This window comes from Carassius auratus, chromosome 22 (assembly GCF_003368295.1).
Source record: "Carassius auratus strain Wakin chromosome 22, ASM336829v1, whole genome shotgun sequence".
Taxonomy (NCBI): Eukaryota; Metazoa; Chordata; class Actinopteri; order Cypriniformes; family Cyprinidae; genus Carassius; species Carassius auratus.
This window is the reverse complement of record NC_039264.1, coordinates 19,571,404-19,696,192: the sequence shown is the minus strand read 5'-3', so window position 1 is coordinate 19,696,192 and position 124,789 is coordinate 19,571,404. Positions and strand designations below refer to the sequence as shown.

At 38.1% G+C, this 124,789-nt stretch overlaps 3 protein-coding genes, 1 long non-coding RNA gene and 1 pseudogene across 6 annotated transcripts in view; 4 read left to right on the top strand and 1 right to left on the bottom strand.

The window, feature by feature from the left end:
- The first annotated feature begins 10,460 nt into the window (after nucleotides 1-10,460).
- LOC113040522 (coiled-coil domain-containing protein 130 homolog) lies at nucleotides 10,461-13,750 on the top strand (annotated as a pseudogene).
- A 1,056-nt stretch (nucleotides 13,751-14,806) lies between these two features.
- On the top strand, nucleotides 14,807-37,830 carry LOC113039944 (complement C3-like). 2 transcript variants are annotated; one of them, XM_026198119.1, is made up of 42 exons: nucleotides 14,807-14,983; nucleotides 15,086-15,121; nucleotides 15,324-15,350; nucleotides 15,526-15,718; nucleotides 15,826-15,988; nucleotides 16,069-16,139; nucleotides 16,485-16,576; nucleotides 16,690-16,772; nucleotides 16,853-16,940; nucleotides 17,143-17,245; nucleotides 17,319-17,433; nucleotides 17,581-17,696; nucleotides 21,188-21,331; nucleotides 21,418-21,630; nucleotides 21,716-21,916; nucleotides 22,293-22,451; nucleotides 22,524-22,653; nucleotides 23,374-23,436; nucleotides 23,593-24,100; nucleotides 24,187-24,272; nucleotides 25,755-25,894; nucleotides 26,613-26,822; nucleotides 26,969-27,035; nucleotides 27,666-27,752; nucleotides 27,890-28,093; nucleotides 28,181-28,256; nucleotides 28,345-28,504; nucleotides 28,608-28,718; nucleotides 30,200-30,344; nucleotides 30,502-30,665; nucleotides 30,758-30,913; nucleotides 31,577-31,636; nucleotides 31,736-31,826; nucleotides 31,947-31,998; nucleotides 32,086-32,173; nucleotides 32,652-32,741; nucleotides 32,821-32,926; nucleotides 35,084-35,173; nucleotides 35,254-35,337; nucleotides 35,432-35,512; nucleotides 35,587-35,734; nucleotides 35,810-37,830. In XM_026198119.1, the coding sequence occupies exons 1-42, from the start codon at nucleotides 14,910-14,912 to the stop codon at nucleotides 35,952-35,954; spliced, it is 5,220 nt and encodes a 1,739-aa protein (XP_026053904.1). In that variant the 5' UTR covers nucleotides 14,807-14,909; the 3' UTR covers nucleotides 35,955-37,830. The 2 variants fall into 2 exon arrangements, with proteins under 2 accessions (XP_026053904.1, XP_026053905.1); XM_026198120.1 differs by lacking the exon at nucleotides 23,374-23,436.
- Nucleotides 37,831-39,890: 2,060 nt separating this feature from the next.
- On the top strand, nucleotides 39,891-109,397 carry LOC113040521 (complement C3-like). Its single transcript, XM_026198842.1, is given in 41 exon segments — nucleotides 39,891-39,962; nucleotides 40,525-40,554; nucleotides 40,709-40,898; nucleotides 41,056-41,221; nucleotides 41,315-41,385; nucleotides 41,489-41,580; nucleotides 44,737-44,819; nucleotides 44,905-44,992; nucleotides 49,809-49,911; nucleotides 49,993-50,107; nucleotides 50,377-50,492; nucleotides 50,588-50,731; nucleotides 51,007-51,222; nucleotides 51,353-51,553; nucleotides 56,405-56,563; nucleotides 56,656-56,785; nucleotides 61,337-61,414; nucleotides 61,618-62,317; nucleotides 62,845-62,930; nucleotides 63,037-63,176; nucleotides 67,765-67,974; nucleotides 68,154-68,220; nucleotides 68,419-68,502; nucleotides 74,464-74,667; nucleotides 74,759-74,834; nucleotides 74,923-75,082; nucleotides 75,205-75,315; nucleotides 76,642-76,786; nucleotides 76,884-77,047; nucleotides 78,216-78,371; nucleotides 81,392-81,451; nucleotides 83,076-83,166; nucleotides 83,253-83,304; nucleotides 83,377-83,461; nucleotides 98,359-98,448; nucleotides 98,521-98,626; nucleotides 105,155-105,244; nucleotides 105,502-105,641; nucleotides 105,643-105,736; nucleotides 108,951-109,098; nucleotides 109,179-109,397. Coding segments are annotated over 41 exon segments (5,448 nt in total). The 5' UTR covers nucleotides 39,891-39,900; the 3' UTR covers nucleotides 109,324-109,397.
- Nucleotides 109,398-117,865: 8,468 nt separating this feature from the next.
- On the bottom strand, nucleotides 117,866-121,948 carry LOC113039943 (uncharacterized). Its single transcript, XR_003275106.1, has 3 exons — nucleotides 121,599-121,948; nucleotides 121,084-121,231; nucleotides 117,866-118,570 (listed from the first exon to the last, which is right to left on the bottom strand). It is a non-coding gene; the product is annotated as an uncharacterized LOC113039943 (long non-coding RNA).
- A 129-nt stretch (nucleotides 121,949-122,077) lies between these two features.
- LOC113039942 (platelet-derived growth factor subunit A-like) overlaps nucleotides 122,078-124,789 on the top strand; it is an 8,294-nt gene continuing 5,582 nt past the window's right edge. The window contains exons 1-2 of one of the 2 annotated variants that reach the window (XM_026198118.1): nucleotides 122,078-122,605; nucleotides 123,201-123,297. In XM_026198118.1, coding sequence (XP_026053903.1) covers nucleotides 122,543-122,605; nucleotides 123,201-123,297 — 160 coding nt within the window. In that variant the 5' untranslated portion in view covers nucleotides 122,078-122,542. The remainder of the gene's footprint in view (nucleotides 122,606-123,200; nucleotides 123,298-124,789) is intronic. The other variant, XM_026198117.1, reaches the window with a different exon arrangement.

Below are 124,789 nucleotides of genomic sequence, written 5' to 3'. Positions count from 1 at the left end.
ACAGTAACATTTAAACATCCACAATAAATCAACACCATGACATCTCCAGAGGTAATTCACAAATTATGCAAGCAAAAATGATTTAGGCAACTTTCATGTGTACTCCGAAACAGCAGACTGCGATGCTGAGACTCATACGTTCAGCAGAAGAAAATGCTGTTTTCATACAGTTTGTGGAGTAGCTCTAGGTTTGTCACATGCCCATATAATGTACTGAAGCTGTGGAAATCGATATGGCATCTCCCCAGCCGCATCCTCAAGTGCCTCAATTGCCGCAGCATCTTTTGCGGACCGTAGAGGTCAACAATGGCGCTGTGAGAGCCATGCGCTTTAAGTCCATATTATGAGCCACACAATATCACAGGTGCATTTAAATAAATTAGAATGTTGTGGAAAAGTTCATTTATTTCAGTAATTCAACTCAAATTGTGAAACTCATGTATTAAATACATAAAATGCACACAGACTGAAGTAGTTTAAGTCTTTGGTACTTTTAATTTATAATAATTTTGGCTCACATTTGACAAAAACCCACAAATTCACGATGTCAAAAAATGTGAATACTTCATAAGACTGATAAAAAAACATTTTTAATGAATTGTTGGCCTTCTGGAAAATATTTTAATTTACTGTACATGTTCTCAATACTTGGTAGGTGCTCCTTTTGCTTTAATTACTGCCTCAATTCAGTGTGGCATGGAGGTGATCAGTTTGTGGCACTGCTGAGGTGGTCTGGAAGCCCAGGTTTCTTTGACAGTGACCTTTTTTGGTCTCTTGTTTCTCATTTTCCTCTTGACAGTACCCCATAGATTCTCTCTGGGGTTCAGGTCTGGTGAGTTTGCTGTGAGGTGCAGTCAAACACACCAACACGATGGTCATTTAACCAACTTTTGGTGATTTTGGCAGTGTGGGCAGGTGCCAAATCCTGCTGGAAAATGAAATCATCATCTTCCAAAAGCTGGTCAGCAGAAGCATGAAGTGCTCCAATATTTCTTGGTAAACGGCTGTAGTGACTTTGGTTTTCACAAAAACACAATGGACCAACACCAGCAGATGACATTGGACCCCAAACCATCACAGACTGTCGAAACTTAACACTGGACTTCAAGCAACTTGGGCTATGAGCTTCTCCACCCTTCCTCCAGACTCTAGGACCTTGGTTTCCAAATGAAATACAAAACTTGCTCTCATCTGAAAAAAGGACTTTGGACCACTGGGCAACAGTCCAGTTCTTCTTCTCCTTAGCCCAGGTAAGACACCTCAGGAGTGGCTTAACAAGAGGAATATGACAACTGTTACCAAATTGCTTGATAGATCTGTGTGGTGGCTCTTGATGCCTTGACTCCAGCCTCAGTGCATTCCTTGTGAAGTTCACTCAAATTCTCGAATCGATTTTGCTTGACAATCCTCATAAGGCTGTGATTGGTTCACTAAAAATGTATTATCTATCTTATGCTCATTCCCTAGAAATAAACTGTGTGCAGTTTATTGAGGAGGCTACTGTGATGCTGTCAGGTGAGTCAGATTTGACTTTAATCACAAATCTTATGGAAATAACAATCAAATCTCGATCTCGAGTTAAGCTTAATAAATAATTTTTTCAAAATATTAAAAACTATTATTTAAATTTTAGTTAAACATGACAGAAAAATAAAAAAGTGACGTCACATTCAGCCAAGTATGGTGACCCATACTCAGAATTTGTGCTTTGCATTTAACCCATCCGAAATGCACACACACAGAGCAGTGAACACACACACACACACACTGTGAGCACACACCCGGAGCAGTGGGCAGCCATTTATGCTGCAGCGCCCGGGGAGCAGTTGGGGGTTCGATGCCTTGCTCAAGGGCACCTCAGTCGTGGTATTGAAGGTGGAGAGAGAACTGTACATGCACTACCCCCACCCACAATTCCTGCCGGCCCGGGACTAGAACTCACAACATTTCGATTGGAATCAAATCTCTTTTTAAATGGACAAATAAAAAGATTAAGTTTTAAAAATGTACCGTAATTAAACATGAAAGTAAAATAACTAAATCATATTTAATGTTAACAACGTGCATATTTAAGACTTTTGAAACATGCAGTTAAATATAACAGCAAAATAAATTCATATTTCAAACTGAAAAATACATTTCTAAAACAGTTTGTGTTAAAAAATATTAGTTAAATTAAACAATAAACTAATACACACATTAATGTATTATTTTCAGTCCTCTATACAATTGCCATTTCAATGTTCATTTTATGATGTGTGTGTCATGTCAATAAAGGCTATAAGCTTGACTGCTGTCTGTCTGATAAAGACACGCACGTTCTGAGCTGTTCAGAAGATGGCCATGTTTACTTCTGGGATCTGGTGGAGGTGGGCAGAATAAGTCTCATGACCCAACAGAAAAAAAGACTATGATAAAAGGAGGTTGAGTAAAATATGAGCAATAAAGCTGTCATCCTGTAATCTCTGCTTGTAGGGCTCCCTGACTTTAAAGCTGCCTGATGGGAAAGCTGTCCTCCAATCACTGTCCTTCCACCCAATGGAGCCCCGCCTTTTGTCTGCTATGGAGGGGCGTGTTCAGGTGTGGGGGGCGGAGCCAGAGGATGCAGCTGTGGAAGACAGCTGAGTAGTGCGTGCCATGTTGAACACCAAATATATGAGCAGGACTCATTGAAAATGAAGTGTGAATGACTTTTGTATCAGTTTGATTGTTATTCAAATTTTGTATGTAATATATAGTTGTTGTTTTTTTAATTGCATATAGTTTTTTAATATATTTTATTGTCTTAATAGGCATTGCTTAGTTTTTTAATGTTTTTTTTTTTCATAGTTCGTTATCGTAATTTGAGTGTAGTTAGATAAACACAACTTTATTTTGCATATTTAATAAGAACTATACACATTTTCACGAAGAAAAAGAAAGATTAACAATAATTTATTGGGTAGTTAAAATGCTTTTCAAATAAATAAATAATTTATAAACATAAATATCTTCCATTTTTGGTTTAAATGGCCAATTCGTTGGATCAATCTTGACTCAGAATCGGCCACCCAAACACGTCATTGTGTTGTCATTCACCAAAACTCAACGTTTCGACATTCTCAAACACAATATTAGCCAATGTCAGCAAAGAAAGCAACATATACATCTTGATACAGTTCAGTTCATACATATCCTGAATTAACGTACTTTAAACAGCCCTTATTCTACTTCAAGGCACTTTATACAGTCTCAAAACCATCAGACAGTCTTTATGTAGCCAGATTTCATCTCAAATGCCGCCCTCATTTCTAGCCCATACAGACACATGCAGCAGCAGAGAGCTTCTCCACTTTGTGCCAGCGATGGAGGTTGTCCAGAAAGGCTATGTCTTCGTGGTGTGTGGGGCGACAGCAGGGCTGATGGTGCCAATGGCCGGCGTATTGAAGGACGCCGCTTTGCAGGAGGTTGGTGAGCGTGAGGTCGTGGTTGGAGGCGAGGCGAGGACAGGTCCCGCTGCAGTACTTAAACAGCACTGTCTCATCGGAGTCGTAGCCAAGACCGAGGTCTCGCACCTGCAGGAGGATGGAGTGCAAGGCGCAAGGGGACTCAACGCTGCGGGGCAAACGAATCACCCTTTCCAACTGCCTCCCCGAACCCTCCTTTTCCTCACCATCACCTCCTCTTCGTTCTTCAGCGCGGAGGTCTTTGTCTGATAAAAAATAAGCAAAAAGTGAATACAGTTATGCATTCTCTGCTTGTGCCAAATGACATTGTGAAAGGTTGCTAGAACGTTGATACGTAGTTGCTAATAGGTTTCTTTTACCACATCGGTATGTGATTGCTTAATGGCTCAAATCATGAGTCCTCATGTAAATGTTTTTATTTATTATTATTTTTTTTTTGTAGAAATTGCTTTCCAGTTTTATCGTCTGCCAGATGGAAACCATCTGATAATTTAGAAAAGTAGAAGCACAACCTTTTCCAGCAAAGTCACAGGATTTCAGGAATGAATTATATATATATTAGTAGCACTCACGAAGATATTCTGAAGAATATTTAACTGCTTTTGTCCACACAATGGAAGACAGTTGAGTCCAATATTGTTTGGACCCCAGTGACTTCCATTGTATGGGCAAAAAACCCACCGAAAAATTTCTGAAAGTATCTTGTGTTCTACACAGGAAAAATAAATAAATACAGATTTGAAATGTCAATAGTGATCCTGTAAAACGAATCTACAGAGATTTGGTCACCCTCTCCCCAAAGGTCATGACCCCCAGTCTTACCCAGTAGCGTTCTAAGCCAGTGTCCTTCTCCGGCTTGAACGCAAAAGAGCAGAACGGTGATCTTCAGTAGTGAACGCATTGTTCTTCTTTTCTTTGCCTGGTTTTTCTTCTTCAGGATGGGAGCGCAGGTGATGCTGAGATGCGCCAGAGTCCCCGTCTCTTTTATAGCCATCTAAGCAGGTCAGAGCTGTTGGGGCGGAGGGGATGATGGGGTGCGGCCAGGACGGGAGGGAGGCGGAATAACCCTTCCGCTCCCAGTCTCTCACCTGGTCTCATGGCTATGATTGGAGGCAACTTTATATAATTTTTGGGAAGTCCACTGGTCTTTCTCCAAGTCTTGAGGGGCTGAGAGCATGGAAAATGGGTAAATTGCTTAAAGGTGTGGGACGTCTGACAAGGGTAGTCATCTTGGAGGTTAAGCCGATGGAGCGCACGGAATTGGCATTTTTACACACACTTTATACAGCATGATGAACACCGAAAAGCAGGGGTTAACTGCATGAAGGATGGAAGGAAGGCCCATAATTAAAAAGAACTAAATAGATGACAGAAGTTATTTCAATGGAAATTCCAAGAATAATGGCTGTCTTCAGATACATAAATTTAGGGATTTTATTAAAATGTGATTTAAAAAAAAATTATTTGCTATCTACATTCCTTATTTAACTATGAAGACATGAATCCTGCAGCGCTGGAGGAATAAGTGAATGTGTATGGCTTGGGAGTATGATGTGCACGGCTTGCATTGATATCTCGTCTTAGCCGTCTTGTGCTATTTGAGTGAAAGGTTTTGTACAGCAGACCCCAAATGAATTTGAACACTTACACATTACTTCCAGAAAATATCAAACCAAATCTGCAAAATCTGTGTTTGCAAACAACAGTTACTTACAGTTACAAAATCAACTTAGTTACTTTCAAACAATTGACTTTTTGTGAAATATTTCACTTTAAAAGTCTGTCTGTATTCTTCTTTTCTTTTCTTTTTTTTTAAAGTGGGTTCGGGTTGGATATTATGGTTTTGATATTTCTGACAGAATAGCATTCATACATTTTGTGTGCCTCTCAAGTGTCCAAGTATTTTTTGGGGCCACTAGAAGAGAATCTTACAATTTTAAAGTATAAAGGGTAAATTTATTTCAAATGTATTTAAAACTAATTATGTCTCTTGGGTGTTGATAAAATGCATTATGGAATCTGTAGCTAAATTAATATAGACCCTCAAAACAGTTTTTTACAGTTTTCAGTTAGATATTACCTGATTTGTTCTAACCATGATGCTACTCCCAAGTTTATTGTATAAAAAATATTTAATATTGACATAAATAGAAATGTCTTAATTTAAAAAATCATGGTTGCAGGGTTGATATTGTAAGCCATTGGAGCCATTTTCTTTTCTTTACAGTGTTCACTTCCTAAAAGGATGTTGTAGGTTCAACAGTATTATTGTAATAAAAAAGTTATGATGCTAACGGGGTTGACAGTTTTACACTTCAGTTACACAATATACTTAAGAGTTCTTAATAGGATAATTCAATACTGACAAAATACATTTTTAATTTTTAGTAATCATTAAATATTTCAAATCATTGTAACAGGGTAGACATTTGTCTTCTTTTGGTACAACGGGAAGCATTTACTTGACTTTGGAGTGTTTACTTCCTGAAAGTATGGCAATGTCATTTTGAAAGAATTATTGAAATGAACGTTTATGATGGTAACAGGGTTGATAGTTTTACATTTAAATTAGTCATTACCCACTTCTTACTAACCACAATGACATTCTGGGTCCTTAGTAAGAGAAATTATTCCTAGCAAAACTGAAATCTCTTATTTTTCATAATAATTTGCTTTTTAAATATATGATAACAGGGTTGACATTCTAAGCTTACCCCCTATTAAAAACAGGAGAAACTTACGTGACATTAATCTGAGTTTACTTTCTGAAAACGTTGTAATTTTTAAACAATTATTGTAATAAAATGGAGCTAGAATGGTAAAAGGGTCAACAAATTTGACGTTTTATAACTGAATTCCACAATTTGTGTTTTATTTCTTTACTGTAATTATTTCACTGTTCTACGCACTTTTGTCTGTCCAATGCTCAAAACACTAATGGAACTTTAACTACCCGGTGAATATATTTTATAGAGTTTATAAGTATAAAAAGATACATTAACAAGGCTTTACTTAAAAGCCAGACCTTTTCTTTCCTTCAGGTATAATGTAATGCAAAATATACTTTTCAGTTATTTTCAAGTAGAATACCTAAGAGCTGAGCATGTGTGCAGTTGAAATGTTTTCCAGTCAGACACCCATCAATATTAAAATATGATCAATGGAAAGGGATTTCAGCCAATCGTCAGGCGGTTAAAACCTGACACAGCACCATAAAACAGTCTACTTTAAGGGAAACTAACATAGCAATCTCTTCTCAGCTAGAGTCTGTCTTTATTCATAACTCTTTTTAACTCATCCATCATGACAAAGATTACAGTTAGATCAGTTTCCACTGGTGCTGCTGCCATGCTGTTGGCTCAAAGCTCCTGTGAAGCTTGTTAAAACTAGATGTCTTCATCCAGACCAGAGTAAGGTTAGGGTGTCTGTCCCCAGACAAGAGTGAATTAAATCCTTAAGAGGGAATGGATTTGGAATAGAATAGCTATTTGTCTCGCCAGTAAGATACAAGTATGATTAATTTATTTTTGATACCGTTTATTATTCATTCCAAACTCCTGTTTGTCCTCCCATAGATATGTATGATGCAGTCCTTGCATGCAGCTGGAAAAGATGATGAAGAAGTGAAAGTTAAGAAGGATCTGCAATTTTTTTATAACTGGGGTACAAAATTGAGGCAAAAAAATAAATTCATTTTCAGTTGAGTCCAAATTATTATTATTATTTCTTTTAATAACAGGGTCGAATTTTACAAATGCAGTCAACATTACAATTTGCAAAAAATTGGATTGATTTTTACTTCTTTTCCTGCTTGTCTTGTCTAAATTATGTCATTGCAGGCATGTCACAGTTTTAAAGATTATTTTTGTAATGAGAGAAAAAAAAAAGGCAGCAACAGATTGGAATGCAAGATTAAATGTTACGATTTTTGATAATAAAAATGATATAATATTTTATTTAATGTAATTTAGCATTATATCAAAATTATAACATTTGAATAACAATTTTAGTTTCCTAACAATTCCAAGGCAATTTGTAACTTTTACATTTTGGTGAATTAGAGGTGAAGTTGTTTGAATTCATTAATCTCATTCATATGGTTTTGTACAATCCTGTTTACACCCCACACTGGGTGGACCTTCATGCTTACACTTTTTCTAAATTTGTATATATCAGCACCTCATAGAAAGGTTATGTTTTCTAGATTTGATGGACCTCACCAATTTTGGAAAGAGGTGTGGTGGTGGCAGGGAATACAGACATTTGATGTAAAGGTAACTACTTTTTTGTTAGGCTAATTTTCCAAACCATATCTAATAGGTTTCACAAAAAACATGGTGTTTGGGCACCAAAATGTAGCATATTTCTGGAAGTACAGTGGGGGATACGGTAACCGTCTTGGCATATCCTGACAGAGCGTCTCAGGAATCCGAGCACGTCTGAGACAGGCAGGAATCTCATATCAAAGTCACAGAGTGGAAAAACAGTCTTACTCACAGACTGTAAAACACACGGTGACATGGAAGGGAGGTGTGGACTCACGGCCCATCAGACAGAAAGAGGGGGAAAGAGCTTTGTCTGTCTGGTACAAATCACAAGAGCTCACCTATGCATGCACTCATGGATTTAGTCTTAAAACAAAGTTCATAGTCTCGCCATTCCTCATTCTTTGTCTTCTGATAAGAAAATTCTTAGGGCAGAACAACACATATTAATGAACTGGGTTATATCGATAACTACAAGCATTAACAAGTACAAGAAATCAAATTGATACAATAAAAACACATTTCCATAAGGGCTACTTGAAATAAAATAAATGTTAAATTAAATGATTTTTTTCCAGCTAGTTGTCAGGGCAATATATATTTCCCATTTTAAATAAATAATAGTTATTTAAAATAACTAAAACTGAAAGAAAAAATAAATCATAAAAACCATATAGAAAATACAGTACAGACCAAAAGTTTGGACACACCTTCTCATTCAAAGAGTTTTCTTTATTTTCATGACTATGAAAATTGTAATTGTTGTGACCAAGAAGGAGAGTGATGGGGCGCTGCGCCAGATGACCTGGCCTCCACAGTCACCGGACCTGAACCCAATCCAGATGGTTTAGGGGTGAGCTGGACCGCAGACAGAAGGCAAAAGGGCCAACAAGTGCTAAGCATCTCTCGGGGAACTCCTTCAAGACTGTTGGAAGACCATTTCAGGTGACTACCTCTTGAAGCTCATCAAGAGAATGCCAAGAGAGTGCAAAGCAGTAATCAAAGCAAAAGAAGAACCTAGAATATGACATATTTTCAGTTGTTTCACACTTTTTTGTTATGTATATAATTCCATATATAATTCCACATGTGTTAATTCATAGTTTTGATGCCTTCAGTGTGAATCTACAATTTTCATAGTCATGAAAATAAAGAAAACTCTTTGAATGAGAAGTGTGTCCAAACTTTTGGTCTGTACTGTAGATATAGAAAAACAAAAACTACTAAAAATGACAAAAACGCAAAGAAAAACACTAAAACTTTTAACCAAAAATAAAATAAACATAAACACTGATTCTAATTATTAATAAGTGACATAAAATTATCTTAATGATACTAAAACAAACCAATGTGTGTTTTGTTAATTAGTCTAAGTATAAATGATTACAGTAAAACTGTAATTCGCAGCATTCATTTTAGAAGCGTACTGTAAATATGTGAGGAACAAAACATCATGACATAATATCATTATGATTGTGGTTTATGATTGTGTGACACTTATTCGTGGCATTTTCATATTGTAAGATTGAAAGTTCACAAAAAAAATGGCAAAAGTAATGTTACATTTAGTCTTTTATTTATTTATTTTACTTTTTTTGTATAAAAAAAATCTATGAATTAAAGCTCAATTAATACCAAATCAAATATATTTGATTTGCCATTTACCAAATTGATGTTTTGAATGTTCATACATCTAAATAATACTGAAATATCTCACTGAATAGAATGTGTATCTGCTCAGGACAGGTGAGAAGTGTGTTTGTTTGGGGTCATTCCTCGGGGGGGTTTAAGGTATGGATGACCTTACCGGAGCTGTGTTACATTCCGTCTCCAGCGGGCTCCCGTCCGGCCCATATAGGGCTCGTCTGCTCTGGGCAGGAATGCAGGAGCAGCGTTCCAGTGTTAGGAAGCATTCTGTGGGAATTAGTGGGGAATCTCAAACTCGCCAGGCGAGGGCTGTTCATGCTGTAAATCTGACCAGCACACTAGAAGCTCCTGCCTCTTCCATCACTCCTCATCCACTCGCACCTTTCTCAACATCCCTCCATCAAACTGGACAAGCACTTACCTTTGTGTGTTTATAGTGCATATGGGCCCTTTACACAAGACTGTGCTGATGCATTTAATGGTTATCAGCATCGCAAATCCTCGAAAGTTTGTTATAATGTGATTTTTATTAAACATTTGCACATTTATAACACTAAACTTTTTATTACCTATATCAGATTTCCATCAAACTACAAAAAAAACTAGTTAAAGCTAATGTTTTTAATGCAGCGTCTATGAGAGGGAAGGTAAATTAGACATTGTTCTCTCTTTCTGACTGCCGTTATCAGTCTCTATCAGGGGGTTGCTTCTTTTGAAAGTCACGAAAATACTATTGTGGAGTTTTCTTTTGCTTTTTGAGCAAACGGGTGGGCAAAACATATATTTGTGGTAGCCTAACTCGCTCTCCCATTCACTGCTCTTGAAGTTATCCCAACTATTACGACTTCTGCTGCTGAGAAACCTGGAAATTGTGAAAAAAAGGTCCATTGCACCATTACAAATTAGTTCAACACAAACTCCAAATTGTTTCTGGTTTGTGTAAATGGTATTTAGTAAGCTGTTTGTTTCGTGTCATGTGTGTTTTCCATGCCTGGATTGGAAAAAGCCTCACATGTCCAAGTTTTTTTTTTCTATCCACCTGGCTACACATTCACAGAAGACGAACTCCAGAGATGTTCCGCTATCCCTCACTCGCGGGAAAATGCCCACTGCAAGTAAAAGCCCAACTGGCAAACACAGCATGGTTATCCGTGTGAATGTGAGCCAGCAGACGACAGCATGTTATTTACAGCTCACGACTGACTTACACTGGAGTTTTCCATCCTAGAGGCTTTCCCCGTTGTTCAAACATCTTATCCGCGCAATATTTAATTAAATAAGTTGTCATAAACAGAATTAAAGTTACATTTCAGATATATTTCTGAAAGGTCGCCGTGTGTCCTCTGTTCAACAGGCGGCGACGCACGCATACGTCTTTTTAACGTGACGTGAGGTGAAACGACGCTGACGCTGTTTACTCAGATTGTTTGGTCAGTCTCATAACGCATAGAATTACTTTCGTTTACGTGTTTTATTTAATTATTAAGGTAAATGTCACAAAGTATGCGCATTGGTTGTTGTTTTGGTCCTATTCGACAGGTTTAGGACATTTTTATACAGATATCGTATATCAGCTGATCATGTTTGTCCTAATGACAACTAAGTTAACGTTAATTTGCCTAAATTTAACGCGTTTTATAAAATGTTTTCATTATGACACCGTTTAACAAGCTGTTAATCTTCTGTGGTGTTATTATCGTGGTATTTTAATATTCATTACACTGTGGTGGTCATATAGCACCATAAATACCATAAGAAGTAAATAAATAAGTAAATAAATACCATAAATTGTCCACAGAACAATGTATTCAATTTATTTATTTTTGTTAGATTTAAGGCAATTTTTGTCATTTATAAGAATCTGAAAGATCAAATTTTTTTCATGCAGTTGATACTAATATTGACATACTTATTAATATTAAAATCATCTGGAGCTGATCTTAAACCAGCAAGATTGTATGGATGTGTTATTTATACTTGTAGTATTTACTAAACCTTTAGCTTTTGTTTGTGTGTTTTTATTTTAATTTTAGATTTAATAATTTTGTAATGTGCTCTTTTTAATTAGATTTAGTGTTTTTTTTTTTTTTTTTTTTTTTTTTTTTACTAAAACTAATTAAAAAGAGCACATAAAAAATTTGTTTTAGCTTTAATTTTAATTTTGTACTTTATTTTAAGTTTTTATATTTTTTTTAAACTTATTTATTTTAGCTGTTTCAATTATTGATAAAAAATTATTTAACAGTTTTAGTTAGCAATAAAACTGATCCTTTTATAAAAAAATGGTCACGTTAATGTTTGTTCTCTGTTTTAGGGTGAACGTAAAGGAGTAAACAAGTACTACCCTCCAGATTTCGATCCAGCCAAGATGAGCACAACAAATTCAATTTACTCGACCATGTTACAGCATGTATATGAAAAGATTGTTCCTGAAATCTTATGAAATCTCATGCTCTCGTAACAGCATGGCTCTATTAACAGCTACTGGAAAACACCCCCGCTGAGGGAGCGGACTAGGAAACTGTCTCAGGGCATCCTCATCATTCGGTGATACACAACCCTTTACAATATTGTGAATTCTGTCACAGTTTATGATTCACATGTGCTGAAGGTATCTGTTTTGTGTTCTCAGATTTTAGATGCCGTATAATATTTGGTGTGATGGATGCAAGAATCTAACCGGCATGGGTATAACTTTTGATCTTGTGCATAATATTGTACTACTCTTTCTATTTCTGCAGTATATAGCATGTAAAATTTACATGGTTTGTCAGTTGAATTTCTGTGTAGTTATTTAATTATTCTATCTTTAAAGGGGTCCGATACAATGCAGAGAAGAAGAAAGTGGGCAATTACTACACAACTCCAATATACAGGTGATGAAGCATCCCAATCTCTTACATTTCAGTGTCAAGATCAGTTCATTCATCGCAAGGCAGCGTATTTTAACCTGTAGGCTGGTGTTCCTCAGGTTCAGGATGAAGTGCCATCGTTGTGTGAACTACATCGAGATGCAGACAGACCTGTGATTATGTCATCGTGAGTGGAGCGCAGCGGAAGGAGGAAAGATGGGACATGGCTGAGAACGAGCAGATACTAACAACTGGTGTGAAACTCAAATTTACAATATTATTGTAGAATAATAATTGGCTTTTTCACCAACTCCAACGGTCAAAAAATATTTTCATATTTTCATATTTTTCCATCTATCTATCTATCTATCTATCTATCTATCTATCTATCTATCTATCTATCTATCTATCTATCTATCTATCCGTCCATCTATCCATCCATCCTACCGTTTTTTTTATATATATATATTTAGAATCTGAAAAAAAAAAGCAATGATAACATGAATTCATTAGGCATTAATTGTTGTTAATGCATGTTGTTAATGAGTATGTGTTTTTCTTCCACAGAGCACAGTGAGAGAGAGAAGCTGGAGACAGATGCCATGTTTAAATGAGATCACGGAGGAAAGGATAAAGAAAAGCTACGCACCGCCATCCCGTCTCTCAATGAGCTTCAAGAGCACCAGTCCGGGTGGAAGGACGACTTTCAGCTTAACAGCGCCCTCCACAGGACGTTCAGGGGGAGTTATATGTTGCCCAGTGCAGCGGATTTGCATCCGTTAGTAAAGTTTTACGTTTGAATCGATTTTTGGTTTACAAATACAGACTGAGAAGAAAGTGATTGCTGAGGAGGAGGAGAAAGACAATGCAGTGCGATTGAGGACTGGTCTGTCGATCCCTTTGTGACCAGAAAGAGAAGAAGATAAGAAGCTTCACTGCTCACCTTCCAGAGTCCAGACTGTGAGTTTGACCCATCGGTTTACGGTTTCATTTATTGATGAATTAATCTGCACTCATTTCAAGTGAAAATCAATGTGTCTATTTTTTTTTTCCATCTCTTATTGATTGTATTTGACAAGCCGGATAAATCTTTCTCTCTTCCATGATGACTGACAGCAGACGAAAAGACAACAGATATGGTCTCGTTCCTGGTTCAGTAGCCCGTCTTCAGCAGCAGGGGGAGCCACTGGGAGCCCCCTGCAGAAGTTAGGCCAGCAGGGTCGAGGAGCAGCTGTGGCTAAAGCACTCCGCTCTACCACACCCAGCTCACACATCCTGGTACACAGGAAGTCAGAAAGAAGCAAGGCTGAAGGTGCCGGCTTTATGACCTCCGGCTCATCCTCTGACACTAACCCAGCAGCTGTGGACACAAATCCCATGGGCTCACATTCTTCTCTCACAAATAATGTGAATTCAAGCACAGACATAAACACTACAGAAAGGAAGTCCATCAGAGGGGGATAAAGAGTTTGACTTGTGTGCTGGGAAGTCTCTGGTTGCAGATTATTACAGTGACTCAGACTCAAGCAGCGAGGTCTAATTTTTACCGCAAGTTGATACACATATCATCTTTTGGTAAACAATAGGGAATCATTTACCAAAAAAATACATTATTTCATATTGAGAAGCGTGTCAGTGTTTTTTTTTTCAACTTTAAAGTGCTGAGCATTGCACTTGTTGATTTACTCACTGCAAACACATCAGTAAAGCGAAATGACATTCATGCTAATATCTGCAATTGACCTCAGTCAGGATAGTGCCATATTACAATTTTTGACAAATAAAAATGAGGAGAAAAAAGGGATTTTTTTCCACCCTCAGTAAACTGTTTTAATAAATCACAATGACATTCATGATAGTTGACGTCTACTCGCATATGACTTTTACCAACAAAAAGTGTCTTAGAAAATGTAAATCAATATATTGTTTTCTGTGAGTGAGTAAACAAGATGATTTTCACATCATTCAGAAAGAAAAATTCTAGACTACAAGGTCCAGTTCTCAAAAATCCCGGGAACTAATGTTATGTATGTGTTTTATGGCTTTATTCAAGTGATTTAACATTTTTAGTTTTTCACTAACCACGCATAACATTTTATTTCTCAAAAATACTATCATGTACATATGCATTTCACATGTTATTATAGCCCAGTTTGTGCTGATTACAATGAGATTAGACTTTACCCATTTAGAAATTTATAAGAAACTGAAAAAAGCACATATGTCAGGGCATGACAACACTTCTCCTGGCCCCAAAAATACCCTTAGACTCCAGACGGTTAAAACCAATACAAGTCGCATTATAACCGGTAAAACTAATTTTGTGAGGGTGTCTATTGTTTTGTTTTTTTTTCAGCAGATGCTCTGGGTGTGTGTTCACTGTGTGTGTTTGTTAACTACTCACTGCTGTGTGTGTGTGTGTGTGTGTGTGTGTGTGTGTGTGCACTTTGATGGGATATATATAAATCTATGTTGTTAACAACAAAAGTTTAAGTAGGCCTGAGTGGTGTTTCTAATGCTGAAAGCCTTGTGTTGCTCAGGTTGTCAGATATCAGTTGTGCTCAGAAAGCAAACATTACACAAGAGTTCCTCAAAGTTTGGAGATGACGGTGTTGTGGATAGTAGGAGGGATATTTGGGGTATTTCAGTTCTCCTGTTGTTGTCTCTGACATACTGTGAGGGTTCAGTCCAGCAGGACGATGCTCCTTCCACTGATGTTATGGACAGCATTGCTCTCTCACATCTCGGATGGACAGACTTCCTCTCAAAGACAGTGCGTCGATATTTTATCAGGCTTATTATGTTCAATAATGCATACAGATTGTCTTTTTGTTCTCAACATTTATTTATATGTTTATCTTGTTTAAACGAACAGCAAGAGGACAGTTTGGGGACATAATATGCGAATAGTGTAAGTAGCCTATACATACATATATATATATATATATATATATATATATATATATATATATATATATATATATATATATATATATATATAAGAATATTCGAATTTTGTGAATTTTTCATGGATATGGTTGGATATAAAAATAGTTACAAACAGTGGTTGATACTGGATTTATCTCTTAACTGAGTGTGTCATCTGTTTACAGTGAGCCGGTCATTGACCAATCTCCGACGTAAGTACACAACTCCTCTGTTCTATGCCCTTAAAGTTACTTAACACACCCCTAATCGATGGACTGAGAACAGGAATTTCCCCAGGAGTCCATGCTCATTCATTTAATGACTCAATATTCAATATGCAAAGTGAAAACCTGTTATGTGTTATTGGATCTGTGTGTTCCGGTTCAGGTTTTATATTTTAGCTCCAGCAAAGATACGACCTGGGACAAAACAGAACATCCTGTTGGAGGGTCACAAACTCTCCCGACAATTAACAGTCAACATTGCGGTCTATGATTACCCAGTCTCCCAAACTGCCTTAATGAGGGGCTCTGTTATCCTCAATTCAAAAAACAACTACAGCGCCCTCAAAACCATCACGGTGAATATATCTATGAATGTATCTGTTCAAATTCAGAGTCAAGAGTTACGTTTGTTTAAATGTTGCACGTGAACATAATTCAAATTAAAGGTTGTCTTTTCATTTAGATTGATCCAAATGTGCTGCAACCAGACGGAAAGAAGAAATATGTGAAGCTGGTTGCTCAGTTTAGATCATTTCATCGTGCAGAAAGAGTCTTACCGGTGTCGTTCCGCTCTGGATACATCTTCATTCAGACTGATAAACCAGTTTACAACCCTGGAGACACAGGTCAGCTCTCACAGGCTTGTCATTCTGCTAATTTATAATGAACGTTGTTCTGTTTTTGCCTGATCATGGTCATTTTTCAGTACGTTACAGGGCTTTTGTTTCTGACACTGAATTCCATACTGCTGAGAGGACCATTTCTCTGGAGATTCAGGTGACTGTCACTGGCACTGACATGAACGCCATTAGAGTATTTGCAAGGAAATATTAGGAACACTTTAATATTTGGACCAATTCTCACTTTTAAATTGTTGCTTATTAGCATTCACATTGCTGTTTGTTAGTACTCATAAAGCATATTGTGCATGACCATATTCTACAAGTCTAATCCTACCCAATATCTAAACTTAACTACCTTACTTAGTATTATTAAGCAACACATTTTATTGAGGCAAAAGACTTAGTTTGTTAATAGCGAGAATTGGACCCTAAGATAAAGTATGACTGAAATATTTTCTTTTTCTGGAACAATGCTTAAGTTACAAATGGCATGTTACAGAATCCAGATGGTATTGCAGTACATGGTATTTCCAGAGCTAAAGCAATCGATGGGATACTCTCTAACGTCTACCCCCTCTCATTTGTGGTCAAGTATGCACACAGAACAGAAATATTATAAAATGATAATGAATAAAAAAAAAATATTTATTTACCTGATATTTTAAATATATTGCTACTGAGCAAATCTCTTTTTGATTATCTAGAGAGGGCAAGTGGAAAGTTGTTGCAAAGTTTGATCAGGGAAAAGAGAACATTTTCAGCCGAGGGTTTGAAGTCAAGAAATATGGTAAGTCCTTCATATTGTCTCCAGATTCTGCTAGATGTTTCTCTGTTGGTCGGTTAACAGCATTTCTCCTTTCTCCCAAGTCCTCCCAGCGTTCAACATCACTCTGACTCCAAAGACATCCCACCTCAGACTAGACGCAGAAAAGTTGGAGGTAGAAATAACAGCCAGGTCTGCGATCAATTTGTACTCTATCAAACTGTTCTGGACATTTAAGTAACACTTGAATGGGTGTTTATTTTATTATTATAACCCCCCCCCCTTTCTTTTTAAAGAAATTAATATTTTTATTCAGGAAGGATTGATTCAATTAATCCAAAGTGACAGTATAGATATCAAATATTTTGAGGTCCCCGTATGCATTTTCTTCCAGATATCTTTATGGTGAACCAGTGAAAGGTGTTGCATATGTGCTTTTTGGTATTGAAATTGATGGTGAAAAGAAGAGACTCACATCTATGAAGCAACTAAATGATGTAAGTGGTTACACAAGGAAATAACTTCAGTTTATAGTACAAAACTCTTGTTACTCAAAGTTTTATTTTGCAGCTGAATGGAGGACATGTTAGTTTGACCGTGGAAGAGATAAAGAAGGCCTGTCCTGATTCAAACAGCCTACTGGGGTCTTCTGTGTACGTCAAAGCATCAGTAATGACCAGCTCAGGTGGGAAAATCATTGAAAAACAACTTAAAACCACTCACAATCCAATAGCAACTGCACAGCAAGCCCTTTTCAACCACTACAAAATATTTAGCATCATTATTGTGATTTTTTGTATTGTAAAAACCCTATCTCCTGTCTTCTTCTCAGGTAGTGACCTTGTGGAAGTGGAGAAATCTGGCATTAAAATAGTAATATCACCCTACATGCTCTCTATCAGAGACACACCAAAGTATTTCAAACCTGGCCTGCCATTAGCAATGATGGTAATTTTCCTTTCTGTTGTGATAGTTTCTGCTTGAAGAGATGAAGTTCACCCCTCATGTCATCTTAAAACTTTTTGACTTGAAATGCAGCAAAATGTCCTAGCTGCTCTTTTCCATTAAATGTAAGTGAATGGTGACCATGGGCTGTCAGACTTTAAATAGGACAGTGTTCAAAGAGAAAGAAACAGCGATGCAGCGGGTTCAAGTAGTGTCATGTCTGCTTAGTGCCCATGTGCCCGGGCTCCCCACGTCCTCTCGTCTCAGTGGTGTGATTCAACCAAGAAGACCAGCGCCCCTATTTGGCTGAGAGCAGCATGGTCTCTTTTGGCGCATCTGAAGAGGAAGTCATCATCGAGAACATTATCCCCTATGACTCCATGTCCTTGGCAGTGTCTGATGCAAAAGAGTAGGGAGGTTGCGGCGGAGAGCCCAAAGTCCTTCCCCCTTCACATACTCTGAGGCTGAAACCAGACACAAAACTCATCCGCATCCTTTCGAAGGTGGTACAGGATCTGGGCCTCAAGTGGTCAACTCTGGAAGAGTCTGTACACAGCCTGTTAGCTGAGTTCTACCTGCCAGGAAGCCAAGTCAACAGTTGAACCTTGCCGCAGTCATGCTGTCCAGAGGCAAGGTAGCCCCGGCGAATGGGCGCTACACACTCAAAATTATTTTGCCAATGACTGGCCCAGTGCTCACCTATACATGTTTCCCCTGATCGTCCTGAGTCCTTCTAGCGGCCCTGCTCTGGAGGTACCAGGCCTAGTTCCCAGAGCTAGTGCAGCTCTCAGCAGCAGCCCCGTGACCCATTCTGCTTAGGAGGAACCTTCTCTCGGAGGTATAATACATGATTTGGCATCCCCAGCCAGAGCTGTGGGGCCTTTAAGTATGGTGCAATGATGGGAGCTTAATCAGCTCCCAGTGAGAGTAAGTAATTCCATTTTGGAGGCAAGGGCATGGTATACAAGATGACTTTACAGCCAGAGATGGTCAGTCTTTCTTAACTGGCATTCTGCATGAACTTTAGCCCCAAATCATGTGACGTGTCCCATGTGCTAACCTTTTTGCAAGTACTGCTGGATAAGGGCTGCACTCCCTCCATGCTCAAAGTTTATGTGGCAGCTATTGCAGGGAACCATTCTCTCGAAGCTGGGCAATCGATCGACAGAAATGACCTGATCGTAAAGTTCTTTAAGGGTGAACGGAGGCTGAATCGGAATTGGAGGCTGAACGGAGCCCTCAGACTGTTCCATCTTGGGACTTGTCTATAACCCTCATTCTTGTCTTGGCATCAGCTAAGTGAGTGGGTGACTTGCAAGCACTGTCAATCAGGGCCTCATGTCTTGAGTTTGGACCTAAAGACCGGAAAGTCATTCTAAAACCAAGACACGGTTATTTTCTCAAAGTGCTCTGAACTCAGTTCAGTGCTCAGGTGATCTCACTATTGGCGCTCCCCATTTAAGATTGACAGTAAGGGCTCTGAGAGTATACCTAGAGCACACTAGCCTGTTTAGCCAGCTTTTTGTTTGCTTTGGAGTCAGCCAAGAAGGACTGCCAGCCACAAAACAGTCAATTTCTCACTGGATAGTTGATGCAATAGCCTTGGCTTATGCCTCCGAAGGCTTGCAGTGCCTTATAGGTATGAGGGCCCATTCCACAAGAGGGATAGTCTCCTCCTGGGTGTGGTCCAGCGGAATTTCCATTGGTGAGATTTCTGTGGCAACCCACAGGTTGTTGCCGTCCACATTTGTCAGATTCTATAACTTAGATGTCCCTGCTTTACAGGTGCGAGTTCTGTCAGTTTAATGTAACACTCTTCCCCCTATGTAATCTAATATAATTTATGACTGTCACTTCAGTAGAGCCGACTCAGTTCCGTCCTTTCCAGCGGGCTAAAACATTATTGGTGCAGCTACAAAAACGCGAACAAATCAGGCTTCAGTACAGAGCAAAACAGGAGTTTTCCCCTAAGAGTCACATGCAATGCTCGTTTCCTTGTCTCAGGGAACCAAGGTTACATCAGTAAACGGAGAATTTTATTTAACAGAAATGTCGAAAAGTGATCCAAATGTCTTTTGCTTTATATTTCATGTCTTATGATGCTTCTGATTAATTAATTAATTAATTAGGGGAGAGCAGGGCACAATGTAACACTTTTTGACTTTCTCAGTTTGTGTAAATCAACTTAGAGTTCAGAATATAATTTTTCATCCACAGTAATTGCACACTTGTCTAATACAAATGTTGCTTTGTTTCATGGTTACAGCACATACTTCTTTCTTTATTTAACCTCAAAAATTGGAAGTGAAATGTGACAGGTGGGGTACATTGTAACATCTGAGGGGTACGTTGTAACATGACCATATGGCAGTTTAAAATGTTATCTGAGCTCATAAAAAATATACAAGCCGAACTAAATAATTTTGATAAAATAAAATAAAATCATTATTTATTTCAAATAAAATAATTTGACAATGGAGTATGACAATGAATGCATTTCAACTATGCTTGAGATGGCCCACATAAACTAAAATACTTTACATCTTGAAATAATAATGTCTAAACCTTAAACATTGACTGTCAGTCTTTATTCACTCGTTTCTCATAGCTTCTCATTCAAACTAATGAAAGTAAATAGTGTAAATTACATTGCTAATGTCAAAGAATAGCATAGTTTAATAATAGCAGGGCACATTGTAATGCAGTGTTACAATGTTTCCCATCTGCACAACTGGTATTTAAAAATTATTTGTGTTTTCTGCTACTTATCAATTATCAAATCAAACACATAACAGATTAAAGATAAAAATAATAGCAGATTCGTCTAATTTTAAATTAATAATAAAAAAAATATCTATGCTAGAAATGCAATTTTAATATGATTAAATAAATGTTAAGCAATATCTTCTAAAGATTTTTGAATTTTGACACACTTTTTCCCCTATGTAATGTTGATATGGTATATTTTGTTATGCTAGCATGTGTGGAAATATTTAAACCATGTGTGTTACAACTAACCCCATGTTAGTTTGTGCCCCGTGCTCCCCTATTCCGCAAAAGTCTTAGGTCTTTTGAATGGTTTCAGTAGAAATCAAGGGTAACCAATATTTCATAGAAGGCATGGTTTTAATTTTGCGCTCCTCCTCTCTGTCTCTCACTCATAGTAAACTAATGGTTGCAGGGGGTTTTTAAACATATTCTGCCCAAGCCATCAAAGTGACGTCATCAGAGAAGGAATGCCATACCACAAAAAATAAAAACATAAAAATTCATCATACAGATTAACTTGCATGGATTAACTGTTCACATCAAGACTTCCAATGTACGCTAGTAAAGTAAATAAAGACACATTTGATTTCATAAGGCCCTATAACCCAGCAAAACATTCACAGGGAGAACTGGGCCAATAATTTAATCCGATGTCATGATTGCATTGTTGGTATTAGTACCTGATGTAAGCATAATTCTTTATGTGAATATGTTTTTTTTTTTAGGTTACTGTGAGTAACCACGATGGATCTCCAGCCCATAACACTCCTGTTAAAATCAGCTTTCTTGAAAACCCAATCACCGTACACAGCGGGTCCATCAAAGTCTCCATCAACCTGCCTATGAAGTACAGCTCAACGATGCTGAAAGAAAGTCACTCACAGAAACAGATAAAGAAACAATACACAATTTTGTTATCCCTGTCAGTTGTATATAAGTATCTATTCTTTCATAGGTGGAGACAGCAGATCCTTCACTGAGACCAGAACAGCAGGCCGTTCAAGAGATGCGTGTGGAGTCTTATGTCTCTTTTATGGGCTACAGGAACTACCTGCACATCTCAGTGGGCAGCAGTCCAGCGGTGGTGGGCAGCACACTCAACATCCAAGCTCACATCAAACCTAACCCGTCAGAACGAAGAAAACTTGTGGAGTATCTGACATATGCTGTGAGTTTGTCACTGGGGGCATTTTGTGAAATTATGAGAATGGCTGGAATCTCTGTTTTAACTACACTGGTGATTGTTTGTGTAGGTGTTAAGTAAAGGAAACATAATCCACGCTGCTAGGATAAATGTCAAAGACCTGGTCGTCATAAACATTCCTCTGCTGATAACCTCTGAAATGCTACCTGCGTTTCGCTTTGTGGCCTACTACATTTTGCCATGGCAGCATCATCCGGATGTGGTGGCAGACTCTGTGTTTGTGGATGTGGAGGACCGGTGTGTTGGTTCGGTGAGTTCATGTGACGACCTTTACCAATTATTAACAGAAAAGATGCACATTCTAGCGCTTTATGGTACATTTGAGGGCCATAAACTGAATGATTATTTTAAATTCTTCTTCTTCTCCTACCATGAGAGTCTAATCTTGGCTTTATTATATGGCAGCACGTTTGAATTTTGTTATAAACACATGTACTTTTGTCTTTTGCCCAATTTATTTACATGTTTTTGATGAGAAAAATTCACAAGGTTTAAAAAAGTTAATTACAAAAATGTAAAAAGAAGAATTCTAAATTTCTAAATGTTACCGTGCAGATTAAAAAACAAAATATTGTTATTCAGCTAGGACGCATTAAGGTGAAATCTGTATTTATGATTTGTATTAGCTCAGTGTAGGTCCAGTGGAAGGAGAAAAACTCAATTCATACACACCGGGCAGCAGTATTTCATTTGAAGTGAAAGGAGACGCGGGGGCAAAGGTCAGCCTGGTTGCTGTGGATAATGCCATCTTCCTTTTGAGTAAAAACCGTCTGACTCAGAAGAAGGTGAGAGATGATATAGTCTCCCTCCAGAACTTTCTCCAGAGTCTCGTGGATGCTCATATCTCTGTCATTCAGGTGTGGGAGGTGGTGAGTCAGGGTGATATGGGCTGCACCGCAGGAGGGGGCCGGAATAATATGGGTGTCTTCAGTGACGCAGGACTGATGTTTCATTCCAGCACAGGAGGATACACAGACTACAAAAAAGGTCCTTCACATGCATTAACATTTAATATATTTTCTTTATGTTTTCTCCCCTTTAAAATTCAGACTTCAAAATAACAAGTTTATATTCCACAATTCAGACTTTTCTTCTCAGAATTCTGCATTTAGGATTTTAGCAACACAAAATGGCATGAAATTGAGGTTATAAATTTGATTAACAAAATTACAAATGCATCATTAAAAATCCAGAAGTATAATAAAGAAAAATAAAGAAATATATTTCTTTGTCAGTACGCTGGCCTAGGTTCCACATCTTGTCAGTTAATAAAGTTAAGGTTAACATATAGCTTTAGGATGCAGTTGTTATTCAGCCTTTTTTTTTAAAATTCCAATATTCAAAAAAATATATACTGTATATATAGTCGGTCATTAAGGTTAATGCATTGTAATGGAAGTAATATCAAATATCATTGGGATTACATTGAGATGCTCTTGAGGGTAACCCTCAGTCTTACCAAACTCCCAATGGACAAAATCAAGACTCACATTACATTTAAAATATGGAAGTCAAATTGTTTACAAATGCAAATGTTGATTTACACACTTTTAAATGGAGAAATTTTAAAAGGGCCTTTAAAGTAATGCCATAGAAGTCAAATTTTTGGCTTCCCAATTAACCTTTCAATTAAAAGATCCAACCATCAATGCCAGTAGAAAAACCTTTAATTTCAAGATTGCATTTTCTTTGGTTTGTTTGGAATAGATTGCTCCAGTAGGTCTAGAAGAAGACGTTCTGCTGCCAAACTTCTGCTTAGAGAGCAACTTGGTAAGTCTCGGTCATTATTACATAAGAAATCCTTTAAAAGTTTGGCATGTTACAGTTTGTTAGATAAGCGGTGATAAGAAAGTGTTAGAAAAAGTGTTAGAAAAAGTAGAGCTAATGTATGAGCTAGGTTATCCTAAACATGTTCTTTTCTCTCAGAGAAGGCATATTCTGACGAATCCCTGCAGAGATGTTGTGTAGATGGCATGAGGGAGATTCCCATGCCGTATTCCTGCTACCGTCGTTCCCTCTACATTACCGAGGACTGGAGCTGCGTGTTGGCTTTCCTTCACTGTTGTGCAGAGTACAGAGGAGAGAAGCTCGGTGTCGTTACAAGACCTCCAACAACAACCCCTCCACCAACCACCACCCCTGTACACACCACCAGTAAGCTAATTTCCCACCGGCGTTATGTTAATCACTTTCCTTCAAAAACTTTGCTCACAGTGGAGCAACCTATAGCCAATATTGAGCTCGCCCGCACACCTGAGATTGCAATACGTGAGAACAGTAATGTTGAAAAGATGAAAGAAGAAGAGGAGGAGGAGGTGGAAGAGTTTGATGAAGATGATTTAGCCGACTTGGAGGACATTTATGTGCGCAGCAAGTTCTTCGAGTCGTGGCTATGGACTGATGTTAGATTACCCAGTGTCACCAAGTCTGATGGGTAGGAGTTTGGCTTTCGATTCAGTATAGACGTCTCACTTTTATCATCTTCAGTGATGCAAGTGTCTCTCTATGCTTTTATTCCAGGTTGGCTGTATTTTCAGTAAACACTGTTCTTCCTGACAGCATGACTCAGTGGGGGTTTCTAGCCATCAGCGCTTCACCTCAGACTGGTAAACAGCTCTTTCCTTTTGTCCATCTGACAGAGCTTCTTTATAGCAGAATCCAAACTCTTTTTCTAGTTCTCAGCCAATCAATAAATCACATTCGCTGCTATAAAACAGTTAAGAATAGAATACAGCCAATGTTGTTTTTACAAACGATACAGGGCTGAGTTTCCCAAAAGCTTCGTAAGCCTAAGAAGTTCGTAAAAACGATTTTACAACTGATCTTAATACTACCCAAAAGCATCGTAACTTAAGTAGCATTTGAAAATCATCGTAGATCTACGAGTGCTCTGGAGTAATCGTTAAGCCCTAAGTGCATTGTAAGAAGACAGATTTATGCGTTCACCTCCAGGACAGTCGGTAGATAACACCTTTAACTTTATTCAAGTGCAATTATATTATAATATAATATAAGTGCAATTATTAATATAATATAAGGATTTGATTGTGCTTTATTGTACACTTTATGACTCATTTTCTTTATTTTTGTCTATTTTTATTAATTTATAAATTAAATAAAAAGGGTAGAAAAATACAAATACACATTTAAATTAAATGACTGAAAAATAAAAAAGGAATAAAAGAAGTAACGGAATGTCAGAAATGCTTCAAAGATGGGGAAAAAAATATGCCAATGACGAAAACCAGCTATGTATTGGACCCGGAAATAACATCTCTATTATATGAAGTATAATATTATACACTATAATATGATATAATATTGTATTGTATTATAATTATTAGCCTATATCCAAATTGTCTGTCTGGAACGCAGGATTAGGTTAACATAAATAAATGAATGTACTACAATTAAGAGCCATTCTAAAAGGTTACATTTCAGCACTTGACAAACGGATAGCGACTCCTAAGTAGCACTTAAAGCACAGCTACGTGCAATTGCTTTACGTGTACTTAAGGGAAACGCATGTGAAACAATAACGAACGATCATAAAATTACTCGTAGAAAACATTCTTAAGCGCTAAGATCAATTGTTATCAGGAAACCCGGCCCAGATTATTTTTATGTTTAAGTGTCCAATAACTGCAGAATCAATTTAAATTATTTTATTTTTGTCACAATGATACATAAATAATTACAGTTATGAGCAATGAATTTGGAATATTTTATTATTTATTTAGATTTTACTGCCATATTTTAAGCATTTCTGCATATGGATTACAAATTAATGTAATTTTTCTTTTTAGCTTGTAATGCTGTGTTTAACGAATTACATATTTTTTATACTATTTACTTAGTTGTAAGTACATGTTGTAATGCTACTTGTGAAGTATATCTGCATATGACTTATGATATTTATATTAATAGCTCCTAGTGTTTAAAAAGTGCTTAACAAAAATAAATATGTAAATGAATAAAGTATTGCATTTGGCTCTATAATTTTAGTAGATTTAATTACCTGTCTAAAAACTGAGAACTAGCAAAAAAAATCAGGTATAAAAAAAGAAATTTTTCTGTTTTCTTTTCAGGTGTCTGTGTAGCTGAACCGTATAATGTCCGGGTGTGGAAGCCGTTTTTAATAGACCTGCGGCTGCCTCACTCAGTGTCCAGAAATGAACATGTGGAAATCAAAACTGTGGTGCACAACTACAGGAACTCAAAACTGGAGGTCAGTTTCACACTTTCACAAAACGTTCTGGTTACTAACATAACATTGGTTCCCTGAGATAAGGGAACATGCATTGAGTCATTTTGATGCATATGAGGAAACTACTGTTTACTCAGTTACTGAAGCCTTATTCGTTCACGTTTGTCTAGGTGCACAAACCAATGGTGCACGAAGCCACCCGAAGGCAGGGACCTGTTTGCTCTATAAGTTGTCTCAGAGTACCATTTCATCAGAAACTTTCGACTGAATCGACAGTCATTCATTAGCGTGCAGCCTATCTTGTGCAACATTCATTCCCTTCTCTCAGGGAACCAAGGTTACATTTGTAACCGGAGAGTTCATTATTGAATGGTCTCTCCTGTTGCGTTGCTTTAACATTAATGTAGAAGGCATGCAACTGCGCAGTGCTACAAGCAAGTGCAGAACAAAGACACTCTGCGAGCCAAGCCCCAAGCAAGGCAGAGATGATATCACCAAGCTGCTTCCGGTTGACGAGGGGTGTTGATCTCATGTGTTAAGCACACCAGCGAAACATAAAATGGTGCTCTGAGCTGACACATAGAGTGATTGGCTCCTCATCTCCTGGTGGGTTAGAGTGCGGTTGGTTTGTGCAGCTACAAAAACATGACCAAATCATGCTTTAGTAACAGAGTAAACCGGAGTTTCCCCATAAGCATCAAAGTTTATTCATGTCCTGACCTTAACACTGTGTTTGCAGGTCATGGTGATTCTCGAGAAGACAGAGGACATGTGCAGCATAGCATTTAGTGGACAGCACAGACAGCAGGTTTCGGTACCGGCTGGCTCCTCCAAGCTGATTTCATACACCATCATCCCTCTGAAAACAGGAGAGCTACCTCTACAGGTCACAGCCGTCGCGGCCTCCTTCATGGGGCAGGATGCTGTGAGGAAGAATCTGCATGTGGTAGTAAGTGAGCTCCTAAAACCTGCTCTGTCTCAGGCCTCACACATAATAGTAGAAACATATTATATTAGATATGGTGTGTGTTTTGAAATGAAGTTGGTGCAATAACTGTGTGGTAATGGTATATGATGATAAATCTTGTGATTTAGGTAGAAGGCATCCAGACAGTTAAAGTGAGGAGCTTTGTGCTGAACCCCTCTGAGAAAGGAGACAGCGGTAAGACTGGTTGGATATTTTACTTTAATTTTGATTAATGAAATGGCAATTTAAGGATCAATTAGTTAATTTAACAATGGTCTTGCCATTGTAATATAACACTTTTGTAACGTGGAGTCAAAGACGGTCGGATCCATATGCAGTAGTTTATTATAGAGTGGTCAAACAGGCAGTAATCAAACAACAGCATCAAGTGTCTAAAGGGATATCCAGAATCAATAACAGTACTGGGCAGAGGTCAGAGAATGGAAATGGATACCAAATACAAGAGTCCTGAGTGGAGTGCCCTCTACTGTAGTTCATTGACACTCCATTAAATAAAACGTTTTTTCTGTATTTAAAAAAAAAAACATGCGTATAAAATGTATATGTTATAATTTGTATTAATAATAATAATAATAATAATAATAATAATGCATTTAATCTATAAAGTGCTTTTCTCATTGTCAAAAATACAACAGTACAAATAATCTTAATAAAACATAATGAAACATAATAAAAACAGAAATTGATAACCAACCAAAATTAGCAGATTTAAAAGGTTAAGGTCTTTAAACAAGCCTACACTTTATATATTTTAATTAACATTTGTTTATCTATATATATATCTTTTTTTTTTTCATATCTCAGCTGGTAGACAGCGGATAGAAGTGGAGAAGATGCAGTTGGACGCTGTTGTGCCCAAATCCCTTCCGGAGACATTTGTCAATGTCAGAGGTGTGACATTTTATTAGAACTTATTCATAACATCATAGCAATTGCGTATTATTAATTACATTATGGATATTTGATTTTCATGTTAATATGTCGACTGTCAAGAATTTCCCAGTTTGTTTTTTAAATAATTTCTTCAGGTGATTTGCTGGCAGACAGCATTGATAACTCTATTAAGGAGGACTCTCTGGCAGCATTGATCCGGATGCCCGGTGGGTGTGTGGAGCAGAACCTGGCCAGAATCACGCTGCCCCTCATTGCCACCCATTACCTGGACCGCCGTGGAAACTGGGATGCTGTGGGAATAGATCGCAGACAAGAGGCCATCAAATACATCCAGACAGGTGCAATGAGACTCAAATAGGGATGAAAATCACCATTACTTTAGATATTGACAAAATAAATGATCTTTTAACTTTTTTCATACTCAGGGTATGATAATCAACTTAATTACCGTAAAAAGGATGACTCATATCCTCCCTACGCTAAAGAGGGCACCAGCACATGGTATTAATGCTGGCACATCACTAATTACAGCTTCATGTTGAACATTTTCCTGTACAGCTCAACTGTTTTTATGTTCTGTCTGTCTCAGGATCACTGCATACGTGGTGAAGGTCTTCTCCATGGCAAAATCATTTATTAGCGTCAATGAGAAGCATCTGTGTGGCCCTCTGGTGTACCTGCTCAAGAATAAACAGCGTCCTGATGGATCCTTTCAAGAGGACAATCCTGTCTATGACACAAGTATGATGGTAAGAGTTCATAACTGTGATTGATTATTGTTAATCTACTTCAGTTAATGAAATGTAAGGGTACAGTACTAACATGTTTTATGTTTGCTGTGTTGTGATACAGGGAGGCCTGCGCGGCTCTGAATCCAGAGTGTCTCTGACTGCATTCGTGCTCATTGCTTTGGCAGAGGCACAGAATGCTGTTACCTGCCAAGAGCCAGGCCTCAACATACAGGTAACTTCCCTACTATACTGTTAAAAACCTGTGAATTAAACAGTAGCTACACGTCCCTGCGTCTCCACACTCCAACACATAACATAACATGAACACCGATCATAACTGATCATAACAGAACATCGGACCAAACAGTAAGTGATGCCACTTCTCCCCGTTTTCTTTTTTTACGTTTTTCTTTTCCCATTCCTTCGGACTCACCGTGATGACAGCGTTGTATGATGCCATGATAAATTTGTTGTTTTGGATAAGGGCCAATAACCATTGGCCCGTTGACCTCCCAGACACTACTGGATTAAGCTGGAGGGATGGAGGGAAGATTTCCTCCGGTGTCTAGAGTGCGTCTGGCCCTGATTCAGAACCAGCTCTGCGTCAAGGCAGCCATCTGCACCGCAGTCAAGGCCACCGGCTGCTGCACTCTCAGATCCCCTGGACGCTCCAGCATCAAGTCCGCCGGCTGCTCAATTGTCAAGCCCACCGGCCAATTCACTGCCAAGCCCTAGGATGACAGCAGTATTCTCCTTTACCTCTGCCCAAAAGAGGATAATGCGGAGGAAGAGAATGTGGGCTTCAGCCCCTGAGTCCACTCAAGTGTCAGCCCCAGACCAGAGTCCGCTCCAATGTGAGCTCCAGCTCCTGAGTTTAGCCCAGAGAGGGCTCCTGTTCCCAAGTCCAGCCAAGAGAGGGCTTCTATTGACAATTCCAGTCCAGAGAGGACCACTGTTCCCACATATGGCCCACAGAGGCCCTCAGAACCCAAAATTTACCCCAAGGAAATTGGCCCCCTAAACTGTCGGCTCCAGCATGGCTCCCCAAGCTGCCTGCTGTGGCATGGCTCCTCGAGCTATCTGCTCTGCCATGGCCACTTGAACTACCCTGGCTCCCTGACCTGCCTGATCCGCAATGGGTCCCGGAACGTGTACCACCCTGAAGGCCTTCCGTCCAATGTAAAGCCTGTCCCAAGAGGCCTCCAGAGCGCCTAACCCCCTCCCCGTTGGATGTTATGAGGCGCATGGATGCGCCTTCCGGGAGAGGGAGGTATTGTCACGACCTTGGACTGCCTCTGTGTCCCGTCTCAATAAAGTCTGTTCATCTCGAAATTCAACTTTCGATTATTTCCTTAATTTCTATGGAAAATAAACGCCTTTCCGATGTGATGTGAATTTTGGAATGGGAGAAAAAAATGTTTGGCCAAAGGGGGATTCAAACTTGGGTCTATCGCATCATAAAGACTATGTCACATGCTTTACCATATACACCACTAGAGCTGTTGTTAAACAGTCATCTTTTGTAGTTTTGACTATCCAAATAACATTAGTGGTAAATAGTAAATAGTCTGCCAACAAGGTGGGCAATTTGCTCTTAATGAAAATAAACAATCTGAAAAATTAAATATTATTACCAGAAAACTGAAATTTAATTACATATGTTTTTACATGTTCAGTGGTGCTAATTGTAAATTGTTTCTACTTTTATTGCAGGACAAGTCTAGAAGAGCAGCACTGTATCTAAAACGACATTTCCCCCAACTGACGAGGCCGTACACAATAGCTATAGCATGCTACGCTTTAGCACTATCCAACCACGGATGCATGAAGAACATGTTACTAAATTTAGCCTCGCCTGGTACTTAGCCTTTGAAAGAAAAAAAAAAAAAAAAAAAAAAAAAAAAAAAATATATATATATATATATATATATATATATATATATATATATATATATATATATATATATCTTGCTGTGTGTGCTCTTGTTTTTCTTATCTTTATTTTCTATTAACAGATCGTACCCACTGGCCTGACTCTAGTAATTATTTCTTCACACTGGAAGCTACTGGCTATGCATTGTTAGCGCTGATCAAAGATGGCCACATGGAAGAGGCAGCCGCCCCCTTTCTATGGTTGAACGAGAAGCGTGGCGTTGGGGGAGGATACGGCTCTACACAGGTAAAGACCACAAGAAAATATTTGATTGAATTGTCTTATTCTTGTATTTTGAGCTACATTTGTATTCATAATGGCTGTTTCCCCCCCATTAGTCCACTATGGTGGTGCTACAGGCCCTGTCTGAGTACCTAGTGAAGAGGCCTCCTCCTCAAGACCACAATCTTTTGGTGCAGCTCAGTGTTCCCGGGCGCAGTGACGTACGCTGGTCTTTCAATCCAAAAGTGTCGTATGTGGCCCGATCTTCACGGGTGTGATCTCCAGTCTTTCAAATCTTTCTTTTGTAGACCAATATGGCTATATACTGCCAAATGTAAAAAATGCATTCTTTTGTTGCGAAATGGTCTTGATTCGTTTTAATTCACGATTTTGATTTCACAGGCATTCTCATTATTTTAACAAAGTGAGATTGAAGACATTATACAGTAAATGAAAAGGCAATTGCTAAACGTTTTTTTCGTGAAATTGAAATATAACAAAACTAAATTGAAATTTTAAAACAAACCCCAAATCAGACAAGTAAGTTAAACAAATGAAATAAATCTCTTAATACATTTTCCTGAAAGTTTGAGTTAGAATAGTTTGCAAAAGTGTGGTTATAAACACAAGGAGGCAGTCTGGGAAGCAGATTAATGAGTAGATGAGTTTACCTGTTTGTCATAAGGAAGTTAAATGTAATGTCCAGAAAACTTTAGTCTGATTTAGCCACTTCTTAGCAACTGCCTTTTTCAAAACAATGAAAAAAACAAAAACAAAACAAGAACGAAGGAACATATGCATGTGAGCTGAGAGATTCATACTGATTTTACTTGGATGTATATTGTTGCATTACAAAAATGGCAGTATAATAATGCTATACATTAAGAAAGGAAGTTTACAGGAATACAGTAACTCAGTTTTATTATATCTTCCAGGTGCCTCTGGATCAGAAATTCACAGTGGAGGCTTCTGGAAAGGGCAAGGGAGTTTTGGAGGTGCTAAATTACCAGATCTACATCAAAGGATTGAATTTGAATATAAAATCAATAGGTAATTTAATTACAAAACTTTCTATAATGTTTTATGAATCCCAGGTAGTGACAGTGTACCACCAACTTCCTGATGTGTATGAGAACAGCACGTGTAACGGCTTTCAGCTGGACGTCTCCATCGCTGAGACTAATGGTATGCTCTCAACTCTGTTTTTACGATTCCTTACTGTGTTTTAACAATAAAACCCGTATTCTATATAGTAAAAAAATAATTTGCATGTAATTTTACAGTATCACTTTTTGATCTATCTAGAAAAACCGCCACCTGATGTAGAAAAGTCATACAGACTTAGTATCAACGTGAGGTAAGTATTTATAGGTAGATGTCTTTTTTTGAAGAAAGCGAAATAAACTGGTTCAGAACCAATAATTCACTCCTTTGCACCCCCAAGGGCTCTGGAGGAACACCAAGTGAGGATGGCAATTCTGGACATCAGCCTGCCCACCGGCTTTGAGCCAGAAAACTCAGATTTAGAGTTGGTAAGACCTAACTCATGACATATTGTGGCATTACATTTACGGGAGAAGCTAGTTCTGTAGCTAACTGTTTTGTATCCTACCTAGACAGCGTACCTAGATCGTTTAAGGCATGAAAGTTCACTCCAACCATCTCAATTTAGGTTTAATTTTGGCCAGATTAAGCAGCACTGCATGTATCTATCACAAATACCCATAATGCATTGTGTCAAGCTACTTACAAGATGGTGTCAATTGAGAAAAAAGTTGTATAATGTTGATCATAAATATTATAATTCATGTTTTGTATTTCATTACCAGTGGAATTTTCTACCCAACATTTTTTATGCTTTGTATTCTTATGTTGAGTATTGCACTTTTAACCTACTGTAGCAACATGAAAATGTTTTAGCCAGCTACGAATGTTCGGGCAGGGCAATAATATGCAGCACAGCATCTTGTAAAGGTTATAAAAGTGATAATGTCTGTTGTGACTTTCTAGCTCACAAATTCAGTGGATCGCTACATCAACAACTTCCAAGTGGTGGACAACCTGAGCGACAGAGGATCCCTTATAATTCACCTATTTAAGGTAATTGAACAACCAGTGTTAAAGTTTATACAGGATATTAAGGCAGCATTAAATGTTTGTCTTTGTATGTCCTGGACAGGTGTCCAGTACTCAGATGGACCTGATCTCATTCAGACTGCATCAGAAATTTAAAGTGGGACTCCTTCAGCCTTCTACTGTCACAGTGTACCAGTACTACAATAAAGGTTAGTACACATGTTTAATTAGCTATGTTTACTATAAAAAAAAAGTGGAGTGCTAATCTACACCATTAAGCATAATACTTTGTCATTCAACTCAACTCACAGAGTTTCTGCTATAGGCATGAATAGCGCAAAGTGAGAAAGTGAGTGAAGTGACATGACATACAGCCAAGTATGGTGACCCATACTCAGAATTTGTGCTCTACATTTAACCCATCCAAAGTGTCAGACACAGCAGTGAACACACACACACCGTGAACACACACACACGGAGCAGTGGGCAGCCATTATCCCGGGGAGCAGTTGGGGGTTCATGATAGATTCTTTGAAGTGAAGACATTTCAAATTTTCTTTTGTCAGGAGTTTTCAAAGTTTTTGGTAACATGGACCCCTACATATGAGGATCTCCTTATAAGAGACTCAGTTTTTAAAATAAGAAAGAATGAAATACTAATTTCTTGCAACATTAAATCTAGTTATCTTTAGGGGCAAAGCACTGAAGGTACATAGGCATATATTGTAAGAGTTGACGTTCTTCTTTTTCCGTTTCTTCTTCTTCTATAAAAGTATCGGCAAATATCATATCGCTGGGTATGAGAATCGATATCATATCATATCATATCATGGTGAACCATCCGCTTTACACCCCTATTGAATACCATACAACTGTTTGCGGGATAGTTATACAATTTGAAACACAGATGAAGGACAGTCACAACATTAACCATAGTTAGTTTGGAGTCTCTAACCAAAACCCTCTAGTGCCACCAACAATTCAAAGTTGCACTCGTGTTTATGCTAATAACTTCTCAACTGGAAATTTTAGAAGCAATTTTTTTCACTGATACCTTGGCTCATGTCAAGTCAATATGATACCAAACGTAAAATTTATATTGTCAAGATTTTTCTAAATTTTTAATAGTTCGAACCTGTCCTAGACGCTTTGTCTGATTTTCACCAAAATAGCATCAGATCATCTTCAAACAATGCTGGCAAAAAGTTGTAGATTTCAAGTTGATAAGTTTAAACTTGAATAATCTGTGAATAAATTTGATGAAGAGTACACAAAAATGGAGATAAGACTATATCTCCAAACTTGGTGTATGTTATAATTATCATGACCTGAGGCATCCTGCATAGTTTTGGCTCAGCACCACCTAGTGATCAGGAGATATGAAAAATAATTTTCAATAATTTCCTTCTGAATGGTTTGGCCAGAAATCACAAAACTGGTCTCTTTAGTTGAACCATACCCTTTTCTCCCATATTAGCCATTTTTGGGAATTGCCCATTTTGAATTTTGTCATAAAATGTTCTAATTTACAAATCCAAATGACACAAATTGGTGTATCGTTATGAAACATGGTATGTGTCTTTGGCACAATGCCTTTATGGTATTGAAAATTTCAGGGCAGCACCACCTTGTGGTCAAAAGTTCTAATAAAAATTGCTATAATGCTAAGAACTTTTGAGTCTATTAGCCTCAAAAAATACGAACTCAGTATATTCTTTGGCTCTTGCCGAGAACATCGATATCAATTTTGCCGTAGTCAGTCAAACTTCTTGTCTGTCATTTTGATTTATGTTGAAACTCTACTTTTGAAACTCTACTCGAAGTCCTCCTAGAGACCATCTGATTTTCAATTTGATGCATCTTCCGACTTTGCTGGCAAAATATTATGATTTTTTAAAATCAATATATGAAACTCTTATTGTTTAGCGCAACAACAAATTTGCTAAAATGATGCGTGTCTCTGCAAATCTTTGACATATTGATGAAAAACTTTCTGTGGGCCATTATCACCTCTCACACTGACCACACCACATCAATTTGGTAACAGTTCCACCTACTGGCCAAAAGTTATAAACCGATATGACTTCAAATAATAATAATAATAAAAAATGCTAATAGCATATAAACAGCTTTGACTCTTGTCATGTAACTAATATTGATAGATTGCTTGGATTACACCAAGAACATTGATGCTAATTATATACAATTATAAATCTTTTAATCATATTACTAGTGACTCTATTTGATTTTTAAACCATTTTGCATAACATCATGTTATGAAATATGTCCTTGTTTTATTTGCTGGTTAGTTAGTTTTAAGTACTAATATTAGTTTGTTATTTTGTTTCCGGTCTCTGTTGTTTCAGATAAACGCTGTAGCAGGTTCTACTCTCCTCCAGAAGACAAAGAGCAGCTTGATCAGATCTGCAAAGACAACGTGTGCCGCTGCTCACAGGGTCAGTTTAGCTGGACTAACTTGGTGTTTTCAGTCAACTTCTTCACTTTAACCAGTTCTAAACCTTCTTTCATACTGTAGGTGACTGTTGTGTAATGAAGGAAGACTCCTCATCTTTCAGTAATGAACACAGGAACGTTGCTGTGTGCAATGGATTACATCATGGTCAGTGTTTCTTCTGTTAAATTAATGTGTTTTTTTGGGGAAAGCCATCATGACGTCACATCATCTCTCTTCAATGAACGTGTCTTGTCTTCAGCCTACAGGGTCAAACTAGTCAGTGTCAGCCAGAGTCATTATGACCAGTATGAAATGGAGATCGTGCAGGTTATCAAAGAGGGTACGTCTGCTAGATTCTGATTTTCTCATGTAACCAGCCATCTGGCTCATGGATCTTCATTTGTGTTTGTGTAGGAACAGAGGAAGGCCTGAATGAGAAGGAAAGGAGGATGTTCCTCTCTCATGCGAGCTGTAGGACAGGACTTGGTTTGAAGGAAGGTCAGGACTATCTGATCATTGGGCCCATCACTGATGTTTGGCATGCAGGGAGCACATCCAAAAGGTGAGTAACGTAAGGCACGGAAAATGTACATATTATAGTTTGTTTTTTATAATTCAGTGTTGTTTTCTGTCTCAGGTATGTGTATACATTGGGTAAGGACACATGGGTCGAGCACTGGCCATCCGAGTCTGAATGTGGTGCTGGATCCACACTGGAGGTGAAATGCGGCGAGTTGAAGAGCTTCGCAAAGGCACTGACTGAAAGTGGCTGTCAGACTTGAGAGATGCCTACAAATTATATTGCCACCACTTTAACTAGTGTTTTTGGTTGCAAACACCTTTGCCTTTGCGTTGGCTTTAACTTCCCCTAGATATGAGACTGAAAGGGCACAATCAAGTCATTCAACTGGTCAGGATACCTTATGCAAATGATATATACTATATGTTACTTTTCATCTGTCATCCAGCTCCATAGTCTGAATCACTCCTTTCCTGTAGTTAAGTGTTGGGTGGAGAACTCTTTATCCCAACTCCAGCCAAGAAGTGAACATGAAGACAATTCATGGAATTAGCCTTCTTACAACATTTTACCAAAACCTAGCCAGTATCATTTCTTTATTTCTTGACAGGACCAGCTTTCCTACAATTTCGATATAAATGGCAAAAGAAGAAAGCTTTATGATTGGAAAATCTGGTGTTGATGATTCAATTATTATACATTTTGTCCAGTCTTCATTATTAGGTGTAAAATCACACTGATTCTCAATGCTACAGTCCATGTTTATATCTAAGAGTTATTTTTTGGAGGTGTGTTTAATTTATAACAAAAACAAATAAGGAAAAACTTAATGAATGAAAAAAAAAAACATGGCAGAAATAGTTAAATACTGATTCTGAATAATGGATCAGAACAGACTTTCAACCAACAAAATGTTTTGTGAACCAGATCAACCCTGTAATTACAATGAAACTTTTGAAAATTATTCAATTTAATTGAATGATTTAGTCACAAATCTGCTATTATTCTCGTTTCAATGCAATTCACGTTTATTTGTATAGCACTTAATACAATACACATTGTTTCAAAGCAGCTTCACAGAACGTTTCTACATTACATTTAGTAGTAGTTTGTCTGGGGGCACTATGTCAAGGGGATTTCCAGATGTCAGAAATGTACAATTCTAGGATAGTAATTAAATCATGCAGTTATTCAATGACATGTATTCAAACAGAAACTGTGAACATGATTAACAGCAGTGATTATATGTGGTGATCACACTTACAGAAATTTAAGGGAAATTTGGTAGTTTTGTATGTTGGTTCTGGTTTCATCATCTTAAGTCCTCTTGGGGTTAGGCGTCATCTACTCAGGTGTTGGGTCATCTCAGACATTCGTAAGAGGCTGGATCCAGAATGAAGCTTGTCATCTATAATTGCCTTGGGATGCCCATCCCTTGGCAGAAACAGAAAAGAAGATAATTAGCCTAACTGCCGTTCAAAACATTTTAAGCAAGGAATGTGCTTTTGATCAGATGTAACTGGAGTACAAGGTTATGAGATACATTACAGTGCATGAATGCTGGGCTAAAGAGATGTCTTTATATAGATTTAAACATAGAGAGTGTGTCCTCACCTGCACTCAAAGGTAGACACATATACACCATTAGAACAAGTACTCAATAAGTAAAACCGTAATAATGTGTATGAGATGATTGTAAGTGAGATTAGCACCAGCCCTACTGGTAGTGACGCTTAACGGGTTACAAGCCAGCTTGAAAAGTCGTTCATCTGAAGTGTACAAACTCGATTGCAAAAAAGTTGTGACACTGTACAAATTGTGAGTAAAAAAGGAATTAAATAATTTACAAATCTCATAAACTTATATTTTATTCACAATAGAATATATATAACATATCAAATGTTGAAAGTGAGACATTTTGAAATGTCAAGCCAAATATTGGCTCATTTTGGATTTCATGAGAGCTACACAGGTAGCAATAAGAGGCCGGAAAAGTTAAATGTACATATAAGGAACAGTTGGAGGACTGATTTGGAACTTATTAGGTCTATTGGCAACATGATTGGGTATGAAAAGATCCTCTCAGAGTGACAGTATCTCTCAGAAGTCAAGATGGGCAGAGGATCACCAATTTCCCCAATGCTGCGGCAAAAAAAAGTGGAGCAATATCAGAAAGGAGTTTCTCAGCCATCTAAGGGATCACAACATGGGCTCAGGAATTCTTCCAGAAAACATTGTCGATGAACACAATCCACCGTGTCATTCGCCGTTGCTGGCTAAAACTCTATAGGTCAAAAAAGAAGCTATATCTAAACATGATCCAGAAGTGCAGGCATTTTCTCTGGGCCAAGGCTCATTTAAAATGGACTGTGGCAAAGTGGAAAACTGTTCTGTGGTCAGACGAATCAAAATTTGAAGTTCTTTTGAAAAACTGGGATGCCATGTCATCCGAACTAAAGAGGAAAAGGACAACCAAAGTTGTTATCAGTGTTCAGTTCAGAAGCCTGCATCTCTGATGGTATGGGGTTGCATGAGTGCGTGTGGCATGGGCAGTTTACACATCTGGAAAGGCACCATCAATGCTGAAAGGTACCATTTTGTACTTCTTATTTACAGTGCATGCATATATCCATAACAATGACATTTACATTTCTGCATTAGGTTATGGACAACATTTTTGGCAAGTTATATTTACTGGGCTGCAATAATTTCTCCAAATAGCACTCTCAGCACTGAACACTTAAGCATTTCAACTGGATTTTTGCAGGAATTCATTGGAAACCTTCCCCCCCCCCCCAATTTCTGTTTAAAGCAAGGGTTGTTTTCTGTTTTTGTGGAATATGTCCAGTGCCCAGGTCCTAGTAAATATTTGTTATGTAATAAGTAATCATACCATCAAATATTTGTATATGGGAAGAAAAAAAAATGGCACTCTAAAATGAAATTAACTTGCAGTACAAACAAGAACACATTAAAGGGCACCTACAGTATTATACCCCTTTTTACTAGATGTCTCAGGTGTCCCCAGAATGTGTCTGTGAAGTTTCATATCAAAATACCCCACAGATAATTTGTTATATCAGTTGATATATCATGAAAATGCCTATTTTGAGTGGAAGCAGAAAGCATTTTATTTCTTTGCATGTCTTTAAATGCAAATGAGCTGCAGGCCCCCTTTCCAGAATAGAACTGTGTACCTAAGATACTCTGCCAAAAACATCTGTTTTGTACTGATTTTCATGTTTTAAAGCCATATCAGTTTTAACTTCTTATATGCGGTTTTCTGAGTGCACACATCTGAAGCACACGCACAGAAAGCAGCTGTCACACGGCATGTGAGTAAGAAACTGAGTTCTAATTCACACACAAGTTTATGTTAAAACGCGCATAAGTTACAAAAACACAGTCATTATTTCTGTGAAATTAAATAGCTGGAAATGAAATTGAATGTTTATATAAGATCTGTGTATTAAGTAACAGCAGCGTATTATATTTTACATTCGTTTGCCTCTCTGTGCTCATACTGTATTTACATTCTCAATAAAACTGTTCTCATCGATATGTTTTACTGTTTTTGTTGTCAGACAATGGGATGAATATGAAATAGTGACTGAACTGCAGTACCTACAAGCCTCAGAAGCCAAATAAGGTTTATAAAAGAAGTCACTAGATTTGTCGCAGGTGCTTTTAGGAAAAAGTTGCTAGGGGGGTCTGAAAAGTCACTAAATTTAACTAAGAAAGTTGCTAAGTTGGCAACACTTGACTCCGTCTTGATCCGTCTTGACATGTAAAAGCAATTTTTGCGTAATTGGTGCCCTTTAAACATGCAGTTAACAAATTATTATATATGATACCATCAAGAAATCTAGCAGTCATAACCATGTATGATTAAACCAAGCCAAATTATTACAAGAAGTAGCTCAGAGTCTGGGCGAGTTACCACTGCAAACAAAAACATGTTTCAGAACCAGCTACCACACTTGGCATGGATAATACATGCTGATTCAGAGTCTGAGGTGCAGGCGCCATGGGGCTGCTGAGCTCCAGCCAGTTCACGCTTCATATTTGATTTTCTCATCAATCAGAGGCCAAGAGTATTTGAGTGATATCGGAGACTATCCTTTTTTTTATATGGAGGAGGGATGTTACTTATTGCAGCTTTCCTCTTGTTGCCAAGTACTCAAACTGTGAATGGTCAGTCCAGCAGGATGCCGCCGCTCTTTTTATGGATACTGTTGGTATCCAATACCCAGGTTTCTTCCCTAAGCCGGTGAGTTGAATTTTAAATATGCTCTTTAGCATGCATTCCAGTCTTCCTGTTTATCTGAATATTTAATATTTAATAAAAAGGTACAAACAGCAGCAGGTCAGAAAAGGACACTCTTGAAACTGAATAATTGCTAGTCAATTTTACAATTAATTACAAAAAACATGTAACACTAATTTCAACAACATTTTTAGATCGAAAGACTAAAATAGTTTTTTCTGTGTGTGTGTGCGTGTGTGAAACATACTTCAATAATCTTTGTTTTATTTTCAAAAATATTTTTTTACAATATAAATTAAATCTGGTCTTCACATGAGGTAACTTGTAATAACTCATATATGAACTGCTTTTACTATGTTTTTATAAACGTAAAAATTTTGGATGAATAGACTTTTCAGTAGCAGTGCAGAAATATCCGAGGGTTCATTCATATCTTTATGTTTTGAAGATGACCGATAGTATTACTGGTTTGGATTGACATGAGCGTGAATAAATGACAGAAGTTTTATTTCTGGTTGAACTATTCCTTTCAACAGAATGTTAAGTATTTTGTCTGTGTTTACAGTGACAATCATGTCGTTGACTTGGAACCACAGTAAGTACACAACTTTCCAAAGTCCTCAGTGTAAAGACATACACAAACATAATTAAAGCAGCGTGAAGCAGGTGGTCCAGTATGCATGCTTTTACTTTATGCAAAGCTGATAAAGAGTTTGTAGTGAAACTTCATGTACTGTATTCTCTGTCAGGTTTGTCATCGTAGCTCCAGCAAGACTGAGGCTTGGAATGAAACTGAACATCTTACTAGAGGCACACAGCCTGTCCAAGCCAATCACCGTCAAAGTCTTTGTCTATACATACCCGAGCGAATATGTCCTGACACAGGACTCTGCCATCCTCAATTCAGAAAACAGCTACAGTGCTCTCAAAACCATTGAGGTCGGGTCAGAGGACAGAGTGTATTGTCTTTGTGTGTAGAAACTAGAAATGTGCCACAACAGTTTACTTTACTTTTTTTTTTAAATCAGGTAAAGCTTGTTGATGTAAATAATTATCATATGGATATATCTGTTTTTTTTTTCTTCCCCCACATAAGATAAATCCAAAGCCGTTGCTTTTGAAAACGGAGAATAATAAATCTGTTAAACTGGTTGCTCAATTTGGGAGTTTCCATAAAGCTGAGAAATTTATCATGCTGTCATTCCGCTCTGGATATATCTTCATTCAAACCGATAAACCGGTTTACAAACCAGGAGACACAGGTCAGCTATTACACTGGACTAAGCACTAAGTTTACGTTAAATTACAAGTCTGTATCACTGTTACTTATCACCTTTTATCTCTAAATCTCTCAGTTCATTACAGGGCTTTTGTATCCAATCCTGAATTCCAAGCTTTCAACAGCACAATATCTCTTGAGATTCAGGTGACTGTCATCATCAGCAAAACGAGCTTAATATCATTTATTTAATTCCATTAATTCATATCATTATTGGTTCTTTTTGTATATACATCCATGGAACAATCAGAACCCAGATGGTATTGTGATGGATGGCAAAGCCAATGTCAGTGCAAGCAATGGGGTCCTATCTGAAAGCTACACCCTCTATACTGTGGCCAAGTATGCAAAGAGATTTGTGTTTTGCAACTGTCAACTAACTCTTATTAGAATATTAGTACACTGTCTGCTAAATATCTGCTGACACTTTATTTTAATTTTGAAGGTCTCCCAAAAGAGTTTAGTTGCCTCAATTATTTTTTTCTGTGATTTATTTTTTCTTATATTAACAAAATAACATCCATTCAAACAAACAAACAAACAAAAAGGGAAGGGGGAGCAACAGACATAGTATATTCAAAAAGAGACAGAATAAAATATGGTCCTTCCTTTATATAGGTCAAAATATCCTCAATTCCATGCTTTCAGTGACAATTCTATCTCCTGTATGTATATGACAGTTATAGGTCGTTTGAAGTTTCATTTTGAACCTCTTGTTAAGAGTTATGTACACTCTATGGATGACTTTGAAATGGATAAGACGATGAGCCAAGTTTTGAAAAGTTAAGGTTAGATTAGACCACACCCTCTCCCAGTCGACTGATAAGTAAAAATCTGTTAATTCATGATTCCATATATGTTTAATAGAAAGAGGCTTTGCATTGTAAGGGGATGCCTAGGGAACTCCATAGGCCCTGAGAGCAGAGCGTAACTGAAAAACGACTAAATATGATGATGCTGATAAACAAAACTTATTTCTTAATTATTGAAGCAAGCAGATTCCTTGGTTATCATATAAGTCACCGCAAGCGTTTATGCACAATGTAGACCAAGAGGGCTGGACAAACAGCCAATTTCCGCATAAAAAAATGTAAGCTGTGCCATAATGGTGTGGTGTTACAAAATTTGAAAGGTCCTCCCATCAGGCGTTCCACCCTTTTCCAGATCCTAATAGAATTGGCCACAACCTGGACAAATTTATATTTATCATGACCAATAATATAATTCAAAATTTGGAATAGCCAATCCTCCTGAAAGGATCAACTAGGAAAGTATGGAATTGATCTCCTTAAAGTATCCTGGAGGAGGGGAAAGCGGCAGCATAAAATTCTTTTTTATTAAGTTGAGGTATCAGATTGATGAATCTGAACATACTCAGCAAACATTGGTCCGACGGCGATGTGGTGTCCACTGCCAAAAATAGTCGCGGTAGGAAGGCATAAATATGCACGTGTATTCATTCAACCTCTTTAAAACCTCTTAAAAACTACTTGGTGCACTTTAATTATTGCAGTATTAATCAAGGTGTAAACAGCTTTTGCATATTCCACAAGGATTTCACAGAATGTCATGATGGACGTGTAATGCACTTGTAAAAGACATAACCTAGTGACGTCCGCCCACAACCGATTCACAACACGGGTAAATATTGAACTACACGTAGCTAAAAGTCAAAGTAACAATTATACATGCAACCCCATAGAACTATAGACATGAACAAACGTATCTGAATGCATTTTTAGGAAATGCTCTGCGTTACATATTTCTACCAATTTATGCCGTCCTACCTATGGATTACTTTCTCCATGCGAGAGGAAAGAGTTTTAGCATAAACTTTTAGATTGCATTGGATGAGTGATACTGTTCTGTAATTGGAACAATTTATCGGATGTTTAAACTTTTTAAGAAACAATGATATCAAATAGGGATGGGCGATATATCGCATGCGATTGTTATGTGCATTTCATCAGTAAAGCCGGTTCTCTGATTAACGGTAAATCACCATCACCTGCTTTCAAATGGAGCAGCATTTCAAAGACAGAGCCGTAGATCACTGACAAGCTATGCAATATCTCGTTCATTGTCGGAGATGAATTGCCTTCGATAATGAACAACATATTGCATGTATTATGTTCAATAGTTAAATGTAATCTGCACCCCCTTAGTTTTATTATGAGCACAAGAGAAAGCTGCCAGTTTGTAATACTTGCTTTGAAAATGTGCCACATCGCATTGTTTTAAATAGGACTCCTGTATCAAGCACAAGAAATCGATGTATGATGCAAATATTCTAATAGGCTATAGGCTAAGTACGCTTAATAGGCCATTCACATTCAATGATAAAATATTCAGAACCTAAATTGTGTACTCGCAATGCCAAAGATTATGTCTACGTGAAGAGAATCAAAAGCAATTCTATACTGCCATTGACATGTAAATGTTAGTATGTATCCTAGATACCAATCAATCTAGATGCATAATCTTTTAAAAGAAAAGCAAAATAAATAAAAGTATTGATGTCTGTTGAAGGGCATAGAAAAAAAAAAAAAACAAGAAAAGAAACGACGAACAACTATGTACAAAATCCAAAACAGACCGCAGATTACCAAGAGTGCAGGTTAGCATAAACGAAAGATAGACAAGTTGATGTATTGATTTAAATTTTCTATGACACTTTTTGTTGGTAAAAGTCATATGCGAGTAGGCGTCAACTATCATGAATATCATTGTGATTTACACCTGAGAAGACAAAGACCTGCATAATGAGCTGCATAATGAGCCTTTAAGTCAGCTGTGTGTCTCTGAGAGGGAAGAGTTACAAGAAAGAATATGATTACGAAATAAATCTATATAATTTTATGTTCGTAGTTTATTTAGAATATATTTAATTATCCCACAACATAATTTAAAATCCACTTGGGAGTACAGTTTATTAGGAACAATCAAAGCAGACTTTCAAACAAATGTTTTGGCATCATTACTCCAGTCACACAATCCTTCAAAAATCCTTTTAACAATCTTATTTTCTACAAAAAACATATGTTGTTGTTATTATTATTATTAATAATGTTGAAAAGAGCTGAGAATATTGTTCAGTTATTTAGGGGGGATAAATTGAAAGAAAAGCATTGTTTGTTACATTTATTACAGTTATCTATTTGTTACATTTATATTATTTACATCAAGCTTTTGAATGGTATAGTATTGTATATTGTTATTGGAACTTCATAATATTTCACTTGATTTTACATTTAGTCAGGAATTAAAGTTTGGAAAAAGTCTTTGGAAAAAGTCTAACTGGTAAAATGTTTACACGTTATTTGAAAACTAGTACAAGTATATAAATAACTAAAAAGAGTCTTACTCATGTTTATGATCTCTGCTGAATAAAGTGCTTCATTCTTTTTTTCTGAGGAAATCCAAATCTCAAATCCTCAACCACATCACATCTATCTGTACATCGATTCTGAAACTAAAATTTTTGCTTTTAATTCCTAGAGAAGGAACATGGAAAGTTGTTGCGGAGTTTGATAATGTTAAAGACAACACATTCAGCAAAATATTTGATGTAAAGAAATATGGTAAGTTATTTATATTTTTCTTAGTGAAGACATTTACCTGCTGCCATGTATGGTTAGAATAATTCCTTTTCTTCTTGTTCCCAAGTTCTCCCACCATTTAACATAACTTTAACCCCAAAGAAATCCTACTTAACCCTAGATGAGGAAAAGTTGGAAGTAGAAGTCACAGCCAGGTGTGTGTCAAACAGAACTTCTGTCACTGTTAATCAAAACTCACCTAAATTACAACCATAATAAAATTGATGTGATATCAGCTCTAAATGTAATTATTGGCTTGATATGTTCTAAAGTGAAACCTGTGCAATTGTTAAAATAACTGATATATATTTATAAAATTATTATTATTATTGTTATTGTTATTTTTTTATTTTTATTTTTTTCTCTCCTGTGATAGCAATGATTTTCCAGATGCAGGCCTCTCACAATTAGCCTTCTGTTTGACAAATAGGGGATTTGGCCCTGGCTAAAATCTTATTGCCCTGTTCCTGGAAAATGTTTGTTTATGGGGAAGCATCTGAGAGAGGGGTTCTGGCCAAACCATCCAAAGTGAAAAAACCTGTGCTGCAAAACAACAGCACACTTTAGCTGTTTTTTTTTGGGAAATCCACTTTTAATCACAAATCTGAAAATACTGAGAACAGCCAATAAATAAATAAATACTACAGTATTTTAATTGAATGAAATACTGTGTAAAATCGCGCAAGTGAATAAAGCCCTCTGTAAAAATCTTCTAAACAGGAATTTTTTTTTTTTTTATTATTAGGTATTTAAAGGGTTAATTCACCGAAAAAAGAAAATTATGTCATTACTAACTCAACCTCATGTCGTTCCATGTCGGCTGAACTGCTGACTGGTGTAATCCAAACGGCGTTGTGAAAGCTGTATTTTCTTTGGATAATGGAGACAAGGGGATACGCATTGAATTTTGACACAGCATTCATCTTGCGGTAATCCACAAAGAACTGGACTGAGCCGTCCGTTTTCTGAACTAAATCTGTCGGGCTCGCCCAGTTACTATTGGATTCTTCTATTACCCCCATGCCTAATTCAGCCTGAACTACCCTTTTCTTGTGCTAAGGTAAGCGATATGGCCAGCTGCGAACTATCACGCCCGGCTCGGTCTCGATATGGTGCTGAATCAGGTTAGTACAGCCCGGTAGGGGCGAGAAGACGTTGGCAAACTCTGCCTGTAATTTCGTTAGATCAGTGAGTTGGGACGGTGAGAGGTGATCTCCCCCTGGTGCCAGGGTGAGGGATTGTGGTTTGACATTCACCTCTGGTCCGAGATCATCCTCCCTGCCAATCACCATTGCCAACATCACTGATTCCGCCTCATTCCATTTTATTAGGAGGTTGAGGTGATAGATCTGGCGTGCCCCGTTCCTATTGGACTGTATTACCTCATAATCGAGATCTCTGACTAGTCGTGCAACCTCAAACAGTCCCTGCCACTTAGCCATTAACTTAGAGCTCGATGTTAGGAGTAATACAAGTACTTTCTCTTCCGGTGCAAATTTGCATAATTTAATGCCCAATAATCCATACAGTTCGCGTAGCTTATGTGACATAAACACCGTGCCCTGATCTGTGAGGATCTCTTTCGGAAACCCCACCTGGGAGATAAGACGAAACAGGGCATCCGCAACACTGCTTCAGGATATCGTGTTGCATAGTCAACTATGACAAATGCAAAGCGATGTCCCCATGCAGATCGCTCTAATGGCCCGATGAGGACCATACCAAATCTCTCGAAGGAGACCTGCATTAAGGGAAGAGGGCACCACGTCACTCCCCTCGGCCAGTAGCCACTTGCGGCAGGAGTCCCGAAGCTGCTGTGCCATCGCGAAGGGCCGCTGAATGATTGCCCTCTTCAGGTCATTGAAGACCAGGAGGTTCGCCACTGGTAGCTGTTGTGCGGCCACCTGGGACTCTCCCGAGAGCAGGGGGATCAGACGGACTGACCATTAGTCGCAGGGCCAGCCGCACGCTTCTGCTAATTTTTCAAACAGTTCTAGGAATACTTCTGGGTCGTCTTGTGGTCCCATCTTGTGGAGGGGTAAGTGAGAAGGTACCATGGGTGGTCCCGTGGCCTCGGCGCGAACCTCCTGGTCAATCCAGCTCCGGAACCTCTCGCAGTCCTCCTGCTGGGCTTGAAGGATGGCGTGGAATCGCCGCTCCTGATCCGTTCTCAAGTCCAGCAGAGCCTGATGTAGGGCCAGGAGGGATGAAATGACATCCACAAATGGCGTGGAGGAGGGACTCTGCATGGCGGCGGCACTTCTTCTTCCTTTCCCGGGTTTCGGCACCAGTGTAGTAAGTTCGTGAGAGGAAAGGAAGAGGACAAAGGGGTCGGCTGGACTGCTAATTTAATTTATTAACTCAAACTCTTTATAAACACCAATAGTGACTTTTAGTCTGAAATCAAAACAGACACTATCGCACAAGACTTCCGGGCTACTCGTTCTGTTTCCAGTTCACGTCAGCAGTCCATCTCTCTCTCGACTGCTTCTGTCTCTCCTGGCGTTTTATACTCTCTCCACGCCAATTACTGAAACAAGAGACAGGTGTTGATCGTTTTTGCCCAAATCACTCACTTACCGCTCATCTCTTGATTTTCTCTCCCACTTGCAGACTTCGCTAGTTCAAAACACAACAGTTCAATGATATCCGTTTCGTGAATGAATCACTCGATGTAATTGGATCTTCTTGAACCAATTCACTAAATTGAACTGAATCGTTTAAAACAGTTTGCGTCTCCAATAAGCATTAATCCACAAATGACTTTAGCTGTTAACTTTTTTAATGTGGCTGACATTCCCTCCGAGTTCAAACAAACCAATATCCCGGAGTAATTCATGTACTCAAACAGTACACTGACTGAACTGCTGTGAAGAGAGAACTGAAGATGAACACCGAGCCGAGACAGATAACAAACAAAAGATTGACTTGTTCTTGAGTCAACAGACACGGAAGAGAAGACAATGCTGAATAAAGTCATGGTTTTTGCTGTTTTTGTACCAAAAAGTTTTTTTCAATGCTTCAAAAAATTCTAACTGACCCTTTGATGTCACATGGACTAATTTGAAGATGTTTTTATTACCTTTCTGGACATGGACAGTATACCATACACACAGTTTCAATGGAGGGACTGAGAGCTCTCTGACTAAATCTAAAATATCTTAAACTGTAGAAATGTAAACTGTGAACGGAGGTCTTCCGGGTTAGGAATGACATGAGGGTGAGTTATCAATGACATAATTTTCATTTTTCGGTGAACTAACCCTTTAAGCTAGAGACACAAATAGATAAACTGCATTGAAACAACAGTTAACATTTTTCAATAATTTGGATGTTTTCTTTGCACTAATTATAAACAAGTGTGCCAAATAGTCCAAAATCTCAAAACTGACTAGTGGATGACAAAACAATGTTTTTTGTGTGTGACTTGCCTTAAACTGCTTGAAAAAAAGTAGTGAGTTTGAGGTCTTGAGCCATTCAAGGATACAGTGTCATACACAGGTGCATTTCAATGAATTTGAATTTCGGGGAAAAGTACATTAATTTCAGTAATTCAACTCAAATTTTGAAGCTTGTGTATTAAATACATTCAATGCACAAAGACTAAAGTAGTTTCAGTCTTTGGTTCCTTTAATTGTGATGATTTTGGCTCACATTTAACGAAACCCCACAAATTCAATATCTCAACTAATTAGAATAAGATTAATAATAATAATAATAATAATACAAATTTAGTGAATTGTTGGCCTTCTGGAAAGTATGTTAATTTACTGTACATGTACTCAATACTTGGCAGGGGCTCCTTTTGCTTCAATTACTACCTAAATTCAGCCTGGCATGGAGGTGATCAGTTTGTGGCACTGCTAAGGTGGTATGGAAGCCCAGGTTTCTTTGACAGTGGCATTCAGCTTATCTGCATTTTTTTGGTCTGTTGTTTCTCATCTTCCTCTTTACAATAGCCCATAGATTCTCTCTGGGGTTCAAGCACACCAACACCATGGTCATTTAACCAACTTTTGGTGCTTTTGGCAGTGTGGGCAGGTGCCAAATCCTGCTGGAAAATAAAATCAGCATCTTCAAAAAGCTGGTCAGCAGACGGAAGCATGAAGTGCTCTAAGATTTCTTGGTAAACGGGTGTAGTGACTTTGGTTTTCAAAAAACACAATACAATACAAAATTTGCTCTCATCTGAAAAGAAGACTTTGGACCACTGGGCTACAGTCCAGTTCTACTTATCCTGGTAAGATGCCTCTGACATTGTCTGTGGTTCAGGAGTGGCTTAACAAGAGGAATTCGACAACTAAGCCAAATTCCTTGACACTTCTGTGTGTGGTGGCTCTTGATGACTTGACCCCAGCCTCAGTCCATTCCTTGTGAAGTTAACTCAAATTCTTTAATCAATTTTGCTTGACAATCCTCATAAGGCTGACGTTCTCTCGGTTGGTTGTGCATCTTTTTCTTTCACACTTTTTCCTTCCACTCAACTTTCTGTTAACATGCTTGGATACAGCACTCTGTGAACAGCCAGCTTCTTTGGCAATGAATGTTTGTGTCTTAACCTCTTTGTGAAGAGTGTCAATGATTGTCTTCTGGACAACTGTCAAATCAGCAGTCTTCCCCAAGATTGTGTAGCCTAGTGAACCAAACCGAGAGACAAAGGCTCAGGAAACTTTTGCAGGTATTTTAAGGTGATTAGCTGATTGGTATGTCACCATATTCTAATTTGTTGAGATTTGTGGGTTTTTGTTGAATGTGAGCCAAATCATCACAATTAAAAGGACCGAAGACTGTGTGTGTGCACTGAATTTATTTAATACACAAACTTTTCCACAACATTCTAATTTATTGAGATGCACCTGTAGGCCTCCCTCTCTTAAAAATTCTGTTCTTCTGACAGCATGGTTACACTTATTAAAAACATTTCAAACTTAAAAATATTATAGAATGAATCACTATGTGTCCTCTTCCCAGGTATCTTTATGGTGAACCAGTGAAAGGTGTTGCATTTGTGGTGTTTGGTATTGAAATAAATGGTGAGAAAAAGAGAATAACATCTATGAAGCAATTGAACAATGTAAGTGGAAGAGTGGGAGAGCTGTGTGTAAGAAAGAAAAGAGATAGATTTTTTGTTAAAGATTTATCTGTTTATTTGCAGCTAAATGGAAAAACTGTTAGTTTGACTATGAAGGAGATAGAGAAGGCCTATCCTGACACAAGCAGACTACTGGGGTCTTCTGTGTATGTCAAAGCATCAGTAATTACCAGCTCAGGTGGGAGATCAATACCCTTGAAATGAGACCACAGTTATGTAATAAATATGCAGAAAACTAGCATGGTAATATTTTTTACCTCCAATTTTTATTTTAAATAAAGATTTTCTTTATTGCAAGATTGATTTGGCTAATTATAATTAATATAATTGTTAATAACATTATATAAAGGGCAGATTATTTTTAAAACACTTACTTAGAACATAATTAGAAGAACTAATCAATAGCTTCTATCGTTTTGTTTTGTATTGTATTTTTTGTTTTCTCAGGTACAGACGCTGTAGAAGCAATGAAATCCGGCATTAAAATAGTAATGTCACCCTACGTGCTTTCCATCAGGGACACGCCAAAGTATTTCAAACCTGGCCTACCAGTAGGCATAGTGGTAATTTTGAAACTGTCATATTTACTGCTTGATTGATGTTAGTATTATTCTTTCAAATGATTATTAGAGGAGAATCATTGTATTTTGTTGTTTAGGTTACAGTGAGTAACCAAGATGGATCTCCAAGCCCTAATATCCCGGTTGAAATCAACTTCCTTCAAGAAACAATCAACACACACAGCGGCACTATCAGGGTCTCCGTCAACATGCCTGATGGAGACAAAACACATATATTGAAGGTACATTGAACACAATAGAAACTTATCAGAAGTTGAGTATTTAAGGTCCCTCTTTCACCTTTCAGTGAGCAATTATTAAAAGAACCATTTAATGCACCTCATAGAATAAAGAGCATTTTAATAAACTAAAGAACCCTTTATATTATAAAGAACCTTTTGTTGAATGGAAAGATTCCATGGAAGTTATAGATAGAAGATTTTTCTAGGAAACATAGATGCCAATAAAGGGTGTCTATATGTGTCATATTTTGGTAAATATTTCTGTACATTGGCAGGTAAAAACAGCTCTTCCTGGTGTGAATGCAGAAAAGCAAACTTCAGAGGAGATGCCTATGGTGCCATATATTGGTTTTGACGGCTACAGTAAGAACTACCTGCACATCTCAGTGGGCTCCAACAAAGTGGCGGTGGGAAACAGTCGTATCATCAATGTGTACATTAAAACCGCCTCACCAGAACACAGAAAACTTGTAAAGCAGCTGACGTATGTTGTGAGTGTTGGACATTTTGGGGAGAGCTAAACATGACTGTAATACAGTAGTCTTTTAAGTATACAGTGCTCTCTTTTTTATTTCTCCTTTTCTGACGCCCCCCCCCCCCCCTTCTCCTCTTCCTGCCTAGGTTTTGAACAAAGGGAAAATAATAAAAGCTGCCAGGGTAGATGTAGGATGCCATAATTTCACAAATATTCCTTTGCTGGTGACCACAGAGATGCTACCTTCATTCCGGCTGGTGGCGTACTATATGTTGCCATGGCAACTCAATGCAGAAGTGGTGGCAGACTCAGTGTTTGTGGATGTGGAGGACCAGTGTGTAGGCTCAGTAAGTATGCTTTGAACTAAAATGACTACTATGAAGAATACATATAGCCTACTTGTTACATAGTGCATTAGTGCCCTACCACTTTTTCAGCTGCGCTGGTTTTGGAAGTTTTTTTAGGGGCCAAGATAGGTCTAGAACCCTATGGTATCAGTTAGTTTTCTTATTCCTGAATGGAAGTCAATGGCAGTCCTATCAACTGTACATAGAAAAAAATATGAAAATTGGCACACATATAGTGGTGGTCATGAATAGTAATTTTACCAATTTTGGGGACCCTTGAACCAAGCCTGTTGTTCATCTGATTACTCTCCTCATGGTGACTCCACCCATTACAGTAGAAGTCATTTTGAACAATAATGTCTTCCTTTTTTATGCTACTCCTTCGAATTTTGTCATATCAAAATTGGATCAGATGATCATTGGACCTTGCTACATATAAATGACCGAACAGAATTTTGTTATGATGTTATGATGATGCAAACTTAACAATGTCGACCAAAATTTGGATCAGAGGCTGTGTATCTGCAATATTTTGGTCAATATTTTTTATCTTGGACAGAAAAGGGGTATTCAAGATTGCTCTATAATTAACTAGTTCTTTGGGGTCAAGTTGTGGTTTTTTGATGAGAGGCTTAATAACAGCCAGTTTGAAGGTTTTGGGGAAATATCCTAATGGCAATGAGGAATTAATAATAGTCAGAAGAGGATCTATGACTTCTGGAAGCCTCAACAAGTGTTGACATTTCCCAACATCACAGCAGTAATGACTTTATGAACTACTTTACTTCTGTGTTACACTGTGTTGAATAAATACCTGGGGTTATGTTTGTTTTATTCTAAAAGAGAAGAAAAGTAATTGGATCTAGCAGCTTTTAATTGCCTTTCTGTATGATATGTCAATTACCCGTCAAGCAATACGAAATACCTCTAGTTTTGTTTTCCTCCAGCTGCGCTCCATTTTTCGGGCTGCTCTCTTTAGGGTGCGAGTATGCTCATTATACCATGGTGTCATACTGGTTTCCTTAACCTTCCTTAAGTGTAAAGGTGCAACTGTATTTAAAATGCTAGAAAAGAGAGACTCCATAGTTTCTGTTACATTATCAAGTTGTTCTGAGGTTTTGGATATGCTAAGGAATTTGGATACATCAGGAAGATAACTTAAAAAGCACTCTTTTGTGGTAGAAGTGTTGGTGTGTGTGTGTCTGCGTTGTGGAATGTGTCGTCGTGCCGTGAGGGAAAAGGCGGGTGTTTCGTCTTTCCTTTGAGGCTCACGCAAGTATCTCTGGACTGTCTCGAAGGTGTAATAAATGTCACCCCGCCATAGGATGTTACAGACATCGCGGCACCCAAATGGTGAGTTATGTTAGAAGATGCTGTAAAACAAAGGTCCTTGTTTGCTCAAGTTCTGGTCTTTGAGTGCTGAATGTGTTAGAGAGTCTGGATTCATTAATATGGAACAGATGGCTGAAATACCATCCGCTCATTAGTGTTTTACATTTTTATGTCTTTATATTTAGAGTACTGAGTGCACTTTTCTGTCCAGCCATACAACTAGCCTGGCTTAGCTTTCGCTTAGCATCATACGTAATTCATGATATTTCCATAACAGCAAGATATTGATGATGGCAGGTAGCCATGAATTTCAAATTTGTGGTTTTACAAACGTTATTGGTAAACCCAAACACACAACAACTCTTTGGCATGTTGTAAGGTTAGTCCACTTCCTCGATCCAATACTGTAAGGCGGTTTGTTTCCCCCTAAAAGTGGACGTGAGTCTGTTCATAGACATTCTATGAACACTGCGCCATGAATTGAACAAGGGTTCATGATCAGCCCTTTCGATGCCCCTCATTCTCAGTTTTGCATTAGCCATTGGAGTGGCTACTTGGATATTTCTGGGGTAACAAAACTCTGGGGTATCAAAACTTTCAGCTCTGCATAACTCGCCATTTTCAAACATATTCACCTTGATTAATCACCTCGAAGAAAGGGAGAGAGGAAAAAAAACTTTTATATTTCATGGGTCTTGGCACTTTTCTGGCAAAAATCACCGTTTGTGGTGATAGTATTGCGTATCACCCATAGTCAAGACGATATTAGGCTCACTCTCCTATTAATGCGTTTTATTATCATTATTAGGTGGCCTACTATAACTCTGCTATCAAACTGCTCCACTATTCCATTTCATCACTGCATTTCACGCTCGCCTGTGCTCGCAAAGGACGATTTGAGCCGGTAGTCGGCAAAGAAGTCTCCATCCTCAAACAGACCTACATCGTCTGCAGATAAGTTATTTCATTGCACTTTACAAAAAAATCTAAACGGTCTATATATGTCCAATATTTTAAACAAGCCCTCACTAACTGAGTTTAATGCCACAGTTATGTTAGAATGCATCTCTTTCTTGTTTCTGTGGCAGTGCATCGATCTCGTCATGGGGCATGCAGTCCGGAGCGCTGTATGACTGATGCATCGGTTCAATTAAACTTTACTCCAAATATATGAACTTACCTGTTTTGAATACTTTATATTTAACGCGTTCGTTTACGTCCAACATTAGGGTTAAATTGTTGGACTTTAAATGAAATCTACTAACATTTAGACTGATAACTTCCATGCGCAGATCTGGCAAATTTGCCACAGGACAACCGATATGACAATTGTGCTCGACTATATGATGACCATTTTAAATATAGTATTTTTTTTATTTAACGTCAGATTATCAGTATGTCTGAAAGTATATATACATTTTTGATTATTGGTGATTCCATAGCCTCTCTTTCGCGCACCTGCATGGTTAAAATGCCAAATAGTTATGCTATGACAAAAATAAAGAGTCTCACTACCCATGCTCGATAATATCATTGATATGTATCATTGATCTCATGTGCTGACAATATGATGATTTGACAAATAACCATATCGCTAATTCATAGATGACTGCAACTGGTTCCAAAAACATCTCAAATCCGTCCTGCAATTATCAGGTGTTCCAGCAGAAAATTTCTCTAGCCACTCTTTTCACATTGTCGCAGAAACATCAGCATCCCGAAAAAGCCTCTCCAAACAGCAGATCCAAACTTTATGAAGATGGTCTTCAGAAGCTATTAAATCAAAGCTACATCAAAATCAATCAGTTTCACATTAAAGAAGCCCACCAAACCCTCATTGGGCACCACTAAAGTAATCGCTATAAAAAAAATTAAAAAAAAACCTTCACTGTCTGGCCAAATACTGGTAATTCAACTTTGCCTGTCTGTCTTATGTTCTTATGTTCCCGTCTAGACAACATTAACTTTTCCTTTCTACGGTTGGCTTATCCATTTGATGCCTTGAGTATTGAGCTCCCATCAGACATCGGCGAGAGTCTCTCTGCTAGACAACATTTTTTTTTTCATCCGATGCTGTCAGTATTGAGCTCCCATCGGAATGCCGGCTAGAGCTTCCCGGCCACACACCCTTACCTTTTCCTCCTACTGTCAGCGAGGCTTACCCATTTGATGCCTTAAGTATTGAGCTCCCATCTGCTCTCGGCGAGAGCCTCTCGGCTAGACACCCCTACCTTTTCCTTTCTATTGTTGCTGAGGCTTAACCATTCGGTGCCTTGAGTATTGAACTCCCATCGGACGTCGGCGAGAGTCTCCCAGCCACATAAACTTTACGTTCTCCATGCTGCGGTTGGAGAGGCTTACCTGTTCGACGCCTTGAGTATTGAGCTCCCATCAGACGTCGGTGAGAGTCTCCCGGCTAGACAACCTTACCTTTTCCTTTCTACAGTTGGTGAAGCTTGCCTGTTCGGTGCCTTGATTATTGAGTCTCACGGCCAAGTAATTTTTCGTTCCTGTTTGATGGGTGATGATGCTCATCTGTACAACAACGATTGTCTCGACCTCCAGCCAAACGCTGTCCAAATCTTTTCCCCCTGCCTGGTGAGGTTTACCTGTTTGATGTCCTGATCTCCCATCGGATGCTGCGAGAGCCCGCGCAGTTGGGTTTTCCCCATCTCTGCTCCCCAGCCGGCGAGGCTTACCTGTCTGATGCAGTGAATATTGAGCTCCCGTCAGATGTCAGTGAGAGTGCTCCCGGAAGGTTTTCTTTACTTGCTGTCTACAAACAGGGTCTTACCCATCTGATGCTGTGAGTATTGATCTCCCGTCGGATGTCGCAAGAGTCCTCTTTGTTGGCAGCCCAAAGCCTGTTTATCTGCTTAACTGAGAGGGCCTACACATCTGTCATCCTGAGTCTTGAACTCCAGTTGGATGCTTCATGGGCCCTCTAGGTCAGTTATCTGCCCTGGTTGCCCACTGATTAGCAGGGGCTCATCAACCAGTAGGGCCAGTACGCCAACACCATGACCTATTCCAGTTGAGGCAACTTTGGCCCTCCTGGTAGGGCTATCCAATCACGCTGCTCCTCTTTTATTGGCCGGTAGGGTCATCCGTTCCAATGCAGTTTAAGGTGCTCCAGTTGAGCAACGGCTCGAGCCCTCCCGACACCCAAATCACACAGTCCGATACAAACAGCCAGTAGGGTCTACTTCTCAGCCCCCGCCAGATCTCAATGCTACTGTGTGTGTGTGTGGGGGGGGGTGTCCTTAGTCTGGCGACTGTCCTTTCCACTATTGCTTTTTTGGTGGGCACTCTAGGTTCTGGCCATTCCCAAGCTAGGAGCCCTTGCCCGGGCAGCACACCAAATATGCATTAAATACTTCTGCTAATTATATTTAAGTGTGGACTTGTAAAACTTCTGTAAATCCTGGCTGTTGCACTTCTTGTGTTTGGTAAAATATCTAATAAAACTTGCAGAAATAATTTTAATCTGTGCAATTGCTTGATGCTTAATTGTTTTAGCTCAGTTTAGGACCAGTGGTGGGAGAAAAACTCAGTTCATACTCACCAGGAAGCAGCATTACATTTGAAGTGAAAGGAGACCCGGGGGCAAATGTCAGCCTGGTTGCTGTGGATAATGCCATCTTCCTGTTGAGTAAAAACCATCTGACGCAGAAGAAGGTAATTTACAGTACACATTACTTTTCAAAAATGCAGAAAATCTTGTTTTTTTCTGTAGGAGATTTATGAATTCTCATGTCTCTGTCATTCAGGTATGGGAGGTGGTGAGTCAGGGTGATATGGGCTGCACCACAGGAGGAGGTAGGGATAATATGGGTGTTTTCAGTGACGCAGGACTGGTGTTTTATTCCAGCACAGGAGGATCTACTGACTTCGGATCAGGTGTTTCACACGCACTGTTAATTTTAAAGATTAAAAAGATATCTTTCTGTACATGGCCGTAGCCAGGTATTTGAAAATGAGTGAGGTCCAGGGGGTTTCTATATTAACCCCCTTATTATAGAATTGTGCTATAATAACCCCTATAAATGCAACTAATTATATACACTAACTCTTGAAAAGAGACAGAAATGTATATGTTTTTGGAGGGATGCTCATTTTTACATTTTACCCTATTTATTGCTTCAAAGTTTGTTAATACTTCCGTAGCCCCGCACATGACATGCAAGAATAAATAAATAAATTATGCGCTCGATTTACTAATTTGTTCCCTCAATGTACTAAGATGTGCACACTATTACTATTGCGTTCCGTCGATTTGCTATTGCATTCTCTCGATTTGCTCGTGCGCATGATAAAAATAAATTATTTCAAATATTTTGGTAATTAGATAAGATAAAGTTATCGCTGACCCTAAACCACAACTACCTACTTCATTAACTTTCTAAAGCGTGAAATATAGTGGAAAAACGAGTCAAATAACGCTTCTAATAGCTGGATCTGGCAACATGCATCTCGCACTCTCGCTCACAACTCTCAGAAGACTTGTTCACTTCCGAAGCATCTGGCAGCGATTCTTTTCATACCACGGACCCTAAACATTCTTAATTACGCATGCAGACATTCATATGAGGAATCTAGCAGCAAATTAGTCAATCAGAGAACACATTTTATTTTCAAACATGAAAAATTTACAGAGGTCTGGACCTCGGTGACCTCATAGCTGGCTACGGCCATGTTTCTGTACTGTCAGATGAGGATAAACTGGCCATAGGGTTTCCCTAGATTTTCTGTGTGTAATGTAAATAAACAAAATTTAGACACCAAGTAAAAAATTACAAGGATTAATGCTATTTCAAATTAATTTCAGACAACTGAAAGTACAGTGACAATTTATATATACACTCATGGCCAAAAGTTTTGAGAATTACATAAATATTGGAAATTGGAAAAGTTGCTGCTTAAGTTTTTATAATAGCAATTTGCATATACTCCAGAATGTTATGAAGAGTGATCAGATGAATTGCATAGTCCTTCTTTGCCATGAAAATAAACTTAATCCCAAAATAACCTTTGCACTGTATTTTATTGCTGTCATTAAAGGACCTGACATGTTAAAAGGAGGGTGATGCTTGAAATCATTGTTCTTCCATTGTTAACCATGGTGGCCTGCAAAGAAACGCATGCAGCCATCATTGCGTTGCATAAAAATGGCTTCACAGGCAAGGATATTGTGGATACTAAGATAGCACCTAAATCAACAATTTATAGGACCATCAAGAACTTAAAGGAAAGAGGTTCAATTCTTGTAAAGAAGGCTTCAGAGAGAAAGTCCAGCAAGCGCCAGGATCGTCTCCTAAAGTGGATTCAGCTGCAGGATCTGAGTGCCACCAGTGCAGAGCTTGCTCAGGAATGGCAGCAGGCACGTGAGGCGAAGACTTTTGGAAGCCTGGTGTCAAGAAGGGCAGCAAAGAAGCCGCTTCTCTCCAAAAAAACCCATCAGGGACAGATTGATCTTCTGCAGAAAGTATAGTGAATGGACTGCTGAGGACTGGGGCAAAGTCATATTCTCCGATGAAGCCCCTTTCTGATTGTTTGGGGCATCTGGAAAATGGCTTGTCTAGAGAAGAAAAGGTGAGTGCTACCATCAGTCCTGTGTCATGCCAACAGTAAAGCATCCTGACACCATTCATGTGTGGGCTCACTCACAATTCTGCCCAAAAACACAGCCATGAATAAAGAATGGTACCAAAACACCCTCCAACAGCAACTTCTTCCAACAATCCAACAAGAGTTTGGTGAAGAACAATGCATTTTCCAGCACGATGGAGCATCGTGCCATAAGATAAACGTGATAACTAAGTGGCTCGGGGACCAGAATGTTGAAATTTTGGGTCCATGTCCTGGAAACTCCCCAGATCTTAATCCCATTGAGAACTTGTGGTCAATCCTCAAGAGGCAGCTGTGACAAACAAAAACCCATTAATTCTGACAAACTCCAAGAAGTGATTATGAAAGAATGGGTTGTTATCAGTCAGGATTTGGCCCAGAAGTTGATTGAGAGCATGCCCAGTCGAATTGCAGAGGTCCTGAAAAAGAAGGGCCAACACTGCAAATACTGACTCTTTGCATAAATGTCATGTAATTGTCAATAAAAGCCTTTGAAACGTATGAAGTGCTTGTAATTATGTGTCAGTACATCACAGAAACAAAGATCTAAAAGCAGTTTAGCAGCAAACTTTTTGAAAACTAATATTTATGTACTAGCTTTCTCCGTCGGGTGGCTGGGCGCTCCCTTAGAGATAGGGTGAGAAGCTCGGTCATTCGGGAGAGTAGAGCCGTTGCTCCTCCACATCGAGAGGAGCCAGCTAAGGTTGCTCGGGCATCTATTTCGGATGCCTCCTGGACGCCTTCCCAGGGAGGTGTTCCAGGCATGTCTCACCGGGAGGAGGCCCCGGGGAAGACCTAGGACTATGTCTCCCGGCTGGCCTGGGAATGCCTCGGGGTCCCCCCAGAAGAGCTGGAAGAAGTGGCTAGGGAGAGGGAAGTCTGGGCATCTCTGCTTAGACTGTTGCCCCCGCGACCCGGCCCCGGATAAGCGGAAGATGATGGATGGATGGAATATTTATTTAATTCTCAAAACTTTTGGCCACATATACAGGTCCTTCTCAAAAAATTATCATATTGTGATAAAAGTTAATTATTTTCCATAATGTAATGATAAAAATTTAACTTTCATATATTTTAGATTCATTGCACACCAACTGAAATATTTCAGGTCTTTTATTGTTTTAATACTGATGATTTTGGCATACAGCTCATGAAAATCCAAAATTCCTATCTCAAAAAATGAGCTTATCATGAAAAGGTTCTCTAAACGAGCTATTAACCTAATCATCTGAATCAACTAATTAAGCTTTTAAAAACTCCCAGCCTGGTTCATTACTCAAAATCGCAATCATGGGTAAGACTGCCGATCTGACTGCTGTCCAGAAGGCCATCATTGACACCCTCAAGCAAGAGGGTAAGACACAGAAAGAAATTTCTGAACGAATAGGCTGTTCCCAGAGTGCTGTATCAAGGCACCTCAGTGGGAAGTCTGTGGGAAGGAAAAAGTGTGGCAAAAAACGCTGCACAATGAGAAGAGGTGACCGGACCCTGAGGAAGATTGTGGAGAAGGACCGATTCCAGACCTTGGGGGACCTGCGGAAGCAGTGGACTGAGTCTGGAGTAGAAACATCTAGAGCCACTGTGCACAGGCGTCAGCAAGAAATGGGCTACAGAGAAGCAGCACTGGACTGTTGCTCAGTGGTCCAAAGTACTTTTTTCGGATGAAAGCAAATTTTGCATGTCATTCGGAAATCAAGGTGCCAGAGTCTGGAGGAAGACTGGGGAGAAGGAAATGCCAAAATGCCTGAAGTCCAGTGTCAAGTACCCACAGTCAGTGATGGTCTGGGGTGCCATGTCAGCTGCTGGTGTTGGTCCACTGTGTTTTATCAAGGGCAGGGTCAATGCAGCTAGCTATCAGGAGATTTTGGAGCACTTCATGCTTCCATCTGCTGAAAAGCTTTATGGAGATGAAGATTTCATTTTTCAGCACGACCTGGTACCTGCTCACAGTGCCAAAACCACTGGTAAATGGCTTACTGACCTTGGTATTACTGTGCTCAATTGGCCTGCCAACTCTCTTGACCTGAACCCCATAGAGAATCTGTGGGATATTGTGAAGAGAAAGTTGAGGGACGCAAGACCCAACACTCTGGATGAGTTTAAGGCCGCTATCGAAGCATCCTGGGCCTCCATAACACCTCAGCAGTGCCACAGGCTGATTGCCTCCATGCCACGCCGCATTGAAGCAGTCATTTCTGCAAAAGGATTCCCGACCAAGTATTGAGTGCATAACTGAACATAATTATTTGAAGGTTGACTTTTTTTGTATTAAAAACACTTTTCTTTTATTGGTCGGATGAAATATGCTAATTTTTTGAGATAGGAATTTTGGGTTTTCATGAGCTGTATGCCAAAATCATCAGTTTTAAAACAATAAAAGACCTGAAATATTTCAGTTGGTGTGCAATGTATCTAAAATATATGAAATATTATTTTTTATCATTACATTTTGGAAAATAATGAACTTTTATCACAATATGTTGAGACACTGTTTTCCAAATTAAAGTTGTTCAGTGCTTTGACGCAATGTATTTTGTTTAAAGCACTATATAAATAAAGGTGATTGATTGATTGATATGTAAATTTTTGGAGAAGGACCTGTATATATGAGCTACATAATAAGGCAGACAATATTTTGTATTTCATGCATGTTGTATATAATACATATTTGTGAGGGCTTATAAACTTTGGGTTGTGATGAGCAGGTAGGATATTGTAACATCACATTGGTCCTGTGCTGTTTTTGCTCCCAGTCTAACCAAAAGAAGGAAAAGTGAATTTTCTTTTTTGATGTTTAAGCTTTCTTTTTGTTTCATGGAATAGATAATTGCTCCAAAGAATCTAGAAGTAAAAGATCGTTAAATCAAAGAGCAACTAAATGGCAACAAAGAAAGAAGCTGGGTGAGTCAGTATATTAAGGCAATCTTCACATCACAATATCAAAAATGCTTAAAACATAATTGAAATGTCTAGTGATGAGAGCAGGATTTAGCCTTGTACAGTATAAAACATTCCCTACAAGTGTCTCATGAGGAAATAAGTTTGCAGTCTCACACTAATGTTTTTATAACCAGACAAATATTTATTATATTCTTTTCTCTTAGAGAAGGTATATTCTGATGAGTTCCTGCAGAGATGTTGTATGGATGGCATGAGGGAGATTCCCATGCCATATTCCTGCAAACGTCGCTCCCTCTACATCACAGAGGACAGGAGCTGTGTGTCGGCTTTCCTTCAATGTTGTGCAGAGTACAGTGGGGAGAGGACAACCACCTCTCCTCCACTAACCACTACAGAAAGAGAAAGTGGCCCAATGTGTGTTCTTGGCCAAAGAGATGCTCAGGGTCGAATGTGTTTTCAGGGCCCAAAGGATGCTCAGGGCCGAAGAGATGATCTGGGCCAAATGGGTCCTCTTGGCCCAGCGGGTGCTCAGGACCCAAAGGGTGCTCAGGGCTCAAGAGATGCTCGGGGCCCAATGGGTTTCAAGGGCCCAATGGGTCCTCTTGACTCTGTGGATGCTCAGGACCGAAGAGATGCTCGGGGCCAAATGCGTTTCAAGGACCCAATGGGTCCTCTGGGTCCAGCGGGTGCTCAGGGCTTAAGTGGTGCACCAGAGAAAACTACAAAGGCTAATGAATATGCGCATCCATCTAGGCCGAGGGGCTTCCCCAATCTGAATTTAATACTGGAAGATCCCAGTGAAGATGATTTACCTGACTTGGAGGATATTTACACGCGCACCAAGTTCTTTGAGTCGTGGCTGTGGACTGACATCAGATTACCCAGTGTTCACAAGCCTGATGGGTAGGGGTTTGGCCTAGTAGCCACAGTATTTTTACAAGGACCCAAACAATCTATTAGTAATTGATAAGTCTTTGATAGCTTAATTATATTTAGAAGCCTTCATGTAAACACTTCAATTGATATAAAATGAGTTTGAGTCAAATAAAATTTCAGTTGAACTGAAAGAGTTGGAGTAAACCTAAAAAAAAAAAAAAAAAGCATTTCCTTTGCACTAAGGTTTTTGGAAAAATTTCAGAAAACATAAATGCACTTGTGAAAAAAAACAAAACAAAAAAAACAATTGAACTGGATTGCAAATTTTATGTTCAGATAAACAGAAGTTTCAGAATCTGTAATTAGATGTATTCATTTGGATTGATGAAAATTCATGCATTTAAATTAGGGGTGTCTAATCCTGGTCCTGCAGATTTTAGCTCCAACTAGCTGTAACACACTTGCCCAGAAGTTTGCCCAGAAAGTCTGAAGACCTTGATCACATGTAGTGTAGAGGTCATTATTGAGAGTGACTTTTCATACATTTATTCCAGGTTGGCTGTATATCCAGTGAACACCACTCTTCCTGACAGTATCACTCAGTGGGGGTTTCTAGCCATCAGTGCTTCACCCCAGACAGGTAAACAGCTCTGTTCTTATTTTTCTGTCCAACTGTTGATTGTCTTTGCAGAGGTAGATTATCTCCAGTTTTTGCCTATACAACTGAACCACATGATGAACTGTAGGTTTCTGCGTGGCTGAACCATATAATGTCAGGGCGTGGAAGCCGTTCTTCATAGACCTGCGGCTGCCTCATTCAGTGTCCAGAAATGAACTTGTGGAAATCAAAGCTGTGATCCACAATTACATGAGTGAAAACCTGAAGGCAAGTTTCCCTGATTATTCATCTTATTCAGACTTCAGGCTTTGCACAAACTGTGCATAAGTTACAAATTACTAATTTTGATGTAAAAAGACACTACAACAAATTGGTGTTATTTAATCTTATTTCATGTGTCGTATTTCAATGGAAATTTATTGTTAAGTGAGGTCAAAGAAATTAGAATCAACCTTAACAGGATTAACTTAAATTTCAGCACAACTTCGGCTCACAAATTTAATGTCTATTTTTTGCCCCCCATTAAAGAACTTTGGTTGGAAGACTAACCCGAGTCCTTTTGTTTTATTTTAAGTTCTAATATTGACTCAAAGATCCATTATTCTAATAACAGCAAATTATTTATCAGGTTGCTGGTGTTCCAAAATAAACCCATAGCCATAGATGGAAATTAAATTATAACTGCAACAACAATTAAACATATGACAAAGCCTTTCACTGAATATAAAATAAAATAATAAACACAGCGTATGAATTGGTAAACAATCAAAATAAGATTGTTAGAGTAACTCTTATTTAAACTAACAAAGAAATCAAATAAGGAAATACCACAGTTCACTTGCAGGCCTGAGTCGACTGGAGTTTGTTGTAGCCAAAAACTTGTGGCTACTTCACTCCGTGGAGCAAAATAAAACAAAACTAGATAAAGTTTGTCAAAACAATCTTTAAGTTGGCTTGAGAAAGCCTGGCCAGAAAGTTTTTAAAGTTTAGAAAGTTTAAGTTTAAAAAGCAAGTGATTAGGATATATATAGTATTACTAGTAAGTGACTAGTATGTCATTAGCATGATTAGGAAAGTTAATAGCAGGTTGCTAGCATGATTAACATGTGACTAGCATGTCCCTTGTATGTTTCCAGCATGCAACTAGCATGTCATTAGCATGCAATTAGCATGTTTCCATCATGTTCCTAACATGATTAGCATTTGAGTAACATGTAACTAACATTTTTCTAGCATGATTAGCATATCGGGAAGTCGTGGCCTAATGGTTAGAGAGTCGGACTCCCAATCGAAGGGTTGTGAGTTCGAGTCTTGGGCCGGCAGGAATTGTGGGTGGGGGAAGTGCATGTACAGTTCTCTTTCCACGTTCAATACCATGACTTAGGTGCCCTTGAGCAAGGCATCGAACCCCCAACTGCTCCCCGGGCGCCGCAGCATAAATGGCTGCCTACTGCTCCGGATGTGTGTTCACAGTGTGTGTGTGTGTGTTCACTGCTCTGTGTGTGTGCACTTCGGATGGGTTAAATGCAGAGCACAAATTCTGAGTATGGGTCACCATACTTGGCCGAATGTCACTTCACTCACTTCACTTCACTCACTCATATTGCTAGCATGTTTTCTACCATGACTGGCATGTTACTAGCATGTTCCTAGCATGATTGGAAAGTGACTACCATGCCGCTAAGAAGTGACTAATATGTTGCTATCAAGATTAGCAAGTGACTAGCATGTCGCTAGCATGTTTTGAGCATGATTAGCATGTCAATAGTATGTTCCTAGCATGAATAACATGTCATTAAAGGAACACTCCGACTTTTTGGGACTTTAGCTTATTCACAGTATCCCCCAGAGTTAGATAAGTCCATACATACCTTTTTCATTTCTGTGCGTTCTGTAAGTGTTATTTGACGCACCCACCGCTAGCCTAGCTTAGCACAAAGACTGGATGTAAATGGATACTGTTAGCACTGTAATCCCAATAATAGACAAAATAATGCAAACATTTTCCTATTTACATGTTGTGATCTGTATATATCAGATGCTGGTTTAGCTTGTCAGTTTGAAGGAAATTGTATTATTTACTTGTATTTTTAACTGATTTAAAAGTGAAAATTATGCAGACTCCTCCCTTCTCTCCTAGGAATTGCTCCTGTAGGGGCGCAATTTTTCTCAGACAATGGAAGTCTATAGGAAATTTTCATTTTTAAAAATTATTTTAAAAAAGTCTGATCAGTCTGAAAAGATATAGCATAAAGCACTACCCTATGCCACAGGTGTCTGCTGAGTTTTGGGCTTGTGGCTTTAAAGCCCTAGAAGGAGATACGTTTGGAAATTAAGTATCAGAATAATAATAATAATAAAAACTAGAAGTAAACGTTAGTGAGCTAACTTTGATGTTGGCTTGCCCTTGGGACAAAAAGAGCCACAGTACTTGATCAATTTAAATTAATCACCTTAAACTCATTCAAACGCATCTATCAATTTAAACTCATTCAAACTCATCTAATATTTCTAATCTATTTACGTGCTAAAAATTTAATAAATATTAATTTACTTGAAAAGAGGCAATTTATGTATTAACTTGTATTTTTTACTGATTTAAAAGTGAAACTAAAGCCCTATTCGGACTGGACTAGTTTTACAGGGGGTCGTTAGAGAAATCTGTGTTTCACAGACGTACTTGGTGATTTTAATCCCATCCGAATCTGCCACGTCTGTGCTTTTCTCACACAAATTCTGTGATTATTCCAGAGCAAAATACCTACTGTTTTTCAGCAAACTCAGTGATCCTCTGAGAAAACTAATCCCGTCCAAATGCGAATGTCTGTGATTGCCGGTGATATTTTATTTCCTTGTGTGTTTTGGCCAATGTAAATTACCATAGATGCTCTTACCGTGCGCATGTTTGATATATTTGCTTACCGGCAAAGAAATATTAATAAAAATAATAAAATCAAGAGCAAGATCACGTAAACTGTTAATACCGGCTATTGTAATATAAGCATCATGGAAAGATTACTCACTTTCATTTATGCACTCACTTAATGTTTTAATTACATTTATGAAAATTAAACATACGGTAGGTTTAGCCTACTACACACAGACACAAAAAATGGAAAACAAGTTAAACTAAAGGAACCACACATTAACATGGTTTTGCTATACTAGCCATTTAGTATTTATTTTGTAATAATACTAATGGCAATTATTCTGAATGAATGCAATGCACGCATACAGAGTGCGTGATCTCTGTGACGCCCAGATGCACAAAACAGACCCTCCCACCTCTGTAATAAACACGGAGATGTTAGTCCCATCTGAATTTGTACATGAAAATCGCAGACGTCAGGTGGTAAGAATCGAAACTCAAATGTAGTTTAGAAAACTAGTCCTGTCCGAATAGGGCTTAAGACTCCTCCCTCTCGGTCCCGGGAATTGCTCCTGTAATATCTTTAACAATGTGCAGTCTGTGCAAAATATGAGTAGTGCAAATGCATGTATGTAAAGTACTGTTACCAGTGCAGTAATAAAGCAGGTGCTGGTTAGATTGGTTATGTGGCATTCAGAAGTGTTACAGCCTTGGGGAAGAAGCTCTTCCTGAGCCTACTAGTGCGGGGCAAACCGAAAATCCAGCACTCTCCTTCACTGATCCTGTGACTATTATTGTTTGTAGGCATGGTATGTGTCAATTCACTGGCATTTTACACATTTCTTGTTTCTCCCTTAAAAACAAATTTGTCCATTGCTGCTCAATTTTACCGAACTAATGGCTGTTAATGACTATTTGAATTGAATCCCAAAGTGCGTGCTTGTCTGTGTTCGTTAAATGCATAACGTTATGTGAGTTGGTTTGCTAATGTATGAAAATAATATATGAAAAACAAAATAATTTGACAAAAAAACATTAGGATATAGCTTATATTTCTTTAGTTTTACAATTAATTGTAGTTTTTTACATTAAAACATTAAAATGTTTTTTTTTTTTTTTATTGTGTTCAGCATGGTGGGCCGCATTTGAATTTGTGACAGGCCGCATGCGGGCTGTGGGTTGAGAACCACTGCTCTGAACTATCAGATGTTACCCAAGAAATATGTTAATCACATATCACTGTTTATTTCACATATCACATCTATTCCTTATGCTCTCTCTCCGCTGTTCGACTCTTTCGACTGACTTCCTTCTCTTCTTCGGCCCTCGCACAATACAACCAGTGAGCCTACATAACTTCTTTGTTTTATAAAGTAAACATTTTAAATAGCAAATAACATTAACAGCGTACATTACTTTTTACAGAACTGGAAAAATGTACAAAATAAAATAAATAAAAATGTACAAATCCCTGATTCGAGTATGATTTATAACATTAACCGATCTTCCCCCGGGTTAAGGCCCGTTCACTCCAAGCACGATAACTATAAAGATAACGATAAAGATATAGTTCTAAAAATCGTTCTCAATATTAAAGAATAGCGGAGTCCACACCAAAACTATAACGATAAAGGCAAAGAGAAGCGATATCGTTGGAATCACTTTTTAGAACGATTTTTTTTTTTCTGATGAATGATAAAAACATTGCCAACCAATCAGAATCAATCCTGCTGTGATGAGCTCGAGAATTTAAAGCAGCAGACACGCATCTGCTTAGAATACACAGACAATATCGTTTCGTTGGTGTGGAAGCTAATATCGTTATCTTTATAGTTATCTTTATAGTTATTGTTCTTGGTGTGAATGGGCCTTTACACCTACTATTGGACCATTTAAAGTAAACGTCATATTATTTCACTACACATTACTACACAAGACAGGGGTACATTGGTGAAAAAATTATCTATGAACACTCTCTGTTTGCAGGTAATGGTGATCCTGGAAAAGACAAAAGACATGTGTAGTGTGGCATTTAGCAGAGCTCACAGACAGCAGGTTTCGGTACCGGCTGGCTCCTCCAAGCTCATTTCATACACCATCATCCCTCTGAAAACAGGAGAGCTCCCTCTACAGGTCACAGCTGTTCCTCGTTCTTTTATTGAACCGGATACAGTGAGGAAGAATCTACGTGTGGTAGTAAGCGGGCTCTTAAAACATTTCACACTTACTTATGGAAACAGTTTTTTATATATATATATATATATATATATTACATGACACATGTTGTGTGTTCTGTGAAAGTGTATCAAACTACAGTTCACAAAGTGTTTACTATTTATTTATTTTTGTGGCATGTGCATTGTCTGGTGTTTTAGGTAGAAGGCAATTGGAGAATAAAGTCAATGAGCTTTGTGTTGAACCCCTCTGACCAAAGAGAAAGTGGTGAGCTTGTGGATATTTTCTTCTTATTATTTTTTTCATAACATTTGGAAGTAATGTTGATTTTGTCAATGTATTTTGTGAACACATTAATATATTTCTCTAATTATTATTTTGTACTGTATGAATGGTTATTTCTGTGATTTTTGTGTGTTGTTGCATTTTAGTCTTTTAGAATATTTAATTTGTGTTTATTATCAGGGAAACAGGTGATAGAAGTGAAGAAAATTGAGTTAAAATCAATGGTACCAAATTCAAAACCTGGGAGATTTATCAGTGTGAGAGGTTTGTATTTATTTTATAACATCAGATTATATTTAAGATTAGGTAACATTATTTTGAATATATTTTGGATAATGTATCCTTTTTGTTGTGAAATTAAGCATTTTGACATATAAAATATTACTTATAATATTAAATGTTAAAGGTTCCATAGAATGCAAAAATCACTTTTATAAGGTGTTTGAACACAGCTCAGTGCTGCAGTGTGTGAAAACAACCAACCTATAATTTTAAGAATCCGCCCAATCATTGTTTTATAACCTGATGAATGGAGAAACGTACGGTGGCCGAGATAGCTCAACAGGCTGCAACTTAAGAAAACAAATGCAAATTGAAAAAGCACCAGCAAATAAAAAACATCTTCAACAGTTTGACAACACAAGTGCTGCAAATCCTCACAGCACATGCACATTTAGAAACAATTAATGAAGCATTGCAAATGTATTTTCATTAACCTTGAAATTATATTTAGCTGAGAATATTAAAGTTAGCCATCTTAAGTAACGTTTTACATTTAATCATGTAATTATTCAGCTTATTTAGGCTAATAATATCCAAAAGATATAAGCGCGTTTCATTATATGCATGTGTTGTGATGATTTGCAGCACGTTTCGTTATATGCATGCGTTGTGATGATTTGCAGTGTTTCTTAATATGCATGTGTTGTGAAGGATTTGCAGCGCGTTTCTTTATATGCATGTGTTGTGATGATTTGCAGCGCGTTTCGTTATATGCATGTGTTGTGATGATTTGCTGCGTTTCTTAATATGCATGTGTTGTGATGATTTGCAGCGTTTCTTAATATGTATGTGTTGTGAAGGATTTGCAGCGCATTTCGTTATATGCATGTGTTGTGATGATTTGCAGTGTTTCTTAATATGCATGTGTTGTGAAGGATTTGCAGCGCGTTTCTTTATATGCATGTGTTGTGATGATTTGCAGCGTTTCTTAATATGTATGTGTTGTGAAGGATTTGCAACGTTTCTTAATATGTATGTGTTGTGAAGGATTTGCAGCGCATTTCGTTATATGCATGTGTTGTGATGATTTGCAACGTTTCTTAATATGCATGTGTTGTGAAGGATTTGCAGCGCGTTTCGTTATATGCATGTGTTGTGAAGGATTTAGACTTGTGTTGTCAAACTGATGAAGATGTTTTTTTATTTGCTGGTGTTTTTTCAATTTGCATGTGTTTTCTTAAATTGCAGTGCGTTGAGCTCTATCGGCCACTGTAGAAACGCGACAAAAAGCTGTGAGGCGCAATGATCGAAGATGTCCATCCACCGCATATTTACATAGAAAAGCTAATTATAAAGCAGCGGAGCTCAGAGTAACCAGCTCAGAGTAATCATGTCATCGCCATAAGAAACATATGATTGCCAGAAAAAATGTACCAGGATTTTTTGGAAAAGTCCTGTTCACACATGATATCTCCCGTTCATCTGAAGAAAAAAAAACTGTGTGAATTTTTTCACTAGATTTGTAACAAATCATTTATAAACCTTTACCAAGACAGAGGAATAGATCAACTTATGTCTACATATGCCATGTATTGTAGGCTACATGCAATTAAAAAATAAAAGTCACTGCTTGTGGCCAAATATTAAAATGGAATGCATTTAAACCGTTTAATCACGCTGTAAAGTTACACGTCACCAGGCTGTTGGCCTGGTATTTTTTCAGGTATTTTTAATACATAATGAATTTCTATCAGATTACTCAGCTGTCAAAATAAGATTACTTGATTACCAAAATAACAATTAGTTACAGCCCTAATTAGTTAAAATATTTCTAAATACAAATGCATTGTTTTACTTTTTGTAATTAAAAGACAAATAGTATAAAAATATTGTTTTATTGTAGTGAACCAAGTATCTGCATTTTGTCTAATTTGGTGAGCTAAGTGTTTTTTCACACCCTAGTGTTGATAATCAGTGATATAGCTTATAAGCTTCCAAGTGTATGACACGGCTTTCAGTCTTCAGGTCAACCATCTATTCATGAAAAAAAAAAAAAAAAAGTTGCTAAAGCTACCATCATCTCTGCCTGTTTTCACTAATGCTTCCTTCACTTGCTACCAAAATGATCGTAAATAGGAATGCGATAGTTACAAATTGCATTTTAGAGCAACATGTGAGGTCAGTAACACGGTCACAGTAACACCGGTATGATCCGGAGCATGAGCTTTTGAAGCTCCGAACTCTTCTGAGAAGGGAAAATGGTTGCCAACAAAACTCTCCCGGCTGACATGAAAAGCAACCCATGGCAACAGTGTTAAAGGTCCCATTCTTCATGATCCCATGTTTCAAACTCCAGTTAGTTAGTGTAATGTTGTTAGAGTATAAATAATATCTGTAAAATTCTAAAGCTCAAAGTTCAATGCCAAGCAAGATATTTTATTTAACAGAATTCGCCTACATCAAACGACCAGTTTGGACTACATCCCTCTACTTCCTGCAGTAATGACTTCACTAGAACCGTTTTTTGACTAACCTCTGCCCAAAGGAATACACAAAAAGGGGGCGTGGCTTTGTTGCGCTCCGATGGAGAAGAAGGAAGAGTTCAATTACCTTGGTTTGGCCTTCACAGGAGCGCTGTACTTAGAGATCAATGGTTACAATGTATGTTTAATTCGGTTCCCGAAAATTATACTCCACATGTAAAACTATGTGCAGCACATTAAGCTGAGGACAGATTCCTCAATCTCAATCAGTGTAATGCCGGATTCCAACAAAGATTATTCTTGAAAATGGAGCAGTTCTCTCTTTGTCTGGAGAAGGCGTTGTTTATGGACCACAAAAGGTAAGTGTATTTTATTATTTAAGTTGGTGCGTTTAACAGTTTCTGTAACTTATTACACAAAGGGCAATGCTGTTTAGCTTTGTTAACTAGATGTTAAGGCTGTGCAAAAAAAATGAATGCGATTTTCATGCGCATCTCATCAGTAAATGCGCTCCTGTGATTAGAAGTACATCTCCGGCACGTACGTTCAGATCAGGATTGCCAGGTTTTCAAAACAAATCCTGCCCACTTGCTTCTTACAACTACTCCAAAACTAGCCCAATCGCGTTTGCAGGAGGGCAGCGTGCTCTAAGCTGCTGTCAAATCACAACACAGGAACCGCTGGCACTGATTTATGCTATAGGGCTCACAAGAAGACCATTGACAATCCTAATTGAGTAGACCCTAACTGTCGATAGAGTGTCATTGGTCCATGGAGAGATAGGTGGTGGTAATGCACTTATAAGTCTGCGATCTGCCATAAAGCAAAAAAAGAAGCCTCACGCGCCTGCTGGTGTGAATGCACATTCACAAGAGTTCTAACAATTCAGACAATGCATGTCAGAGGTAAAAATCTATGTAAATACAAATGTACGTCACTAGAACACTTTGCATAATAATCTCCGCCTACCGTCTTGAGAGAAACGGAACTCTGACCTGCCCCACCCCCCCCACACAGACGCTCTGGTTGGTGTGAGAGCATCATGTCGAGGAGACAGTGTGTTTTTAATTGTAAAGGCAAATTTGTTTTATTTTCACTGCCAAAGAATGAAGATCAGAAGAACCAATGGCTAAAATCATTTTTACCACAATAACAGAGCAGTACAACAAATCCCTTTTGTTGTGTTCACAACATTTCACTGATGACTGCTTTTCTAATCTCGGTGAGAACAGCGGGATTTTCAAAGCGTTTAGCCATAAAAGAGGGTTCATTACCAACTTTATTTAGAACAACAAGCATCTCTGAATCACAACGCGAAGTATGATTATGAAGTTATGTGTTTGTTTTCTCCTGAGCGTCTTATCAGTATGTGTGCTGTCTGCAGCCTTTGTCTGTGCTGATCTTCATTTACAAACACGTCATTAAAATGAAGTGTAACAAGTGCTGCTAACAGATATTCTGTGATAAAGTAATCCATATGAAAACAACGCGATGTCCGTTTTTCACATCTCCCTTCATTATATCTAATGTGACCACGCCCCTGCGCTGAACGTGCTATTCAGAATTCAAACTGAAGCGCGCGGCTTGAATACGCACACACAGAAGAAAAAGCATTGTACAGGACTTATAAACAGTTATATAAAGCTTAGAATTTTCATCTTACTGGCTTTTTAATTGTGTGAAAAATACAGGGTTTTTTTTACATGCAAAACATTAACACGTTATATTGCACACTAAACACAATCAAAGCTTAAAAACCCCCCCCACAAAAACGTTACCTTTAAAGTAGCCCAATTACGCGGGAAAACAGCTTGGCAACACTGGAAGGGAGCACTAAGTCATTGTCATTTAAAGGGTACATACACTAGAGCATTTTGGCTCAAACACTTATGTTTTAGCTTACCTCAAGGACATCCAAGATTTAGGTTTCTCTGTTTCCTCAGTATTTCCCATTTTGATATTTTTAGGGCCCACCATTCTTGTCTGTGTCTCACATAATGGATGTCTATGGTCACCACCTCAAAGAGCATGCACAGAGGAGTCAAAATTAAACAATTCCCCATCGTAAGTACACATTGATGACCTAAGACACGAAACAAGCGGTTTGTGTAAGAAAGCGAACAGTATTTATATCGTTTTTACCTCTTGTACACAACCACGTCCAACTGATCTGAGGGCACGAGTGCTTCCCGATGTGACGTGCGTGCGCGCTCTGGCTTAGTCTGCACAAGCGCGGAAAGCGCCGGAAACGATCATTCACGCATGTACATCACTCATTGTTTACACTTACTGCCTATGGTTTACACAGATTTCAAAAGTATTACCTTTCACTGTGAAGATCTAAACATATTTAGACATACAGGAAATTACAATGGAAGATGATTTCAATATATCCATAGACAACGTTGAATTTTTTTCACAACCATATTAATTTGAACCAGCTCGCCTTCGAGCCTCAAAGAGACGGAGATCTCTTCAAAATTGGTGGTGTTTTAGTAGCAAGTGTTGTGAGATGCCAACAGAAGTGGAAAGCATATGTTGTCACGAATGGAACAACAATACGACAACGAGGGCATTGACAGTATCGCATCACACACCTGCCTGACTGAAGATCCTGAGTTTTCTCCACTGTTGAGACCCAGCGTTTTGCACGTTGTGTGTAGTATGCCACGTATAACCTGGAGGCGACGTCCAATGCCAGAGGGACCCAATGGCACGCTGTCAATAGAGTGAGTAATGTGTTGTATTTTTATTATAATCGCAACAATTATAGGGTACATTATAAACAAATTAATTAATTACAATTACTGCATTATATTTCATACAGTGCAGATTGGTGGCGTAGCATGTGGTAAACAATGAGTGATAAAAAAAAAAATACAATGAGTGATGTGCATGGGCGAGAGCGCACATTTCGGGGCTTTCCGCGCTTGCACAGACTAAAGCCAGAGCGCGCGCCCACGTCACATCGGGAAGCACTCGGGCACTCAGATCAGTTGGACGTGGTTGTGTACAAAAGGTAAAAACAATATAAATACTGTTCGTTTTCTTACACAAACCGCTCGTTTCGTGTCTTAGGTCATCAATGTGTACTTACGATGGGGAATTGTTTAATTTTGACTCCTCTGTGCATGCTCTTTGAGATGGTGACCATAGACATCCATTATGTGAGTCACAGACAAGAACGGTTGGACCTAAAAATATCAAAATGGGAAATACTGAGGAAACAAAGAAACCTACATCTTGGATGTCCTTGAGGTAAGCTAAAACATATCAAAATTTAATCTGAGAGTGAACTATCCCTTTAAAGTGGTAATTTCAACAAGCTATAAAAAATTATCTGTTGGGTATTTTGAGGTAAAACTTTGCATACACACTCTGGGGACATCAGAGAACAATTTAAAATATTAGTTAAATGCATTCTATGGCACCTTTTAATATTAATAACTGACATACAGTTATTGTTTTTCATTAGTAGGGAGTATGGTTGTGTAGAAATAGTCGATGCGTGTCTCCACAGGTGATTTGCTGGCAGACAGCATTGATAACTCTATTAAGGAGGACTCTCTGGCAGCATTGATCCGGATGCCCGGTGGGTGTGTGGAGCAGAACCTGGCCAGAATCATGCTGCCCCTCATTGCCACCCATTACCTGGACCGCAGTGGAAACTGGGATGCTGTGGGAATAGATCGCAGAAGAGAGGCCATCAAATACATCCAGACAGGTGCAATGAGACTCAAATAGGGATGGCCATTCTTTTCGATGTTTTCGATTTTTTCGTATAGATTTTTCATGTTTTTTTTTTTTTTTTGTAGATTATGGAAATCAACTTCGTTTTCTAAAAGAGGATGACTCTTACCCTCCATTTAACAAAGAAGGCACCAGCACATGGTACTCATGCTAACACATTACTGATCACAGCTACACATTGAACACGTGTCTCTTATGTTAATGTGTTTTTATGTTCTGTCCATCTCAGGATCACTGCATGTGTGGTGAAGGTCTTCTCCATGGCAAAATCATTTATTAGCATCAGTGAGAAGCATCTGTGTGGCCCTCTGGTTTACCTGCTCAAGAATAAACAGCGTCCTGATGGATCCTTTCAAGAGGACAATCCTGTCTATGACACCAATATGACGGTGAGTATTGCTGATGAGAACAAATGTGATTACAATAATTGCAATAGTTTCCTAATAATCTATAACACTGCTGTCTGAATGCTTTCTCAGACATGTCAAATGTTCACTGTGTTGTGATACAGGGAGGCCTGCGCGGCTCTGAATACAGAGTGTCTCTGACTGCATTCGTGCTCATTGCTTTGGCAGAGGCACAAAAAACTGTTACCTGCCGAGAGCAAGGCCTCAGCATACAGGTAACTTAATTTTTTCTCGTTTACAAAACCACACACAAGTGGGACATTAACACACATACACTCATGGGCACACAAACTTCAGCACTGAGTAGGGGTGTAACGGTACGTGTATTCATACCGGACTGTTTCGGTACAGGACTTTCGGTATGGTGCACATGTGTACCGAATGACCGAATGCAATATTTTGTGTGCAGAACATGGGTACATTTTCGTGTTTCCAAACGAACATATTAAGTGGCGGAAGTTTCCGCGTTCAGCGCAAATCCCGCCCTGCAGCTGATTAGGCCGGTGACACACTGGCTGCGTGGCATGAGCATGGCGTTTCTGCTGCGTGTCAGTTGCTTCGCGTTTTCTGTGTCTTTACACACCAGAATCGTGCCTGACGCGGCACTGGCGTGCTGCTGCTACTGTATGTGACATAGAGGGAGGCCGCCGAGGCGCCGACAGACCAGAAACAATATCATGTTGAGCATAAATATAAAGCCCACTGTTAAAGGACACCGTCAACAGTTTTGACGGCAAAATAGACTATGTTTGACAGGTGCAATATGCCAGTGTGTCACCGGCCTAAGGTTTTCAAAAGGCATCACGCTAGTGAACATCACTACAACTAGGAAAAAAACTATTGTAATTCAAACGCAGCTCCCATCTGCATTTAAACAGACCTTTGCTCTTAATTCCAATCGGTCCAACGCAACAATGAAATCTGAGTAGGTCTAAAAACTGAAACTGTTGACACTGCACTTTACACTTTGGAAAAGTTATATATATATTTTAAATATGAGCAGGCCTACAAGTTGGGATTGGTAATGCTGCACTGTAATCACAGTTATTTATTTATATTTTTCATTCTATTTTATATATATATATATATATATATATATGTATATATAATATATATATTTTATATATATATTTATATGATATTGGTTTGAGACTGAGAGTATTTTATTTAACTTTGCAGCAGTATTTTATATAAATTTTATTAAAAAGTATTTTAAAAAAGTGTAAACAAATTGTAAAAAAAAAGTTTATAGTAATAAACAACCTGCAGTTAAATGTTTGCATTTCTTTCCCTTACTGTACCGAAAATGAACCGAACCGTGACTTTAAAACCGAGGTACGTACCACACCGTGATTTTTGCGTACCGTTACACCCCTAGCACATGCTCTTAGAAAAAGAATAGAAATTAATCAAGAAATTAAACTAACCTTTTCTTAAATGTATAGTATCAAGCTGTTAAAAAAATATACGTTTTCTTACATGTCCTGATTACGATCCTGATTCCGAAATGCTTCTGATAATGTTCCTGTTAATCAATATAGGGCAATTCCAGTAAAGCAGCGGAGTATCTAAGGCAGAATTTCCATCAACTGAAGAGGCCATACACAGTGGCTATAGCATGCTATGCTTTAGCAGTATCCAACCATGGCTGCATGAAGAGCATGCTGTTAAAGCTTGCCTCACCGGGTACATAAATATGTAACCTTAATTTTGCGAACACTTAGCTTTCCAGTAGGTATTTTCACAAGGACAGTCTCTCTCTCCTCTTGTCTTCTGTCTACAGATCGTACCCACTGGACTGACTCTGATAATCGCTTTTTCACACTGGAAGCTACTGGCTACGCATTGTTAGCACTGATCAAAGAAGGTCATATGAAGGAGGCAGTTGCCCCTTTTCAGTGGTTAAATGAGCAACGTGACATTGGAGGAGGGTATGGCTCAACTCAGGTATTAAAAAAAATAAGAAACAGAAGCAATAATGTTAATATATCCCCTTTGACTTGTTAGCCTTTCACTATATATTTCTATGATATTGATAGGGATATTTTAAAATTAAAATTTATAAAGTTTTATATATGCCATTACTGACCTTCTGAGAGGACGGGGAAGTAAAATTTTGAGCCTCTTCAACCCCATGAAGAATGGCTACTGTCTACTGTACAGATCTACATCAGTATCTCTACATCAAAGTCACTAATCAGGATTCATAGCGGGGCCAGTCAGAGAGGTAATATAAAGTAGGTACAGAGCCAGGTAGCATAATGTATAATAGCAAAATTCGACTCGCTTCTCCAAAGGAAGCTCGCTCAAAAGACATACGACTTGGGACTCACAATTCAGCTCAATGTCACCCTCGGGTTATAACGTTTTCATCAAACCCACTAATGACTGTGAAGAGCATACTTCTGGAATGCAACTGCATCTCCATGATTCATATCAGGGGCTTCCAAAACACTGGATATTTTCCTCACAGCTAGCTGGTGTGGTTTACTGAACCTCTCTGGATGGCCCCCATGGTCTTAGTAAATGGGGTAATCAAATTCAAATAAGCATCTATCATTTACAGTATCTCACAAAAGTGAGTACACACCTCACATTTCTGCAACCTTCTCAAGGGACATTACTATAGAAATTAAACGTGTATATATTTTGGAGTAGTCAATGTGCTGCTTGTATAGCAGTATAGATTTACATACAGACAGTATTGTCAATATAGCTGGCAACAAAGGTGAGTACACCCTAAGTGAACATGTCAAAACTGTGTCCAGAGTGTCAATATTTTGTATGAGCACCATTGTTATCTAACACTGCTTTAAAGGGATAGTTCACCCAAAAATAAAACTTTGATGTTTATCTGCTTACCCCTAGGGTTTCCAAGATGTAGGTGAATTAGTTTTTTCAGTTGAACAGAAATTATGATTTTTAACTCAAACCGTTGCAGTCTCTCAATGCATGGCAATGCTAACACAAACTATGAGAATTATAAAATAAACATGCACAGACAAATCCAAAAGGAAAATGTTCCCAACACTGATAATTAGTGTCCTCTAACAAGATATCATGATGGTGCATATGTACAGCTGTACTTTTTATCCTTTTTGTTTTTAATCCTCAGTCAACTATGATAGTACTACAAGCCCTCTCTGAGTACCTAGTAAAGAGGCCTCCTCCTTCTGAACATACATTAAGGGTGGAGCTACATGTGCCTGGTGACAGAATTACTCAGTGGAACTTCCTTCCCAAAATGGGTCATAAGCTTCAAACTGCTCAGGTGAGCATATGGAGACTTTTACTCTTTCAGCACAGAAGAATTTCTAGACAGTATGTTTATCTTCAAATGTAGGTATTTATGTCAGCTTCAAGTCTAAATATTAAACAAATTTAAAAAGAAGAAAAATACGTTTATATAACACATAAATATGAACTACACAACAATTGTTTTTTTATGTGATTGGTGGAAGGTTACAACTCGTTAGCAATACCATTCGCAATACCTTCTTTAAATAGTACAGTCGTGGCGAAACATATTTGCACCCTAGGTAAATATGATCAAATAAGGCTGTGAAAATTCATCTGCATTGTTAATCCTTTCGATTTTTTTATTTAAAAAATTCACAAATATATATATATATATATATATATATATATATATATATATATATATATATATATATATATATATGTTTTATATATGTATTGTGTATAAATTTTTATATTTATCATCATGTATTTTATATATTGTGTAAATTAAATTAATTTAATTTAATTTAATATATTGTGTGCGTGTGTGAAAGTGGTTAACGATAACGTCAGCAACATGGTGCAGTGCTTTGTACCTGACTGCAATCACCGCTCAGTCGTCAACACATGTCGTTGCCATTACACAAATGTTCAGTAAATGCACAAAAAGGTATGCCTAGGCTAAATATTGTTTTGACAGTGGCATTATAAAATGCTTGATATGACTCATACCATATGAAGGCTACAGTGGCCTAGCTAAGTTACCAACCTCCTTGATTGCACTGATAAGTCTTCCGTGCAAAAACGCAACACAGGTATTTATTTTATTTTATTTTTTTATTAATGATCTTCAGTCTTCACGTACCTTCGTGGGGTTTAACCAGACGGTTACACGAGCTCCACCAATCAGATGCATCACTGTGGGATTGTGGGATTGTTCAGGATTGTGGGTAATGAAGTACTTAGCCAAGACATCGCGAATAAAAGGCATTTATATCAAAACAAGGTTAGTGCCCCGTGATCCTTTTGCGTTTATATGAGCATATACTATCGCTTAGTACAGCCGTAGCTGGTTTTTAGTCTACCATGTATGGTTACGTTTTTATGGCTTATACCCCAAATGTCAATGCAGAAATTGCATTGAATTTTTACTTCCGGCACCAGCTGTGAGCGGGACTGTGATGCTCTATGGCCCTGTCCACACGGAGACGCGTGTCTGTGAATACGCACAAATTTTTTATCGGATAGGCGTTTCGTCCACACGCATCCTGCGTTTTCGTAAGGTGAAACCGCTATTTTTTGAAACCGGGTCCCAGAGTGGATAAATTTGAAAACGCCGTCTTTGCATTTTCGTCTTGACGGCTAATCCCTATATTTTCAGAAACGATGACGTCATCAGCCCACGTCTCCCCCCAAGTCAGACACCTCTACGTCACGTAACAGCAACAAAAACATGAACAAACACTGAACGATTGTCTTTTTATTAACCAACATTAACACAGATTAATAAATGTATTGTTCCATGTTCGTTTGTGTACCACGCGCAAGGTTTATGAGCATAGTCCAAGTCTTATTCTCTGTTTTTAGTGTATCTCTGTGTCAGAATTACAGCGCCACATACTGGCCTGGCATGTATACTACATCATTTTGCGGTTTAGTGTGGACGCAGATATTTCTTGAGACGAGGAAAAAAAAAGATCGGATTGGGGTAAGCTCCATCTCCGTGTGGACAGGGCCTATGAGAAAACCAAACAATATATTTCTGATGTGCAGCGAAAGATAATTTAGCTTCACAAATTGGTGAAGTGGCTTTAGAGCTTGAGCAGTGAAAATTCCCATTTCCATCATCAGGCCTGGAAGAGGACGTGTGTCTATATCGTCCTAATGCACAGTGAGGAGGAGAGTTTGAGAGGCTAAAGACTCTCCAAATCGTCTCTGCTTCAGAAAATGTTTAAAAAAATTGTCAAACAGAACCTACATTGCTTGGGAGGGTTACAAGCAAAATTATCCTAGCTCATTCTAAACAAACTAAAGCACATTCAGTTATCAGACATGACTGGAACTTTAAATGGGAATGGCTTCTATGATCAGATGAAACAAAAAAATTAGCTTTTTAGAAGCAAACACTCAAGATGGGTTTGGTGTACACAGAGAAAAAAAGTACCCCATGTGTACAATGAGATATACTGCTGTATTTTTGATGTCGTGGGCCTATATTTCTGCTGGAGGTCCTGGGCATGTTGTTTAGATACATGGCATCTTTGATTGTATCAAATACCAACAGATAAAAAAATCAGTAAGTGACTGACTCTTATAATGGGCCATGTTTGGATCATTCAACCGTACAATAATCCAAACACAAACCTCAAAAACAACACAGAAATGGGTCACTGAGCTCAAAACCAAGCTTCTGCTATGGCCATTCCAGTCCTCTGACCTGAACCAAATGGAAAATGAGAGGAGTGAACTGAAGAGAAGAAGCACCAACATGGAGCTGGGAATATAAAGGATCTGGAGTGATTCTGGATGAAGGAATGGTCTCTGATCTCTTGTCAGGTGTCCTCGAACCTCATCAGGCATTATAGGGGAAAATTTAGACCCATTTAACTGGCAAATGGATGTTTAAAAAAGTATTGAATAAAAGGGTGCAAATAATTGTGGCCAATGTGTATTAGAGAAAAACATTTATTTCATAATGTTATTTCCCCCCATTTTACATTTTTATTATCCAATGAAGGATACATTTTTGTGAATTTTTTAAATAAAATATCAAAAGAATTAACAATGCATATGAATTTTCTCAGCCTTATTTGATCATATTTACCAAGGGTGCCACTATTTTTGGGCACGACTATGTCAGCTATCAGTCAGCTTCAAATTTCCTAACACTATACCATTTCAAAAGTTTCCATTTCAAAACACTGCCTGAAAAGTGATGTAGATTATCAGTTATTTGTTGAAATCAGTCAGGATAAATTTGAAGAAAATCACTGGTCAGCTTAGGTTTAGAAAGTAATAGTTATTTTTTACAACACTGATGACCTCTTTCAGGTATCATTTGACAAGGAATTCAAAGTGGTGGCTACTGGGAATGGCAAGGGAATTTTGGAGGTACATTAATCCACACACACACACACATATGTATATTACACACACACACACACATATATGTATATTACACATTCCCCCACGACTTGGTGGAAGTCGTGGCCTAATGGTTCCAGAGTCGGACTCCCAATCGAAAGGTTGTGAGTTCGAGTCCCGGGCCGGCAGGAATTGTAGGTGGGGGAAGTGCATGTGCAGTTCTCTCTCCACCTTCAATACCATGACTTAGGTGCCCTTGAGCAAGGCATCAAACCCCCAACTGCTCCCCGGGTGCCGCAGCATAAATGGCTGCCCACTGCTCCGGGTGTGTGTTCACAGTGTGTGTGTGTGTGCAATTCGGATGGGTTAAATGCAGAGCACAAATTCTGAGTATGGGTCACCATACTTGGCTGAATGTCACTTTCACTTTCACTTTCACACACATATATGACTGCCTGTAGTCTCCTGGGCATGCTGTTATCCAGCCTCCTGCAAACCTGAACTTAGATTTTTTTCTTCTACTTGGTTTGAATAATTTTCCATTGGTCCCAAATTTGTATAACTTTTACCGGTAGTCCACTGTTTGAAGAATTTTTGGGTATAATTTGTCACAGTATTTTATTTTGCGATCCTCACTTAATGAACTATAGTGTACGGCACCCACTAGTAAAAAGAAAATATATGGTATCTGAATAATTTTTGATTTAACTGTATATCCTTTTTTTTCCTGCTCTATGGTTCATCATCTGTGATTTAATAGCATTAGGGCTGCTCCATTGCAGCGACTTGGTACTGTAATGACGCGCTTGCTGTAATAATGCAGGGATTATCTTTTATCTGAAATGTGCTAATATTTATATTCCAAAGCCACTCATACAATGCAGAAACACTCAAGAAAGCAGAACATGTGCAACACGTGCATGTATTTGTACTGGTGCAGAACGAGAGGGACAGTAGTAACTGCTGAGCGCATTTCACACAGGCTGCTAGATTCACTTTCGCCAAAAAGTCATGCATGTCTAAGGTTGAAAATAAAATATTTTATAGTGAATGCCCCATAGATTATCTTTTTTTTTACGTTTAGTTTTAATCCAAATGCATGTGCTAATAGGTGAACATCAAAGATCACACAACAGTAGTCTCTCTCTCTCTCTCTCTCCCATCCGTTAAGTAACTTGTGCACTGTTTTACTTACTTGTTTTTTTACGTATCTGACCGAACTACAAACTTTCCCGTGATGAATATTCACTCGACGAGCTCGCGCATCTCCGCCGCCGCGCGCTCAATCCACTCAGTGTGCTTTATAAGCTCGCGTACGTCAGCTATACATTCGTTAATACTGAATGTTTTACATTATATTAATTGCCTAGATATTCTACATAGACAACCTTAATCTCTAATAACTCCATTCTGCTGTCTGTTGTTCTGTTGTCTTTGTTTCTTTGTCTGAATGTGGCACTTATCACATGCGTTTGGTATCGGGGCATTTTCGAGTACGAGTACAGGAGCTCAGTATCGGGCCAAAACCAGCGCATCCCTAATGTATGAAAACACTTGCAAAAAGTATAACTAATATACCAGGCCACAACATTAGTGTAATGGATTATGAAATAGTTAGACTATCAATTATTTCCTGTTTAATGTATCCCAGGTAGTAACAGTGTACCATGAGCTTCCTGACGTGTATGAGAACAGCGCATGTAATGGCTTCCATCTGGATGTCGCCATTGCTAAGACTAATGGTATGTTCTTGGCACAGTTTTAAGAATTATTACTGTATATTTTAAACTTTAATACACGCTGATCAAATATCTGTGATCCATTTTAGGAAATCCCCAACCAGATGTTGAAATGTCTTACAAACTTACTATCAGAGTGAGGTAAACACTTCTATTGTTTCACATCCTCTTGGCAGAACAAGCTGTGAAATCTTTGCTTTTTTATTTTGTCAGGGCTCTTGAGGGAGATCAAAGAATGGTAATTCTGGATATAGGCTTGCCCACTGGCTTTGAGCCTGAAAACTCTGACTTAGAGCAGGTAAGACCACACACACTTCTGTTATATCATAAGTCTTACTAAAAATGTAAGTAAAATTTACTAATTAAGGTGTGGTCACATTTACTGTTGCATTGCAAATTTTATACGGCGAAATCTAGTATTTTTAAAGGGGTTATTAACCTTATTATTTAAATATTTTCCCTGACATTAACTTGTAATCTTAGGAAAGTTAGATGTTTGTGCTTAAGGTCAAGACTTGACAGTAAATTATTTAAATGTATGGATGTATATTCAGCAATATATAGTGTGTGCTGAAAAAAAAAGTAAGCTGTAAGACAACAAGAGGCCCATAATATTTATTCCTTATTCACTGAATTGTTGCCCTGACACAAAGAAAATTCTGCCACAGACCATTCTAACCAAACCGTTCATGCAATCTATCTAAATGCCCTAGGAAGGTGGCATAGGCCTATACAGTAATTCTAGAATTAAAGGCGTCCTATGATGCAAATTCATGTTTTCCTTTGTCTTTAGAGTGTTACAAGCTGTTCATGCAAATATAAGAAAAGAAGGTGTAACTTTTATTCTCACTGTAGTATCGTTGCTGCTGACGCCATGTCGTGGAGATGGTGTGTTTCTTTTAGAAAGCCAAACTACTTTGTTTGGCCTTCAAAATGAGGTAGGGTGACCACCCGTCCCGCGTAGCGCATGCGCGCACAGCGTTTTAAGCCCAATTCATGCGTCCCACAAATTGAGACTGTGTCACGCATAATCAATGCTTGCTCAAAAAAAGTGTGTTGCTCATCTATATCTGGAGTCACCAACCCGTCAATCGCGGTCGACAAGTCGATCTTGGAAGCATTTTAAGTCGATCGCGAAGATCTTTCAAAATCTGAGAAAAAAAATTTGCGAGCCTCCGCTGCCTGCGCGCAACAGACGAGACATTTATACTTGACGCAACTGTTTTAGACTGAAAACCAGACCATACAACTGAATTAGATGCGGGTGCCGGTGTGATGAGATGTATTTATATCCGTCTGCTCGGGCATGATTGTTTTAGGCCTGTAATTGATTGATTATTGAGGTAATAGGGATGGCACGGTTCGCTGAAAAAAAAAAAACGTTTCTGTTGATGCATGCGCATTCTGGCTTCCCACACATTACAAAAACATGAGAAAAAAAAAAAAAAAAAAAAAACCTGGACAAATCAGCATTAATTTATTCTTAAAGTGAATAAATTGTAATGATAAATAAATAAAATTAAATAGCTAAAGTAAATCGTAAGTGGAAGTGCATTTGTCGATTCTGTCATAAGCATACAGTACATCAGCAATTACACATGTTTAGGGGAATAAGGCATTATTAATATACCATGTAATGTGGTATGTGGGTAAACCACTATCAGTGAGTCTGCCCATGGGGTGGGGGCACCACCGCGCAAGGCAGTGTCCTACATTGTCCCTCAGAAACATACACCTTGTCCCCCCTTGGGCTTATTAGCATGTGGTCACCCTAAAATGAGGACATGACTAGAAATCAGTGGTTAAGCTAAGTATTTACAACACTTTTCCTGAACAGTACAACCCAAATATTCAAGTGTGTGCAGCGCATTTTACAGAGGACTGTTTCCTGAACCTGGGAGAGTACAAGGCCAGCTGTGCATAAAGTAGGGGTTGGCGATATCTCGATATTTAAAATATATTGAGATATTTTTTTAAACATGATATGGATTTTGACATATCGTATATATTGATATATTGTTTATATTTAAAAAAGAAATCTAAGAAAAATATGAAATCTATTACTAGCCTATTGTTCAGCAGAATGTACATAGCCTACTACTAATATTAAAATGAAACTAACGTAATTTAAGGAATAATCACATAACATTTCTTTCATGTATTATTTTTAATAGTAAATCCCCTTTATTTACCAAAAAATTAAGTTTGCTTAATTTTCAATAATTAAAAGATCAATTAAATGAACATTTTATGCCTTCATTTGATAACCAGAAAAATGTGAATACACAGAATTTCAGAGGGGAAAAAACATTTCACATAAGCCTTTAATAAGAAAAGAATGTAACAAATTGGGTTGTTTTATCCATTTAAATAATTACACATGCTAAACCACAGAATTAGGTAACAATAAAACATATGGTGAAGAAAAAAATTAAACATTTCATATGGCCCTAAACATGCAATATTTGGCATATTTGTTTTTACAGTAGTTTTTGAGGGGTTATTTTTCCTGTAAAGATATCGAGATATATATCGTATATCGAGATATAGCAAAATATATTTAGCACAAAGGCTGTTTCGAAAAGGTAGGGCAAATCCAACTTTGCATGGACAGTTTGGTGCTTCTAACTCACAGCCTGTAAGTATGTTTTCATATTTAAAGAATTTGCTACTGATTATTCAAAGGCGAGTTTTGAGCTGTGTAGAGCAGCGCTTGTTGTTTGTCATTTATATGATCACAGTCTACACTAGCTGCCTATTAAGTTCTAGATCATTTACAAAATATTATCACTTATAAGGCCTTTAATTGTTTAGCTCCTGCGTACCTAACTAGTCTTCTATCACGCTACAATCCATCATGCTCCCTAAGGTAGAGGGCTGCATTGGGTTTGGGCTCCTGCGGGACCCACAGGACCCAATTCAGATCTCGCAGGAGCAGGCAGTTTTACCTGTGCTGCGGGGCGGGAGTTGGCGGTCAGAACATTTCACGAGAGACCCGCGGGGAACGGTGGTGAGTAGTAGAAATGGAGTCAACACAAGAAGTTGAGTATAAAATTAAAGGTACTGTTTACTTGACAAAAGCAAAGCAAGGCAAGTCAGACATCTGAAAACAATTCTCATTTGTCGCTGGAAAAATATGCGTTTTATTTTAATTTGTTTAATTTGAAAAATATGCGTTTTATTTTTATTTAACGAAAATCAAATACACTTCTTCAGTTTTTGCATTGCTAAGGTTAGATTATTATATTGAATACATTTTAATTTGCATAATACAATTAATAAAATTAAGAAGAATGTAAGAATTTAGTTTTGAAAAATTGCTATTCATCAGCATGCATTATTTTAGACAATTATCCAAGAATTTCGACATAAAATGTATTTAGTAGGCCTAATTGTATGTATGTATGTGTGTATGTATATATATATATATATATATATATATATATATATATATATATATATATATATATATATATATATATATATATATATATATATATATAAGCAAGGCAAGTTTATTTATATAGCACATTTCGTACACAATGGTAATTCAAAGTGCTTTACATAAAAGAAAGTAAAATAATCATGAAGAAAAATAACAAAAATAAAACAAGCAATTTTTAAACTTTTAAAATAATTAAAAAATGTACTTATTTAAAATGAATTTAAAAACAGAAAATGATTTACATTAAAAAAACTGTGAAAATACAGTGCAATCAGTTTGGACATTGCACAGTGCTCATTCAAGAAATGCACAGCTGAGGTTTAAGTCTAGATTTAAATGTGACCAGTGTTTTAGCACATCTGATCTCTTCTGGAAGTTGATTCAAACTGCGGGTGGCATAGTTACTAAAGGAGGACTCCCCTTGTTTTGTGTGAACCCTTGGTATTTCTAACTGACTCGATCCTAATGTTCTGAGTGGTCTGTTAGGTTTATATTCAGTGAACATATCTGCAATATATTTCGGTCCTAGGTCATTTAGTGACTTATATACGATTAAAAGTACTTTAAAATCAATCGGGAAGCCAGAAGATATGCTCAGATTTTCTGGTTCTAGTCAGAATCATGGCAGCAGCGTTCTAGATGAGCTGTAGATGTCTAATGGTTTTTTTGGGAAGGCTGGTGAGGAGCCCATTACAATAGTCCACCCTGCTGGTGATGAAGGCATGAACAAGTTTCTCCAAGTCTTGACTGGAAACAAAACATCTAATTCTAGAAATGTTTTTTAAATGATAGTATGCTGATTTAGTTACTGCTTTGACATGACTACTGAAACTAAGGTCTGTCTCCAGAATCACACCAAGATTCCTGACTTGTTTTTTAGGTGTTTGACCCCTAGAGTCAAGGTATGCATTCACCTTGAGAACTTCATCTTTGTTTCCAAATGCAATGACTTCAGTTTTTCCTTGTTTAACTGAAGAAAGTTCTGGCGCATCCAACTATTAATTTCATCAATGCATTGGCAGAGGGAGTCAATGGGGTTGTAGTCATTTGGAGATAAGGCTGGGTAAATCTGGGTATCATCAGCATAGCTGTGATAGCCAATTTGGTTCTTTCTCATTATTTGACTTAGTGAAAGCATATACAGGATAAACAAAAGCGGGGCAAGAACAGACCCTTGTGGGACTCCACATGTCATGGACATCCACTTAGACTTATGCTCTCCTAGACTCACATAATAGCCTCTCCCTTCTAAGTATGACCTGAACCATTTGAGTACCATCCCAGAAAGCCCGACCCAGTTTTCCAGTCTCTCTAGTAGTATGTTATGATCGTCAGTGTCAAACGCAGCACTGAGATCTAGCAATACCAGCACCGATATTTTTCCAGAATCACAATTTAAGCGAATATCGAAAACCAGATTGAAAATTGTCCAGGTATCCATTTGAGTTGAAGTATTTGTTCAGCTGCTTAAAAACTACCTTTTCTATAAATTTGCGTATAAAAGGAAGATTAGATATTGGTCTAAAATTGCTCAAGATGTTGTTATCAAGATTGCTCTTTTTCAGGAGGGGCCTGCTGTTTTCAGGGAGTTTGGCAATGTCCCAGAAAGAAGTGAGGCGTTCACCACTTCTAAAATAACTGCTTCTAAACAGTTTAGCAAACTTTTGAAAAAAAGATGTGGGAAGTGTGTCAAGATAGCAGGTTGATGATTTTAGGTGCTGCACTATGTCTTTCAGAATTTTGCTATCAATTGCTTCAAAAATAGACATAGTATCTTTTTGATATTGTGGCTGAATCTGTCTGACCTCTGCATTACTTGAGGATGTGCTAATCGCCTTCCTGATATTGATGATCTTCTCAGAAAAGAAGGAAACAAACTCATTGCATTTGCTGTCTGAGAGCATTTTACTGGGAATCTGATTTGGGGGGTTTGTCACTCTCTCAACAGTGGCAAAAAGAGTACGAGTGGTTTTTAAGTTAATGTTTATAAGGTTTGAGAAGAAATTTTGTATAGCTGTGGCTAGTTTCACACTAAAAGCATGAAGGCTTTCTTTATAGATGCTATAATGAATTTCAAGTTTTGTCTTCTGCCACATCCACTCTGCTTTTCTGCATTGTCTTTTCATAGTCTGAACTGCTGTTGATCTTCTCCAAACTGATTTCTGTCTGTTTGATTTCTTACTGACTATTATTGGAGCAATATCGTCAATAACATTCTTAACTTTTGAGTTGAAGGAATCAAGGAGAATATCAACAGAGTCTGCAGAAATGCTTGGTGTTAAAGATATAGCCTCCATAAATAGTACACTTGTGTTCTCGTTAATGCATCTCCTTCTGACAGAGACAGATATAGATTCAGTGGTAGCAGAGATCAATATATCAAAGAAAATACAGAAGTGATCAGATAGTGCTACATCCTTAATAACAATGGATGAAATGTTTAGACCCCTACTGATGATTAGATCCAGAGTGTGTCCACCTTTGTGTGTGGGTCCATGCAAATGCTGAATCAGGTCAAACATGTTTAAAATCGTTATCATTTCTTTTGTAGTTTTGTTTTCTGCATTATCTATGTGAATATTAAAATCCCCTGCAATAGCAAAACAGTCAAACTCTGATTAAATCATTGATAACATTTCTGTGAACTCTTCAACAAAGGCTGGAGAGTATTTTGGAGGCCTGTAAATAATAATAAACAGAATGCGTGGAGCATCTTTCAGCACAATCCCTAGATATTCAAAAGACAAGTACTGAACAAATGACACTTGCTTGCATTGATAGACATCTTTAAATAGAGCAGCTACACCTCCACCTCTCCTAACAGTCCTGCAGACACTCATGAAATTAAAGTTAGGAGGGGTTGCTTTATTGAGGATTGTTGCACTGCAGCTGTCTTCTAGCCGTGTTTCATTTAGAAACATAAAATCCAGATTGTTTGTGGTTATAAAGTCATTGATTAGAAATGATTTATTTTTTTAGTGAGCGAATGTTTAAAGATGCTAACTTGATGGCAGTGCTTTGTGTCTTTACACATCAATCTTAGTTTGATGCATAAAAGGCTGCAGATTAGATGAGTTTGCCCTTCGGCTTGAGAAGGCCTTAGACTTTCTATCACGTGATAAAACTGAAATAGAGAAAGCTACAGGCACACTGAGTTTCCCCTTGGTCTGTAAACATTTGTGAATGTTGCAGCTATTATAGCAGGGACCTGACACATATCACTGAGTGCTGCTATCAGTTGTTTTTGGTTCACCTTCAGCAGATGGAGGGTTTGGGCCCTGGCGTTGTGGCAGCGGTCGGAGAGCTCTCACAGGAGCAGGGACCACAGGCTTTGGTGGTTTTGGGGCCTGCCGTTTTTTTGTTGATATCTGAGGGCTTGCAGTGAATAAGTGAGAGAGTTTAGTCCCAGCATCTACCAATTCATCCATTTTCTGTGAAAAGCACAGAAGTGGAGATGCTGGAGAAAGGGATAATGTGTCTGGTGAGATAGGCTGTGTTTCGGGTGTTTCTGGTGGCTGTGATGTGTTGTCCTGGCTTCCTTGGCTGTTTTCCAGAAAGTCGTCATTGGGTGCTGAATTTTGTAGCTGTTTTGATACATCACAGTCTGTGAGGAGCTCTGTGGGCAGGGCTCAGCCAGGAAAGTGTCTATCAGCAGTGATTGTTTTGGCTGCGTGGTGTTATCAGTGTCCTTGTGGGATATGTCAACCACATGATGACTCGGAGCCGGTGTGTGTGTGCTGAATGGATTGACACACTCTGCTGAAGCATGACGAAGGGAGAAGTAGATATTGTCCTTAAACACTCTAGCCCCAAGTTTGTTTGGGTGGAGGCCATCCGGTTTAAAAAGTTGTCTATGGCCCCAGAACAGATTGAAGTTGACAATGAATTTCACACCTTTTATACTGCAAGATCTTTGTAGCCATGTGTTCAGCCCAAGCAACCGTGAAAACATATTTGTTCCCCTTGCTGGGAGTGATCCACTGATGAACGGCTGAACTTTGAGTCTTTGAAGTGTTTCAAAGAGTTCAATGAATTCCTTCTTAAGAAGTTCTGACTGCTCTTTCTGAATATCATTCTTCCCCACATGGATGATGATTCGATTTGCAGTCTTGTGCTTCATCAGAATGTTCTGAAGTAGCTTGTTCATATCAGAGACCATTGGTTGAGGAAGATCGTTGTAGTCCTGCTACTAATGTTTCTGATAATAGAGTCACCCACTATCAGAGTCCTTGGCTCGGCTGTGCTCTGAGCTGAAAGCCGCTGTCTGCTCGACCTTGAGGGCCTGTTAGTAGCAGTGTTAGCTGCTGGCTGGTCCGTTCCATGTTTAATCACATTTGGGGATTCCTCACCAGCATTCATTAATGCTTCAAATCTGTTTTTAAAAATGTATAGGGGGAGTTACAATACCAGTATTTACAAGCCTTGCCATAGTCGTATCTGGGGTAGAGGAAGCTACGGCAGCAATAGGAGAAACTTGTGACAATGTGATATCTTGCTCCCTGTTTGTGCCACTACACAAGCCTCAGCCTGGATCCAATCCTTACAAAGATCTGAGATGACCAAAACTTAAGAAATTATGCTAACCCCTCACATGAGCTCAGATGATACCAACCTGAAACAAAATACAAAACTAACAAATTTGGTTATACTGTACATTTCTGCCAAAAAGATTAAAGCAAGATCAGTATTCCTGTGATGAGTAATACATAAGTTACAGATACCTGAAGCAGCTGCTGTTACATTTTATCAATGTTTGGCCAATTTACTATTCATTCAGAAGTATGAGCCTCAGTGGGCGGTTCTTGTTGGGAGTGAATGACAATGTAAATAGATGATGTTGGATGTTCAAAGAGCAAATTTGTGGTTCTGGAAATGATTGTAATGCACATGAAGAATCAGGGATGATGCTTAATGGGCATAGTAGTTAAACATTCAGGTCTTTACTGAAAAAAATTAGGCTTTAGCCCCCTTAGACCACCCCCGCTTATTTCCATGCTAAAATTGAGGCTGATGAGTAAAACCTGCCAGGATGCGGTCAATGATCATCCTGGCAAAGTCTGGGATAATTTTTCTTGGAAGTTCACAATGAAATTACCAGGACATGTTGCCCCTAATTCAGTGTACATTTATTTATCCACTTCTTCTGCCCTCACCTTCATTGATGGCACTGAACACAAGGGTTATGACAAGCTACCCTACCCGGTGGTCGCTGTGGATTTCTGCCCTTTATTGGCCCTGGGATTGAAGGCTCATGTGGTGTACCTATCCAAACCCTTCAGGACCACCTCCACTCTAGATGGCAGGGCTTATTTGATGTCTGGCCAAGCTTGCTCAGTGCTCCATATGATGCCGGTGCTCAAAGTTTTTCAATCCATACTTTTCAGAACAATAGACAAGTCTGGCTTGAATTCTGATGCCTTTAAAGATCAGGAAATTGGCAAGGCCGTGGCCAACCTGGTGATGCTATTAATTAATTTAGATGAACCTAATGGAGACCAAGGACGTCAGCCCAGTCACCTAGCCACCTGATCTCAACCCAGAAAAGAAGTGAAGTGGGTCAGGTCCACTTGAGCGGGGACTACCCTTAAAATATCTCTCGTGCTTGCTGTCCATTACCCCACTTAGCTTAAGGCGATGGAAGCTCTGTTCAGCCTGACACTTTAAAAGACTCAGACCACTTTGGTCCAGTGGCTGGGCATGTCAAGTTACTCCAGTTTGCTAGCAGTCCCTTCCAGTTCCACTGATGAAGGATATAAATAGTGTGGTAGATAATAATCTTGGTGAATGCTTAGATTCTGTGTTTTCAGTTTTTAGGTCCTTTTATTGGCATGACAATTTTTTTTTACATTTGTATTGCCAAAGCATTCCAGCATTTCTGCACACACTCAAAACTGATGTCTGAACAGGTTAGAATGTTTAGGGTTTTGACATTGACACGTTATGGAAGGTAGACACATAGCCACTATCCCAGCTCTGTGGGATACAGATAGGAGAGAAGCTTTGGACTCTGGTGTCCAGCATTGACATTTTAGATCAAACAACACTGAATCTGATGCCGAGGTGTCAATATAACCTAAAATGTGCTTTCACCACAATCAAAAGTAACATGGTCTCTCTCTCTCTCACACACACACACACACACGACTGCTAAGCCATTTTTCTGCAATCAGAAAGGACAAGCCTCAGAAACAACAGGGAGCAACAAGTCAGGAGGCAACAATGCTATAAAAATGCCATGGCCTGGGTGATAGATAAGCGATCATGCAGTGGGTATGGAAAGTATTCAGACCCCCTTACATTTTTAGGAAAGCAGTGAATAAGTGAGAGAGTTTAGTCCCAGCATCTACCAATTCATCCATTTTCTGTGAAAAGCACAGAAGTGGAGATGCTGGAGAAAGGGATAATGTGTCTGGTGAGATAGGCTGTGTTTCGGGTGTTTCTGGTGGCTGTGATGTGTTGTCCTGGCTTCCTTGGCTGTTTTCCAGAAAGTCGTCATTGGGTGCTGAATTTTGTAGCTGTTTTGATACATCACTTTTGTTGTTTTGGCTGCGTGGTGTTATCAGTGTCCTTGTGGGATATGTCAACCACATGATGACTCGGAGCCGGTGTGTGTGTGCTGAATGGATTGACACACTCTGCTGAAGCATGACGAAGGGAGAAGTAGATATTGTCCTTAAACACTCTAGCCCCAAGTTTGTTTGGGTGGAGGCCATCCGGTTTAAAAAGTTGTCTATGGCCCCAGAACAGATTGAAGTTGACAATGAATTTCACACCTTTTATACTGCAAGATCTTTGTAGCCATGTGTTCAGCCCAAGCAACCGTGAAAACATATTTGTTCCCCTTGCTGGGAGTGATCCACTGATGAACGGCTGAACTTTGAGTCTTTGAAGTGTTTCAAAGAGTTCAATGAATTCCTTCTTAAGAAGTTCTGACTGCTCTTTCTGAATATCATTCTTCCCCACATGGATGATGATTCGATTTGCAGTCTTGTGCTTCATCAGAATGTTCTGAAGTAGCTTGTTCATATCAGAGACCATTGGTTGAGGAAGATCGTTGTAGTCCTGCTACTAATGTTTCTGATAATAGAGTCACCCACTATCAGAGTCCTTGGCTCGGCTGTGCTCTGAGCTGAAAGCCGCTGTCTGCTCGACCTTGAGGGCCTGTTAGTAGCAGTGTTAGCTGCTGGCTGGTCCGTTCCATGTTTAATCACATTTGGGGATTCCTCACCAGCATTCATTAATGCTTCAAATCTGTTTTTAAAAATGTATAGGGGGAGTTACAATACCAGTATTTACAAGCCTTGCCATAGTCGTATCTGGGGTAGAGGAAGCTACGGCAGCAATAGGAGAAACTTGTGACAATGTGATATCTTGCTCCCTGTTTGTGCCACTACACAAGCCTCAGCCTGGATCCAATCCTTACAAAGATCTGAGATGACCAAAACTTAAGAAATTATGCTAACCCCTCACATGAGCTCAGATGATACCAACCTGAAACAAAATACAAAACTAACAAATTTGGTTATACTGTACATTTCTGCCAAAAAGATTAAAGCAAGATCAGTATTCCTGTGATGAGTAATACATAAGTTACAGATACCTGAAGCAGCTGCTGTTACATTTTATCAATGTTTGGCCAATTTACTATTCATTCAGAAGTATGAGCCTCAGTGGGCGGTTCTTGTTGGGAGTGAATGACAATGTAAATAGATGATGTTGGATGTTCAAAGAGCAAATTTGTGGTTCTGGAAATGATTGTAATGCACATGAAGAATCAGGGATGATGCTTAATGGGCATAGTAGTTAAACATTCAGGTCTTTACTGAAAAAAATTAGGCTTTAGCCCCCTTAGACCACCCCCGCTTATTTCCATGCTAAAATTGAGGCTGATGAGTAAAACCTGCCAGGATGCGGTCAATGATCATCCTGGCAAAGTCTGGGATAATTTTTCTTGGAAGTTCACAATGAAATTACCAGGACATGTTGCCCCTAATTCAGTGTACATTTATTTATCCACTTCTTCTGCCCTCACCTTCATTGATGGCACTGAACACAAGGGTTATGACAAGCTACCCTACCCGGTGGTCGCTGTGGATTTCTGCCCTTTATTGGCCCTGGGATTGAAGGCTCATGTGGTGTACCTATCCAAACCCTTCAGGACCACCTCCACTCTAGATGGCAGGGCTTATTTGATGTCTGGCCAAGCTTGCTCAGTGCTCCATATGATGCCGGTGCTCAAAGTTTTTCAATCCATACTTTTCAGAACAATAGACAAGTCTGGCTTGAATTCTGATGCCTTTAAAGATCAGGAAATTGGCAAGGCCGTGGCCAACCTGGTGATGCTATTAATTAATTTAGATGAACCTAATGGAGACCAAGGACGTCAGCCCAGTCACCTAGCCACCTGATCTCAACCCAGAAAAGAAGTGAAGTGGGTCAGGTCCACTTGAGCGGGGACTACCCTTAAAATATCTCTCGTGCTTGCTGTCCATTACCCCACTTAGCTTAAGGCGATGGAAGCTCTGTTCAGCCTGACACTTTAAAAGACTCAGACCACTTTGGTCCAGTGGCTGGGCATGTCAAGTTACTCCAGTTTGCTAGCAGTCCCTTCCAGTTCCACTGATGAAGGATATAAATAGTGTGGTAGATAATAATCTTGGTGAATGCTTAGATTCTGTGTTTTCAGTTTTTAGGTCCTTTTATTGGCATGACAATTTTTTTTTACATTTGTATTGCCAAAGCATTCCAGCATTTCTGCACACACTCAAAACTGATGTCTGAACAGGTTAGAATGTTTAGGGTTTTGACATTGACACGTTATGGAAGGTAGACACATAGCCACTATCCCAGCTCTGTGGGATACAGATAGGAGAGAAGCTTTGGACTCTGGTGTCCAGCATTGACATTTTAGATCAAACAACACTGAATCTGATGCCGAGGTGTCAATATAACCTAAAATGTGCTTTCACCACAATCAAAAGTAACATGGTCTCTCTCTCTCTCACACACACACACACACACGACTGCTAAGCCATTTTTCTGCAATCAGAAAGGACAAGCCTCAGAAACAACAGGGAGCAACAAGTCAGGAGGCAACAATGCTATAAAAATGCCATGGCCTGGGTGATAGATAAGCGATCATGCAGTGGGTATGGAAAGTATTCAGACCCCCTTACATTTTTCCCTATTTGTTATATTGCAGCCATTTGCTAAAATCCTTTAAGTTCATTTTTTTCCCTAATTAATGTACACACAGCACCCTATATTGACAGAAAAACACAGAATTGTTGACATTTTTGTAAATATATTAAAAAAGTAAAACTGAAATATCACATGGTCCTAAGAATTGAGACCCTTTGCTATGACACTCATATATTTAACTCAGGTGCTGTCCATTTATTCTAATCATCTTTGAGATGGTTCTACACCTTCATTTGTGTCAAGCTGTGTTTGATTATACTGATTGGACTTGATTAGGAAAGCCACACCCCTGTCTATATAAGACCTTACAGCTCACAGTGCATGTCAGAGCAGATGAGTATTATGAGGTCAAAGGAACTGCCTGAAGACAGAGACAGAGACCAGAGACAGAATTGTGGCAAGGCACAAATCTGGCCAAGGTTACAAAAAACATCTGCTGCACTTAAGGTACCTAAGAGCACATTGGCCTCCATAATCCTTGGAATTATGGAAAAATGGAAGACGTTTGGGACAACCAGAACCCTTCCTAGAGCTGGCCATCTGGCCAAACTGAGCTATCGGTGGAGAAGGGTCTTGGTGAGAGAGGTAAAGAAGAACCCAAAGATCACTGTGGATAAGCTCCAGAGATGCAGTCGGGAAGTGGGAGAAAGTTGTAGAAAGTCAACCATCACTGCAGCCCTCCACTAGTTGGGGCTTTATGGCAGAGTGGCCTGACGGAAGCCTCTCCTCAGTGCAAGACACATGAAAGCCCCCATGGAGTTTGCTAAAAAATACCGTAAGGATTCTCTGGTCTGATGAGACCAAGATAGAACATTTGGCTTTAATTCTAATTGGTATGTTTGGAGAAAACCAGGCACTGCTTATCACCTGTCCAATACACTCCCAACAGAGAAGCATGGTGGTGGCAGCATCATGCTGCGGGGGTGTTTTTCAGCTGCAGGGACAGGATGACTGGTTGCAATCGAGTTAAAAAGAGATTAAGGGGCCGTTCCCATATCGTGCCTAAAAAAGCGTGGAAAACAATAGGCACACCGCTTTTTCCATCTTTCCAAAGCGCTCGGGCAGAAGCGCCCCTGAGGCGTCTGCCTTTGCTAAGCAACCATGATGTGCTCTCTCCATGAAGACGCGGAAATTTCAGCAAAGAATAAATGAATTTGCAGCTCTAAAAATCACTTGCAGTAGCTCTGCTACTAAATTTATTTCAAAATTGCAATCCATATACAACTATGATCAGCTGTTCCTTCATCTTGGCTGAGCTTTCAACGTTGTTACGGGAAAGGATGAAGCTGATTGGTTAGTTCTTGTCACATGACCCGCGGTGCGCTTGCGGCATTCTGAAAAGTTGAAATGTTTTTAACTTAACGCCGTGCGGACGCGCCTGGAAAAAACGGGCGCGTCGCTTCCATTATGAGCGTGCATACCGCGCGCCTACATTGGAAATAATGAACTTGCGCGCACAAAAGATGCGATATGTGAATGGCCCCTAATGCGGCCAAGTAAAGGGATATCCTGGACGAAAACCTTCTCTAGAGTGCTCAGGACCTCAGACTGGGCCGAATGTTCACCTTCCGACAAGACAATGACCCTAAGCACACAGCTAAAATAAAGAAGGAGTGGCTTTACAACAACTCCGTGACTGTTCTTGAATGGCCCAGCCAGGGCCCTGACTTAAACTCAAATGAGCATCTCTGGAGAGACCTGAATATGGCTGTCCACCAACATTTATCATTCAACCTGACAGAACTGGAAATGATCTTCAAGGAGGAATGACAGAAGATCCCCAAATCCACGTGTGAAAAACTTGTTGCATCTTTCCCAAAAAGACTCATGGCTGTATTAGATCAAAAGGGTTCTTCTACTAAATACTGAGCAAAGGGTCTGAATACTTAGGAAAGTGTGTCATGATTCTGCCTTCATGTCCTGACTTTTCTCTAGTCTTGAGGCAGGATAATGACAGACCCGTGTTTTGTGTACAAGCACACGGTTCATTGTGATTGTTTCCACGTTGTGATATGTGTTTCTACATGTTCCTGTGATATAGTGTTGCTCTTGGAAGAAGACGTTGTGAGACCTGTTATTGTTTATTTGTAGTTAGTGTTCTTGTGTTTCGAGTCTTTGTTTATCGTGTCTACCCAGTCTTGTTAAGTTATTTAGTATCTGCCCTAGTCATTGTTTTCCCCCTTGTGGGTTTTGTTTTCCCCTTTTTGTGTAAATAAATCCTGTGTTTAGTACATCCTGTCTGAACTTGAGTTCCTCCTTACCCCTCCACATGACAACATGTGATATTTAAGTTTTTCTTTTTTAATAAATGTGCAAAATGTAAAAAATTCTGTGTTTTTCTGTCAATAATGGGGTGTTGTGTGTACATTGAGGAAAAAATGAACTTAAATGATTTTAGCAAATTTCTGCAATATAACAAAGAGTGAAAAATTTAAGGGGGTCTGAATACTATCCGTACCCACTTAATATCTTACTGTGACCACACCTTTAGGCTGTATCTTGATAGCAATAGCTGGTTTTGGATAACTGATAATGTCTTGCCTTCATAGCTTACAAATTCAGTGGATCGCTACATCAGCAACTTCCAAGTGGTGGACAACCTGAGCGACAGACAATCCCTTATAATTCACTTGTTTAAGGTATCCTAGCAACAGAACTTATAGTTCATGTAAATAAAGGCAATATTAAATACTGTATGTCTCTGGTGACAGGTGTCCAGTACTAAGACAGATGTGATCTCATTCAGACTGCATCAGAAATTTAAAGTGGGACTCTTTCAGCCTTCTACTGTCACAGTTTACAAGTACTACAACAAAGGTTTGTACACACATTCAATTTAAACTGTAGTTTTTTTTATGTAACTTTGTAATTTTGCTCTCTGATGTAGTTATTTGTAATAACCACATAAACATGACTGAATTAATTAATGCATTATTTTAAATCACCAATGTGATTGAAACATTAAAAAAATGTAAATATCAGTATGAATTAGGGCTGGTTATTGACACAGAATTCACAATTCAATTCTGATTCACAGCCTCTGGTCTTGATTAGAATCATTTGTAAATATATACAAATATATGCATATATCATGTGTATGAGGGGCCGTACAAGTCATAATTCATTCTGGCACTCTTACACACTTACATTCTCCTTTCACATAAATATATTTTTGCTTTCACACACTTACATTCTCCTTACACATGCATACATTTCCACTCCTACACAAACATACATTCTCCTTTCACATACATATATTTTTCCTTTCACCAAATACATTCTCCATTCACATACATACATTTCTACTCTCTCACACACATACATTCTCCATTCATATATATATATATATATATATATATATATATATATATATATATATATATATATATATATATATATATATATTAGGGGTGTAACGATACGCGTATTCGTATTGAACCGTTCGGATACGAGGCTTTCGGTTCGGTACGCGGTACGCATTATGTACCAAACGGTTCGTTGGACTAATTAATTATATTTGCAAAAAATAAAGAAAAGTGAAATATAATGATATGCGTTCAACAAGGTAGCCCAATAACCCAAACGACGTAACAGGCAACGCCCCTGGCACCCCCGAAGAAGAAAAAAATACCAACTTATATGTTTATGTTAGGCTACTCTGTCAGGCGCTCGCTCACTCAGTACGCGCTGAGTGAGCGAGCAGTTCATGCACGGTGCGCGGTGGCCAATGCGTTTAACAGACCTGAAATAGAAGATCCTCCAATAACCAACAGGTCTGGTGTTTGGGTGCACTCTGGGTTCCCTGTAAGCTTTAATGGTGATGGCAAGAGAGTGGTGGATAAAAAAACAACGGTATTTCGCATCTACATGACAATAAAATAGCGGGAATAAAAAATAAAATAAAAAAAATAAATAAAAAAACACCAGCGGGAATACTTGAAACATGTCAACTCATTTACGCCGACATCACCTTAGTGTGTCAGTATCTGGGAAAAGACGAAAAAAAGGAGAAACATACACGCAACAAACTATCCCCGCAGCATTTAGACAAGACATTTCCAACTGACTCAAACAGGACAAAAGACATCACCGCGGCGATTGGTAGGCTACATTTACGTTACATTTACATAATAGCCGCAGATATGAGACCTTACTATTTACCATTCATTCTATCATCACCATTATAGCCAGACCTGTTGGTTATTGGAGGATCTTCTATTTCTGGTCTGTTGAATGCATTAGACATTTTGCGACGAGCCTTCAGCGCGTGCTGAGTGAGTGAGCTCCTTAGGGGCCGTTCACATATCGCGCCTAAAAACGCGTGGAAAACGCTGGGCGCGTCTTTCTCCTCCTTTCCAAAGCGCTCGGGCAGAAGCGCCCCTGAGGCGTCTGCCTTTGCTAAGCAACAATGACGTGCTCTCTCCATGAAGACGCGGAAATTTCAGCAAAGGATACATGGATTTGCAGCTCTAAAAATCGCTTGCAGTAGGCTAGCTCTGCTACTAAATTTATTTCAAAATTGCAATGCATATACAACTATGATCAGCTGTTCCTTCATCTTGGCTGAGCTTTCAACGTATATATATATATAAAGTGGGAGGTTGCATGTTAGGGACAGCGATATCTTTCTATTATTTCCATAACTTAAGATTTGGACTCATTGCAGTTTTTTTTGTTTTTTTTAGATTGTTATTTTTTTTCAATATCTGGCAACACCTGCATAACTGACAGTAATCAAAAACAACCAGGTTAAAAACAGAGTGGGCAGGTTATTCCTGACAGGATGCAATTTGGTAACACAAACGTAGTGATCATCATGATATATTATGGCACTGAAGTCGGGCACAAAGAGGAGAGAATAGTCGCGCAAGCAGAGAAAATACTGTACCAGACTGAACAAATTCATTGAAATACTGAAAGAAAACCATAATTATGGAATTAGGGTGGAGTGAATATGGATGTATTTCTGAGGAGGTCTTCCAAAAAGTTTCAATGGCATTTTTCTTTTTCCTCTTATTGTCGTTACATACACATTAAAGGAGTGTTAATTAGTGCAGTGCTTCATAGGCAGAGCTGGGTAGATCACTTATGAATTGTAATCAGTTACTGATTACAGATTACATGAATTTTTTTTTTAAATATAATATAATCTCTTAGATTACACATTTTTGGTTACGTAATATGATTACTTTTGGATTACATTTAGATTACATTTGTGCTAACTCTTATTTGATATCACATATATTCAGTTAGCCTAATCTTGTACTTTTTTAAAAATATATTTAAATATATAAAATATTCAGCAAAAAAAAAAAAAAAAAAACACAATAGCCACAATAGCTTATTTGTCAAGTGCAATATATGGACAGTTAATACTTAGAAAATACTAACACTATTTTACCTTGCTGTTAGAGTTTGCTAGTAACACTGAAAAAAAAAAATCACATCTTATGATTTTAAAGCATATTCACTTATAATTAAGTACATTTTGAAAACCAATATTGAAAAACATGAAATTCACAGCAATATCACTACTAGGTAAAATATTTAATCTAATAGAAAAGAAAAAAAAAAACTAAACGTGTATATGACTGTATCAATGAAAAAACATCTAACAATATAGCTACACTGCAAACGTCAATTTTGAAAATGACTAAACTCACTCAACGATGACATTTCTATCCATCTCAAACCATTTTGAGTGCAAAGTAACAACGAGGAAAAGACAAACAATAACAAACATTACAAAAATGAATATTAAAGAGGATGAAAGTCACAGCGATAACATTGCTAATACAGGGCTCCACATTAAGCTTTTACATGAGCTTGTCCTTCGGACAAGTAAATCAATCATTCACTTGTCCGAGTAAAAAAGTATGCTTGTCCGGGGCAAAAAAAATTGTTTTTAACTTTAACATTTTAACTTTAACTTTATAAAGGAAAATATTTTCCTAAACTGATTAAATGTAGATGTCTACATATATGTTGAATTCTCACATGTGATCAATACATTATGTTAGAATAATAAGACATTAAGGTTGTTATTATTATTAAAATGAAATCAATATCAACAAACTCCATCTTTCCAAATTAATAAATTATGTTATTAGATTAATGTTTTACTTTTTTGACATACAAAATATGAAATGTTGCAATGATACTTTTAAATATGATATTAAACCACCAGTAGGGGGTGACAAGTCACTGTCTTAATGAGTGAATCATTGATTCAACCGATTCATTCAAACGGCTGATTCATTCAATAAATGAAGGAGATTACCGTTTTATAAATGGCTCACGGCATCATTGACTCGTTTAAAAATGAATCATTTAGTAACAAAAGTCTGTTGCTCGGAGATGCGCGACTGTTCTGCTTTGGCTTTGCTTAGAATTATTGTTTTTTAAATGAAGTAAAAATCCACAATGTCTCTTAAATGTAAGTCAGTTAATATTACTTGTTTATTTAACTGATGTAAAAAAAAAAAACAATATTACATTTGCAATCGAGCTGAAAGTCGGAAAAACATCAATCCTGGTCGTGTGATGTTGAACATATTATACAGAATATTTATATTTTTTGTATCGCATTTTATTCTTTGTGTGTGCTGTTTTTAGCTATAGTGTTGATTTCTCCACGAGTCAGACAGACTGCATGAGCCTCAACTGACTGAACCTTTATATTGTCAATACATTATCTGTTATTAGGCACCGTTTACACTGAAAGTAATAAAATCAGAATCATTCTCTTCAAAGTTTCGGTGATGCACCAGTTATTTTTTGTTGTTAAAATTTTGATCAGGTTACTTGTCCGGTCGGGTAAGTAAAATTCTCTTTCACTTGCCCCTTCACAAAATCCACTTGTCCCAGACAAGCGTTAATGTCGAGCCCTGGCTAATATATAAAGACCATTTCCAGGTCAAATATTTCATCTCAAAACATTTGAAGTGCATAAGGTAGTAACAATGAAGAATATCTATTACAAAAATATAACAAAGGACATGAAATTCTCAGCAATAACTTTAGTAGGTCAAAGATTTCCATTGACAGCAAATTAATCCATGGCAGGCAGAGTTTACACTGAATAGTGACATTTTGCCATGTCTTTAAAAAAAATTAAATGATGTCTGAACATCCAGTGATTAAATGCTGCGTTTCCCTCCATTTTTCATTATCTTGTTGCTGATTTCTTCTGAGCTGATTCTGACACCCCTCCCCCTCTCCACCGGAAAAACTCGAAGAATCACGGACGGCAGGTTTATTAGGAAAAAATATAAACGTAAAAAAAAAAAAGAAACTTAGGAGAATCAATGATTTGTGAACGACTTATTACCATTGTGTAAATAATATGTAATCATGTAATCCATAAAAAAAAGTAACTGTAGTCTGATTATGAGTATTTTAAAAAGTAGTTTACTTGAGTTTTGGAATCTGATTACGTAACCCAGATTACATGTAATCCGTGACTACCCAGCTCTGTTCGTAGGCCAACAGCAACAAAACCAGGAAACGCTGTTAGTGTTCTATAAGACCCCCATGCTGTCAGAGATTGAATTTGCATTTTCATCAGAATCAGAAAGATCTTTATTGCCAAGTGTTAACACACAGGAATTCATCTTGGTGTCAGGAGCTTCCAGTACACAAAGTACAAACATAGTGCAGACATACATATAATTAAGGTAATAAAACGAATAACAAAGAGTAATAATAAAATATTCATTCAGCCCAGACGGTTTTGTTTTGTGCAGTTGCTTCATGTTGCATATATTTTTATAAGAAAAAAAAACTTTTAAAAACTTATTATAAGGTTAGTTTAGCCAGTAACAGAGTAAAATAAACATTTAATAAATAATAATAAGAAGAAGAACTAAATAAATTTGTATTAACCACTTGGCAATGGCTATGGGAATCAGCTCTTGTGATTGTAAAATAAATAAATAAAATCAGCAATTGGAATTGGTCACGTAAAATCCTGATTAGTGCATCCTTAACTGGAATAGTTAGCCCTGCCTGAAAGACCTGAAAAAGCATGGTTCATTTCAGTTTGATCTTTGAACTACTGTACCTATTTATGCAAAAGTGTTATAATTTATTACAATACAATGTCAACAATGAAAACAATAAGTCTTATTTACTCATTTATTGATTGTGGCAAGGCCTGTGAAAATTTTGCCAGGGCAAGTAAAAAATTTAAACCACTGGTCAAACCAGGCAAGTAGAAAATGTCCTTACTGTTAAGCCCTGTCAATACGATCAAAATGAGTATCATAACACTTGTATACAGATCTGCAGAATACGTAGGTAACATAATGATTTGTTAAAGTAAAAAACTTAAAATATGTACAGGATGATTTTGAATGGCATCATTGTAAAATTGTGAGGAAGAGCTGAGCAAGTCTTCTACATGTATTTCCTGGTCTGAGAGTGACTTCCTGCTTAAACAGGAAGTAATGGATACCAAAAAAATAAAAAAGGTAGAAATATATATGTAAAAGGAGAATGCATGTGTGTGAAGGCAAAAAAAATTTACAGGTGTATCTCAATAATTCAGTAATTCAACTCAAATTGTGAAACTTTAAATTAAATCCAATGTTTTTTGAAAATGACTAAAGACAGCTGTTCGAATTGAGAAATCAATTAATTGAATAATACATTTATTAAATATGTAATAAAATGTAAAGTTGACTGACTGCTTAACTTCCAATTTAAAAGCTTGACGTTTGAAGGTTAGGTTTGATGTAGTTTAAAGTGTAAAATAGTCAAAAAGATTAAAGCTTAAAAGTTTTTAAGCCAATGCAGTCTTTTAGAAAACAGATACAAACCCGTAGACTAAAAGACGGAAAACAGACGTTTTCTTATGCTGAGAAATTAGCAGATGGTTGTGTGATAGAAAATATACACTGTGAAAAAAAAAATCCTGTACAATTTATGGTAAAAAAACTGGCAGCTGTGGTTGCCGGAAATCTACTGTAAAAAATAAGGTTGAAATATTCTTCTGTTTATGGCATACTTAAAAGTTAACTGGTATGAAACACTTTTTTTTATTTTAATACCCCCATCTCTAATATTTCTAAAGAGTACCTACCCCTTGGTACAACACAAGACGATCCAACCGTCTTGTAGCCATGGGGCTCTTATAGGGCTGGAATCAATGTTGATTTATCAAAAAGAACACCTATTGATTTTAAGACTTAAATCAAGATTGTCAACCCAGCCCTAGTAAGAATATGATGATTCATCAGGGTTGCATTATTAGTGGTGTTTGCTAATTGATTGCTTTGCTGTGAAGACTTACATTTTTAAGATGTTTTATGTGATGAATGCTAACTAAGGTCTCTGATGTTTCAGATAAAAATTGTAGCAGGTACTACTCTCCTCCTGAAGATAAAAAAAAACTGGATTATATCTGCAAAAATAATGTGTGTCGCTGCTCACAGGGTTTGTTTCTGCTGCTTTCTTTCACTTTGCACATGTTAAATTGGCAAATTATAACATAGTATTTATATGTGTAGTATTGGTATATATTTTTTTGTATAATCTCGGAAAAGCTTTAAAACTATCCCTTGCAAACCATGGTATTTTTTATATTTTATAAGTGAATGAATCCTTTAATATTACTTTTTTGTTTTTACTCATAAAAATGTATGTGCATTTTTTTATACATATAATCCTAGCTTTTTAATTTTTCTGCACAGGTAACTGCTGTGAACAAAAACCAGAAAATATGTATTCTGGAAAAAACAGGTGGAAACGAATTGCATGCAAAGGAAGACGTTATGGTGAATATCAATTGTGGTGTGTGGTGGGGGGTTGGGCAATAAATTGGTTTAATTGGTGTCTTCTCTTAAGTCTACAAGGTTAAACTGATCAGTGTAAAGAGGTGTCACTACGATCAGTACGAGATGAAGATTGTCCAAATTATTCAAAAGGGTAAGTCACCTAGGGCGCCACCACCAGGAGGGGGTGCCAGTGAGCAAACATACTTGCACTACATTTTAGCAGGGTGTGATAATGAGTGGCACAGTATCACTCTAAAAAATGCTGGGTTAAAAACAACCCAGTGCTGAATAAATATTGGAGAGAAAGGATCACATGCTGGGTTATTTTGACCCAGCTGGTTGGGTTAAAAGTTTTTACCCACCATGCTGGATTGTTTTATTTAATTCATTTGTTATTTAACAATTACTATATTGCTGGCTTAAAATGGGCTGGAAATTAAAAATTACACATAGAATTACTATAGGCAACAACAATAATCAAAAGATGAACATTTATTATGAAGCAAGAACACCCATGTACAAAATAAGAATCAGAAAGAGCTTTATTGCCAAGTATGCTTGCGCATACAAATAATTTGTTTTAGTGACATAAGCTTCCAAGTACACAGAGACACCAACACACAGACAAAAAAAATAATAAAATATTAGGCAAATAAATAAGTGTATAAACAATTGTGCTATAAATGATAATGGAATAGGATGGAGTAAGATGCAGGGATGTACTAGAATGGAGGGGTAATAAATAAATATAAGCATATTGCACATTTTTTATTGCATAAGCATAAGTGGGGAACATTTAACTGTTCATGAGGTAAATTGCCTGGGGGAAGAAACTGTTCTTGTGCCTGACTGTTCTGGTATTTTGCGGCTCTGAGGCGCCGGCCAGATGGCAAAAGTTCAAGATGTGAGGGATCCAGAGTGATTTTCTGAGCCCTTTTCCTCACTCTGGATGTATACAGTTCTTGAAGGGTGGGCAGGGGAGCACCAATAATCCTTTCAGCTGCCCGAACAGTTCTCTGTAGTCTTCTGATGTCTGATTTTGTTGCTGAACCAAACCAGACAGTTATTGAAGTACACAGGACAGACTCAATGACGGCTGAGTAGAACTGTTTCAGCAGCTCCTGTGCAGGTTAAACTTCCTCAGCTGGCGAAGGAAGTACAACCTTTGCTGGGCCTTTTTCACAATGGAGTCAATGTGAATGTCCCACTTCAGGTCCTGAGAGATGGTGGTTCCCAGGAATCTGAATGACTCCACTGCAGTCACAGTGCTGTTCATGATGGTGAGTGGGGAAAGTGCAGGAGGGTTTCTCCTAAAGTCCACGATCATCTCCACTGTTTTGAGCGTGTTCAGCTCCAGGTTGTTAAAACTGCACCAGACAGCCAGCTGCTCAACCTCTTGTCTGTAAGCAGACTCATCACCGTCCTGGATGAGGCAGATGACTGTAGTGTCGTCTGCAAACTTCAGGAGCTTGACAGAGGGGTCTTTAGAGGTGCAGTCGTTGGTGTACAGGGAGAAGAGCAGAGGGGAGAGAACACATCCCTGAGGGGCACCAGTGTTGGTGGAGCAGCTGTTTGATGTGTATTTCCCCAGTCTCACTAACTATTGCCTATCTTTCAGAAAGCTGGTGATCCACTGACAGATAGAGCTAGGAACAGAAAGCTGGGTCAGTTTGGTCTGAAGGGCTGTTGGGATGATGGTGTTGAAAGCCGAACTAAAGTCCACAAATAGGATCCTCACATAAGTCCCTGTTTTGTCCAGATGTTGCAGGATGAAGTGCAATCCCATGTTGATTGCATCATCCATGGACCTGTTTGCTCGGTAAGAAAACTGCAGGGGGTCCAGTTGTGTCCAGTGATGTCCTTCAGATAAGCCAGAACCAGTTTTTCAAACGACTTCATGACGACAGACGTTAGAGCCACAGGTCTGTAGCCGTTAAGACAAAATGAATTTATTTGTGTGAATACAGCATATTTTACAATATTACATACGTTTAAACTCATTTAACAAGCATTTTAGAAATACATTTTTTTATTTTAATTTAAGTGTATTCAACCGTTCTCTGTTTCCACTGTTTTACCGAAATGGACCGGTGTGTCACCAAAATTTGAGGCAGTTAAGGGCTGCTGTTTGCTGGAGGAACTGGAACCTCATTTTGCTTGTAGCTGAAAGATGCTGCGACTGACTCCAAAACCTGCCAATAAAAGAACAGTATTGAGATTGGAGAATATTTTTAATCTCAAAATAAATTAAACTCAGTATAAGGCTGAGTCAATAGGTGCTTCCATCGTGCAAAACTACCGCTGCTGAGCAAAGTGACTGACATGATGTCATCCTTATGTTGCATCGCATAAAAATAATAATATAATATAATTTTAATAAATTAAATAAAATGTTTAAAAACCTCTATTCCAGGACAGACTGCACCAAATTGGCGGTGGCGATTCTGAGATCTGCTCTCTCCTGTAGTGGACAAAAGACTCTGACTGTAACTCAGCAGCTGAATCATTTCATCAGAGAGGCTCAGCTCAGCGGTTGGGTAGAGAAAAATAACCCGGTGTTAAAAATGTCCCAGCAACTTAGGAAAAACTACTCTGCACCTGGGTAAAAATATAAAAAATAACCCAATAAAATGACCAGACAAGCTGAACCCAGCATTTGGGTAAAAAAAAAAAAAAAAAACAGCACCCGGGTAAGAATATTAAAAACAACCCAATAAAATGACCAAACAGGCTGAACCCAGCATTTGTCTTAAAAAATAATCCAGCATTTTTTAGAGTGAATGATTGCCGCCCGCCCCCACTGGACAACATCAGTGGTCTACAGTACTGTCATTCTGACAATGCCTGTATGCCATTGGATCAGGGTGCTGTGAATTGCTGCCTGATGGTTGCATGCAAAGTTTGCATTTGGAGCATTCAGAATGCCATTAGATCAATGGATTCTGTCAGTGCTTTGACAAGGTAAGGCTTTTTTGCCATTCAATAAAGCCAAGTTCAAAGGCCAATTTAAAATACTGGTACCGTAAAAAGTGCAAAAAAATCTGTTTTTTGATTAGGCAGTATTTGTGGCAGACGATAATATCATGATTTGAAATTGGTCCAAAATGTGTGCGTTTTTCGCCAATGCATTGTTTAAGGATCAGTGTTGTGTAATATTCCCAACAAACTTTGTAACAGCCAATTAAAAGTGTAGTAAAATTTGCAAATTCACAAGATCAATACATCCTTTATTAAACTGCTTTGTCAAATTTAACGCATCCTAATGGAAGTGTCGAAATGCTGAATAAATTAATTCACTTCTAACAGCGCTTAATAGGAGCAGCGTCACGCACATGCCATGTTTATGCGTTTATTTGTCCATGCAGGGTCAGAAGCTGGTTTGAAAAAAAATGACAAGAGGGTGTTTCTATCACATGCAAGCTGTAGGAGAGGGCTTGGTTTGAGAGAGGGTCAGGACTATCTGATCATTGGACGGACTGCTGATGTTTCACAAGCAGGGAGCACAACCAACAAGTGAGTATTGCATAATAGCACTAAACACCCCAAAAGTGTTTTTTTCTTTTGGCACAGTTCATTTGCATTTTCTCTCTCAGGTACCTGTATATGCTAGGTAAGGACACATGGGTCGAGCGCTGGCCAGCCGAGTCTGAATGTGTTCGTGGATCTGCTCTGAAGGTGAAATGTGTTGAGCTGAAGAGCTTCCCAGCAGCACTGACAAAGAGTTGTTGTCAGATTTGAGAGACGCCTCACAAATGTTATTCTCTAAACACTCTAATGACAATACTGCATCAAATCTGTATTAACCCTCTCAAGGCAGGCGTTGCAGATTTGCAACAGTTAAAAACTAAAAACCTTATTACTCCAGATACATATTTTATGTATCTGGAGTACTAAAAACTTTACTAAAGGTTACTAAAGTTACTAAGTTACTAAAACTTAATTTGAGCCTGAGAGGGTTAAAAATAAAGCTCAATATAATACTTTGAGGTCATATTATACTGCATATCGTTAATAGAAATGTTACAGAACTATGCTGTTATATTTTATATATATATATAATGTATGTATGTGAATCACAAGACCTGAAACAGACCTTTTCGACTGAATGCAAAAAGTTCAGTTATATATACAGTATGTTACCAGGTTTTGGGCATGTTTTATTAAATTGTTACTTTACACTTATTTTAGTTTGTTTTATCAAGTTATCATAATTTTGACTTGTGCTTTCATACACGGTAATACACTGACATTTATCAAAAATCAGCTCAGTCTTAAATCTGACAACAGAAAGATTTGAAATGATTCAAGATTTAATTTTCTATTTTAACATAAAAACGTAAACATACATGGACTCAAAACGTATGTACACATTGAACTCATTTAATTTGATCATTTTTGCTTTAATATGATCATGTCATTTAAAATACATATTACATTATATTAACAAAGCTAAAAATTGTACAAAAAATGGTACAGTTAATTTTGCTTTTTAACATATAATTCCAAACAACCAACATGCATTTAAAAAAAATAAGTGTTTTAAAGCTAAGTCGATTAAGTTAATAAAAATGATTCATGTAGTCCCAGCATAAAATTATGAAGTTAAATTTTACAGATTTATTTGGATGAAACACAATGAAAGTGAATTATGACAAAAAAATTACACAATTGTGTTGTTGAACAAGCAAACTCCTTTTTGAGTGTTTGCAAATTAGTTCCTACTAAACTGTTTATGAAGATCAGTTTAGTAACTGAAAAGAAGAAAATGATCTAATGATTTTAAGAGCTTTATGCATGGTAATCTACAGCCACAAGAGAGCGCAATTCATCAAGAATTTCACTGCCTTTCCAGCATGTTTATAAAAATGTAACCTATATTAAGATTTAAATGATTTTTTCAAATTACATTTGAGGCATGTTCTCGAGTTTCCTAACTTATCAACACATGCAATCCAGACATAAGAGATTGTGTTTGTACACAAATGTGTGTAGGAGTGTGTGAAAGACCCTGAGAGTTTAATGTCTAGTCATAATACAGAGGAAGCAGGAAACAATGCTCTCCCCGCCAGCTCGTACTGAAGAGCACTGCCAGTTATCTGCTCTGTTTTATGATATTTACAGTAACAGTATGTCCTCATTCACTGGCTCTAACTGCTGTAGTGCCATTATAGAGCAGCAGCCATTACAAACCAGGCACGAGGCCAAAGAGACAATTACTGCCAACATTACACACACATTCTCCTTCCTCGTCTCATACCACCCCTTCATCTCCACTCACCTGCAAGCCTTTAAAGTACCAACAGGTGTTCAGTTCAAAGATAACCTGTGCGGTTAAACCCAACCTGGTTTATCTAAGATATACCAGCTACGCATGACTGGACTGATAAAAAAGCAACGAATTATACCTTCAAAAATATTAGTAATATCGGGGAGAGAGTGATTCCTATATGACTGGCTTTTGTCAGGTATTAAAAAATCAAGCCTGATTACTGTCTTTCACCCATTTATGTGTCGAAAAATGTCCAAAACTGATCATAAGGATAGTTTGAGATTGAAGACTATTAGAAAAGTATTTTCATACTATTGTAACTGGCTGTTACTGTAAGTCATTCCATCTCACACTCACAGGCACAGACTTGTGCTCTCATCGCTCAATCTCAACATAAATACACTTACACTGTCATTTGAGGATTCTCTGGTCTTACAGATCTTAGAGGTTCATGCTTACACCAAAATATAGATTTTTTTCACTAGATACAGTGTGCTTATTAAAAATATAAAGTAAAAGATAAAACATATATCTGTTATATGTCTAATAAATCTGGCAAATTAATTTTACGCCAACTGACAATATTTGACTAGGTCAACATTTTACTGCATTTTTAGAACTTTAGAACCAGCTAACTTTATATATTCTTTTATATATTTTACATATTCTAAAGTTATATTTTTTACATCCATTTAAAAGCCTACATTCTTAGGCACATTAACTAAATCATTAAATAATATTGTATATTTTATACTACTTTTTGTATTTTATTAAAAAAATGTTACATTTATTTATTTATGATATTTGTGTTGGCCTATATTTCAGTTTTTAATCATAAAGGCATAAATGTTTTTTTTTTTTTAGGTTGACCAAACAACCATTTTTTTTAAAGAATGCAAAATGTTTAAAGCAAAACGTAAAATATATATATATATTTTTTTTAAAGTGTAATTTGAATTGCCCAATATCACAATAAATGCTAATAAGCAATAATTGCATCAATATATCTTTTTTTCTACTATGATTTTAAAGTGCAGAGGGATTTCCATGAACATTTCTAAGTGATGCTGCAAGTGTATAGTTGAATCTTGAGTTCTTGAAATGGCCAGTTAAGAGATGCTATAGTCTTCACACTCGCATACACTCTCAAGTAATGTAAGGTGTTTTAAAATATCATCAAACACATAGAATCTTTTAGAAATGATCAATAGGGCCTACATCGCCCACACGTACTGTGAGAAAGATCATTTTGACATATATATATATTCTCATCAATGCACCTGTCTTTAGAAAGCAATGTTTGTACCGCCATCACGGCTTCTTTCTTTTCTTTTTCACACGTACGCACTTTATTTTTGAACGCTTTGAAGCGAGACCTTTGATCTATTATTGTGGTCGGATCTGACCAGGCTTCAAATGAAGCCGCTCAAAAAGCCCACCTGCACAGGTGTGTGGCCATGTGCGTGTGTTTGTCTGTGTGTTTAAGCTCGCCGTCATCAGCTGACTGCGAGTAACCTTTCTTTAGGCCCTACTGCCCGTGCTGCATTTTTGAAATGCTACTAATAAGATGAATCACTCCCTAATGAGGGGTTTTCTCTGTGCTGCTGATGTCACCTAGCTGTAGTTATCTCTCTCTCTCCCACACACACACACACACACACACGGTAAACACTAAAGTGAGAACAATACTGTCTCTTCCCGCCAAAAGTGCTTCATCTTAACGACTGCAAGCATTGTGTGATCAGACAAAAATGACCTCATTATTCCAGTGAGTAACACTGCGCTTTCACGCCTTTCTCTTTCCTCTCTGTAACACACTGCGGATGAGCGATAAAACTCAGACAATACTCTTCGCACAGTGCTCGTGACCGCGTTGCTAATTGCACTAATCGCACGTGTAAAAAAAATCCCCAAACCAACCCAGGCAAATCGTGATTTTCGTCAAGTGGCCTAAAACACCTTTCATTGATAATAATGCATTGCACTGATGCATGTAGGCTACTGTAGTGTGTTTTCTGAGAATAATGGCATTCATCGTAATGAGAACAGAAAAACAGGTGTGGCATCAAAACAGATGCGAGGCTTGTCAAATGTAATTGTCAATAAATTGAGGAAATTATTTACGCAAGACTATAATTCACCTACAATTATTTTCTGTCATTATTTAGTGGTATTGGTTTTTTTATATTAAGTGTATGATTTACGCATGAAACAAAAAGAGATTTAAGCACATTGTCTTCATGCACCATATTTCAACACATGCTACTGAAATTAGGTGCTATTATTAAGTTATTCCGAGTAAATATTATATTATACATTTATACCACTACAAAACATTGTATTTGTAATATTCTATTTAAAAAAGTAAAATAAAATAAAATCCTGTTTCCACAGATATATGAAGTATCATGTGACACTGAAAACTGAAGTAATCTTGCTGAAAATTCTGCTTCCAGTTCCAATAGAAAACACTTATTTTAATAAATTATTCCAATATTTATGTCGGTGCCAAAACTTTTTACTATATAACTTTTTACTGCATTTTTTATTAAATAAACTGCATTTGTGAGCATATAAAACTTTTTTCAGATACATTCAAAAATCATATGAAATCAAACCATAAATGTGTATTTATTGTATGGAAAAGAGCAGCGTGAACATTATTCAAAATCTCTATTTTAGCACCCCATTGAAGAAAGTACATGATACAGGTTTAAAACGAATCAACATGGACAGAAACTCCTGTAAATATAGATTAGAAGAATGAACAAGTGTGTGTTTGCTGCTTGTTTCCCCTGAGACTTTTGCAGGTGCTTGTCATACGGCTGCCGCTGATCTCACACACCAGCTGCTTGCTGACCCATCCATCAACACAGAGTCCTGTTTACCCGAATACCTTCATCACTGTCACTCAGAGGAAGAGGGAAGAGGAAGGAGAGAGGAAGATGTGGGCCACTCAGCAGTGCTCGGCACATCTGCTCAATGATAAACGGAACAATGCCACGACGACTGCTAATCTTACACACAAGATCAAGGACATGGGAAAAAATACAACAGAGGCAGACAGAGAGCTGGGGGGGAAGCATTGAAAGAAAGAGCCTTTGTTTTAGCATATACAGAAGAAGAAAAGCATAGAAGATAAGGAATCAAAATGGAAAACAGGAAAGCATTTATCTATATGCTTCAGCTTGATCTATAAAACATCTCATAGATTAGCCTGATGTATAATCTCTGCCTGTCTCCTCCCCAAAATAACCATATATGGAGTTTACAACGCTTAGTTTTAATATGCACATCCTCATCTGCATAAAAATTCCCATGGATATTCCCAACCATGTCATTTATGGGTTACAATTCAATATAGCATATTCAAAAAATGGGCATTCATATGTCTACACAATTTTCTGGATGGGAATATGCATATGGAAATAATGGGCAGATGAGGTTATTTGTTATGAAAGTAGGCATTGTAAGCTTTATATATGGTTATTTTGGTGACGAGATGGGGTGGGGATTTAAGTATGAGCAATTTCTTGTCTAAAACTACTTTGGAGGAAATATAGTCTCGTGTAGCCAGACCTTCAGACTGACGGCTGTAGTGCTGGAATCTATGGTAGCTTTCATTGGCCAAGGCCGCCTATGAGGCCATTTGACCATCATGTGAAACAACCAATCACAGTTCGTTTTGTTCACCGTTACGTTTCGAGGTGTGGAAATGCTGCCGCTGTAACAGACAAGAACAGTGTGTAAAACTCACGGACATATTTTAAAGATTCTGTGCCGCAAACTTTAAATATTTGACATACTTTTGAAAATCCAGTGTTTGGTTGATTCGTCATCACAGTTGTAAACACGATGGCTTTCTACTTTCGTGAGGGGATTTGGCGCCAGCCCGATTTTTCAGAACCATGCACACTTTATATACTTTTTAGCAATAATTAGTTTGTCCACAAGTGGGGACTTTTCTGGACCATTTAACAGTAGATAATGAAGCTGAAGGATTTTAAAAACATTAAAAAAATGACTGGAGATGCAACAAAAACAGACGCCCACGTTGTTGATCGCTTGTGTGAGTGAATAAAGAAAAACTCTAGAAATCAACTTTAAAATACCCGTTTAATCCTTATAGCTTTGGTAGAGAAAGAGCTACAATTTCTAGTGCAAATGCAATTATTTATTTTGTATTTTTTCTGAGAAATTGTATATTTACACCCAATAAATTTTCCACACCTAGAACATTTTGCAGTTTCCATTATTTCAGTATACGGACCCACTTTATATTAAGTGGCCTTAACTACTATGTACTTACATTTTAATTAATAATTTAGTACAATGTACTTATTCTATACATACATGTTTTTACATTGTACTTATATTAAAAAAACTACATGTAATTACATCTGTATTTAATTTCTGTAATTACATTTATAATTACACTGTTGACCCATACTTTACACCTTAACCCACCCTTAAACTTACCCATACCTCCAACCCTCTCCCTAACCTTACCCCATCCCACCTCAATAGCAACAAAAGTGTTTTACAATACAATATGAACACAATAAGTACATTGTACTTAGTTTTTATTTAAGTACATAGTAGTTAAGGCCACCTAATATAAAGTGGGACCCAGTATACTTTGGTTTTTACATGTATGCTAACATATCTGTAGTGGGTCTCAGGGTCTGAATCCGGCTCCAATTGATATAGCAATATTGCCGGCATCCTTAACTATACCAGAGCAGACAGCTTGAGAACTTGCTGCTTTGGAAAGGGGCCCAATTACAATGCACTGGGACAGCTAACCATTCACAACACATTTCGTTTTCCGGAAGGCAAGCTTTCATCGAACCCAAAACCATTTATGTCAGGGAGAAAGGTGTTGTGATAATGTAAATTACCGGTTTGTGAAAAAGTTTTTGAACTACCAAGCATGAGAGCATGTTCTAGTACACCCCAAAACAAAATCAAGACTTTGTAAAAGAACATAACAGGACCCCATTAAGGGTGTTCTAGATGGTTTCTATCAAACCTAATGTATCATCAAAGGTATCAAAGTATAATTACATGGCATGTATGCTTATATATCTGTACTGTATGCAATTAAAGATTTTAGGATGAAATGTACACTAATGATTTATACATGAGGTCCCTGGTCCTGTCATGAAACCCTAGATGTCACAGGCCGAAAGGTTCTAACTAAATCTGACATAATGATTTCATTATTCACATGGTGAAGATAACTGGTTTCTTTTACATCTGCAGCCGGTGAGCTTGTTGCTCAACATTAAAATACTTGGCTAGTGCTTGCTGTTGCAGTAGCAGTGCGTCAGAAACCCTCCACCATCCCCAGCTCCACCTGTATAGATCTGCTAGAGGGGGATTTCATGTATGTTTAAAATGGGGGTTATTTCATGTATTATTTGTTCAGTGCCGGTATTTCCTACATGCTCAGAGCAGCATGTCTGTGGATGCATTGACAGTAGCAAGTCTCGGGACTCGCTCTGCTGCAGCAGCAGTAAGGTAGCATTAAAACTGTAAAATTGTAAAAACAATTGCCATTCATATTACCATGCTAAACTCTGAGAATTGTGCATATTTGTATGCTCAGCTCACAATGCACCCTGAAGCCTATGTTCATGTACACAATCAAACGGAGTACACAATGAAAATCTATAAGCATACACTGGGCTTTAGGGTTTGTACAAATCCCTAGCTATAAATATGCACCATTACCAAGTTCCACTTATGACTGTACTAATGATAGTCAATACCTGTGCACGTGCAAAAGCAGTATGATAGAGACTTTGGCCTTGCACAATGCAGATAAAGCTACTACACTGTTCATGAGAGCAAGAGCATTCCACACTGCAGTACACACATGTAAGCATGTTCCTGCTTGAGTGTCAGATCATAGATATCAAAACAAAGCTTTATTTTCATGCTGATTGCAGCATCTCTTGATAGCTGCACAGCATCAATGGTATTGACCTCTTCGGCTGCGTTCACACGCAAACTGTGTCCTCACCATGCAGATGTTGCTCGACTTATGACAGTAGTATCTAAAAGTAAACTTGGGCATATTTAAGCATATTTGTGCATTATCTAGGATAAGCCTTTGGTTGACTACCACGCAAATGCTCCTGCAACAACACACAATAGGTTTTGGTTAGCAGCCAAACAAGGCTTATGAGTTTAGGCTTTGATGTCCTCTTGCAGACCAGGGTTGGGGAAGCTCCTTTTGAAACTTGAGCTTGCTTAGCTGCAAGCTAGTTCAAGATTATGTTGCACAGGAACTCAAGAAGAATTGGTAATTTTTATTTGATTGTATTCTTCTGTTAAACTGTATATTTACCTTTGAAATGTTTGTTTCCATGACTTTAGCTACGTCAGCTAGTTGTCAGGTTTAGCTACTTGAGTGCAATATCATACTTGTATTATTATACTATTATAGCTTCAGTTAGCTTTTACCAGTTTTAATTGTAATTTTAGTGGGTTTTTTTTGTAATTTTATGTGATTTTCCCATCTGTCTTTTTAAAATTATTTTTAGCTCCATTTTAAAGGCATTTTGCTTTAAGTTCTTACATTTTTTGTCTTATATTTTTTTGTTTTATTTTATTTGTTTCAATTCGCTTTTTAGTGTGCCTGAAGTTTGAGAGAGAGAGAGAGAGAGAGAGAGAGAGAGAGAGAGAGAGAGAGAGAGAGAGAACGTTATATTAGGGTTTAAGTCAAGTTAAAGGTCATTACACCATTTTTCCACTTCCATAATGTGATATATTTCTAACCCACAGAATATTCAAGGAGAATAAATGCCAGACTAAGTTTTATCCATTGAGAATTATTAAATTAAAAGGTCAGAGTTGCATACAAGAATAGTAACTGAATGGGAGTTTTCCAAAAGGAGTGGAAGCCTATGTAACCATTTTGCTATTGGTTAGCAGTATTAGCAAGATGTGACATTTTACTAAAACATTACCAAAAAAAAAAAAAAATTGGAATTACACCAGGAACATCTATTAAGAAAGCAAATTCAGTCAATTTGGAATTCATTTTGATTTAAATACATCTTGCTTAGTTGTTAGGCTGTTAGAATAATGCACTGCGACATAAAGCATAACAGCAATGGAGAGTTAAGTCATGCTATGCCCGCAAAATGTTGGAAAAAAGTAGCTTGTTACAGGAAAATTTACTCTATTTTGAGAATAGCTGAGCTAATGTCACGCTACTGAAAAGTTAAGTTAGTAGCACTGCTACATACAGCTAGTTACAACACTGAGGGAGAAGCAAGGATGCTAGTAAATATTTCCTAAAGACATTTTTGATACGACTTACACGCACTGTAAAGAACACACCTCTAGGTACAGTAAACATGCTCAACCACACCTTTCCTTTCTTCTTCCATCTTAGGGTCTCCTTATTAAATGGCTTACAGGGATGAGATGAGACATGCACTAAAACAAGCACACACATATACGTATGATAACAAAATATGCAAAGCCAGTAATTGGAGGATGGTGAGAGAAGTCTAGTCTGTGTCTCTTTGTGTGAACTGTCTGGACTGCTCCTGGGAATTTCTCTCTTTTTTTTCTTCTCCTCGCTCAAGCATCCAAACACACTGTTATTCTTGTGAGGGCTTGAGGGCTTGTCTCTGGTGGCAGAGGTCTTGGTCTGTTAATTCCTCCGGACACACTGAAGCTCTGCAGGAGCCAGAGACACTGGGGATGATGAACATTCCAGAAATTGAGAGAGACACCAGAGGAAAGACAGAGAAGAGGGGTTTTCCTCCCCCATCAATAATACTTTTGTACGTACATTTATATATATATATATATATATATATATATTTTTTCCACTCATGATAACTGATGCTGTCATTCCACTGCCAAGCTCCATTACAGATGAACATATTTTGGTCCCACTGTTCTGGCACCAATGCTGTATGGCATTTCTAGACATTTTTTTTTCTCACTCGCTCAACTTTAACTCACTTTCATTAGAGCCAATACTTAGGGACACCAAATTCTTCATTCTTATTAATGCCTTTACATTTCCAAAGTTGGCAAAACATGCTTGAATATGAGACAAATTAGAACAAATAGCATCTGAATTTGTATGAATGAGTAATTTTTTTCTAAATCTTCTTGTGTCTTTTTAATATTCAGGGATGTACTTTCATGCTTATTCCAAAAATGATGTTTTCGTACAAATCACATTGTGCAAATTCATACAAAATGGAACCTACTGAATTTAGCTGAAAAATTATTGTGGCGACAAATTAAAAATTAATTTCCATGGTTTATTAACTTGTTTAATGTAAATCATGGGAATTATTCAGTAGAACGTGGCCACAATATACCTAAAACGAGGGAACAATTTAATAAGTTGTGGGTATAGCTTAATACGTTGCCGCAGTTTAACTAAAATGTGGACATAAATTAACAAGTGGGGCTCTGTATATATTAAATCACATCAACAATAATTTGCTTATTGTATATAGCTTCAGAAAACTTGTAGTGCAATAGTTTTTTTGTTTGTTTGTTTGTTTGTTAGAGTGTAATTTAATTCAACAAGTATTTTTCTTCAAAAATTTGTAAATAAAAATGTCACGTTGTGTAACCATCAAATCTCAAAAACTTTTTTTTACATTTTCTTTTAATTAAAAATATGATTTTTTTTGTCATTAACTATTTAATGTTCTTTTATTGTTAGTCCATATGACCTGAATACATAATGGATATAAAAAAATGATTAATGCAGTCATGAGGGCCTAAAATGGTCCTATGAGAAATCACATACCGTCTTAGTAGGTACTACATTTGAATTTGAAATTTGCGACCTATAAAAAAAAACAACTATTTTCTATAGTATGAATATGGGTGGTATGAATGAAACAATTTACAACATTCGCCATGTTGATCACATGACCTACCAGCATTTGAACCAGTGTCAGCTGTCAATTCACTGCCATTCATAAATCTTCTCCCATGGCTTCATGGGATAGTAAAGTGTCCATTGAATGAACCGGTATAGGTCATCCAAGTACTTTCTGCCTACTGGTTTTTGAATACTATGAATTTGGACATACTACTCTTTCAGTGTACCTTTTCCACATACTATAGTATATAGTAAAGAGTTCCTCAATTTTTTTGGATTGCAGATTAACTTATATTTGGCAGGCAAAAGTTTTTCCATATGTTATTATTCTAAACTGACAAAGTCTAATACTTAAAACTATAAATAGTTTTGATTCAATTCTCCTTTTGCATTCCACAGCAGAAATACATTCAGGTTTGGAATGACATCAGAGTGAATAAACGATGACAGAATTTTTGTTTCCGAACTATTCCTTAAAAGTCCCTCAAGCCAAGAGCTTGACCAGCTAAGCGCGCAGTGTTTGTTCACGATAGAAGTTCAACTCATTATTCTCATGCTTGGTCGGATGGGAAGGAGAGCAAAGGTTTTTGGTTTTGGCAGGAATCCCAGCTTGGCATGGACCGCCGGTGCTCGAGGTATGTGTGGGTCTCCGTGTGTCCAAGTGTGTCCGTCTTACAGAAAAGGTACAAGTATGTTTCTCTGTGCTCCATGGTTTCCCACACACACATTACTGGTAGATGTGGTTGCGCCGTGACTCATTCTCTTTGGCAAGGCGGCATCTCAAGGGACTTCACCTCCCTTAGTCCCTTCTTTCTCTGCCTATTTTTACCACAGCCATAACAGATGTTCCCTCATTTGCTTTTCCTTTTTCCTCCAAAACTGGATGAAGATATTCCTATCAAACTGTCAATTGATAGCCATCCATATCAAAACGTCTTTCCATATCAGCCCTTTCAGTTCAGCTCTTCTGACCCCGTCCCCCCTCTGTCTTCATTGAGATGTCAGTCATGAGCTACATAGACGCTGGATTTCCAGATTCTTCACCTGCTGAAGCTTTGGTTGGTGTGTGCGTGGGTCCTCACACATTCCTCTCCATCTTACGACAAAAGCCAGGGTCAGGAATGCAACTCATGCTCGTCACACACAAACACACGCTCGTATGAAACGAAACAAGAACAAGCACAACCAGAATGCTTCGTTATAAAACAAAATTCCAGTCTTTAGTACGAGCGGAATGGATGGAAAGCTTCCGGAGAATTCTGTTATTCACTTTTACCACACCAATTTGGAAAGCGATGTGTGTGCCGTGTCTATTTTATCAGCCATTGTTTCAACTTTAGGACATTGTGCTCACCTCCTGCAGTCTGCTGTCTTCACCTTCTCCTTTTTTTTCGTGTAGCCTATTCAGCGTTGCTTTCTTTGCAATCATTTCTCCTCAATAGTTGTCAGTCTGTGATGCTTCCTGTCTCAGTGGGGCTAATTAAGGATTCACCCATCTAAAACTGAGGAGAACACTGGATTCAGCAGACCCTGAAACTCACTCACCCCAATTTCTCCTGTTAGACATTAGTCTGACAGAGCATTTAACACTGTCTGAATCTAAACGAAATGTGTTAACTATTAACTTTATAATAGCTCTGAGGAAAACAGCTTCCCTTACGAAAATTAACCATGGTTTTATTGTAGTAAAAGTGTATTAACCATGGTCTTTTTGTTGAATTGATTACCATTTGTATAACCACATTTTTACTACAAACACACATAAACGCTTAGTTTAACAAAACCATGATTAATTTGTGGTTACCATGATTTAACTACAGTAACTATGTTTTTTTTTGTATTTAACCCATGGTTATTTTTATAACTCACCTCCAGAGTAGCAATATAAGCAAAATATATTAGTTATTCCAATACACGCGACGGTTTATCTTTCAAGTTACTCGCGACGCATTTTTCGTAAAGATGTCACGTCCTTGTCAGATCTTGAGGAAATGTATGTTAAAGCAAAATGGAAATAATATCTGTCTTCATAAGTTCATAGGTTTAGTAATGCGACACAATCCAAGTTCAAGTGGTAGATCATTTCTGAACAGATTTGTAAACAAACACTTGGCGTCTCAATCGAATTGCTTAAGTAAGTGATGTCGTCACCTAACTGACGTACCCCGCAGAAAGGGTCACTGAATCATTTTTCAAAGATTCGATTCACTGTGATGAATCGCATTCACTGACGCTGCGATTCGAAAGGCTCGTGTCTATCAGAGATTAGTTCGTCCTGAGGGGGGCGTGAGTTTAAGATGAGGAGATGAGAGAAACTGCAGCTCATTCACTGTCAGATCCTTTCCACGCAGCGAGAGCTGCTGAAGTTTGAACCAAACATCTTTTACGTGAGGACACGGTGTGGACGGCTAATAAAAATGGACTATTTTGGATAAATGTGAGCCAGTTGCCCCATGATTTTGAGCCTAGGAGTACACATTGGATTTATTTATTTTTATTTTTTAATATAAAATTCTGATGCGGTTAAAGGATGAAGGATCACTTCACTCATGCTTTCTTTTCCTACGAAATGATCTCGCGCACTGATTTGACTTAATTTAGTGACTATAACTTATTAAAAGGAGCTCGTTTGCTTTCACATAGTCGATTTTAGGGCTCGGTTTGTGAACTTGTAGGACTTGTGTAGAGTTTATCCTTTGAGAGGTTTGTCTGTGGGAAGTTATGTTCCCTGGCTCCACGCCGCTTGGAGCATCTTTGCGGCTCCGGTCGGGACGGTTTCGCCTGCGCTGGGACACATTTGGAGCACAGGGGAGATGAGAGCCGCGCTGATCCACTTTCTCTTCTGCTGCTTCTCTCTGCTTTCAGCAGCCGCTGAGGTAAGATGATAAGATTAAAATCTAAACGCATATGCATTGAGGTTAGAAGAAGAATAGTACGATGGGTTTTCCTTAAGAGAGAGATTTCCTTATAAATAGATAGAGCGAACATTTATAGGAAGGACTGTCATATGTCATATAAAGTTCTTAGATTACATACAGTTGAAAAAGAGAACATTTTCTGCACATAAATATGTCAAGTGGTGCACCATCAAGTTCTCTTGACTTTCAAGTTTCAACACACGTGTACTCATTCATGGTGTTTTTAATGAATCGTTTGTGCATTCATGCAGTTTGAGTTAAAAATATTAAGAAATAATAGTTTTCTCCACAAAGCTTTTTTTTTCTCACAAAAATATGAAATTTGAGCTATTTTTAAACCTAATGCTTGACACAGTCATAAGGGTCTAAATGGGACTTTTCTGTTTTCTTGCATGTTGTTTTTTGTATATATAAAGTTCTATAAATAGTTAGAAAGGTTTTTTTTTTAAACAGCTTTATAGTTTTTTTAAATAAACACTGATGAAATATTACGACAAACTACAACAAACTTAAACTTGCATTTGATAATTTTGTGTTTTATTTTTTTCCACAGGAAGCACCAATTCCACAAGAGCTGATTGAGAGACTCTCTAACAGTGAGATCCGCAGCATCAGCGACCTCCAGAGGATCCTGGAGATTGACTTCTTAGGTAAAGTCTCGCTGTTTTTCTAAGTAAACTGTATATCCTAATCTTAAAAGGCAATGGCAGTGGCAGCTTGTGGTGATCCATAGCACTGATTTGAATCTTTTGAGTCTTTTCAAAAGGAAAAAGATTCGTTCAGATTAATTCGGTTTTGCTTAGTGGCCCTTTGTGCAGCTTACATCTTAATGTAATAGGTGGCAAGAAGTATATGTTAAGAGTGACTCATTGAAACATTCACTCAACTGATTTGTTAAAACTCGCTTGCTAACAAGTTGCTAAATAAAGACTACAACTACCACAAGACACTGAATTGATCACGAGGGAAACGTGTCAAGTCACCAAAGCGTTGAGGCACACTGTTAGGAGAACAAGACTCTGGGAAATGTCCTTTCAGAGGAGACTCACTCAATCTTTCACTGCATTCAAAGTTCATGGACCTCGACACTGATTCGTGTTTAAAGCGAACGCCTCAGCGCTTGTTGCCTAGAGACCGCAGTCCCGTCCCTGCACTCGTGGCGCCACATGCGTTGCTGGAGCTTTTGAACTTGGTAAATGATGTCCTGTTTTGGCGGCACCAAATTAAATACGTCAATGTCAACATCAATGTAAGGCCCCATTCACACCAAGAACAATAACAATAAAGATAACGATATTAGCGTCCACACCAGCGAACAATATCGTCTGTTTATTCTAAGCGCAGGCTCATCTGCCACTTTAAATTCTCGAGCTCGTTATAGCAGGATGGATTCTGATTGGGTTTCAATGTTTGGATCGTTCATCAGCTGGAAAAAAATCATTTGGAAAGTAATTCCAATGATATTGTTTCTCAGTGCCTTTATCGTTATAGCTGTGGTGTGGACTCTGCTATTCTTTAATACTGAGAACGATTTTTCAACTATATATCTTTATCGTTATCTTTATAGTTATCATCCTTGGTGGCAATGGGCCTTTAGACCCTGAAAAGGCAAATATCCACTAAACTATATCATTAATTTTTGTCGCGTGCATTAAAAAGTAGCCCAATCATCGCTCATCGCATAATTCATTTCAGCTTTTTTGTTGATGAGTGTTTGTTTTTGGAAAACAAAATAAAAAGTAGAATTCAGAGCTCTAAAAAAATCATCTTATAGAAAGTTTGTTATTCAAAATCCAACCGACAGTGATGACGTCATTGCGTTATTTGCATACTTCATTACTATTGGTCATATTTATTGCCCTTATTTGCATTCTCAATCGTAATTCGTCACCCTCAGCTCCATTTACACTGGAAAGATGTGCAACTACATATGCAAAACCACATATTGTCAAAATCGACTAATTTGCGTGGTAAAATATTTCATTTTACGCACCCCACGAATCATATTTAAAGCAGGCAGCGCGGTACGATTTGGCTGGTTTCCGTTTCGGTTCCCTTGACCCTGATTGAAAACTTTTGACGCTTAGAAAGAAATGAACCGACAGGGTTGGTGCTTCAAATACAAACTTCCAGTGCTAATCT

Bases quoted from the DNA above. Each gene is read 5' to 3' on its own strand.
- LOC113039944 (XM_026198119.1), top strand. From the start codon at position 14,910: ATGCTCCTTCCACTGATGTTATGGACAGCATTGCTCTCTCACATCTCG. The intron at 17,434-17,580 runs GTGGGAAAATCA...TCTTCTTCTCAG, and splicing joins ATCAGTAATGACCAGCTCAG to GTAGTGACCTTGTGGAAGTG. The intron at 35,338-35,431 runs GTCAGTGTTTCT...TCTTGTCTTCAG, and splicing joins GTGCAATGGATTACATCATG to CCTACAGGGTCAAACTAGTC.